Below are 144,179 nucleotides of genomic sequence, written 5' to 3'. Positions count from 1 at the left end.
GAAGTGGCATAAAATTTCTCATGTTTGGCCTATTTCCCAGGAGTAGCAGCAACAAGTGTGACGTCCCCCTGCACAGTGAGGATATTATGGTATCCCACCATGGGTGTTGCTAGTTTGTACACCCCTCGCAGAAGCTTGTACTCATAAGCAACATGGTAATGAAGTTATGCCTAGGTTTTACCACCAGATGTCGCTAGTATTTGCATTTTTATATTGCACAGCTGTAGTGAGCAAGTGATTGTGTTTTATTTGTGAACTGTGCACTAATAAGCACTATTCACTTCTCTCTTCTTCACCACTCACAGTAGTTGTTACACACCCTGTAGGAAGTTGTCACATGGGGAGATTAAGTATACACCACACCCACACTAGTGAGTTCTTCTCTGGTTCTCGTAGACGCAAGACACACAGACCAGAGTTTCCTGCAGAGTTTAGACAAGAGCCTGTAGTGTTATCAACATGGGAAACAGAAACTCCTTTCTTTCAAGCAACAGATATTCCAACTATGCAGTGCTAAACCACTCAAGAGGACAAGTCAGGGATCATCCCAACCCAAGCCGTTGAACGTCTCTAAAAAAGGTGCAGGACAGTATCCAAAAAGCTAGAGGAACTGATCCTGAGTACATAGGCTTGTAGCAGCTTTTCTCTCAGTGCAGGTGTAACCAGGTAATCTTGGCCACCTTGCTCAACTCAGGAAACCAAGGACTGGGGCTTGTGTCACCTTGTTAGGACAAGTCACCCGACACTGTAGGGCATAAGGTGGTATAGCGACAAAGGTCAAAACACGGTCACAAGTATTCTTCTACTTCTAAAGTTCCGGCAGAGGACAATACTAAATTGGATTGGGACTCACGAACTACTCCTCTCAACATTCTACTTCTCAGCACACAACCAGTCAGCACTGTCATCCTCTAAAGTTCTCAGCACAGATCTTGTCTGGTCAAGTCAGAAGCTGGTGTACTAAAGTGTTGCCTCAGTAAAGAAGAGTTTAATTATAAAGGAACTCAGTGGTTATTGCTCAAGCACTTACACTGTCCTTTGATCATCTCCCCTTTGTGGGTGGCGGTATTGACAGTCTGGGTCACAACTCCACTCCAGACCACAGTGAAAAGTGCCCAAAGGACCCACTTCAGCCTGGCATGTTACAGACCACGGGGACATTACAAGGTTATTAACAGCAATCTAGTAGTCTCATCTCCCTGTACATGACACCAGTATTGTGCTACCACACCTACTGATCAGGTAGGGTTGAGCCCATTACATTTCAGCACAACACACGAGACGGTCAATAAATTTGTTTTATTCTGCCATCAAATAGAGTGTATGCCACAGCTCATAGGAGGCTCCTTTTAGCATTAAGATGCCAACAAGAAAGGTTCATAAAAGGTCTCCTATCCATAAAATGTAAGTATAATGTTACCAACATGACTCAGTGTATTTAGTCTTAGGCTTGTATGAAGATCTGGAGGCAATGGTGTCTGGTTAGGGACCAATTCTTGTAGGAGTTAGAACTGGATACAGGTCACAGCGACATCTCCTCCAACCTCAATCATGTCAACGTCACCGAAACTCAGGCGATGGGTGTAGTCGAATGCTTTTGTTCCATTAATATAAACTCCGTAGGAGCTTCCTTCATTTCTGATTAACATCTGAAAGGAAATTGATTCTCTCTGGATCAAGAAAATAATCTATGTGGACATGACAGTAGTGGATTATAATAGGGGTGTTTCAGGTGGCAGCCCGGGGCCCTGAGCTCCTGGGGAGCCCCCATGACCACCCAAAAAGACTTATACTTTTCAGTGGTGTACTGTCTCCTGGCTACACATCCGCCATTATTTGCAAAAAAAAAAATAAAATCACTTTTTTTATGGCAATTTTGCACAAATCAGGACATCATGACATTATCTGTCCTGTACTATGAACGCCAGGCTAGTGCTGCCATAGTTACAGTGGCGTGGGGGGCCCAGGCCTGGTGAACAGCCCGGGGCCTATGGTAAAGTTAATCTGCCCCTGGGACATGAAGGGGCAGGAGCATCAAGAGCCACCTTTTTAAACAGCTCTTATTTTAAATCCCTGAACTACACACACCCCCCCCCCCCCCCCCCCACATCTAGCATATCCAAGGAACCCATTTAAAAAAAAAAAAAAAAAAAAAAAAAGCCAGGTTGTAAGAAAAAAAAAAAAAATAGACACAAGCAATACCCCACCACCACACCTCCCTAAAGGATAGCTGCCCAGATTTTTCCCTCACGGACAGCCACTTGCCCTAATTTGTTGTTCTTACCATAAAGTTTTGCCCAGGTTGGATCAGCATGTTTGGAGTCTCCTTAGACTCAATAGAGTGGGGCTGAGCTGCAACTACCTCCCCCCCCCTATGGACAACCACTTTAGCCTTATTTGTTCTTACCATAAAGTTTTGCCCAGGTTGGAGCGGCATGGTTGGAGTCTCCTTTTCCTCAGCACCCCAGGTGTCATCTGTCAGAGTATTTCTTACCATTTCTCCTTCAAGGAAACGAGGATTGACATGAAGGTGGATATTCTTAGTTTTGCTGTCAACAAGATTTACATGGAACCTGAAAAGGAGACAGTGACCTCAGATTTAAAGTTACACAATTCAGATACAGTCTAATAAAAGACTATTTCCTATATCCAAGGCATTGAGTCTCTGGACTTATGGTTTGCATGTAACATATAATGCTATTATACAATACACTGCCATCAGCTGGACACAAAAAAATATGGGCAGAGTTCAAAAATACATCATATCTTAGATTAATTTCTTAAAACTCAATATAATAAAAGGATAAAATGATCAAAGAGTGACCAATACCATATATGACAAGAATCATAACTGTATAGTATAGATATGAGACTAAGGTGCTAGGAGTATCCTTTATATAGTGCCTACCAGATACATGGATATTATTCCACTATGTTTAATATGCAAAAAGTCCTATAGGGCTCAGTTTAGATGTCACTCACCCATCTTTACTGCACTGGCTGGATCTGTCCCTACGTACGTTTCACCGGACCAGGCTTCTTCAGGGAACTGCCCCATCTCCCCTGTCTCCCTTAAAGGAGAAGTCCGGCCAAAATTAATTTTTGATATGTTGTTACTTATGAAAAGTTATACAAATTTCTAATGTACATTAATTATGGGAAATGCACATATAGAGCTATTTCCCTTAATTTAGTAGATCAGGAAGTGTTAGAAATATCTCTGAAGAAGTGACGTCACGACCCAGGGTGTAATTCCTATGGAGTGTCCAGCAGGGGGCGCTCTCTATATAGAAGTCTATGGGACTTTATTGTTTCTATGGGTTTCTATGTAATGTAATGTAATGTAGTGTACAGTGCTTTATTGAATGAATACATCTATGGAATACTTTGGGGAGCAAGTGTCCTTGCTCCCCAAAGTATTGCATAAATGTATTCATTCAATACATTCAATACACAGTAAGCCCGCCGATCCGCCGCATTTCCGCCGAATTTCCGCCGCATTCCCGTCGATCCGCCACACGCTGATCCGCCGCATTCCCGCCGATCCGGACCATATACATTGAACTACAGCTCCCATCATCTGCTTCTAGTATGAACAGGTGATGGGAGCTGTAGCTGGGTAATGGATATGACATGCCGCCGGGCGCAGGGGGAGCCGCTCAGTACACAGGAGCGCTCCCCCTCCTCCTCCTCCTTCCGTGATAACTTCCGCCTATACCAATGCCGACTCCCTGCCTGGCCGCCGCTCTCCGCTCTCCCCCCCCCCATACATACCGGCTCCCGATGCATCCTGGTGTCCGCGCTGATGCCGGGAGCCGGTATGTATGGGGGGGAGAGCGGAGAGCGGCGGCCAGGCAGGGACTCAGCATTGATATAGGCGGAAGTTATCACGGAAGGAGGAGGAGGAGGGGGGAGCGCTCCTGTGTACTGAGCGGCTCCCCCCTGCGCCCGGCGGCATGTCATATCCATTACCCAACTACAGCTCCCATCACCTGTTCATACTAGAAGCAGATGATGGGAGCTGTAGTTCAATGTATATGGTCCGGATCGGCGGGAATGCGGCGGATCAGCGTGTGGCGGATCGGCGGGAATGCGGCGGATCGGCGGGCTTACTGTGTATTGAATGTATTGAATGAATACATTTATGCAATACTTTGGGGAGCAAGGACACTTGCTCCCCAAAGTATTCCATAGATGTATTCATTCAATAAAGCACTGTACACTACATTACATTACATTACATAGAAACCCATAGAAACAATAAAGTCCCATAGACTTCTATATAGAGAGCGCCCCCTGCTGGACACTCCATAGGAATTACACCCTGGGTCGTGACGTCACTTCTTCAGAGATATTTCTAACACTTCCTGATCTACTAAATTAAGGGAAATAGCTCTATATGTGCATTTCCCATAATTAATGTACATTAGAAATTTGTATAACTTTTCATAAGTAACAACATATCAAAAATTAATTTTGGCCGGACTTGTCCTTTAAAGGGAACCATTCACCCTGTGGCCCCAGCAGAAACTGACACACAGGTCAATATACTTACCACATCGCTCCCGGTCCAGTCCCAGATCCAGTTGTTGACACAGAAATTGCCGATTCTTCTTCTCGTGCCCATTATGGTAATGTGCGTCGCCTGGCCTGAAGTCCAGCCTTCTCCCCGCCTCCGACACTTGATTGACGCCAGGTCTTCTTCCTCCTTGTCTTTTTTCTCGCCGGATCCCGCACAGGCGCCGTGACAGTAGTTTTCAGCGCATGCGCAGTTCACAATTGAAGCCGCTCCGCAGCATCACTGTTTACTGCGCGTGCGCCGATTGTCTCGAGCACGTATCACGTTTACCGCGCAGGCGAGGTGACGAGACCATCGCAACGGCGCCTGCGCGGGAATTCGTCAGAAGACTTCAATCAAGTTCCAGGAGGCGTGGATGGGCGGTGACGAGAAGAGGACCTCATGAATAAGTTGGACTCGTCCGTCGTTTCCTATGGACGTTGGACTCATCTCAGCTCATTACCATAATGGGCGCGAGAAGGAGAATCAGCGATTTCTCTGTGTCAACAACGGGATTCGGGACGGGACCAGGAGCGATGTGGTAAGTATATTGACCTTATGTCACTGTATGTCAGTTTCCTCCGGGGGCCTCGGGGTGAATGGTTCCCTTTAAATAGGTTAGGGCCTAATTGCTACCTCGGGTGCTTCCAGGATTGTCAGCACACCCAGTCGAAAGCCAAGGCCACGTCACATCCAGGTCGACATCTCAACTCCCACATGCATGTTCGCAGCGTCTAATGTCATGGACATGTAGAGGACAATGAGACCTTCCGGAAGTCATGCGTGGATCAGCACCTGACAGATCATGCACACCCTACAGCATAGAGGGGACATGTACATGTCACACACATCACTTCCGGGAGGCCTCATGGTCCTCTGTGTGCATGTCAGACGCTGAGGACATGCACATGGGTGTGGAGATGCCGACCCGGATGTGACGTAGCCTTGGCTTCCGGCAGGGCGCGCCAACGATCCCAGAAGCACCAAAGGTAGCAATTAGGCCCCAACCTATTTAGAGGGGAGACCGGTGAGGAGAGGAGAGGGGAGACGTCCCTGAAGCCTGGTACAGCGAAACGTACATAGGGACAGCTCCAGCCAGTGCAGTAGAGATGGGCGAGTGACATCTAAATTGAGTGTTTACAAGCCACCTAGGACTTTTTGCATATTATACATCATGGAATAATATCCAAGTGTATTTGGTAGGCACTATATAAAAGTAAACTCCTAGCACCTAAATTAAATTATATATCTCATGGTTATGATTGTCATTTTATATGGTATTGTTTTTTATTGCTATTTGTCTTATGAATTTTACCTATTTTTGTGCTGAGTTTTAAGAAATTTAAATTAAAAGATATATATTTTGAACTTTACCCATATTTTTCTGTGTCCATTCTAGTTGATAGGTTATTTTTTGTGAATAGAGCGACATCTAGTGGGGAAGTGGTTTATTGCAATCCCCATTCTAACTGTGGTTATATTTTCTTCCCTCTATCCCAACCCTCTGTGTATATTACACTATCCCATCAGCTGCAGTATGCTGGGGAACCTGGGATTTAATAAGTGGTGGGAGAATAGGAGAGGCATGGGGCAGGGGGTGAGAGTAGTCAGTGAAAGTTTTCACCTGCCTCTTGTTGGTACCTTTGAGTTACATGGCACAAGGTTGTTAGTCAGCGGCAGACGGGGGATTTGAAGGCACTAGAGTTATTGTTTTGGTGAGCAAAATCCTCCCCATTCGATGTAATGTTTCATGCCCAAAGCTGGGGGAGGGGTGAGATGAGACTTGATCAGGGGTTAGTGAACAATCAGGTTGCCTTCCAATTGCCCTTCCCCATTTGGGACACTGTAGTATTTTCAGTATACAGAAGATGTTACATGTGGTGAAGTGGCTGCCGCGGCCTATAAAGGATAAGTCGACAGATTGTAAAATCCTGTAGAGGACTTGCCTCTCCCCTTGCCCATGGTGAGCAGCATGGCCGGCCTAGGGAGCCCCCTCCCTGTGAATTGTGATGTCACAACTCGGGGGGGGGGGAAATGGCTTGTCCTAGATGGACTGGCCGCTCAGCCAGTGACATGTCAGCTCTGGAGATCAGAGCCTGGTGGGGGTTTGGACACAGGGAGAGGCAAGTTAGTACCTGTGATCAGTTTCCCCCCTGCTGGATTTAAGAATTATACTGCCTTTGCCTTTAAGCAGAAGTGTCAGAGTGGCATTTCTTCTATGTGAAGCTTTATTTTAAAAAAAACAAAAAACGTGAATTTACTTTTGACATATCATACAGATGTGCCAAATCAAAGTTTTGTTTAAATTTTTGTGAACGTCTTGACTTTTTACAGTGAGGGTCTGTTCACACTACAAAAGACCAATAGAAATTCTGAGCAGAGTGGACTCACTTAAAATCCTGCATGCTGTTTCAATGGGATGCCTCACATCTCTGCTGTCCACTCAGGACATCCCATTGAAACAGAACATGCAGGATTCCAAGCAGAGTCCGCAAGTGGGAGTTCCGCTCAGAATTTTGCCTGTTTTTTGTAGTGTGAACTGTCCCAAGTGCTTTGAGAATACCCTGCAATCCGAAAGCATGTCACACAACCCACAGCAGATCTGAACTACTGATATCTACAGCAAATACAATAACCTGCAGTGGATTAGTGAACATACCCTCTATACCCAATGCAACATGGCGGCTGTAAAGATTTTGCCTACATAGTATGAGGTGTGTATAGGGAATACAGATCTATATCTCATCCTCATGATGGAAGAGATACAGAGGTCCAAGGACGGATTTAAGGAACCTTTCAGACACAAGCAAATACAAGTTACAACTATTGATTCTTCCTGTAGTTACTACTATAAAAATGCAATAGATGGTCCACAATTCACAGTTTTTTTTTTTGCTATTGACCTGTTGCAACTACAACTCTCGAAATGCCTGGGCACCCTTTGGCTATCAAAGGCGTGATATAGTATTAGAGGTGGAAAAAAAATAAATAAAATTATCCTGTCATTTTTGCAGTCTATTACACCCTGCCTATTACAGTAGATAAGGGAAAATTTGGCAGCACATCTATGACTGTTCACACTGCAGGTTGCACCCTGCTAGTGGCTTAAGTACAAACAAAAACAAAAAGTGCAGCAGCAACTTACAGGTGCCAGGGTTTACCGTATATACTCATTTTAATATCTACAGTGCAGGTGTTTATCGTGTGTACGTTGGGAGGAGTATATACGGTAGCCCTTGCACCTGTAGGTTGCTGCTGAACTTTGTTTTGTCTGTACTTAAGCCACGAGCAGCGTGCAACCTACAGTGTGAACAGTCATAGATGCCAAATACCCCCTTTTTTCTGTTGAATGTTGGGGGCGTGGCTACCACCTGTTGGCCTGCACTCCACCCATGTCCCAAGGGTGCTATAAGAGATAATTTGGCTCCTATCTGCCCAGTTGTAGGCTTATTAAAGCCCAGAAGAGGCCAATGCTAGTGTGAAAACGTTAAGAGTAGGAACCATGTCTCTGCGGACACCTTAACATGGTGACATGGTACACTCTGATCAAATAGTTTGCCAAGATCCTCACTTTTTAATATGTACAGAGCAGGTGTTTATCGTGTGTACGCTGGGAGGAGTATATACGGTACGCCCTTGCACCTGTAGGTTGCTGCTGCACTTTGTTTTTGTCTATTACAGTAGATGTACAAGCATGGCAAGGAGGCCTTTGGAGACCTGTCCAAGCCAGCACCAAGCATATAGCGGCCATGGTATCGTGTAGAGGGTAACCGGGGTTATCTGGGTAACACACAATCTTGCACTTTTCTTCCTCATTCTTATCGGCTCTTCCTGTCTAAAATACTCTACTCTGGGTCCACTCAGTCCCCCCCCCCCCTTTGTAGTTACACAACATGTGATCTCTCTGGGGGCAGTGTTAACTCTATTGATTTTGTAACCCAACCCCAGGACACATTATCTGCATCATCTCCATGCACCTGTGCCACTTCTATAGACTTTCATGCATCCCTGAGCCTAGGTTTCTGTAATATGAAAAGTTATAGTTCTCTCTGCTTGCAGTGAGCGGTATATGTACCTGTCTGTCTCACAGCTCTGTATATTCTAAGTGTTATGGATGATCTTAAGAGTCTAGATGAAACTAGAATGTTTCCATTCAGTCAGCAAGCAGAGATCTAAATCTATATTGCACCCGCACTCCTGGTAAGCAGATGCCCATTATGCAGAACATAGCTACACCATGTGTGCATCAGCTCTGCTACATCAGCCAGTATGGAATATATTGGGCTGATGTGATACAAAGTCAGTGAAGGGGGGGAAAAAAAAGCCCTGTGTTTACTACGCAGTAGTAGTGACAGCAGTGAGCAGGAAAGAAAGCCAAGGGAGAATACACAAAATGACCAGAGAGATGCATGATGGGAAATGCAGTTTCCCCCATCTTGGATATAGATGAGCTTTCAGGAAAACTTGTAACTCAGGAATGGCAGCAGCTAGAAAGACAGGAGACAGCTCAAAATACTCAAGGGGACTTTGTGAGTAGGACCAGCTAGCTTTTCCTTTTTTGCTCTAAGTGGATAACCCCTTTAAGCATCATCACCTGCCATGAATACTGTGGGCTTTGTTGTATACACCCTGACTCATCATGATTCCATGTACAGGGACTTTGGAGGCCTGGAAGGACTTAAGTGACTGTACCACCAGGCCCAGGCGGAAGCACTGAAGGCGGGCCAACCCACCCTTAGTGGGAAGAAACTCCAGCCCCTCCATGATGTGACTTCATTAGAATCCTATCATATAGAAGCTAGGGTTTCCTCCCACTAAGGGTGGGTCAGCCGCCTCCAGCACTTTGGTACAGTCACTTTAATATTCTGGTTTACAAGTCCCAAACCAAGGACTATTACACACCCAGAGGACAGCTAGTAATCCAAGCTACATACTTATCTGCTTCATTTGGTATGGATCCCATGACAAGGAGACTTCCAGTTGGGCCAAAGCTTGCGTGGAGAAGAGCTTTATAGGACATGGTCTATGGAGAAAGTATGGAGCCATTAGTGTGAGAGCAGGAAAGGAACCGCCCTCAGTATAGTCACTAGAGTAAGAAGCATACCGGCTCATAAGTCATGATCACTTCTTGTGGCTGAAATTAAAGAAAAAAAAAAAAAAATAAGTCAGATACAGTAATAGTATTATACATATACAAGTCATTCCCCCATAAAGGCAGCCAATGGGTCTAAGGGTTCATTCACACCAGAATTGTATCTTATGAGGAACAGATACATCAGCACCCTGTCAAACATGAGGAGCCAACATATCTGTGCACAGACCCCCATTTACTTCTATAGCTGCAATGTAATCAGCTAATGACCCATGCCAGTAATTTCCTGCATGTAAAAGTTTTTACTCAGACTCAAAGCATCAGTTTCAATCCACAATTTCCAATACTCTGCCAACCCCACTACTGCCAGACTAAGCACCCAGCTCTGGGCTGCACCAGTGTGAACAGACCTCACAAGCTCACTTTTCTATACACTGTCAGCCAGAAGAATGAGAAGCCAGGGGATTAGCCTCCTGTTAAAAACCTGCACTAGAATTGGAGCACTGGAACAAAGGCAACACAGAAGTGACAGGGAAGAGATCTACAGTGCAGCCTTATGGAGAGAAAGCCAAGACATGGCAGCACATTGGATCAGACTATAAATTCACTTGCCACTTAAAGGGGTTGTCCGGCGATAAAAAAATTATTCACAGAATAACACACATTACAAAGTTATACAACTTTGTAATGTATGTTATGTCTGTGAATGGCCCCCTTCCCCGTGTTTCCCCCCACCCACGCTAGACCCTGAAGTGTGGTGCATTATACTCACCGCATCTCGTGTCGTCCACGGTCTCCGATCCTCAGCAGTGACGTCTTCTTCGGGAGACCGGCGGATCTTCCCGAGTGCCAGCCGCCCTCTGCAGCGTCATCCGAAGCTCAGCCGCGATTGGCTGAGCATAACTGTGCTCAGCCAATCGCGGCTGAGCAGCTGATGACGTGGCAGCGTCATCAGCCGCGATTGGCTGAGCACAGTTATGCTCAGCCAATCGCGGCTGAGCTTCGGATGACGCTGCAGAGGGCGGCCGGCATTCGGGAAGATCCGCTGGCCGCCCGAAGAAGACGTCACTGCTGAGGATCGGAGACCGTGGTCGGCACGTGACAGGTATGTATAGCGCACCACACTTCCGGGTACACGGGTTGGGGGTGGTGGGACACAGGGAAGGGGGCCATTCACAGACATAACATACATTACAAAGTTGTATAACTTTGTAATGTGTGTTATTCTGTGAATAATTTTTTATCGCCGGATAACCCCTTTAACAGCCTCCTGACCCAAGTGGGACCACAACCCATATAGCACTGGGCAGCAACCAGCACCCATAAGAGAAGCAACCTAGTGATCCAGTAACCCCCTGCTGCAAGACTGAGCCCCTGGTTATGGGTAAACCCACTTCCCTGCCATAACACCAATCCACCCAGCTTACCTAACTCTGTACTCTGAGACAGCAGACTGAGAGAAGCTGTTAACCCTTATGTAGTCTCCTGATCAGGGCCGGTTTTAGACTAGATGTGGCCCTGGGCGAAGTTAAAGGTGGGGCCCCAAATGCTGAAATATTTTAGCAACAATTTAAGGTCCCAATACATTTGACTCTTTTGTTGGTGGTACCTGTTGCTCCTGGTGGGTTCGGCCATCAGCGTAAGGTGTATGGGGCTCTCTGGACAGTCCTCTGACAGATGATATCAGTGGACATAGGGGGTCGAGCTTGATGGAAAATCAACGCCCAACCTCTTTGTTCTCAGAGAGATAAGCCGGCATCAGATCTGTATGGCTATGGCTTTCCCCTCTCATAGAGAACACAGGAACACTCAGATGTGCCAAATTTCTGTGTATGGGGAGGACGGGACCGGATGGGACAGATAATTGTCAGCTGAAGGATTGTTCAGCCAGCAGTTATTGGAAGTGTACGGCCACTTTTAAGGCCGTATTACACGGCCTGATATTCCGCAGAAGCGAGCGCCAATCTGGTAGAATGGAGCTCGCTTAGAGAGCCTACTACAGCAAAAGCTATGGAGGAGATTTATCAAACTGGTGTAAAGAAGAATTGGCTCAGTTGCCCCTAGCAACCAATCAGATTCCACCTACTTAGAATGTGAGTAATGAAAGGTGGAATCTGATTGGTTGCTAGGGGCAACTGAGCAAGTTTCATTTTACACCATGTTTGATAAATTTCCCCCCCTATGTGTATATATACAGTATATCATTAGTGATGTGTGTGCAATCCTTGCTGTATATAGTAAACAATAAAGATATATATACTACCTGATCACGTTCCCCGGTGTCCTCAGGCCTTGTCTGTGATATATACTACCTGATCATGTTCCCCAGTGTCCTCAGGCCTTGTCTGTGATATATACTACCTGATCATGTTCCCCAGTGTCCTCAGGCCTTGTCTGTGATATATACTACCTGATCATGTTCCCCAGTGTCCTCAGGCCTTGTCTGTGATATATACTACCTGATCATGTTCCCCGGTGTCCTCTCAGAGCGATAGCGTCCTGATTCGGACAATTTTCGCTCCATGTATTAGGGCCCTTACTCAGTTCAGAAGGTTACATGCCGGGACTGCCGCTATATGCCAGGACTGCCGCTACATGTCAGGACTGCAGCTACATTATGGGTCTGCCACTACATGTCGGGACTGCCGCTACATGTCGGGACTGCCGCTACATGTCGGGACTGCCGCTACATGTCGGGACTGCCGCTACATGTCAGGACTGCCGCTACATGTCAGGACTGCCGCTACATGTCGGGACTGCCGCTACATGCCGGGACTGCCCCTACATGCCGGGACTGCCGCTACATTATGGGACTGCCCCTACATGGCAGGACTGCCGCTACATTCTGGGACTGCCGCTACATTCTGGGACTGCCGCTACATTCTGGGACTGCCGCTACATTATGGGACTGCCGCTACATTATGGGACTGCCACTACATGCCAGGACTGCCGCTAGTGGTGTAAACACAAGAACTATTTATATGAATTGCATTAAAAAAATAAAATAAAAAAATCACTATAATCAGGACCAAATATTACCTCCATACCGTTATTGAAGAAAACACACTATATATAGGCCAATATTACCACCATAAAGTGACCGCCCCATAATGACTTTATATACACTATATACAGACCAATATTACCACCATAGAGTGACCACCGCATGACTCTTTATATACACTATATACAGACCAATATTACCGCTATAGACTGACCACTGTATAATGAATGACTCTATATACACTGTATACAGACCAATATTATGTGTCTGTAACTCTATGGCTGTACTTTTGGTCTGTATATAGTTTATATATAGAGTCATTATGTGGTGGTCACTGTATGGCGGCAATTTGGCAATATCATTATGCGGTGGTCAATCTATGGCAGTAATGACTATATATACACTATATACCGACCAATATTAATGCCAAAGAGTGACCACCGCATAATGACACTTTATACAGACCAATATTATTGCCAAAGAGTGACCACCGCATAATGGCTCTATATACAGACCAATATTACCGCCATAGACTGACCACCACATAATAACTCTATATACAGACCAATATTACTGCCATACAGTGACCACCACATAACTCTATATACACACTATATACAGACCAATATTACCGCCATAGAGTGACCGCCACATAACTCTATATACACACTATATACAGACCAATATTACCGCCATAGAGTGACCGCCACATAACTCTATATACACACTATATACAGACCAATATTACCGCCATAGATTGACCACTGCATAATGACTCTGTATCCAGACCAATATTATGTGGCGATCACTCTATGGCTGTACTATTGGTCTGTATATAGTGTATATAGTCATTATGTGGTGGTCACTGTATGGCGGTAATATTGGTCTGTATATAGTGTCATTATGTGGTAGTCAATCTATGGCAGTAATGACTATATATACACTATATACAGAGCAATATTAATGCCAAAGAGTGACCGCCACATAATGACTCTATATACAGACCAATATTACCGCCATACAGTGACCACCACCTAAGGACTGAATACCACCTTATTTTTTTTTCTCACCGTATTGCCTTATATACATAGGAGCTGCAGCCAATCACCTGCAGCAATTACATAGGACTGATGAGGCCAGAGAATGGCTGCAGCTCCTATATACAGTCTATTCACCTCAACACTTGGAGTCAGCAGTGCTTCTTATACACACACACACTAATATATATATATATATATATATATATATATATATATACACACCATTATATATATATATATACACACACACACCATTTTATATATATATATATATAATATATATATATATACACACACACACCATTATATATATATATAATATATATGTATATATATATACACACACACCATTATATATATATATAATATATATGTATATATATATATACACACACACACCATTATATATATATATAATATATATGTATATATATATACACACACACCATTATATATATATATATATATATATATATATATATATATATATAAAAAAATTGAACACGAGGACGGCACTCCAGTAGTGTATAGTGAGGATTTATTCACCCAATCACAAACAGCTATATATATATATATATATATATATATATATATATATACACACAGCTATATATATATATATATATATATATATATATACACACACACACACACCATTATATATATATATATATATATATATATATATATACACACACACATCCATGAAAACACATTATACAGATACAAACCATCCAGTCCACACACTATACACAGGACATGTAACACACACTACATTCATCCATTATACACCTACATTCATACACATTACACACTACATGTACAGAATACTTACCCCCTCTAGCATGCTGGGTGTAGTGGTACATCCCCCACATGTACCTTGCAGCAGCAGCAGGCTGTCATCCTCACCCGGCAGCCCTCTCCTCCATCGTCCCGACAGCTCCACACCAGAGCAGGAAGTCACGTGCAGAGAGAGGAGCTGGAGGGAGGGGGAGGGGGAGCAGACACGGAGCAGACACCAGCCCAGCGTCCTGCAGCCTCTGCGTGACCCCTGATAGCAGCAGCCGGGGATCACTGCCAGACGCTGCAGGACGCTGCCTGTGCTCTCCTCTCCTACTGGAACTGCGGGAGGGGGCCCCTGGGGGATGGGGGCCCTGGGCATTTGCCCTGCTTGCCCCCCCCTAACGCCGGCCATGCTCCTGATAATGAGGAACACCTGGGCCAAACAGGTGGAGTGCTGGAACCAAGAAATAGCAAGAAAAGTGAGAGGACAGAATCCACAGTGTAGCAATATAGAAAGAAGAAAAAAAACATGAAATGCTAAGGCTGGGTTCACAATGTGTTTTTGCAATCCTTTTTTTTCATCCGTTTTTTTTTTGCAAAAAACGGATGAAAAAAATGGATGCAGTTGTGTCCATCCGTTTTGTTCAGTTTTTGCTGACACTACTTTTGTGTCCGTTAAAAAAAAACGGATCCGTTTTGATCCATTTTTTTTTTACAATGGAAGACAATGGAATAACGGATCAAAACGGATGCGCACTAATTTATCCATTTTTTCCATCTGTTTTTTTGCAAAAAATGGATGAAAAAAACGGATTGCAAAAAAGCAGTGTGAACCCAGCCTAAAGCAGGTCCAACTTGTGTCAGAGGCTCGAGAGGAGCCTGACAGACCCCCATTAACTTTTTTGGGGTCCGTCAGTTTTTCCGTTCCTTTTAGCAGTCTAATAGAATAAAAAATGTTGCATGTACTATCTACTATTTACCCGGCCATACACACAACTACTATCTCCACCAGGCTGGAGGGGGAAGTAGTATCTAGTACACACACATGCACAACTACACATTGAATATACATTATATAACAGTAAACACCCCCCATACACATTATATAGTACACACATATACAATGCCACACATATTTAAACACATTATGCATATATAAACCTCCAGTACACACACCTACACATTGACTATACATTATATAACAGTACACACACTATGTACATTCTATATACATATACTTGCACTTACATACATCTAGCTGGCAGCTGGTTGTGGATAATGCAGCAGCTGATGACAGGACTGGGCGCCTCATGCTGCCCTATATATGGCCCTATGTGCATCTCCTTGAGAACCCCCCTCTGTGTAGTCCCCCCTATAGTATATGCTCCCCTTCTCTCCCTTATAGATACCCCCCATGCTGTCTCCTCTTACAGATGGCCCCCCTGTGTTGTCCCCCTTATAAATGGCCCCTGTGTTGTCCATCCCCTTATAGATGGCCCCCGTATTGTCACCCTTATAGATGGCTCCCCCCTGTGTTGTCCATCTCTTTTACAGATGGCCCCCTTATGTTGTCCCGCCTTATGGATTGTCCCCCTTTATAGATAGCCCCCTTACATTGCCCCCCCCTTATAGATTGCCCCCTTATGTTGTCCCCCACTTATAGATTGCCCCCTTCTGTTGTCTCCCCCTTCTGTTGTCCCCCACTTAAAGATTGCCCCCTTCTGTTGTCTCCCCCCTTAGAGATTGTGCACTTATGTTGTCTCCCCCCCCCCCCCCCCTTGTGCAGGACGTGCAGGTTAAAAAGAAAACAAAACACATAACTCACCTGACACCTCGCTCCCCCGCCGCGGCTCTCATCTTCTGCATCGCCCCCGGCCGATGCGCGCTCCCTAAGCATGTCCCGGCACTGCACGCTTCAGTGACCTCGCGTGCGCCGGGGCCGATACTTCCTCCGTGTTCCGGAAGTACAAGGGCGCCGGCTGAAGCAGAGGTCACTGATGCGTGCTCTGCTGGGGAATCCCCAGGGAGCACGCATCAGTCGGGGGCGGACTGTCCTATCAGTCTTGTGACCGCAAGGTCACAAGCTTGATAGTACAGTATGCGGCGCCCAGGTGGAGGCCGGGAGGAATCACCTCAGGAGGAGGGCGCCGGGCGGCCAGCTAGGGGAACGCTCGGGCAGAGAGACAGCTACACAGCTGTCTCTCTGCCTTAGCGCCCCCCCAGCTGGCCGGGGGTGATGCGCCCTGTGCAAGCGCACAGGTCGCACACCCCAAAGGCCGGCCCTGCCTTCAGCCCTCCAGCTGCTGCAAAAATACAATTCCCATCATGGCTGGACAGGCAGACAAGGTTTAGCTTTTCCCATCCCTGGTCTAACAGATACCTGGGGGGGGGGGGAATAAAAATTAAAAATTAAAAAAAAAATTTGGTTCTACACCCGTAATAATGATTTTTTTTATAAATTCTGAATAAAAGTTACTGCATAAACCTGAAAAACAGCAGCAGTTTGTAGATACAGGATGGAGATGCAAATCCTCATAATGCAGTAGTGTAATACAAAAGGCTAGAATAGAGAAGCAGGGCTGCTGTTAGAGGTCTGTGTGGTCACATGACAGAAATGGGTAAGGGGTGTGTGCTCAGCATGGACCAATCAGGAAGTGAGAATCACAGAGCTGTGCAGGAGGACAGTGACGGAAGCTTTATATAGAGCAGTGTCTACAGCTGAGTGTAAGTGCAGGCACATTATAGCAGGAAAGGAGAGGATGGGAAACACAAGGGCTTACAGAGACTGCAGGGAACATGAAGGAATGAGCAGGGCAGATGTGGGCACATACATGCAGAACTCTGTGTCTGGGAGAAAGCAGTTACAGTTCTAAAGAGATTACTTCCACAGTCCTAACCCCTGATGCAAGCCCCAACCTGAAGTGGATCAGTTATGATTTGGAAGGTGAGGGAGACTTCCTGGGTCAGATTACAGTGCTGTAGACCACACTATGCAGGCCATGCCCCTCCTCCACTCACACTCCCACCCAGTACAGAGAGCTCTTAAACCAAAGCGATGCTCTTAAACCAAGTCACAATTTTGAAAAACTGTGAGCTCTTTAACCAAAATGCTCTTAAACCAAGTAACCAAGTTACTCTTAAACCAAGGTACCACTATATATATATATATATATATATATATATATATATATATATATATATATATATATATACATATATATACATATTACATTAGGATTTATTCCTAGCTTCTCTTAGGGTACAAACTCACTTGGCGGGTCTGCAGCGAGTCTCCTTGCTGCGTTTTTGCAGGGAGACTCGCTGCAGATCCCAGCCCTATACTTTCATTAGCAGAGAAACTTGCAGCAGGGATGCACATCCCTGCTGCGATTTTGTCTGCAGCCCTCCCCATTAACCCCCTAGCCGCCGGACATTATACATTACCGGGTCCCCGCCGCTGCTTGCTTCGGGGCTCCCGGTGTCTTCACGGCCCGCCCGGCCCGTGCGGCCGGGGGCATGCTGGGGGCGATCGTGCGGCCGGGGGGTGCGGGGGGCGATCATGCGGCCGGGGGGTGCGGGGGGCGATCATGCGGCCGGGGGCGATCGGGGCTGCAGGGGGGGCGGGCAGGATATACATTACCGGGTCCCCGCTCCTGCTTGCTTCGGCAGCTCCCGGCACGTTCTGCCCGGCCAATCATTGCGCTGCCCTGCCGCAGCGCACTGATTGGCCGGGCGGGCCGTGAAGACACCAGGAGCCCCGAAGCAAGCAGAAACGGGGACCCGGTAATGTATAATGTCCGGCGGCTAGGGGGTTAATGGAGCGGGCTGCAGACAAAATCGCAGCAGGGATGTACATCCCTGCTGCGAGTTTCTCTGCTAATGAAAGTATAGGGCTGGGATCTGCAGCGAGTCTCGCTGCAAAAACGCAGCAAGGAGACTCGCTGCAGACCCGCCAAGTGGGTTCGTACCCTTAGGCTAGGTTCACTCTGAAATTATACAGAATGTCACAAATATAATTTCAAAGGCCTCAATGCAAAATAAGTGTGACTTGCTTGTAACTTCTCTGTGATTTGGCTGTATTTTTTAAAGGCAATATCACAACTGTAATAGAGTCCAATATAAATATTCCGCAACTTTGATGTGATTTGCAGTTGAATGATATGCTGCCATGTAACCCTAGCCTCAAAGGGTCCTTGTCATAATGTCACCTCACCTGATTGGCACACAGTTACTCCTGAAAGTTCGGGTAACTTTGAATACAACCATGCCGGGTCAGTTCAGTGCACAAGCCCCATTCTGATCCAATAAGGCTCATGCACTGAACCATATCCATAGTTACCCGAACATGTTCATTCTTCAGCGCGGAGAAAGGAGCTGCGCAGGGAGGCTGGCGGGATTCCACGGCAGAGAATTCCGCCACTTTTGCTATGTGTGAATGTAGCCTTAGCCTGACAGATTGCTGCAGTATTTGGAACATTTTGGATTTCTTCTCCTTATCCTGTTCTCCTGTGGTTGATGAAGTGGATGTACTGAGAGGAATAAATAAAAATATTCACTTATGAAAACCCTATAAAATGACCATGAATTAATTTTTCAGCACATAAATGAAAAGTTTTCACCAGTAAAATATATTTTCATAACAAACTGGACTTGGACACAAAAAGTGGCACGGCTTGTTTCACCCAGCCTGAAAAAAAACGCCATTCTTATGCCGAACGCCAGCGGCCAGACGTTAGCTAGAAGTAAGTGGAAGATTATGAAATGCCATACATATTTGTTTTTTGGTGTGGCGTTTTTTTCTCCTTTCTGGCGTTTGAGGCTCTGTGGCAGTTTTTTCAACATGCAGCATGCATCTATATATATCACTCCCAGCCCTGTGACAAGTGCCGCAGCAGTACCGCAATAACTGCCCTCGCAAACAATAATTGACACCCCTGGGTCACCACAATAACATTTACTATAGGGGGACTGCACAGGGAGAAATCTACTATAGGGGGAACACACAGATGGGTCCATCTTCTATGTAAGGGATGCACAGAGGGTGCCATCTACTATGTAGGGGGACTACATAGAGGGATGTTATTTAAAGAATATTCCAGTGGCAGCAGGGTTAAATAGGCAGGGTCTGGGCATTCAATACCTCTCTGCCTTCCAGTAACACCCCTTTGATGTATTATATCCCCTTTCATTGTACTAATTTTGCACATGCAACATTGCTAGTGAGGTGGAGCAGGCTTGATGCACTAGGCACCCACATGCGGGGCACTTGCACAGTGCACATACATTGAATTTACCCCGGTGCAGTGAGTTCCGAAACTAGCTAGCTGACCTGATAATATTTTCAAAACATCCTTTACTGTTCCAGTCTTTTCGGTTTACTTAACACATGCATGCAAAGGGTTAAAAATATAAATTTCCCCAATTGCTTAATCAGACTTACACAAAAGAGTGCAGAGGCTTGTCCGTCACATACTTCCCTTTTCTATGATATATGTACAGGAGAGTCACACAACGGTCTACAATCTGCAATGAGGGGATATATAATAACCGGTAAGCTTCCGATACATACAATACAATGTTTATATACCAGTGATAGCAGCAAGTGATTGTTTTACCATTCATTATATATCTTTCCTATAAGTGATAAGCCAACCTGTGTACTAGACGTGGAACCTGCTGACAGTGTAACAACTGTGCTTTATATTCAGTGGGTGCAATGTCCCGGTGACAGAACGTACATGTGTAATTGTCTGTGTCTTGTATTATCTCTCATATTGCTTAGCTATTGTTCAAGATGAACAGAATCTTAAAGGGGTTATCCAGTGTTAGAAAAACATGGCCGCTTTCTTCCAGAGACAGCACCACTCTTGTCTCCAGTTTGGGTGCAGGTTTTGCAACTCAGTTCCATTGAAGTGAATGGAGCCTTATTGTAAACCACAGATGAACTGGAGATAAGAGTGGTGCTGTCTCTGGAAGATAGTGTCCATGTATCAAAGATATCAGTATATGGTATATTGTCAGGGAAGAGAACAATAGACAATAAGATTTTAAATTCCTACATAAATATATCAACATGAGGCTACGTTCACACAGTGTATTTTTTAAGCCAAGAACGGCCGTTGTTGGTGATTAACCCCTTCGGGATCATGCAAATTTTCGTTTTTTGCGCTTTCGTTTTATCCTCCTGGCGTTTAAAAGGCCGGAGCACTTCCTTTTTTTCACCTACAGACCCACACAAACCCTTATTTCTTGTGCCACTAATTGAACTTAAATTGCTCCTTAAAATTGCTCTATTACCAGGCTTATAACGCTTTTATCCTTTGTTCTATGGGGCTGGTTGAGGTGTCAGTTTTTGCGCCATGATCTGTACTTTCCGTCGGTACCTTGATTGCGTATATGCGACTTGATCATTTTTATTAACATTTTTCTGGATTTGACCAATTTTGCGGATTTTTGCGCTTACGCCATTTACTGTGTGAGATTGGGAATGTGATAATTTCATAGTCCGAGCGATTACGCACGCGGCAATACCAAATACTGTATGTTTATTTATTTATTTTTATTTATAAAAGGGGAGGTTTATTAGGGGAGGATTTTTTTTATTAATGAAAAAACTTTATTTATTTTTTTACCCAGTAATTAGAAATAGCAATTTAGATGCAGCTGTCAGCCTATTAATAGCACTTGGGATCGTGGCGGCTCTGAACTCCCCTACCCGACCGAGGACGTACAGTTACGTCCTTGGTTGTGAAAGGGTTAAAACAATGGCTGTTCTTGCCTTAAAATAATGCACTGTGTTGAACTCTTTGGGGATGGTGCGTTCACACAGAAAGATTATCTGACAGATTATCTGCCAAAGATTTGAAGCCAAAGCCAGAAATGGATTTGAAAAGAGGAGAAGTCTCAGGCTTTCCTTTATGACCTGATCTCTGTTTATAGTCTGTTCCTGGTTTTGGCTTCAAATCTTTGGCAGATAATCTGTCAGGTAATCTTTCTGTGTGAACGCACCATGATGGTCCTTTTACACGGAACGATTTATCGTTTGAATTTGCACGATAACGATCGAATTCAAACAATAATCGTATGTGTAAACGCAGCGAACGATCAAGCGACGAGCGAGAAATCGTTCTCAAATCATCGCTGATGGTTCGCAAAAAATTCGCAGATCGTTCAGTGTAAACATTCTTTCAACGATTTCACCTATGTGTGAGATAGGCTTAAACGATCGCAAAACGATTTTTCCGTACGATGTATCGTTTTGTCTAAACGTTATAAAAAAAAAAACATTGTTCATTCAAAATCGTTAATCTTGTGATCGGGCGAATTATCGCTCCGTGTAAAAGTACCATAAGTTTTCAAGATTTCCTAGTTGCACCTTAAGGGGGTACACTGACTATTCCCTGCAGGAGGTGGTGTATTTTTTCCAGTCTGACACACTGCTCTCTGCTGCCCTCTCTGTCTGTGTCAGGAACTACCCAGAGCAGTAGCAACTAATCACCATAGAAAACCTTTCCTGCTCTGGACAGTTCCTGACATGGACAGAGGTGGCAGCAGAGAGTACTGTGTCAGACTGGAAAGAATACACCATTTGCTGCAGGACATACAGCAGCTGGTAAGTACTGGAAGACTTGAGAATTTTAAATAGAAGTAAATTATGGTGCCTGTCAGATAAATGTCTGTGTAAACGCACCATTACAAAGCTGTATAACTTACTGACACAAGTTGATTTGAAAACTATTGATTTTAATTGTTTCACTCTTGATTTGTAAAGATCCATGCTCACGCTGCAGAGATAACCCCACTCAGATGTATTAAACACAAAATAACTCACAGGTATTTCTACACCAAATCAATTGTGTGTGAATGTCCACTTTTATGCACTTATAATTAGTAATAGATTACCAGTAACAATGTGATCTATCCATTATCCATAAGGTTAGGTTACCTGACAATTTTCCCCACAATAGTGGTCATGTGACCAAACATCACTGCTGCGTCAGCTCTTAGATGACCATAACTGTCAGCCCAAATCTCCACGTAGTCCTATGCTAATGATCACTAGCCCCATAGCAGCTGATGGTTACCCCCGCATCCTCATAGTCCATCTGCCTAGTTAGGTTAGTTTCACATGACATTTGACAGCTGGTTCAGGCTGTGCGGCCGAGAAGACGCTGAGTTGGTATTTCTGTGCAGTTCCAGAACCCTGTCTGAACACAGGTCTATTTTAGGTTTGTTCAGCCCCACCCATCTTGCTTGTTATGCCTTGGCAGCTTCAGGGTTAACCTGCTCCTCCATAAATAGTGGGTAAGCCTAGCAGAGAGTGCTGGCTATTAGTGTTCCTGCTAGGCTAAGTGTGTTCTCGCTGTTACTTGTAGGTCTCTTGATCCTGCTCATTCTTTGACTTCTCTGTTTTGCCGCCTGCCCTGACCATTTTTGCTTGACCTTGACTACCCGTCTGCCTCTGTTTTTGTACCTTAGCTGCCCGCTGTATTGACCAGGAATGTTTACCTCGCCTTATTATGTTTGTTTGTCTGTCTCTTTTTTGTGTGACACCGTACCAGCGTAGGGACTGTCCTCGTGGTTGTCCGCAGCTGCCCAGGACTGTCTTGTGGCAAGTAGGCAAGGACAGTGGGCGGGGTCAGCTCAGGGCTTACTGTCCGTGTCTTGTCAGACTGCCTTTTGCCATACCTGACACTTACAGCAGGCTACAAAAAAACAAAAACAAAAAAACAGTTAGTGCATGAAATATGGCGCTGTATCACACCCAGTGACATTCATTGGGGGGGGGGGGGGATTTCTATTTCAGGTAGTACACAGCAAAAATCTTGGTTAATAATGATTGTTTTCCTGAAAAGTTTTGAGTTATTATTAAAAAAGCAAAACAAAACAAAGAATCTGATTTTTTTTTCTTTAGTTCTCCTCGGCCTCACAGTGGATGTGACCAGTGGAGTGATCAGTATCCAGCTGATCCCTCAGTATCCGGTCACTAATGGGTCCGTCACCCTGAGTGTTATTGGCAGTACTGGGGAAATTGAATATGTCTCCTGGTATAAAGGACCAAGGATGGATTCTCCGTATCGAATTCTGTCATATTTTCCTGGTAGTAGTAGTTCCCCTATAGTTCCTGGACCTTTGCACAATCCCAGGATCACAGCTTTCAATAATGGATCATTACAGATCAAAGATCTTCTCATCACGGATGGGGGGAATTATATGGTAAAGGTACAGACAGCGACACAAGAAGATGCAATTGTGACCCTGACCGTCTATGGTAAGTATTATTTTATAACTTTCAGTATGTTATAAGCTGATACTGCTCCCCATACATGACAACTGTCTCCAGGAGGATTTGTCCTCATTTCACATGACAACCAATCACAGTCCAGCTTCCACTTTGCACTGGTTACGAGGGGGTGCTGATAAGTCTTTGGCTTTACCCAGAAAGAAACGAGATCGGAAGATGAAACCTCTCATGAAAAGTTCTGTAAGCCTTGCAAAAAGAAGGATTTCGGTTGGTCCCCAAACCAGTTATCTGTAGCAGCCATGGCATCAGAAATGGTGTGAAATTTGGTTCCCTTGAGATGTTTCTTCAGGTTTGGATACAGATGATAGTCAGAGGGAGCTAGACCTGGTGAATAAGTTGGGTGGTCACCCAGCTGGAAGCCTAACTCCACCAGTTTTGCTCTGGTCGCTTGTGCTGTGTGAGCGGAGGTGTTGTCTTGCAGGAACAAGGTTCCTTTGGACAGCTTGCCTTTTGGCCTTCAGAGCTGCCTTCAATTGGTCCCAAAGTTCAATGTAATACCTTTCATTGAATGTGTAACCATTTTGAAGTAAGTCCACTAGCAGCATACCCCAGGGCCGTCTTAACAGTATTATGGGCCCCTGGGCAGAGGTGCGAATTGCCCCCCCCCCCAACCGCCACCATCAAATCCCCCACATCTTTGCATATAGTGCCCCCCATAGTAGCCAATCCCCCCATAGTAGCCAATCCCCCCCATATAGTGCCCCCCATAGTAGCCAATCCCCCCATATAGTGCCCCCCATAGTAGCCAGTGCCCACATAGTAGCCAGTGCCCCCCATAGTAGTCAGTGCCCCTCATAGTAGCCAGTGCCACCCATAGTAGCCAGTGCCCCCCATAGTAGCCAGTGCCCCCATAGTAGCCAGTGCCCCCCACAGTAGCCAGTGCCCCCATAGTAGCCAGTTCCCCCATAGTAGCCAGTGCCCCCCACAGTAGCCAGTGCCCCCATAGTAGCCAGTGCCCCCATAGTAGCCAGTGCCCCCCATAGTAGTCAGTGCCCCTCATAGTAGCCAGTGCCCCCCATAGTAGCCAGGGCCCCCCATAGTAGCCAGTGCCCCCATAGTAGCCAGTGCCCCCCATAGTAGCCAGTGCCCCCACAGTAGCCAGTGCCCCCATAGTAGCCAGTGCCCCCCATAGTAGTCAGTGCCCCTCATAGTAGCCAGTGCCCCCCATAGTAGCCAGTGCCCCCCATAGTAGCCAGTGCCCCCATAGTAGCCAGTGCCCCCCATAGTAGCCAGTGCCCCCACAGTAGCCAGTGCCCCCATAGTAGCCAGTGCCCCCCATAGTAGCCAGTGCCCCCATAGTAGCCAGTGCCCCCCAAAACAACAAACCAGTTACTCACCTGTCCGGCGGCCCCAGCAGCTGATGTCTCCCGGCAGCGCGCACTCCCGTCATCCTCCGGCACAGGCAGCGGGGTACGGAGAGACTGCCTGTGCCGGAAGTGACCTGCTGCATGACACATCCAGGACACAGGCAGCGTCTCTGTACCCCGCTGCCTGTGCCGGAGGATGTCGGGAGAGGAGCTGCTGGGGCCGCCGGACGGGTGAGTTCCTGGACTGCCCGCCCCTTCTATCGCCGCTTAGCTGAGTCGATCAGAAGCCCAGGAAAGTGCTGCTCATTGCACTTTTCTGGGCTTCTGATCGGCTGTCAGCTGAGAAGCGATAGAAGGGGCGGGCGGAGGGGGTGGCTCAGGGCCGCTCACTATGCATATGTATAGTGAGCGGCAATAGAGGGGGCGGGCGGGACGGCTTTCTTGCGGTGCTCAGCACTGCTTGGGAGCCGTCTTCGCTTTATAGGACGCACTTAGTTTTATAAGTGCGTCTTATAAAGCTAAAAATACAGGTCACAGAGGGCAGGGGCCCCCTAGGGGGCAGGGGCCCCCGGGCAGCCGCCTACCCTGCCCAATGGATAAGACGGCCCTGGCATACCCTCCTTATCCCAGAACACAGACACCATCACCTTAGTGGCTGATTTTTGCACCCTGCACCCCCACTCTTCTGACTGCTGCTTGGTTTCAGGGTCATACAAATAAATCCAGGTCTCATCCATAGTGACCAGTCCATCCAGGAAGTTCTTTTCAGTCCGGACACGCTGACAAATGGAACAAGGAGTTTTCACTCCAATGCTTTTCTGATCTGTTGTAAAACATTTGGGGATCCACTTTGCAGATCACTTCTTCATGTTCAGACACTCATGGATAATGACACAAACACGTTCATGAGAAATCCCCATGATGTCTGCTATTCCTTAACCCCTTAACGACATCGGGCGTACCCATACGCCCCCGTTGCCTGGGCTTTAACGCAAACGGGCGTATGGGTACGCCCGATGTTTCCCCGATCGCTGCGTGTTCACACACAGCGGTCGGGGAAGATGGCCTGCTATAAATCATAGCAGGCCATCATAGCTTCACGGCACGGGGGGTGGTTAACACCCCCCGTGCTTACGATCGCCGCTATAGGCTGATCAATTCAGATCAGCCAATAGCGGCGATCGGAACCTTTCCGGGTCATCGGTGACCCGATGACCCGGAAAAAAATGGCGGTCGGTGCTGTCCGAGGACGGCACCGACCGCCATTACTGTAAAAAGTAATGGTGATCGCCGTGCCACCGGCCCGATCGCCGTGAACGGCCGGCCGGCCGTTCACGGCGATCGGGCCGGTGGCACGGCGATCAGAGTCCCACAATATAGTAAATACCTGCCCTGGACCCCTCAGCTAGGTAGCCGAGGGGTCCAGAGCAGGTATTTGTACATTACTCACCTGTCCCGGGCTCCTGATCGGCGTCTTCCGGGTCGCGGCGTCCTCCGTCATTCCGTTCGGTCTTCGGGTCTTTCCGGCGGTCCCCGTCGTCTTCTTTCGGCTATTTTCGGCTCCAGCCTCGTCATTTTCCGGATTTTGCGCTCTGCTGCCCCCTAGCGGCTGATATGTGTAATACACTTATCAGCAGCTACAGGGATATTCAGAATGTAGAAAAAGGGGTTTTTTTTTTCCAAATTTTTTTTTTTTCTATTTTCCGCACCCTATCGCCGCTGAGTGTTGATCAGCATCGCACGAAAGTGCGCTGCTAATCAGCAACTCCTCCTTTTTGGCGTAGGGTGTTTTTTTTCTATATCCTACTGCCACGGTCTGCTTATAAGTGCCGCACATAAGTGCGCCATTTATCAGCAACTCCTTTGTTGGCGTAGGTTTTTTTTTTATACTTACTGTAAAAAATCACGTAAAAAACACTACATTACACCACACTACATTGAATAAAGTTTGACACTACACCACTACATACCCCATATACCAATCCCCGTATAAAGATGGCCCCCAGGGTGTTTTCGGCGTCAGAGGGATACGTTATTATTACCTCCGACACCGAAACAGCCAGTGAGGATGAATGGGGGGGATCCTTCTTTCCTCCATTCATCCTCATCATCCAGTGACGTGTCTGGGGGTAGCGTAGCGTACGCTGCCCCCCAGACACGTCTTTTCCGCCAGTACCGTCCCAATAAGAGATCACAGTATGGTGTGAAATTCTACAAACTCTGTGAGTGTACCTCAGGGTACACTTACAGATTTCGGGTACGTGCAAACTGCGGAATGGCGAAGGATAACCCTTCGTGCATTCCGTAGCTGGCACCCGCCGGCGGACTAATGCGGGCGCATGTCTCTACCCGTGTCATAGACTCCAATCTATGCACGGGCGGAATCCGTCGTCCATCCAAAGAATGAACACGTTGGACGGAGAGCGGAATCCGCCCGTGCATAGAATGGAGTCTATGACACGGACGGAGACGTGCGCCTGCATCAGTCCGCCGGCGGGTGCCAGCTGTGGAATGCACGAAGGGTTATCTGTCGCGATTCCGCAGTGTGCATGTACCCTTAGAGTGTATGTAGGAAGGGACACCCGAATCCAGCCCCCAGATGCCCCCTCCCCCCCCCCCCCATCCTCGGAGTTAGTGGGAAGATCGTCCGGGAACTGATCTTCCCACTGCTGGATAAAGGTCACCACCTGTACGGGGATAACTTTTATACCAGCACCCCCTCTTCCGGTCCCTCGCTGCCCTGTAGCTTGCGGCACGATCCGAACATATCAGAAATAGTAATAGCGCCCTAATATTTAGCAGCCATGGAGCGGACCCAGCGCTTCTGGATATGAAGGACCCCGTATCGCACCAGGACAACATTTTCCAGGTGACGTCCCCCACACTGGAGAACAGGAGACCCCAGAAGAAGTGCAGAGTGTGGGGTAACAGGGGGATCAGGAAGGACACCATTTTCCAGTGTGACACCTGTCCTGATCCCCCCGGCCTCTGCATACTGGATCGCTCCAAGGCGTACCACACGTCACTGGGGTTCTACATTATCTAAATTCTGTCCCTTATTCCTATTTCAGGGGTCACGTTGATCCAGGGATTATTCTGATCGCCATTATGGAGTCGGGAAGGAATTTTTCCCCTGTAATGAGGCTACTGTCGTCTGCCTCACGAGGATTTTTTGCCTTCCTCTGGATCAACACAGGTTGAGTTTGATGGACTCCTGTCATTTCCAACCTTATAAACTAATAATTGCCCTAATACCCCCAAATAAATTAGAATTGTCCCTTTTCCCCAGCTAAGTAGGTATGGCCGCCATTCCCATTAGAGACTTGCCATGATGCAATTACAAAGCCTCTGTGCTGCCAGGACAGTAGAAACCCCCCACAAGTGACCCCATTCTGGAAACTACACCCCATAAGGAATCTAAGAAGGGGGGCAGCGGGGATATGGCCCCCTGGTGACGGCCACATTTGGGACGTGAAAGTGAAAAAAATTGTATTTTTTATTTTCTCGGCACATGTTCTACGTAAGTGCCCGTCACCAGGGGGGTCCATATGCTCACTGCACCCCTTGTTAGATTCCTTATGGGGTGTAGTTTCCAGAATGGGGTCACTTGTCGGGGGTTTCTACTGTCCTGGCAGCACAGGAGCTTTGTAATTGCGACATGGCCTCCATCCTCCATTCCAGCCTCTAAATGGCGCTCTGTCCCTTTGGTGACTTGCCCTGTGCCCATATGGCACATTATGCCCACATGTGGGGTATTTTCGTACTCACGGGACACTACCCTACACGTTTTGTGTTCATTTTCTTTTTTAACCCCTTGTGGAAATGGAAAAAAATCAAGGCTAGACCAACATTTAGTGTAATTTTTGTAAAATTTTTACTCTAAATTATTAATCTTGTCATGTTTTTTCATTTTCACAAGGGGTTAAAAGATAAAAAAAAACATTTAATGTGTAGAGCAATTTCCCCTGAGTACGGAAATACCCCACATGTGGACATAAAGCGCCATGCGGGTGCAGGGTAAGCCTCCGAAGGGAAGAAGCGCCATTTGGTTTTTGAAGGCTGGATTTGGATGGAATGGATTTCGAGGGGCCATGTTGCATTCAAAAGGCCCCTGTGTTGCCAGACAGTTGAAACCCCCCACAAGTGACCCCATTATGGAAACTGCACCCCTCAAGGAATGTAACAAGGGGTGTAGTGAGCATATGGACCCCACTGGTGACGGACACAAATGTGGAACAATGTGGCGTGAAAATGAAATATTACATTTTTTACACTATAATGTTGGTTTAGCCTTGAATATATCATTTTCACAAGGGGTTAAAAGAGGAGAGAAAAAACAAAATGTGTAGCGCAATTTCCCCCGAGTCCGTAAATACCCCACATGTGGACATAAAGCACCATACGGGTGCAGGGTAAGCCTCCGAAGGGAAGGAGCACCATTTCGTTTTTGAAGGCTGGATTTGGATGGAATGGATTTTGAGGGGCCATGTTGCATTCAAAAGGCCTCTGTGTTGCCAAGACAGTTGAAACCCCCCACAAGTGACCCCATTATGGAAACTACACCCCTCAAGGAATGTAACAAGGGGTGTAGTGAGCATATGGACCCCACTGGTGACGGGCACAAATGTGGAACAATGTGGCGTGAAAATGAAATATTACATTTTTTACACTATAATGTTGGTTTAGCCTTGAATTTATCATTTTCACAAGGGGTTAAAAGAGAAAAAAACACACAATATGTGTAGAGCAATTTCCCCCGAGTCCGTAAATACCCCACATGTGGACATAAAGCGCCATGTGGGCGCAGGGCAAGCCTCCGAAGGGAAGGAGCGCCATTTGGATTTTGGAGGTTGGATTTGGCTAGAATGGATGATGAACGCCATGTCGCATTTACAGAGCCCTCGTGCTGCCAAAACACTGGAAACCCCCCACAAGTGACCCCATTCTGGAAACTGCACCCCTCAAGGAATCTAACAGGGGGGGAAAAGAGGATATGGACCCCTTGATGACGGGCACATTTGTGCCATGAAAGTGAAAAAATGAAATTTTTCCCTTTCACGTCACATTGTTCCACATTTGTGCCCGTCACCAGTGGGGTCCATATGCTCACTGCCCCCCTTGTTAGATTCCTTGAGGGGTGTAGTTTCCAGAATGGGGTCACTTGTGGGGGGTTTCCAGTGTCTTGGCAGCACGAGGGCTCTGTAAATGCGACATGGCCCTTGAAATCCTTTTCAGTGAAATTCAGCTTCCAAAAGCCAATTGGCGCTCTTTCCCTTTGGAGGCTCGTCCTGCGCCCCCTTGGCACTTTATCGCCACATGTGGGGTATTTCTGTACTCAGGAGAAACTGCGCTACACATTTTTTGTCTTTTTTTTCCTCTTATCCCTTTAAGAAAATGAAAAATTGAAGGCTAGAACAACGTTTTAGTGTAAAAAATAAATTTTTCTTTTTTCACGCCATATTGTTCGGAAAATCTGTGAAGCACCTGTGGGGTCCAGATGCTCACCGCACCCCTTGTTACATTCCTTGAGGGGTGTAGTTTTCTGAATGGTGTCCCTTTAGGGGTGTTTTTTAGGTTTTGACACCCCAGAGCCTCTGCCAACCTGAAGTGGTACAGTCAGAAATGACCAAATATAACGGAGGCATTGAAATTCACTAGGCGCTCCCTTATATCTGAGGCTTGTGGTTGCGTCAAATAGCGCAATAGGGCCACATATGGAGTATTTCTATAAACTGCAGAAACGGGGCAATAATTATTGGGGTGCATTTCTCTGGTAATAGGTTTATAATTATGAAAAATATTGGATTACAATAAAATTTCTGCACAGAAAATTAAAATTTTCAAATTCCTTACACACTTAGCTTTTATTTCTGTGACTCCCCTAAAGGGGTAAAACACTTTCTGGATGTGCTTTTGCAGAGTTTGGGGGGTGCAGTTTCTGAAATGGGGTGCTTTGTGGGGCTTTCTAACATACAGGCCCCTCAAATACACTTTAAACCTGAACAGGTCCCTAAAAATATCTGATTTTGAAATTTTACTGAAAATTTGGAAATTTGCTGCTAATGTTTTAAGCTCCCTATTGTGTAAAAAAAATGAAAAATAGTTTAATAAATGCCGCCAACATAAAGTAGACATGTTGCTAATGCTATTTAATATATAATTTATGTGGTATAACCACTTTCTGTATACGCAAAAAAGTTTCAAAGTTGGAAAAATGCATTTTTTCACATTTTTTCACATTATTTGGTTTTTTTTCATAAAGATTTGTTATGAGTATCGACTCCAATTTACCAGAAATGTAAAGTACAATATGTCACGAGAAAACAATCTCAGAATCAGCCGGATAGGTAAAAGCATCCCGAAGGTATTAATGACTAAAGTGACACTGGTCATATTCATAAAATTTGTCTCTGTCATTAAGGCCATTTCAGGCTCTGTCCTTAAGGGGTTAAGCTGAAATTCACAGATCCTCCAGTATGAGGTTGTGCACAGCATCGACGATCCCTGGAACAACAACCACTCTCAGTCTTCCAGGATGTCCTCCATCATTGTTGCTGAAGTGGCCAGTTTTAAATTTGGCAACCCAGCTCTTACCTGTAGAATATAAAGAGCATCAATCTCCCAAATACAGTATGTGACATATCATCATGAATATCCTTCACAGAATTTCCTTGCAGAAACAAGAAATTTATCACTCCTCGTTTGCTGTGAATATCCCCTTAGGCTCCGCCATTTTCCTTTCCTGCGCACCTAGATCACTGTTGTCATAAGCTACATACATAAAATTTATATTAGACCACTGTGCAATTAAATATACTGTAAATAAATAAATATATATATATATATATATATATATATATATATAAATATACATTTATTTATATATATATATATATATTTATATATATATATATATATTTTAGCAGTATATTTAATTGCACAAGTATGGATTCGTTAGAATTAAATTATTGAACAAGGGAAATAACTTTATTAGAACGAAAATGTTTTTTTATTAATTAAATATATTATTAATCAATACAGGGATCGGCATTATTGCAGAGGATCGCTAACCCCCGTAAATGCCGATCCCTGTATTACTGCTGTTTCCTGTCCATTTCCGTGGTGTTTCCATCAATTTCTGAGGTTGACAGGTTTTCCCACGACCTTCCCTCTACCGAACGTGGGTCCCCTGCAAAAATGCTCGAGTCTCCCATTGACTTCAGTGGGGTTCGTTACTCGAAACGAGCACTCGAGTATCGGGAAATACTCACCTCGAGTAACGAGCACTTGAGCATTTTAGTACTCGCTCATCACTAATCTCCTACTGTACTGAAGACACAGAGAGGAGTTGTTTGTGCCACACTCTAGCACACACCTCTCCACTCCTTCCCCTCCCTCCTCTTCATGAATAATCAAGGCTGCCCGGCCTTCTGCTCGCTCAGCTGTCAGCCAGTGTCTCTGATTGCAGATCAGTCCTCTGTAGGCAGTTTATGTCTGAAAAAAACACTCAGATATAGTTGAAGCTTTGGTCTCGGGGTAACTTTCCTGTCTAGTAGACCTACCAGCAGTTCATTCTCTGGTTCAAATCCCCTGATGGGAATGAAATATTGGACTTTATTTACTAATGTTTTCCTCATTATTGTATAATTTTTAAGGCTATGTTGACACACAGTATTTTTGCTCAGTATTTTGCAACCAAAACGAGAAGTGGATTGAAAACACAGAAAGGCTATGTTCTCACACTGTTGAAATTGAGTGGATGGCTGCTATTTACTGGCAAATAATTATTTTATTTTGATACAACGTCCAATATTTGCCATTAAATGACGGCCATCCGCTCAATTTCAACAGTGTGTGAACATAGCCTTTCTGTTTTCTCAATCCACTCCTGGTTTTGGTTGCAAAACACTGAGCAAAAATACTGTGTGTGACCATAGCCTTAAAAATGATACAATAATGAGAAAAAAAGACATCTGTTTAATTTCCATCACAGGATTCGAACCAGAGCATGAACTGCTGGCAGGTCTCTAGACAGGTGAGTTACCCTCAGACTACAACTACAATACATTTGGGGGGGAGATTCAATTTTACCTGAGTGTTTTTTTTTTCAGACATAAAGGAGGAGATTTATTAAAGGGTGTAAAATTTAGACTGGTGCAAACTGCCCATAGCAACCAATCACAGCTCCTCTTTCCTTTCACCAGAGCTGGAAGCTGAGCTGTGATTGGTTGCTGTGGCCAGTTTGCACCAGTCTAAATTTCACACCCTTTGATAAATCTCCCCCAAAATGCCTACAGAGGACTGATCTGCACTCTGACAGCTGAGCAAGCAGTTGGCCGGGCAGCATTAATTCATGAAGAGGGAGGAAGAGGCGTGCTCTGTGACTCTTCAGTACAATAGGAGACATAAGATTATACATAATCCGCTGCACGAAAAATTACCAAAAAGGTACAATGCTCACTGGGGGCTGCCAGCTACAGCACACTGTCAGCACCTCAGGTAGGGCCCAGGAGCTGACCGATTCCCTATAATAACTTTTTAGTAAAAGTCTCCTTTAGATCTGAATAGAATGATGACTTTAGAACAACTGTCACCTTTCTATCCCAACATACAGAGCCGGTCACTAAACCTAAAATCACAGCGTCCATCACCCAACCCAAGGAAAATGAGACACTCACCCTGACATGTGACACCTCTAATGCTGTGACAACAAGATGGAGCAGACGTGGTACCAGCATCTCCTCCGAAGCCAGGTTATCTACCGATAACAGGACTCTCACCTTCTCCAGTATAAAACGGGAAGACGCAGGACAATACCAGTGTGAGGCCCAGAACATCGCCAGTAAGGATTCCAGTGATCCCTACACAGTTACTGTGACCTGTGAGTAATTATACTAGTTACTGTATATTGGTGTGATCACCATAGACTGTATCTCCTGTATATGCCCGGTACGATAAATCGTACGGAAATTTGTTTTGCGATCGCTTTAAGCCTATCTCACACATTGGTTAAATCAGCAAACGAGTGTTCACACGGAACGATCTGCGAATTTTTTGCGAACGATCATCAACGATTTGAGAAGTTGTTGAAAGATCAAAATGAACGATTTTTCGCTTGTCGTTTGATCGTTCACTGCGTTTACACGTACGATTATCGTTCGAATTCGATCGTTATCGCGCAAATTCGCATGATAATCGTTCCGTGTAAACGCAGCATAAGACAGTGTGATAAACAGGAACCTTGATGCCTATAGACCAAAGGCTGTGTTCATGGCTGAGAACAGAACAGCTAGTGATTGACCTTTACATAAACCTTCCATGGCCAAATATGGGGCCAATAGGTCGAGGCATTTGAAAATCTATAGATGATAGTTTAAAAAAATACCATCACTAGAGGCAAAAAACTGGGTGGAGGAAACTGTTATGATGCCGAAACATTGCACTATAAACTTCAATGTTTATCAAAAATTTAGTGAAGAACTCCAGTGTCTGATTCGTCTTTGTTCAGCATCTGAGATGTTACTGGGGGGGCAAAAATTGTTGGAATCATTCTTTTTGGTCAAGCTAAGGCCGGACATCTGCAGAGCTAGGGGGAGGTCTACATGACACGGGCTTGGAAGGAGTCACAGGGGTGGGGCAGATTATGGTGGGGTTCAAGGGGGAAAAGGGGGTATTGGATTAGAAAGGGGAGATTTCCCTAGGCGGAGGGTAAAAGGAGAGGGGCAGTCTTAATGGGGACTAGATAGGGGTTTTGCAGCCATTTTGGTTACAGAATCTGTGAGGAAACTCCTGTCCACCTTCCTGTTTGTTAGTTGGTTTAGTTGTTTACAGTTTTTCTTTGGGGGGCTGGGTAACTGTGGTCGGGATCGGGATTTGGCCGAGCAGCATTTTGTTTTTTCTTTTATAATGGCAGTTGTGGGGCGGTGGGGGTGTCCTCGTAGTTGGATGGAAAAATGCACTATTGCTGGAGGTGAAGAGGGGGGGAGACCTAATGGAATGGGTTCTGGACCCCCTTCAGGTAGGTAATTTTATACTGGCGGAATGTGGTTGTCCTGTGGAAAAAGGTGGTTGTAGGCCCCAACATAATAGAAATAAATTATGCCGGTGGTACATGATGATGCCTTTGAGCCAATGCCCTTAAAGGGGTTATCCAGCGCTACAAAAACATGGCCACTTTTCCCCCTACTGTTGTCTCCAGTCCAGGTGCGGTTTGCAATTAAGCTCCATTTACTTCAAAGGAACAGAGTTTCAAACCCCACCCAAACTGGAGACAACTGTAGGGGGAAAGTGGCCATGTTTTTGTAGCGCTGGATAACCCCTTTCAGCAATATCGGCTGAAGGTAAACCTGCAATGTTAGTGTTAAATTGGTGAGTCACCAGGGTTATTGGCTTCCAGGACAAACCCCATGATAATGAGGTGCTTAACTTACTAGATCCATCTCTCTTTTCTTATATAGACGGACCAGATAACATGAACATTAATGGAAATATTGACACAGCATATGTGAGGCCTGGTTCTTCCATCACACTAACATGTTCTGCTGATTCTTCCCCACCTCCTGAATACCTATGGAGACACAATGGCACTGTCTTAGAGGGAAAGACAAAAGATTATGCTATTAGTGCTGCTATGTATAAGGATGAAGGAACATACATGTGTACGGTGAAGAACCTGGTGACTTTGCGAATCGCAACAGTCTCTGTATATCTAAATGTGACTGAAGGTAAGACTATAAAGTAACTGATTACATCATTTTTAGATAGCTGTATTACGGTAAATACCACCAAAGAAGTTAGCAGGCACCACTCAACTAGATTTAAAGTATACAAAAAGTCTGGGTCTAAAGTATACAAAAAGTCTGGGTCTGTTCAGACTGTAACCAATAAGGAGAACACCTGGCTCTGTGTCAGATACTGAGACAGGAGCATAATGTAAGTCTATGGGGCTTTCATGCCCACATGGACACAGAGAGGAGAGAGAGGCACATGGCAGTACTTGTCTCCCCCGGCCCATTCTCAGATTTTTTTTTTTATGTTTCCTGTTTATATTAGATTACTTGTGTGTTTTTTTTAATAAGCTTCATTAATATTTATCAAATATTTACTCCATCTTTAAGTTCCAGAATTCATAGATCCTCCTGAGCCTTCCATAGGAGTAATACTTGGCGTTGTCTCCGCTATTATTATTGGAGCTATACTAAGTATTGGAAGTGTCTGCTTATACAGGAAATGTGTGGCCAAGAGGAAGAGTGGTAAGAGAAAATGTTAACTTACAGAAATTACACTTTTTTTCCCAGGGATTGGTGGGGTGCAGGTGGCTGGGGTGGGGGGCTTGTTAGAGATGCCGCTGATGACACCTGTGTCTGGGGAAAGGGGGTGTTGTGGACAGGGGGAGGCTGGGTAGACATGCTGCTTATGACACTTTGGGTGCCGGTGGCTGGGGGAGGCTTGGGTAGAGATGTCACTTTTGGCTTCTGTCCGGTAAGGGGTGGGGTGGTGCGGTCAGCCGGGGGGAGACTACAGGGGGTATAAGATGCTGCCAGGTGGAGACACTTGTGTCGGGGGGGGGGGGAATGCTGCTGGTGGAGATACCTGTGTACGGGAAGGAAGAGGAGGGGGGAGTATAGTTTCATGGCACCATGTTAGCTGTATCCAACCATTTAGAAAAAAAAAAAAATTAAAAACAACAACAGCGGCACAGAGAGAGGCATGGGATGGCTCAAAATACTCAGAGGGAATTGGTGAGTAAGACTGTGAGGGAATACCACTTTACACACAGTATTTTTGCTCAGTATTTTGCAACCAAAACCAGGAGTGGATTAAAAACACAAAAAGGCCAAGTTCACCCACTGTTGAAATTTACTGGATGGCCGCCATCTAATGGCAAATAACGGACATTGTTTTAAAATAAAGGCAATTGTTTGCCATTAAACGCTGGCCATTCAGTAAATTTCAACAGTGTGTGAACAGAGCCTTTCTGTGTTTTTAATCCACTCCTCGTTTTGGTTGCAAAATACTGACCGAAATACTTCGCAAAATACTGTGTGTGAACATAGCCTAGCTGTGTTCAGAAATAGTTGTATTTTTTTAATTCTACTTTGATGGTAGTCTACACTTTAGTTCACATGTTTTTCTAACACAAATTATAATTTTGAATTGTGGAAACAGCGCTTGTTGTTTAGGGGATGAGGTTATTTATAAAGATCAGTTTATAGCTGCTGAGTATATGGTGTAATGACATATTGTAATCTATCCCCAGAGTCATCAGAGAATAGACAGGACAACATCCCTGTGTATGAAAATATGAAGGTATGGTTTTATAGGAACAGAATTACACAAATTCTTATTCAAAATTAGATACTGAAACTCCCCCCCCCCTAATTTTAGATTTCTTTGTTTTTATTTTGCTTTTTGCACATGATTATGTTGTCTGAGCTGCTGTTAAAGGGGTATTGCAATCTCAACTTGTAGGACTTGGACTTGAGCGAGCGAACCTGGAGCATACTTGAGTCGATCCGAACCCGAACTTTCAGCATTTGATTAGCGGTGGCTGCTGAAGTTGGATAAAGCCCTAAGGCTATGTGGAAATCATGGATATAGTCATTGGCTGTATCCATGTTTTCCAGACAACCTTAGAGCTTTATCCAAGTTCAGCAGCCCCAGCTAATCAAATACTGAATGTTCGGGTTCGGATCGACTCGAACCCAAACCCAGTTCGCTCATCTCTAGTAAATACCCCTTTAAGAGCATTTAGATGTATGCCTTACAGCAGCCAAATGGACACAGGAATGAGTCAGGAGATGATTTATTGACTTCGGTGGAGCATTGTGAGCATGCTCTGTGACCTGTCCAAATATATATATATATATATATATATATATATATATATATATATATATATATATATATATATATATATAATCATAAGTAGAGATGAGCAAATCTGTCGAACATTTGGTTTTGTCCAGAATCTCTGTATAAGGGGCAACCTGCCCTTAGCTTTAGATTCATCATTAGATGGCTGCTGAGAAGTGATCTCTACAGAACAGGAAGTGTTCGGCTAATTGTGAAGTTCAGTGATCGACATTTTCAAACTGTAAGATATAAGGATTAAAAATATAAAAAAATAAAAAATATATATATATATATATATATATATATATATATATATATATATATATATACACGGTATATATACAATAAGATATTAACATAAAATAAATTGATATAGTCATAGTATTTACCATAAAAACACTTATGTTCATTTTCTGACAATCCCCTTTCTGTAGTCGTGGTGGCTCTTTTACAGACTTTTTATATCTACACTGAATGACCCCTCTATGTAGGAAATTTTTTACCTGCTCCTATTGCTGCTCTGTTGCTATGAGACCTAGACAGCCCCATAGCCTTGCATCCAGATTATGTAACCTAGATCCAGTAGAGAACACATTAAATGCGGACCTCTCCTAGCGTGTTCTCGTGATCGATCAGGGTATGAAAACACTGACACATCAAAACTTGTCTTATATGTGTTTCAGATTCCCACCAATATAATCTTATACCATCATATCATTTCTATATCTGCTTTACTTTACAGGCTGCACAGTCACAGGAAGAATCCTCTTATATGGTAAGTAGAGAAAATGTGGCCCCCAGAGTCAACGTGCACAACGTATTATGGCATCACAAATTAGATATATTGGTGCCATGTTTACACAATGGTAAAAAAAAGATAATGGGGAAAATATATCAAGGGTTTTGCGTCTATTTTTCGGTGAATAATTTGATTTTTCACTTAGTTTTGGTCTAAGTTCTATTTATGAACCAGTATTAGACAGGCAAATATTTTTTAGATGCAACTTTTTTTTTAATCTGCCTGTTTTGAGTAAAAGTTCGTATAATCCAGGATTAGCAATTTATCATTTGCGACTTTTTAAAAAGTTGCACAAACAGGTGCAGGCTTACATCTGGTCAGAACCCGGTGAATATAACTGCGAATTTTTTTCATATTTGCTACTTTTTTCTTAGATACATTCACTATGGCAGTGCTACATTTTAATGAATCAGTCACAAGAAGTTGTAACAAAATACACACCAATCCTCATTAGAATAGTTGCACTTATTAGACTCCTTAATAAATGTCCCCAATGTGTATAAAATAACGGATGTTGTCAAAATAATGATCATGACAATTATTGTCTTTTGCGAACAGCGGACATTATTTTTTTTAGTTGTTCACACACAGCTTTCTTTTTTCACCATCCTTTCACTGTTTTCACTATTAAATTCAATGGATTTTTTAATTAAAGACACATCCAAAGTCCAATCAGTCCACCTGAACTAGTATAATGTACCAGCTGCCGTCATTGCGAGATGATGGATGTCATTCTAAACTCAAAATGACGGATATAATTTTTTTTCTTTTTAAAAACGAGAGGAAAAAACGTTATGACATCTTGGGTGGTCCTAGGTAGTGTTTGGACTATTACCAGGTGATACTAACACCCCATGAAGACTAACGGAGAGAAGTCCCTTAGAAAATCTCAAAATTTATAATGTAATACCATTTCTGCCCACATGGAGTGCTGTTATAAAAGCACTGTGCTCTCTGCAAGTACCGCCTTTATGTCATCCTACCCATGCTGCTTCGATGTTTGTTCTCCAGAGTCTTCTGTGATAACCTATTATTAAGCAAAAGAAGAGCCTGTGGAACCTTAATGAAGAGTCTCAAAACACAGGACTAGTCACATATCCCTCCGGGAAGGACCCAACCAAGGGGTGGCTCCTGTAAGGAAACCACCATATTAAGTGGCCCTATAAGTCTATGTAATGACAAGGGAAAAACCAAGGCCAGGTATCCATCCACATACAGCTGTTTCGGGGTGTTGCCCCTCATCAGTGTGGAGCAGGATTCTGGCTAGGTGGGAGCAATGCCTAGTAGAGCCATAAAAGAAACAGATCGCTGATCTCAGGGAGACCAGCCAAAGGATAACACTGTTGGCTGCTATGCTAGTGAAAACGCTCAATGCAGTGAAATCCTAGGTGCATTGCCCCCTGGGAAAAATGGATATGCAAAAGAAGAGCCTGTGGAGCCTCATTGAAGAGTCTCAAAACACAGGACTAGCCAGATATCCCTCCAGGAAGGACCCAGCCAAGGGGTGGCTCCTGTAAAGAAACCACCAACACCACCATAATAATTGGCCCTATAAATCAATGTAATGACAAGAGAAAAAACAAGGCCAGGTATTTATCCACAGACAGCTGTTTCGAGGTGTTGCCCCTCATCAGTGTGGAGCAGGATCCTGGCTAGGTGGGAGCAATGCCTCGTAGAGCCATAAAAGAAACAGATCGCTGATCAGCGATCTGTTTCTCTTATAAACCTGTTATTAAGGCAGTGTTCATATTTGCCTTGAAGCTTTTGTTTATTAACATGGGATACATCTGTGGCATTAGAGGAACTCCACTAACTTATAAGGCCTATAGGGTTTAGCTTACTTGTCTGCCTCTATGATGTCATCTGCAAAGGAGGAATAGAACACAGCCACTAAAGCAGATGTGATCAGAGTGTTACACTAGCTCTATTCATTATATGGCTCAGCTGACAGCTATTCCTTCTGACTCCCCATACACAAGGGCTGGGCCTGGCTGAGCGTTTATTCTCAATAGACAGAGAGGAGTCCATTGCTGAAAAATACTTCCATCAGGGGTTTATCTACGTTGAAGAGGAACCCCGTCAAATTTTTTCTCTTTTAAATCAACTGGTGTCAGAAAGTTATATAGATTTGTAATTTACTTCTTTTAAAAAATCTCGTCTTCCAATACTTTTAGCTGCTGTGTGTCCTGCAGGAAGTGACACTTCCTGTCATGGACAGAGCTGGCAGCAGAGAGCACTGTGTCAGACTGGAAAGAATACACCACTTCCTGCAGGACATACAGCAGCTAAGTACTGGAAGATTGAGATTATCAAATACAAGTAAAATACAAATCTATATAACTTTCTGACACCAGTTAACTTGAATGAGATCAATCGCCAGAGTACCCCTTTAGGCCAGGTTCAGACTATGTAACTGTGCGGCTGTATGTGTGGCTGTAATTGTGCGGCGGTATTTTTGGTGGTTCATGCGTACGCTGGAAAGTATAGTATATACGGCTGCACAGTGCACACTATGTATGAATCTACGGCCCGATCGTAAACGGACCCGTAAAAAATGAACAAGACCATTGTTTGCGGCTGGACATGCGGCCGTGGATTGACAGGCGGTCCGTACAGAGTACTTCAAAAATAGCCGGCAATGATGCCGAATGCCGATGCCTCTAATAGTTAATATATTAAATTAATAAAACACATTTTCTTTGTAATAAAGTCCCTTTCGTTGGTCAATAATTTAATTCTAACGAATCCATCATTTTGCAATTAACCTCTTAAGGACCCATGACGTACCGGCACGTCATGGATCACTGTCACTTAAGGACCCATGACGTGCCGGTACGTCATCCCTTTAAACGGGCGCCGCGGCCGGCCGGGTCCCGATCGGGGGAGATAGCCTGCTATAATACATAGCAGGCCATCTCTCCCTGTCGGCATGGAGGGTTGTTAACCCCCCCCATGCCGACGATCGCCGCTATTGGCTGATAAGCCCATAGCGGCGATCGGAACCTTTCCGGGCCATCGGTGGCCCGATGACCCGGAAAAAAATGGCGGTCGGTGCTGTCCGAGGACGGCACCGACCGCCATTACTGTAAAAAGTAATGGTGGTCACGGTACCACCGTCCCGATCGCCGTGAACGGCCGGCCAGCCGGCCGGCCGTTCACGGCGATCAAAGTCCCCACAAGTAATAAATACCTGCTCCGGACCCCTCAGCTAGGTAGCTGAGGGGTCCGGAGCAGGTATTTGTACATTACTCACCTGTCCCGGGGTCCTGATCGGCGTCTTCCGGGTTCCCGGCGTCCACTTCCTCTTGTCGGGACTTCGGCTTCTTCCGTGAGTCCCGATCGGCTGTTTCCGGCTCCAGCGTCGTCTATTTTCGTATTTTTCCGGCTCCAGCGTCGTCTATTTTCGGATCTTGCGCTCTGCTGCCCCCTAGCGGCTGATAAGTGTAATACACGTATCAGCCACTACAGGGATGTTCAGAATGTAGTAAAAAAAAAAAATTTTTTCCCAATTTTTTTTTTTTCTATTTTCCGCACCCTATCGCCGCTGAGTGTTGATCAGCATCGCACGAAAGTGCGCTGCTAATCAGCAACTCCTCCTTTTTGGCGTAGGGTGTTTTTTTTTTTATATCCTACTGCCACGGTCTGCTTATAAGTGCCGAACATAAGTGCGGCATTCATCAGCAACACCATTTTTGGCGTAGGTTTTTTTTGTATACTTACTGTAAAAAACACGTAAAAAAACACTACATTACACCACACTACATTGAATAAAGTTTTACACTACACCACTACATACCCCATATACCAATCCCCATATAAAGATGGCCCCCAGGGTGTTTTCGGTGTCGGACGCATACATTATTATTGCCTCCGACACCGAAACAGCCAGTGAGGATGAATTGGGGGGATCCTTCTTTCCTCCATTCATCCTCATCCTCCTCATCATCCAGTGACGTGTCTGGGAGTAGCGTAGCGTACGCTGCCCCCCAGACACGTCTTTTCCGCCAGTACCGTCCCAATAAGAGATGACGGTATGGCGTGAAATTCTACAAACTCTGTGAGAGTACCTCAGGGTACACTTACAGATTTAGGGTACGTGCACACTGCGGAATGGCGAAGGATAACCCTTCGTGCATTCCGCAGCTGGCACCCGCCGGCGGACTGATGCAGGGGCGCGTCTCCGCCTGTGTCATAGACTCTATCCTATGCATGGGCGGATTCCATTATCCGTCATTCCATCAACACGTTGGACGCAGAGCGGAATCCGCCCGTGCATAGAATGGAGTCTACGACACGGACGGAGACGTGCGCCTGCATCAGTCCGCCGGCGGGTGCCAACTGCGGAATGCACAAAGGGTTATCCTTCGCGATTCCGCAGTGTGCACGTACCCTTAGAGTGTATGAAGGAAGGGACACCCGAATCCAGCCGCCAGATGCCCCCCCCCCCCATCCTCGGAGTTAGTGGGGAGATCGTCCGGGAACTGATCTTCCCACTGCTGGATAAAGGTCACCACCACCCGTACGGGGATAACTTTTATACCAGCACCCCCTCTTCTGGTCCCTCGCTGCCTGAGCTACTGTAGCTTGCGGCACGATCCGAACATATCAGAAGTAGTAATAGCGCCCTAATATTTAGCAGCCATGGAGCGGACCCAGCGCTTCTGGATATGAAGGACCCCGTATCGCACCAGGACAACATTTTCCAGGTGACGTCCCCCACACTGGAGAACAGGAGACCCCAGAAGAAGTGCAGAGTGTGGGGTAACAGGGGGATCAGGAAGGACACCATTTACCAGTGTGACACCTGTCCTGATCCCCCCGGCCTCTGCATACTGGATCGCTCCAAGGCGCACTACACGTCATTGGGGTTCTACATTATCTAAATTCTGTCCCTTATTCCTATTTCAGGGGTCACGTTGATCCAGGGATTATTCTGATCGCCATTATGGAGTCGGGAAGGAATTTTTCCCCTGTGATGAGGCTACTGTCGTCTGCCTCACGAGGGGTTTTTGCCTTCCTCTGGATCAACACAGGTTGAATTTGATGGACACCTGTCATTTCCAACCTTATAAACTAATAATTGGCCTAATACCCCCAAATAAATTAGAATTGTCCCTTTTCCACAGCTAAGTAGGTATGGCCGCCATTCCCATTAGAGGATGCCATGATGCAATTACAAAGCCTCTGTGCGGCCAGGACAGTAGAAACCCCCCACAAGTGACCCCATTCTGGAAACTACACCCCATAAGGAATCTAACAAGTGGGGCAGCGGGTATATGGCCCCCTGGTGACGGCCACATTTGGGACGTGAAAATGAAAAAAATGGTATTTTTTATTTTCACGGCACATGTCCTACACATGTGCCCATCACTAGTGGGGTCCATATGCTCACTGCACCCCTTGTTAGATTCCTTATGGGGTGTAGTTTCCAGAATGGGGTCACTTGTCGGGGGTTTCTACTGTTCTGGCAGCACAGGAGCTTTGTAATTGCGACATGGCCTCCATCCCCCATTCCAGCCTCTAAATGGCGCTCTGTCCTTTTGGTGACTTGCCCTGTGCCCATATGGCAAATTATGTCCACATGTGGGGTATTTTCGTACTCAGGGGAAACTACCCTACACGTTTTGTGTTCATTTTCTTTTTTTAACCCCTTGTGGAAATGGAAAAAAATCAAGGCTAGACCAACATTTAGTGTAATTTTTTTAAAATTTTTACTCTAAATCATTGATCTTGTCTTGATTTTTTCATTTTCACAAGGGGTTAAAAGATAAAAAAAAACACAATGTGTAGAGCAATTTCCCCTGAGTACGGAAATACCCCACAAGTGGACATAAAGCGCCATGCGGGTGCAGGGTAAGCCTCCAAAGGGAAGGTGCGCCATTTGGTTTTTGAAGGCTGGATTTGGATGGAATGGATTTCGAGGGGCCATGTTGCATTCAAAAGGCCCCTGTGTTGCCAAGACAGTTAAACCCCCCACAAGTGACCCTATTATGGAAACTACACCCCTCAAGGAATGTAACAAGGGGTGTAGTCAGCATATGGACCCCACTGGTGACGGGCACAAATGTGGAACAATGTGGCGTGAAAATGAAATATTAAATTTTTTACACTATAATGTTGGTCTAGCCTTGAATTTATCATTTTCACAAGGGGTTAAAAGAGAAAAAAACACACAAAATGTGTAGAGCAATTTCCCCCGAGTCCGTAAATACCCCACGTGTGGACATAAAGCGCCATGTGGGTGCAGGGCAAGCCTCCCAAGGGAAGGAGCGCCATTTGGATTTTAGAGGTTGGATTTGGCTAGAATGGATGATGAACGCCATGTCGCATTTACAGAGCCCTTGTGCTGCCAAAACACTGTAAACCCCCCACAAGTGACCCCATTCTGGAAACTACACCCCTCAAGGAATCTAACAAGGGGTGCAGTGAGGATATGGACCCCTGGATGACGGGCACATTTGTGCCATGAAAGTGAAAAAATGAAAATTTTCACTTTCACGTCACATTTTTCCACATTTGTGCCCGTCACCAGTGGGGTCCATATGCTCACTGCACCCCTTGTTAGATTCCTTGAGGGGTGTAGTTTCCAGAATGGGGTCACTTGTGGGGGGTTTCCAGTGTCTTGGCAGCACGAGGGCTCTGTAAATGCGACATGGCCCTTGAAATCCATTCCAGTGAAATCCAGCTTCCAAAAGCCAATTGGCGCTCCTTCCCTTTGGAGGCTCGTCCTGCGCCCGCTTGGCACTTTATGTCCACATGTGGGGTATTTCCGTACTCGGGAGAAACTGTGCTACATGTTTTGTGTTTTTTTTTTCCTTTTATCCCTTTGTGAAAATGAAAAATTGAAGGCTAGAACAACGTTTTAGTGTAAAAAATACTTTAGTCTTTTTTCAAGCCATATTGTTTGGAAAATCTGTGAAGCACCTGTGGGGTCCAGATGCTCACCGCACCCCTTGTTACATTCCTTGAGGGGTGTAGTTTTCTAAATGGTGTCCCTTTAGGGGTGTTTTTTAGGTTTTGGCACCCCAGAGCCTCTGCCAACCTGAAGTGGTACAGTCAAAAATGACCAAAAATAACGGAGCCATTGAAATTCACTAGGCGCTCCCTTATATCTGAGGCTTGTGGTTGCGTCAAATAGCGCAATAGGGCCACATATGGGGTATTTCTATAAACTGCAGAAATGGGGCAATCAATATTGGGGTGCATTTCTCTGGTAATAGGTTTATAATTATGAAAAATATTGGATTACAATAAAATCTCTGCACAGAAAATTAAAATTTTCAAATTTCTTACACACTTAGCTTTTATTTCTGTGACTCCCCTAAAGGGTTAAAAAACTTTCTGGATGTGCTTTTGCAGAGTTTAGGGGGTGCAGTTTCTGAAATGGGGTGCTTCGTGAGGCTTTCTAACACACAGTCCCCTCAAATACACTTTAAACCTGAACAGTTCCCTAAAAATATCTGATTTTGAAATTTTACTGAAAATTTGGAAATTTGCTGCTAATGTTTTAAGCTTCCTATTGTCTAAAAAAAATGAAATATAGTTTAATAAATGCCGCCAACATAAAGTAGACATGTTGCTAATGCTATTTAATATATAATTTATGTGGTATAACCATTTTCTGTATAAGCAGAAAAGTTTTAAAGTTGGAAAAATGCATTTTTTCACAATTTTTCACGCTATTTTGGGTTTTTTCATAAAGATTCGTTATAAGTATCGACTCCAATTTACAAGAAATGTGAAGTACAATATGTCACGAGAAAACAATCTCAGAATCAGCCGGATAGGTAAAAGCATCCCGAAGTTATTAATGAATAAAGTGACACTGGTCAAATTCATAAAATTTGCTCCGGTCCTTAAGGCCATTTCAGGCCCGGTCCTTAAGGGGTTAAATATACTGTTAAAATAAATAGATATATAAATAAATGTATATTTATATATATATATTTATTTTTTGACAGTATATTTAATTGCACAATGATGGATTCGTTAGAATTAAATTATTGAATAACGAAACTAAATTTATTTCATCGAAAATGTGTTTTATTAATTAAATATTAATTAGTACAGGAAGCTCCATAAGCCGTTAATTCATATTCCCGGCAATAGAGCATTCTGTACTAATCATCACTTTACTTTAATGAAAACATCAAATGTTTCTTCTAATTATGTTATGACAATAGCATTATTAGAAGAAACATTTAGAATTATATGTGCGCTCAGCTGATTGGCTGATCGGCTGAGCGCACATATAATGAGCCGGTCCGCAGTACAGTGACTTCATTCTGCTGCGGACCAGCGAAGAGGACACATCGGGGTGAGTATAGAGCTCTCCCCACCCCCTCCCCAGCACTGCACCCCTCCCAGCAAGGAAGGGGGGGGTCAGTTAACCCCTTCCTTGCTGGGATGGGTGCAGTCTGACATCAGACTGGCCCCCAAGGGGTTAAGGGGGATGCAATACATCCTCCCTTAACCCCTTGGGGGCCAGACTGTAAGCAGCGATCTGTAAAGATGCTGCATACTGTAAGGAGCACAACACCGCTCACAATGATGGGTGTTGTGCTCCTGTTTGTGTGTTTTTTGTGTGTTTCTCCCTTTTTGTTTTTCAGATATCGGTATCCTGGGGATTACGTCGGATTACGTGGACTACGTCGATGACCAGCGTTTTTTTATTTATTTTTTTTTTATAAAATGGTCAATGAGGGGTGTGGGGGTGTTTTTATTTGAATAAAAAAATGTTTTAACTTGTGTCTTGTCTTTATTTCTTTACTTTATAGACTTAGTAGTGGAAGCCGTCTAATAGACGGAATCCATTACTAAGTTGGGGCCTAGTGTTAGCCGGTATAAAATGGCTAACACTAACCCCCTATTATTACCCCAGTACCCAATGTCACCAGGGGTACTGGGAAGAGCCAGGTGCCAGTGGTCCCGGAGCGTCAAAATTGGCGCTCCTGGACCGGGCGGCAGCAGGCTGGTAAGATTTAGGCTGGGGAGGGCCTAAACCAATGGCTCTTCCCACCCTGGTGTTACCAGGCTGCTGTCGTTTGGTTTTTAACCCGGCTGGTTATAAAAATAGGGGGGACCCTATGCGTTTTTTTTTATTATTTATTTATTTAAAAAAAAAAAAGCATAGGGTCCCCCCTATTGTTATAACCAGCCGGGTTAAAAACTCAAAAAACAGGAAACAGGAAGTCCTGTGTACCCCAGGCCATCTGAGCGCTCACAGAGAAGGCAGACATGTGATTGAAGGACACCTTGAGCTGTGACTCTCTGTACTGGCCGGAATTCCTGTGTTTACAGCATCATAACAACAACAACAACAAAATAATGAATGTATATTATAAACTTGCTTTACATCACATCTACTGCTGATTTAGATTTTGAAAAATATAACGACAGGGACACTTTAATGTCTTGTGTTTGTTATTGTATTGCTGTGGTTACTGTGTGGTTTGGTAATATGAAGACAGGGAGAATACACCCTTTTAAGCATATGAAACCTATAGTCCAGACACTACACGGTTAAGATATATTTATTTGTTTATTTCTTTTATTACTTACTATAGGCAATAATTATATTGTAGTAAATGGTAATATATGTTATCCAGGTAACTACTACTGGGCAGTCACTAGTGGGGAGAATATTTGTTCATATAAGTTTAAATTCCACCTAGAATAGCTATTAACAGAGCATAAAAGTGATAGACACATGGCTGCGTCCTCCGCAGCACCTGCCCTCCTTGTCTGGGTGCAGTGTACAGCTAAAGAGGAGGCAGAGGGACGTGTATGTACATGATGCCATCGATGGACTATCTACCGTTAACCTAGGAAAAATGGTTGGCTGAAGAAGTTGGATGCAGCCCTAGGGATTCCAGGAAAATATGGATGCAGTCTATGGCCATCCATATCCATGTTTTCCAGCACTCCCTAAGGTTGCCTATAACTTCTACAGCCACCAGTATTCAGATGCCAAACACTTGGACTCAATCATACTCCATTTGCTCTCATCTCTGTTTATTATCACGTATACTCCAAGTCTCTCACACTGGCACTGGTTTTTTTATATAGTGATAATTTCTGAATGATTTTTACATTTCTCTTGCAGGGTTTGCAGTCCAGATCTGAGGACACATATACAGAACTGAAGATATAAGAGACTGGGAACACTCCAAGATAAGAATATCTGTATTCAGAATAAGACAATTATGACACCAGCCAAACCTGACCTCTGAGTTCATTCCAGTCTCCATTGTCTTCTCAAATGTATTCACTTTAGTTTGTCGATTTAGCTAAAATGAAGAGGACATGATCGCTGGTGAATTTATTTATTTCCTTTATTTTATTTGTATAGGTAAAGGTAAGCTTAAAGGAGGAGTCCGGGGAGGATAAAAGAAATAACTTGCTCTTACCTTCCCAGCGCTGGTGGCCGCATACCGCCGATCTGGTACCCGGACGCTTCCTGGTCTGAGTGGGGACCCAGATTGTGACGTATCAGGGCCACTAAACTAGTCAGCGGCCGAGGCGGGACCCTACTACGGCCACTAACTGTCTGAGTGGACCTGACACGTCACGACTTGGGTTTCCACAGTATGTGGCAACCAGTGCTAGAGCCGGGGAGGTAAGAGCATGTTATTTCTTTTATCCTCCCCTCTCCCAGCACTTGTGAAAAAAAGAGGTCTGCCCGGACATCTAATTTAAAGCCACTCTGTAATATGAGGACCGCATACAAAAATACCCTAGATCTCAGCATCCTGAACTCTTGGTATTAGTAACTGGTGACTTGGTATAAGGTTGCAATATAACTATTTGACATTGTTACATTCAACTGGAGTTATAATAAAAAGGTATCTGGAGAAGACGTCCATTGGTGTAGCAAGCTGGAAATATCAATGAGCTTCAAGAAGATTGGCCTGCCCTGCCAGATATTGTGCCCTGAAGACCTGCCCTGCCAGATAGTGTGCCCTGAAGACCTGCCCTGCCAGATAGTGTGCCCTGAAGACCTGCCCTGCCAGATAGTGTGCCCTGAAGACCTGCCCTGCCAGATAGTGTGCCCTGAAGACCTGCCCTGCCAGATAGTGTGCCCTGAAGACCTGCCCTGCCAGATAGTGTGCCCTGAAGACTTGCCCTGCCAGATACTGTGTATAGACACAATTTGGCCAATTTGGATTTTGTTTTTACACCATGCAAGTGACAAGTTATCTATATTCTGCTGCTTGATTTACTGTCTTCATTGCTGCATGCTCTGCTGCCTGTCCTGCATACATACAGTATTTTGTAAGTGTCTGGTTTTGACCAAGGGAGGGATGTGTGCTGAGGAACTGAGGAACAGCACATCTCCTAACCTCCAGACCGACAGAAGAACCACCGCCCACTTTGGAGAGTAGGCTCTATTCATACGTCCTGTTCATGTCCTTAATTGCGGATCCGCAATAATATAGGACCAATGTATTTCAATGGACCTATACACACATCCGTGTTGTGTACTGGGCTGCAATCCGTTCCGCAAAAAAAAAAGGACAGACCCTAGTACGGACAGTAACTGACACATCCAATACAACTCTATGGGGTCTGTATTTTACTGAAGCAATACGGATGCAATACGGATGCAATACGGACTGAATTTGCGGATTGTATACTGACTGAAATTTGCGGATTGGAAAAATATACTGACGTGTGAATAGACCCTTACCGTAATAACATTTGCACAATATTACTAGGTAGAATCAATTGACTATTTATATTTCTTTTCTTTTTTCCCCCCACACTTTACAAAATGATTCCATCAAAATATACAATATTATGACACTACCCCCCCCCCCCCTCCCCTTGCAGTATTGTGCAGAAATGGACTATATTCACTGAAAAGTAATTTACTGAAAAATAATGTACAAAAAATATTAGGTAACACATTTTGAGGACACCTTGCTCTCTTCCTCTTTAGTTTTCCGAAAGAGCGTAAGCTGCTTTTAAAATTTAACAACAACTACAACAACAACTACAACTACTACAACAACTATTACTATCAATATTATTTAGATTAACCTATAGACTTTTAGGTAAAAAATATAATAATAATAATAATAATAATAATAATAATAATAATAATTATTATTATTATTATTATTATTATTATTTATTAGATTAACCTATAGACTTTTATGTAAAAAATATAATTATAATAATTATTATTATTATAATAACAAAAATAATTATCATTATTATTATTATTATTATTATTATTATTATTATTATTATTATTATTATTTAGATTAACCTATAGACTTTTATGTAAAAAAAATATAATAATAATAATAATAATAATATTTTTTACATAAAAGTCTATAGATTAATCTAAATAATAATGATTATTATTATTATTATTATTATTATTATTATTATTATTATTATTATTTCACATACAAGTCCAGAGGTTCAATACACCAGCAATGCCTGAGATAACAGCGACTTTCTTATTGTCTGTCCTCCCTTCGGATTTTTTTTGTTTGGCGCAGCAGCTGTTAGGCGTTTTGCTATGCTGCTTTACCCATGGATATTACACTAGTAGTTCTCCATTTTCTTTTTGTCCTGTAAAAGCATACACCTCTCTAAAATTGACACATTTTAAACTCTTTAGACGACGAAAAAAACTTTCTACACCTATCAACAGGATGTCAGATTGCAGGAGCCAAATACATTTCCTGTGGTCTGTCTATATTCTAAGACCACATGGTATACATGTACGGCATTGGCTTGTAATTCGATTATTCTCAAATTATAAATTTTTTATGGACTTGTACTTTACTATTTTTTGGATTTAAGTATGATACTAGACTACAGTCGCCTTAATCCAATTAACATTACATTTACACTATGACGTCTAGTGCGAGGTCTATGGCCGGTGTATAATAGGGTTTCACTGGAGATTTCCTGCCTGCAATGTACATTTATTGTTGGCTATGATGAACTTTAAACAACCACTGACTATACACTATAGTAATAATAACAGCGTGTTCCTCAGCTAGGGCCGGTCATTGGAAATGTAAAGGAAGTTGAAAGGAAATTCTCTATCTAAGGAAACATCCTCTGACTTGTGATAGCACTGGAGTACAATATGTCTTACAGGATAACACGGCATTGCCAGAGTTCCCAGACATTCGGCATGTCCTGCGGTACGAGGAACATAACTATATCTAGCAGAGCCTCCGAGAGTTTCAGAGAGAACTACAGCCGAGGAATCAGCCATGAGAGCCGACATCATAGCAGGTAATGTTTTATATGTGTGCGCTCTAGGTTCATGCAAGTTTTTTTACTTTTCTATGGCTTCCCTGTATTGATAGGGGTGTAAGATCCCAAAAGAGGTGGAAATTTCAAGTGAAGCGGCTTGAAATTTCTGCCTCTTTTGCTCTACGTGCATGGACACTAAGGGGGTGCTTTGGTACTAACTGTAAAACTCTTCTTTTGGTTCATTAAAACTGTCATTAAAACTTCCCATGTTTTGTATAGGAACCAATAACATCCCCTGTCATGAATATGTAGATTAGACGGGAGGCAGTATATACTATATACAAGTAGGGTGCTGTACTATCTGCGTGCAGTCTCACCCAGTCATAAGTACAGGATTTCCGAGATGGCTTTTCCCATAGAATATTTTACCCAGTGTTAAAGATGCTATAAACATATTCTGTAACTCCTATAAACTACAAAGTGCTGATGATGGTAACAACACTGCAGGTCTCGGTCAAGAGTGTTTTCATTATGACATCCTCCAGGTCATCTTCCTTCCTAGACCCACCTCACCCCTGTTCCTTTGTTATGTCCTGACGTCAGCACAACAGGGGTGTTGGTTTGTTGCACCAATGATGTCACCTTAAGCAGGAAGTCAGCACATGGAGGGCAGGTGAAGGAGACCTAAGAAGCTTTGTGGAAAAAGTCCCACTTGGCCTTCTATTCAAAGCTGAGGGTCATCATAACTTTCAGGTGGACTTATTGGTATCGTTATCTGAACCATTAAAATAAAACATGGGTTGAATAGATTTCAGGTGTAGTCCAGCAAAGGTTATTGTCTACATTTCTGATGGAATAGGGCAGTGACGGGGTTAAAGGAGAAGTGCTGTGAAATTGAAAAACAGACGGAAGGGTGCGGGAAAATAATGAACAAAGTAAACTCACACCTCCCCATGCCTCTGTAGCGCCACTCCCGGGTCCCACCTCTTCCACCTGCAATGTTGCTGCCCGGCTGAACCATTGCCTGCTCAGCCAGTTAGTGACTGGAACGAAGTCCCGCCCCAGTACCTGATTGGCTGAGCAGGCAATTGATCACCTAGGTATGTGATGCTGCTGAAAGAGCTGCAGGTGGCCGGAGGCTGTCATCAGGATTCGGACGAGAAGCTAGAGGGACACGGAGGGATGAATTTGTCTAATATTTTCCCACCTCCCACACCCTCCTGCCTTCTTACAGTTTTTCAATTTCACAGGACTTCTCCTTTAATGTCTGTGTGGCATGTGGCTGGTGGTCTATGGCAGTAAAGATTCTATTGTCAGAATCCTTGGTGATCTAGGACAGTGAAGGGGTAACGTCAGAACCCCTGGGGGTATAGTATGGGGTTATTGCCAATATACCTGGTGGCTTACAGCAGTGAAAAGCAGTAGTGAAAAGGTTAATGTAAGGGTCCTGAGTACAGGGCTGAGGAAAGGTTAATGGAGGAAGCGGATGGAGAGCAGAACTCTCTACGATTAGGCAGAACAATTCAGAAGCTCTCTGCCTAATCTTTGAGAAGTCAGCATCAGTGTGACCTTCTCTGGTTTGGGGCCTGAGTTCTTGAGACTGCCATTAAGCCTTTATGAGGCTCAGTCAGTCAATCAGACTGGTTTCTAGAAATTTGGCGCCAGCCGCACCCCCCATCCCCCTCACCCTTTACACAGCTGATGATTTTTCGGCATTTCTGAACAGCTTGCTCAGTTGACCAATAAGCTTTTTGTCATGTGATCACTAGCATTGTAATATTAAAGGGGTTATCCAGCGCTACAAAAACATGGCAACTTTTCCCCCTACTGTTGTCTCCAGTTCAGGTGCGGTTTGCAATTAAGCTCCATTTACTTCAATGGAACTGAGTTTCTAAACCCCACCCAAACTGGAGACAACAGTAGGGGGAAAGTGGCCATGTTTTTGTAGCGCTGGATAACCCCTTTAACCTGTTCGGCTGCTGTACCTATAGCTACCCCACTGATATATCATTGGTACAGTAGAAGTGTTCATAAATGTTCATGTCTTTCTTTTTCCTTATAGTTCTGATTCTACACATGGACCTGATCAGTGGGAAAATACATATTCAGCTATGTCCTCAGCATCCAACAGCCAGTGAATCTGTCGTTTTAAGCGTCATTGGGATTACGGAAAATATTGAGTATTTTACCTGGTTTAAAGGACCAGACACATCTGCTGAATACCAAATCGGCACACATATGAGTGGTGTATCATTTATACAGGGGAAGCTGTACTCCTCCCGTTTCAGCACATTCTCTAATGGATCATTATTAATCCAAGATCTTCAAGTTGGAGATGGAGGTTATTACAGAGTGAAGGTACAGACGGGGAAACAAGAAGATGCAGAAGTGTTCTTACACGTTTATGGTGGGTCATTTTGTTGTAATTTTCTGACTATGTTTCTGGCTATGTCTATCCACAGTTTCATCACTTATGACAGCAGGAAAAGTGAAGTAATATGTTTACTGAATGATGGAAACCTTGGTGGAGTGGATCCTACTTTAAATTATTGGGGCCTATTACCACTATATAGATTTCTTTACAGATCTTGCGCCGCATATGATCATGGCCTAAATAACGTTAAAGGGGGTCTCTCATGTAGACAGGTAACGCTAGCTAATTTCTAAATAATGGTCCCTCACTTGTTATAAAGGGGTTCTCAGGCGCTGGTTAAAAAAAAAACAAAAAAAAAAAAAACAATCAAACATAGTTTTCCCCACTTACTATCCCTCCTGAGTCTGTCTCCGTTTGAATTTCCCGCTGTTTGCAGGTCCCTGAAGCTCTAGTTGGTGGCTTCATTTTTTTCTTCCCTTCCTGGTTTGGGCTTTCCCATGATGCATTTTGTCTCCTGTGATGTTTAACTTTTTGCATGACTCTGTAAAACTGTTAGGTGGCTTACATCTTGTTCAGCCAATCAGAGCTGAGCAACCTGAGTCATCTGACAAAGGGAGGCTGGCTTAACGGGGCTTAGACCCGCCTCCTTGTCACAAAATGGCTGCCACAGAGCAGCCTGACGTCAACAGTCATTAGGTAAGAATGAGTTTACTTCACTTCCTGGTGGGGGATTGAGGGGGGAAAAGATAGGGAAGAGGGGCAGATAGGTGATTGAAGCACATTACAGAGTTATATAACTTTGTAATGTGTTTTAATTACTGGGAAAAAGCTTTTCGCTGAAGTACCCCTTTAAGGCTTTAAAGGGTTGTCTGGGAAGCAGAAAATATATGGATGGATGGATAGAGCGGGAGGTTCGCCTGGAAAACCGGGATACAGCCACAGCCATAGGATGTATCCTAGCTTTCTAGGCGGTCTTCCCGCTGTATCCACCCTCTGCACGGAGGTTTAAGACAGCGGGAATCATTGCCGAGAGTCCGGGTTCGTACGAACACGAACCTCGGCAGGTTCGGACCATCCCTACCCAGGATATCAGTAGACATCTGAACTGGAAGTCACCATGAATAACTTTTATGTTTTCATTTTTAGTCAATGACCACTTTCCGTAATATTATTTAATTTTGTCGGCAGAACCCGTTGGTAAACCGGTGATCACAGCATCTCATGCCGAAATCAAAGAAGACGATTTTGTTTCCCTTACCTGTGTCTCATCGAATGCGGACAGGATCTCGTGGATAAAACTAAGCTCGGAAACAATGACTGTAGAAATTGGAAACATTGTAAAGCACGATAACGGGACCATCGTATTCCCTAAAATAAAGCGCAGCGATGAGGGAAAGTATGAGTGCCGGGCGGAGAATCCAGTCAGTCAAAGCTCCAGTGACGTCTACACTCTCAACATATCACGTACGTAAAGATACAAGATTCGTTAGGTTATAGGAAGAATGTAAAATTATTCTTTTTTTTCTAATTTTATGTAATTTTATGTAATTTTCTTGTTCTGATAACAGTCAAAGTTGTCATCAAATCCTTACAAGTATAGTTACATAGATGACAGGGCTATATGACCTGTTCACATCCATTTTTGCAGTGCGTTCCCACTCCATCCTTGGATGGGCTGCAGTGCCTAAAGAAAAAGTCTGGTATTTTGAAAAACTTTACCGCCAGCAGGGGCAGGGGGAACATAAACAATCACTACTCCACCTGCACCGCATCACAGGTCCCAGGACCCCCGCCGTAAGGCATTGTCCCCAGAGTCTTGATGATGTCACGACTCGGGACAAAATAACTGTCTAGGCTGATTGCCCGCTCAGCCAATCAAAGACTTCAGCAGTGTCCCTTCCCAATCACAGACTGGCTGAGCAGGAAGTCAATCAGTCGGGTCGTGACGTCTGCTGTGAAGGAGATTCAGGAGCCCAGCAGCGGGTCTGGAGCTGCAATCAAGTGTTGCAGCGGCGTACGGAGAGGTGAGTTGAGTTTGTTTATTATTTTCCCCCTTGCCAAATGAAAATCACCAGACTTCTCCTTTAAGGCCATTTCATGACCATTTCTGAAAAGGTTAAAAAAGCCCATAAAGCCAACCTAGAACCCTAATATGTTGATCCAGAGGAAAGCAAAAAAAAAAAAAAAAAAGCCGGGGGTAAATTTTGAATTTCAAACAAATGCCCATCCAAATAAATTACTGGATTTACGTCCAAGCTTAAGAAATGTACTTGTTTGTAATTTAATATTTTTTCCAAAAAGGCTTTCAGGCCCAATGAGTCACAACACCGTGGGGCAGAGAGTTCCATAGTCTGCTCTTACAGTAAAGAATCCAGATCTGTGATAAAGTCTGCATCCTACAGTGTCTGCCTAACATAGCAGCATTACTTTGTGTATGTATCCAGTGATTTGTACGTCACCAGAATCTCTCACTAGTGCAGCCTCAGGCTTTGAACCTTATAGCTTAAGGTGTAAACCATTGATACATGTTTTTCACATTTATAATGCAAAATGCTTTTATTTCAAATTTCCTTTAGAAGCTCTCATTTAAAGGAGTTATCCAAGATAAGAAAATAAAAAACAGCTTTTTTTTTTTTTTGCAAAACAGCACCACCCCAGTCCTCAGGTTGTGTGTGGTATTACAACTCCATTCACTTCAATGAAACTTTGAAACCCACACCCAAACAGGACAGGAGTGGTGCTGTTTCTGGAAGAAAGCAGCCATGCTTTTCTATGTCTAGACAATCCCTTTAAGGTACTACTATCGTCTAGTCAGAACACAGACTGAGTTTATTTTTGGCCTAGATGAGCATGCAAGCAGTTTCTATGAACTCATTCCCCTTGTCTTCAGACAGTAAGTTACTTTATAAGCTTTTCCTCACATTTCAGGCGAAGAATATGAATCGGTCACTGAGGAATCATATGGATCCACCTCTGCATCCCAATATATATCTGCATCACCAGACTCTAAACATGCAAGTACTGTATATGAGCCAAATCAATCTATTAGGAGTATATTAGTAGGGTCCACAGCAGGGGCATAACTAGAAATGGCTGGGCCCCATAGCAAACTATTCATTGGGCCCCCTGACTGACCACTAAGCCATCAAGTGTAGTCATAACTGCATAACTGCAAGTGCTGGTCAGGGGTGCTTGCAGTTAAAGGGACATTTCCGCTTGGCCACTGGGTGCAGCAAATGATGACGGCTCAGGGGACCCAGTGTATTGAAAGAACAGGCCATGGGGCCCCCTGATGCGGCGGGCCCCATAGCAGTCGCTATGGCTGCTACAGTGGTAGTTATCCCCCTGGTCCTTCTAATAATAGCCATAGCTGCATGCCATAATATTGGAAATTTATCTATTTTGGGTAATGTAAAAATTTCTGAAAAATTAATGTTACTGCATCACCTTGTAAATAGGTGCCTTGGTGTCAGCCGTATTCACATAACCAGAACACTTGGGGAAAAACATCATTTATGGGCTAGTTGGGCATCAATGTCAGTGCAAACTTAAAGAGAATCTGTCAGGTCCAGACTATGTACAGAATTGCCAACCCGGTAAGATAGGTGATAGGGAGATAAAACCAATAACACCTTTGTCTTTGCTGATGGTCATTTGCAGAGTTATAAAATAGCATTTTCCCTTGGAAGCTAAAGTGTCACAGAAGTCATGCTGAGCCGCAGCATGCACACCTCCTCCCTTCCCCACTCTCCCTAATTAATGTACAGCGAAGGAGCCTCCAGCTCTCTATGCCAATTAGTCAAGGCAGGAAGAGGTGGGGGAGGCAGATAGCTGCATGCTGGGGCCCAGCATCCCTCTGTGACATTGACTCGAACCCGAACCCGATTCGCTCATCTCTAGTCCTGAGTAGCTGCTGTTTCAGCCAACAGCAATCTCTTCCAATCTCCCTATACACATGGGCAAAAGTTCATGTATTCTCAATGGAGAGGTGTAAGCTGGAAATCAAACCTTCCAGATCCTTCTCTTCCCCGAGGCCGCATACACACCAGTCAGCTAGTCCTGCCCAAGTTGGCTGACAAGAGTATGGGGGATCTCAATTCCCTTTTAACCTCATCGGCAAGTTTTTTCTCTACTGACCATATAGTATATTAAAGCCATAAACTGGCGCCCATAAGACAAGTTGTTTTTTTTATAATATTCCTGGTCCATAAATAAAGGATATGTTGATTGGCTTGTTTAGTCTTTGTTCACATACTGCAAGAACTCTTGATCCACTCAAAGTTATTTTTGCATTTCATGTTTTTTTTTTTTTGTTTTTTTTTTTAGGTTTGAATGAATCGCTCCCATATAACAGTGCAGGAGTTACAGCAGGGATAATATGTGGGGCCATCCTGGGCCTTCTCCTTATTGTTACTGTAAGCCTTCTTCTCTATAAGAGATATGGCCCTCGTAGAAAAAAGCTGATGACAGGTAAAGAACGAAGTGTCTGTAATGAAACTGTTTACATTGCATGTATTTTAGTATATAACACTATATCATACCTCAGTCGGGTGATACTAAGGGGCATTTAATGATTATTTCATTAAGTTATATTTTTTTTAAGTAAAACAACTACCATTGTTGCAGCTTGCAACAACAACTATTATTAACTAACAATACTCGACTGCATGGAAGTATATAGAACACCGGCCGTGCTGTATACACTGTGGCCGACGTTCTATGCAGCCGTACAAAATAATTGACAGGTCTATTTTGTGCGGCCGTTATTCAGTGAACAGCATAAGATAGCTTGTGCACACAATGTAAAATATAGCTCCCGGACGTACTTTACATTGTGTGCTATGGCTAACTGGATTATCGGCCGGGGGAACATCTGAGACATTGGCCGTTGTTCGACACGTCAAACACTGGCCGGGTCAAACAATGGCCGATGTCCATCCAGGTGGTAAATATGGCCTTATTATGTAGAGGAGGGTGGGTAGTTATGGGGTTACCAATCCATATTGGTTTCTTAATTCTGTGAGGCCAGAAATGAAAAATTATTTGGAGCTCTGCTTTGGGCGTCCAGGCATGATGGGAATTGTAGTTTTGCCACAGCTGGAGGGCCGAAGGTTCCCGATCTCTGCTCTAGATCAACACAGTAGGACTTCTTGGTCTCTACTTCTTTCAACCCTACTATGACTATGACTGTCCATTAGAAACATAAGTGCTTTGCACAGATATCGGATATTTTATCAGTCAAATGCCTCAAACTAGTAAAACCCATTCTTCATACTTTTATGTTTTTTGCATTAATTCAGGACCTCCGATAGGTGTAGCGGAGTCATACGCTATATACAACAACATACTGGATCCAGCAACAGTGAGTAATACATGCAGATTACTGTTGTCTTTAGTTTCAGCAGCTTTTATGGAACTAAAACCCATAAGAGCTTTTGCTACTTGATTAAAGGGGTATTCCAACATCAAGGAAGCAATGCTTACCCGTCTGCTGCAGTTCAGAGATCACCAAAATACATTTTTTTTGTGGGTATGTAACCCTCTCCCTACCACATTCTCTCACTGCTTCATGGTTGAGCAGTGGCTCAGTAAAACAACTCCCAGAATGCATTGCTTTCCCCCAGCTCTTCATCACAGCCCTCCCACCCTGCTCACTCTCCTCCCACAGCACTCCTGCCAGTTTCCCACCCAGATTGATTGAGGACCATTTCAGTAGATAGCAGACTATTGCTCTATAGTAAATAAACCTGCCGAACCCGCTGTATTCATTCCCTGTCAGCTCCTCCGGCTAAGGCATCTTTCATCAAAAAAGCAACCTGCTATAATCACACCTTATTCTTACCTGTAAATGCTGATAAAGGTGTATATGGCAGGTGAGATGGTGATATAGACTGTAGGGGCCGGTGAGAGGTGGTAAAATTAAGCATGGATCGTGGTCCGAGCTTAGAGAAGAGATCCAGCCAAGCGTTCTGAGACCACAGAGGATGATGCCTTGTCTCGAAAAAGAAGCAGGAGCTGCTGAGACAATAAAACAATGATAGTGACTATTCTGATACTTTATCAAATATTCCATATCGATAGGCTAGTAATTGGAGATGAGTAGAGATGAGTGAACCTTGAGCATGCTTGAGTTCATCCAAGCCCGAACGTTCAGCATTTGATTAGCTGGGGCTGCTGAACTTGGATAAAGCTCTAAGGTTGTCTGGAAAACATGGATACAGCCAATGACTATATCCATGATTTCCACATAGCCTTAGGGCTTTATCCAAGTTCAGCAGCCACCGCTAATCAAGCCAGGAAGAGGTGGGGGAGGCAGATGAATTCGAGTATGCTCCAGGTTCGCTCATCTCTACTAGTAATAAATTGGTCTTCCATGATTAGAAAAACAGTGCCACTCTTGGGCCGTGCTTGGTATTGCAGCTCATCAGAAGCTAAGTGAATGGGCAGTGCCCCATTACCAGATATACAGTATGCCAAGGACAACAGTGGTGCATTTTCTAATCCGGGACAACCCCTTTAACAACACCTACTGGATGTAATACTTTAAGGGGTCTAAAAAACATCTCAAGCCCTCTTGTGCTCCCTAGACAACCTCTTTTGATAATCACAATAGTCTTACTGATGTCACTTTGTCATTTTCTAGGGTCTGGAGCTGAAAGATGAACCTTTGTATATGGTAAGATCCATCAGATTAAACATGCTCGCTTGTCAACCAGTTTCTAATATTTTGTAAATATATATATATTGTCCCCGCATAGTTGTTTATTGAAGGAATTTTCCAATTTCAAAAAAGGAATAGAAAATTTCTGGGTTGGGGTTCTGACCTCTGCTACCTTCACAGATTCTCGGAACAAAGGCGAAGCAACATTTAGGTGTAGTACTGCTTCTAGTAGTTCTCCCGACCACTTGTCTGTGCAGTGCAATAATCCCCTTTGTTTTCACAATTGTGCTGGTTCCTGGGGTCAGGTGCCTATCAATTGTAAAGCGATAAGTATATCTGAGCAATATGTAATCACTGCACAGGATAGGAATACATTACACCACTCATTTTAGAGTCACATAAATAAGGTTTAAAGGGGTTATCCAGCTAAGAGCGAAAAAATTTAATATTCTCTGGTCTTACTCACCAAGTCCCCCTGAGTATTTTGAGCCGTCTCCTGTCTTTCTAGCTGCTGCTATTCCTGAGTTACAAGTTTTTCTAAAAGCCGATCTATTCCAAGATGGTGCCGACAGGGAAACTACATTTCCCATCATGCATTTCCCTGATTGGTTTATTTGTGTACTCGCCCCCTTAGCTTTCTTTCCTGCCCACTGCTGTCATTACTATTGCACAGTAAACACAGGACTGTTTTTTCACTGATTTTGCATCACATCACCCCAGTATGTATCCTATACTATCTGATGATGTAGAAGAGCTGAAGCGTGCATAGTGTAGCTATGTGCTGCATAACTGATATCTGTTTACTGGGGGAGGTGTAGTGTAGGTTTAGATCTCTGCTTGTTGACTGTGAATAAAAACATTTTAGTTCCATCCAGACACTTACAACGGCTATAACACAATATGCAGAGCTGAGACACAAAGACAGGTACATATGCCTGCATTCACTGAAAGCAAGTGGAGTTAGAACTATAACATATCATCTTACAGAGACCTAGACTCAGGGACACATGTAAGGGCCCTTTTACACAGAAAGATTATCTGACAGATTATCTGCCAAAGATTTGAAGCCAAAGCCAGGACTGGATTTGAAAAGAGGAGAAATCTCAGGCTTTCATGTATGACCTGATCTCTGTTCATAGTCTGTTCCTGGTTTTGGCTTCAAATCTTTGGCAGATAATCTGTCAGATAATCTTTCTGTGTAAAAGGGCCCTTAGTCTATGAAAGCAGCACAGGTGCATGGAGATGATGTAGATAATGTCTCCTGGGGGTCGGGTTACCAAGTCAAGTATGTACCAAAAAAAAATTGATCTGGAAAAATTGGGTCTGCACATCAAAAATGTAATCAATATCCTTTATTTATATCAAAAACACACAGAAGAAAAACAATTTAAAACCACTTAAAAACATGGAAAATCCTATCACTGGCCACAATACGGCACAGTAAAACACTGATCCACCCCACATGATAATGTAGAAACAGCAGCAATATGAAGATTATGTATGAAAGTGATGTAAAGTGCTTGAATAGAAATGTAAACTATCTAACCCTATCACTAGATGCAACTAAGTGCAAGTGCATGTGCCAATATAAGAAAAACAATAACCTGAAAAAGAAAATTAATGAATTGTAGAAAATTAATAAATTACAATGCAAACACAAAAGTAATATAATAAAATATCATAATTGCCGTCTCACAGATGGATCAGGTAGATTAACCCCACGCGTTCCGTCACATGGACTTCATCAGGGGTCCCTGATGGTTTGGATCTGGAAGGGACTGGCACTCTGGACATATTATAGGTGGTGCCTGCCTGTTTGTATACAGGGTTACCAAGTCAATAGACAGCTAACCCCGCCCCCAGAGAGGAGATCACATGTTCTGTGTCTACAAAGGGAGGAGGAAGAGGGAGCTGAGCGTAGTCAGAGTGGACCTATAGTAAAGGATTTTACACATCCAAGGCCAATAAGAAAGAGAAAAAAACAGGCAAAGGGTGCAAGATAGGTTATACATGTATATTAGGCATATGGTGGTATTGGGACGGGGATTTTTTAGAATATTTTTTTTGTTACCCGGATATCACCTTTAAAGGCTGGTCTCAACCAGACTAAATTCTAGATTTCATCTTCTCCATCACCATTGGTCTGGCTTCATAAATCCTTGCAACCAGTTGTTACTGCCAAGGCAAGCGCTAGGCCGCCATGTTTTCCCCTATAATTATATACATACATTTTGTCCTTGTTTTTCTTTCCTTACAGTGTCTTGAATTTAGTTCAGAAGGGGCATATAGTGAGCTCCACAAATGACAACGCCATAGCAAACCGGTCCACTCCCCCTGGTACAGTCACCTTTATTATTACCATTGGAAACATCATCTTGACAAAGAGCAACTATGATCCGAAAGACGTTCTGGCAGAACACAGAGCGCTACTGTATGTTTTCTGTACAAATAAATCTAAAATAATTTAATAAATACATTTTTCGTAATGTCTTCTAGAATGGAACAATTCTGACTCTCTTATGTGTGATGTGGATGTTCAGGAAGATTTGTGTAGAATCGACGTCTAGTCTCTAGTTTGATCCTGCAATCTAAGAATGCCAAGAGCTCCACCATGTACAGTAGACTTTCAGCCTGGTGATATAGGCTGTAGGGGCTGGTGAGAGGTGGTAACATTAAGCATTAGAGATGAGCGAACTGGGTTCGGGTTCGAGTCGATCCGAACCCGAACGTTCGGCATTTGATTAGCGGGGGCTGCTGAAGTTGGATAAAGCTCTAAGGTTGTCTGGAAAACATGGATACAGCCAATGACTATATCCATGTTTTCCACATAGCCTTAGGGCTTTATCCAAGTTCAGCAGCCACCGCTAATCAAATGCCGAAAGTTCGGGTTCGGATCGACTCGAGCATGCTCCAGGTGCGCTCATCTCTATTAAGCATGGATCATGGTCCAAGCTTAGAGAAGAGATCCAACCAAGCGTTCTGAGACCACAGAGGATGATGCCTTGAGAATGAGGAGCTGAGAAAATAAAATGCTGAAAGTGACTATTCTGATACTTGAGCGCCCCTTTATCAAATATTCCATATTGATAGGCTAGTAATAAATTGGTCTTCCATGATTAGAAAAACGCTGCCACACTTGGAAATGGCTGTGCTTGGTATTGCAGCTCATACATGAAGTGAATGGGCAGTGCTCCATTACCAGATATACAGTATGCCAAGGACAAAAGTGGTGCATTTTCTAAACCCGTCCAACACCTTTAACAACACCTGAGGGGATTTCCATAACCCCTCTGCAGTGCCTCAAACGGAGCCCTGACCAAGTATTGAGTGCGTTTACTGTATATACTTCTCATTTGACCAACATTTCTCTGTTAATTTTTTTTTTTACAATTGGTCTTATATCATATTCTAATACTCTGAGATAATGAACTTTGGGTTTTCCTTGGCTGTAAGCCGAAATCCTTAACATTGGCAGAGCTGCCTTGAGACGTCACTTCTCATGCGGCAGCTCTGACCAGGAAGCGGTCGCGGGACGGGAGTACCGGGCAGCGCGATCCGGGCACCGGTGCTGAAACGGGGGAGGTAAGTGACCTACAGCGTGAGACGCCGCTGACACTTGTGTGTGGGAGGGGTGACTGCACGAAGGATGATCAGGGGAGAGCCAGCATACAGTGGGATGCCACTGACACTTGTCTGTGTGTGGGCGGCGGGGGGGGGGAGGCATGTTGCAGTCGGCCAAGGAAAGATGATGCCGATAACTAGGTGTTGGCTGATACTTGCGTGACGGGGGCCGGGGGACAGGGCTGTGATGCTCAATGGGAGAAAGCAGAATCTTCTTAGATGCTGTTGAAGAGGTTTCAGAGGTCACATGGTCATTCTGTTGCTTCCTATTGGCTGGGTTAGCTCTCATTGTTTTGCTGCCCTGCCCATGGATCACGTGACCCCGTCTCAGCCAGAGGGAGGAAAAGAAGAGGAGCGTGTCGGAGTGGATCTGGAGAGAAGCCGATTCCATCATCTGAGAGGAAGAAACAGTGTGGCAAGCGGAGGAATGGTGCCAAAACGGAAATAGAACCATATTACACAATGCTGGTAAGTATGCTTCTAGATTTAACTAACTAATAAAAGTTTTGAGGGGAATACCCCTTTAAAAAATGATCTCCTCTCACATGGTCCTGGTTTTTATAGTCCTGGAAAATGCCCAGCCCAAACATGGACTCCTCGTCTGTAAAATAATTATGATTGCCGAAATCATATTAACCAGATCCCCTGGGACTTCCAAAGCAGGAAGTGGTGTCTTCAATTAATAATGGCTTCTTATATGGAAGAGTGATATCAACAGGGAACAGCCCTTACCGCACCGTTCCCCAGCTATGTAACTCTTGGCACAGCCGCCACGCTTGTATAACAGTAAACTAATACACCTCTTTGTTCCTAACGTTAAAACAACATAGCAAAGGTTTTTTTTACTTCTTCTAAACTTGGAGACACATGACTCCTATTCCTAATCACAAATCTATCAGGGTGATCACATAACAAAGACAGTATCATAGAAGGTAATGTGACAACGTGACAACTAAAGGCAATGGAGGACTGGAGCACAAACGGCCGAGGATTTTCATCATCATCAAAGGCAGTGTTTCCTTTAGCTGCGCAAGTTTCTCTGCTACTACAGGACTTCATGGACCCTTTCAGGTTTTTGGGCCCAGGTTCAACCATACCCTCTGCACCCCCTATAGCTACGCTCCTATATGGAGGCACAGAGAGCATTATTACTATATGGGGGAACAGGGAGCATTATTACTATATGGGGGCACATAGAGGATTATTACTATGTGGGGAACAAAGAGCATTACTACTATATGGGGGCACAGACAGCATTATTACTATATGGGGCACAGACAGCATTATTAATATATGAGAGCACAGAGAGCATTATTACTATATGGGGGGCACAGAGAGCATTATTACTATATGAGAGCACAGAGAGCATTATTACTATATGGGGGTACAGAGAGCATTATTACTATATGGAGGCACAGAGAGCATTATTACTATATGAGAGCACAGAGAGCATTATTACTATATGAGAGCACAGAGAGCATTATTACTATATGAGAGCACAGAGAGCATTATTACTATATGGGGGCACAGAGAGCATTATTACTATATGAGAGCACAGAGAGCATTATTACTATATGAGAGCACAGAGAGCATTATTACTATATGGGGGCACAGAGAGCATTATTACTATATGGAGGCACAGGGTGCATTATTACTATATGGGGGCACAGGGAGCATTATTACTATATGCAGGCACAGAGAGCATTATTACTATATGGGGTATAGAGTAGGGATGAGCGAACTGAACCGTTATGAACCAGATTCGTTATGAACTTTGCAAAAAGCTCTGTTCGATACCGAACCGAACTTTCAAAAAGTTTGTGACGAAGTTCGTTAAAATCGCAATGGCGTCGCAAAACTGTACTTTAATCAGAGAATAGAACAGGCTACAAGGGATTATTACTCCTATAACCCTTTGTATCCTGTTATTATGTGAATATCAAGGTGTGTGACGTCACTCCAGGAACAGGAAGTGCCTGAGCGTCCATGTTCTTTCTCTTGTGTGTCTAGACTGCAAAGAGAGAGGATGTGTACGTTAGGCAGAGAGGGAAAACACATAGATTACATTTCAAAACAACTGGATAAATACAGGGAGAGATAGAGAAGGAAAAAAAAATCGCAAGATCCAGGGATAGCTTGATAAGTTCATACATAGTGAAAGAGGCTGAGAAATCAAGAGTTAGGTAGAGAGAGGGAGAGATAGCCATCTAACTCAAAAATTGTGATATCTAGGGAGAGATAGGGAGATAAAAAAAATAAATAGGGAGAGAAAAGTGAGAAGAGTCACTCAGAAGTCAGGAAACGTAGCATTGAACCAGCTACTGTTTTGTGACAGAGAGGAGGCGCTAGACGTTTGTTTGTGATCAGCTGTTGTAGGTGACGCTAAGTCAGCGCCTCACAAAAGCTGTCCGTTTGTGCTCTGCTGGTTGCCGTTAACCCCGGCTAGCTGCCCGCAACCAAAAAAGTTAAAAAAAAAAACTTTAAAAAAAAAAAAAAAAGTTTGTTTGTTTGTTTGTTTGTGATTAGCTGTTCTTTTTGAGGCAACGTCAGGGCCCCACAAAAGCTGTCCGTTTGTGCTCTGCTGGTTGCCGCCAAACCTCTCTAGCCACCCGCAACCAAAAAAGTTTTTTAAAAAAAGCCTTAAAAAAAAAAAAGTTTGTTTGTTTGTGATCAGCTGTTCTATTTGAGGTGAAGTCAGCGCCCCACAAAAGCTGTCCGTTTGTGCTCTGCTGGTTGCCGTCAAACCCCTCTAGCCACCCGCAACCAAAAAAGTTTAAAAAAAAACCTTCAAAAAAAAAAGTTAGTTTGTTAGTTTGTTTGTTTGTGATCAGCTGTTCTATTTGAGGCGAAGTCAGCACCCCACAAAAGCTGTCCGTTTGTGCTCTGCTGGTTGCTGTCAAACCCCTCTAGCCACCCGCAACCAAAAAAGTAAAAAAAAAGAATAAAAAATAGTTTTTTTGGGATAACCTGTACATTTCTGCTTTGCTGGGTGCCTCCAACCCACAAAGCAATAGTCACTGAAAATTTGTGCCTTCTGCCCAATAGATTATTTCTTTTTCAAAATTTACACCAACCAAAGAACTATGTCCAAGCGTCCTACGTCCAGCACTTCCCAGGCAAGGACTGCAACGGCAGGCGGTGAGGGTAGGAGGAGTGGCAGCACCAGGCCCGGCGGCAGCCGGGGCAACAGGCGTGGCAGCAGGGTGCAGCTACCCCAGACGCCCACGGGTCATGTAAGAACCACACAGCCAGTGGTTCTAGCTTGGCTTACCCAATCTTCCACTTCCACCGCCCAAAGCTCCCAAACGAGGTCAGCTGGATCATCCGACACCACCCTTACATGGGAGGGTCAGCGACAGTCCTCTGCCTCATCCCCTGTTATTAATATGCCACTCACCTTTGGGGCACCTTCTGCCAGGGAACTGTTGGCAAATCTTGATCTGTCTTTGGATTCTCTACCACTTTTTTTTAGTGATGATGATGAGGAGGAGGAGGTAGTCCACCAAAGGCAGCAGGTGGAACGTGCAGAGACTGCAGAGGAGGTGGTGGCTGTAAGCCAGGGAGGGGCATCCAGTGCCACACCTGAGATCCTGTCCCAGCCACTGGAGGACAGTAGCAGTGGTGGTGATGATGATGTCGCCGATCAGACGTGGCGCCCCCAAGCACCATTATCCTTAGTGTCATCAGGGGAGGAAAGTGAGGTGCTACCGAAGCAGCAACATCCCACTGCTGCAAGGAAGCGAGGCACAAGAGGAAGGGGTAGAAGACAACCTACCAGGCAGAGTCACTTATCTCCAAGCCTTGGTCCTGAAAGGGGAATTTATCAACTGCTGCCTCCTCCAGCTGCTCAAGTAGTATTTTTTTAATTATACTGGGCTGTAATAGATCAACTGCTGCCTCCTCGGCCTCAATTAGCCTCTCCTCCATAATCCTGGCCTGGAATAGATAAACTGCTGCTGCCTCCTCCTCAAGTAGCCTCTCCTCGATAATACTGGCCTGGAATCGCTGCCTCCTCCTGCTGCTCCAAGTAGTCTGTTTTTAATTATACTGGCCTGTAATCGATTAACTGCTGCCTCATCCTCCTCAAGTAGCCTCTCCTCGATTGTACTGGCCTGTAATCAATCAACTGCTGCCTCATCCTCCTCAAGTAGCCTCTCCTCAATAATACTGGCCTGTAATCGATCAACTGCTGCCTCATCCTCCTCAAGTGGCCTCTCCTCAATTATACTGGCCTGGAATCAATCAACTGCTATCTCCTCCTGCTCTTCTAGTAGTCTCTTTTTAATTATACTGGCCTTTAATTGATCAACTGCTGCCTCATCCTCCTCAAGTAGCCTCTCCTCAATAATACTGGCCTGTAATCGATAAACTGCTGCCTCATCCTCCTCAAGTAGCCTCTCCTCAATAATACTGGCCTGGAATCGATCAACTGCTGCCTCTTCCTCCTCAAGTAGCCTCTCCTCGATTATACTGGCCTGGAATCAATCAACTGCTGCCTCCTCCTGCTCTTCTAGTAGTCTCTTTTTAATTATACTGGCCTGGAATCGATCAACTGCTGCCTCATCCTCCTCAAGTAGCCTCTCATCGATAATACTGGCCTGCAATCAATCAACTGCTGCCTCCTCCTCATATAGCCTCTCCTCGATAATACTGGCCTGGAATCAATCAACTGCTGCCTGCTCCTCATCAAGTAGCCTCTCCTTGATAATCCTGGCCTGGAATCGATCAACTGCTGCCTCCTGCTCCTGAAGTAGTCTGGTTTTAATAATAATGGCCTGGAATCGATCAACTGCTGCCTCCTCCTCATATAGCCTCTCCTCGATAATACTGGCCTGGAATCAATCAACTGCTGCCTCATCTTCCTCAAGTAGCCTCTCCTCCATAATACTGGCCTGGAATCAATCAACTGCTGCCTCATCCTCCTCAAGTAGCCTCTCCTCAATAATACTGGCCTGGAATCGATCAACTGCTGCCTCATCCTCCTCAAGTAGCCTCTCCTCGATAAGATTGGCCTGGACTCAATCAACTGCTGCCTCCTCCTCCTCAATTAGCCTCTCCTCCATAATACTGGCCTGGAATCAATCAACTGCTGCCTCATCTTCCTCAAGTAGCCTCTCCTCCATAATACTGGCCTGGAATCGATCAACTGCTGCATCCTCCTCAAGTAGCCTCTCCTCAATAATACTGGACTGGAATCAATCAACTGCTGCCTCCTCCTGCTGCTCAACTTGTGTCTTCTCAACAATACTGGACTGAGAGGCGAGCAATCTACTGCTGCCTCCTCCTGGTTCTCGACTTGTCTCTTCTCAACAATACTAGCCTGGGTGCAATCAAGTGCTGCCGCATCCTCCTTGTAAACTTTTTTTTCCAATATTTCTTTTCACTATTTTGACACTTTGATTCACTATATTTTATTCCTATTATTATTTTTTTTTTTTTCTCATTATTTTTTGAATTTTTTCCCTCCACTTTTTTTCATTGTAATATCAACTGCAACTAAACGAAACTATACCCTATCACACTCCCACTATTGTAGCTGCAATTATTCAGCCGTTAGAGCAAGGTTCGTTTTCAGTTTGGTTCGGACCGATCCGAAATTCATGAAAGTTCGCCGGATCGAACCGAACCTTTCAAAAGTTCGCTCATCCCTAGTATAGAGGCATTATTACTATATAGATACAGGGGGCATTACTGTATGGGAGTACAGAGGTAGCATTACTATATGGAGTGGGGGGGCATTATATGGGGGCACAGAGAGCATTATTACTATATGAGGGCACAGAGAGCATTATTACTATATGAGGGCACAGAGAGCATTATTACTATATGGGGGCACAGAGAGCATTATTACTATTTGGGGGCACAGAGAGCATTATTACTATATGGATACAGCGGGCATTATATGGGGGGGCACAGAGAGCATTATTACTATATGCAGGCACAGAGAGCATTATTACTATATGCAGGCACAGACAGCATTATTACTATATGGGGGCACAGACAGTATTATTACTATATGGATACAGGGGGCATTACTGTATAGGAGTACAGAGGTAGTATTACTTTATGGTGGGACCACATTTATGAGATGGGCCACTTTTATGAGTGGGCCACATTTTGGCAATATTAGTGAGTGGGGGTTTCAGTAGGAGCACTATTAGAAGTATTTATCACAAGAAGAAGAAGAAAACAAGAAGAACAAGTATAGACAGAAAATACATGACTTATGAATCACTGGATGTAACTGTAATCACTTATACAGGTTATTATATCATACTAGTCTGTATGGGCGGGGGGGGGGTAACATTGATTATACTGGTCTAAGTAATAGATACAGTATACAGTATGTAGTCATGGGGCGGAGGGGACTTATCTACCTCTATGCTTGTCTTAGCTAAATGTATTTATTGACAGGTGCTCGCCTCTTAAATCAAGTGAATCTCATGATGTCATCCGACAGTCCGTGGTCATTTCGGGGTTAATCACACCTATGGACAATGTTCCCATCTATAAAAACAGTTTTCTTCTTTGTGCTGTATGTGCCAACTATTGTAGGTTTTTTACTTCCTCCTATGCCATGTAAATAAATGGAAGCTTTATCTAGGAGTCCATCCCAGTTTTTTTCCTTGAATGCAACTTCATGTATCTACTTGTGTCATAAGATTCCAGAGTTACTTGTAGGATACAACCACACGGAACTTCAAAATGTGGATCTGGATGATTTCAGGTAACGTAAGCTATAAGGGTGTAACCAATGGATTTTTGGGCCCCCTTGGATGATGTAGCTATGGGGGTGAGGAGGTAGCAATGCAGCCTGGGATCTTGATGCTACATACTGTACCTGTAACAAATTTGGCACTGGGGTCCAAGAGCTGCATGCATTGTATCTTCTCGAGGCATAACAGAGGGAACATATGTGCGTCCACTTCCAGTTGCATGCTGATCTTTGTTGGTATCATCGGAGACATGGAACATGTCATCAATAAGGTATGATAATAAGGTTCCTAGCTTGCCAAGTGGTTCAGATTGTGATTTCAGCACTTGGACTTCTCTCTTGCCTTACCCATTGGTGCTTTGTACCAGTGTCTCTTGGCCCATTATGCCAGCTGTCACCTATACAGGGACCATTCCTAGAATTCCTAGAGATATCGGTCATCTCCTGTGGTGAAGTCCAGATTTCTTGTATAGGGGTTAAAGGGTGAAAACCAGGGGGATACTAAGACAACACCCTCAGGATTGGTTTGGTGATCCAATGGGTGATAACTGGTGGTTGTGTCAGCTCAACCATAGGTGGTATTATCGTGACACCAGTGCTTGTCCAGCACACAGGTGTGATTGTTTGTATGGGCGGCTGTGTTCCCCAAATAGTCGGTGAACTGCCAGGTTGTAGTGGGTCCCTTGGGCTCTTGTCGCGGTAGTCCTGAGTGGCAATTGACCCACCTGGACTATCGGTACCGCCACCCATAGAAGGAGAAAAAGTCACAGTGATGTAAAAATAGAACAGCTTTACTCTAAAGTCTTTTAGCAATACAATACACTTTTGTAGAATAGATAAATCTTCACCTAGGCCAGTCTTGTCAAACTCTGGCCCGCGGGCCACATCCGGCCCGCTGTGCCATTACTTTTGGCCCGCCAGGCAATTCAGAGTTAAAATTACATCTGGCCCACCATGGCTACTATGAACGAGAATATTGGGGATGGCTGGCTACTATGAACGAGAATATTGTGGAGGACTGGCAACTATATGAGACTATGCGGAGGGCTGGCTACTATATGAGACTACTGGGGAGGGCTGGCTACTATATAAGAGACTATGGGGGAGGGCTGGCTACTATATAAGAGACAATGTGGGAGGTCTGGCTACTATATGAGACTATGGGGGAGGGCTGGCTACTATATAAGAGACAATGTGGGAGGTCTGGCTACTATATGAGACTATGGGGGAGGGCTGGCTACTATATGAGACTATGCGGAGGGCTGGCTACTATATGAGACTATGGGGAGGGCTGGCTACTATATAAGAGACTATGTGGGAGGGCTGGCTACTTTATGAGACTATGCGGAGGGCTGGCTACCATATAAGAGACTATGGGGAGGTCTGGCTACTATATAAGAGACTATGTGGGAGGTCTGGCTACTATATAAGAGACTACTGGGATGGGTTGGCTACTATATAAGAAACTACAGGGGGGGGCTGGCTACCATATAAGAGACTGGGGGAGGGCTGGCTACTATATTAGAGACTATGGGGGAGGGCTGGCTACTATATGAGACTATGGGGAAGGGCTGGCTACTATATGAGACTATGGGGAAGGGCTGGCTACTATATGAGACTATGGGGGAGGGCTGGCTACTATATGAGACTATGGGGAAGGGCTGGCTACTATATGAGACTATGGGGGAGGGCTGGCTACTATATGAGATTATGGGAAGGGCAAGCTACTCGAGGAGACTATTTTGAAGGGCTGGCTACTATATGAGAATACAGGGGAGAGCTTGCTACTATTTGAGACTATGGGGAGGGCTGGCTACTATATGAGACTGGGGAGGGCTGGCTACTATAGGAGACTATAAGGGAGGGCACGCTACTATAGGAGACTATTTTGGAGGGCTGGCTACTATATAGGACACTTGGAGGGCTATCTACTATTTGGGCACTTATTTGGGCACTACTGGGAAGGCTGGCTACAATGTCAGGCAATTTTGGTTGGGTTAGCTACAACATGGGGTTAGTGCTTAGACTTTTTGTGCTTGAGGAGGTGCTTGGAGAAGTAGAGTAGAAGAGAGGTAGTGTTAGCGGTGCTTGAAGAGTAGGGCAGAGGAGAAGAGTTTGTCGAAGGAGCCCCAACCCAGTGTTGCAATGTACTCTGCCGGAACTTTAAAGAAATACTTTTGAGTGAAATACTTGTACTGTACTTGTACAGTGGGTCTAGGGTCACTTGGGCACTTGTCACAGTGGCCTGGAGTGGTATAGGACCCACCTCTAACCGTTTGGGGCCTCGCCTGCAGAAAAAGGTTTGGCTCAAGTGTAGGCGTATATAGGTGCGAAAACACAAAAATAGGGCAGAGTCCAACACTTAAAAAAGGGAACAGTTTACTTAGAGAATCTTAGTCCAATACAGGTATACTTGACAAAAATACAGTTTAGTGCAATAAAAAGATACTTGAAGTTACCCAGGTACTTCTGGTTGAGGTAGAAATCAGGTGCTTGCGAGAGAAGGTTTAGCAGAAGAGAGAGGAGAGAGGGAGCCCGAAGAGCCTTGTCAAATTAGTACTGTACTCTGCCTGGAACAGTTTGAACTGAGAAGAGGATATAAAGGGAACACTCGTACTCACTTTTACACTATGTCTCACCGCCTTCTGCCCAACAGTTGTGAGCTACTCATCCTGTCAGGGTAGTACGAGTCCCAGGCCTAGTTATCTGGGCTCAGCAGACTTCCAAGACTTCCTGGTCGTTTTACAATGCACAGTGGAATACCTAGACTCAAAGTAACTTTGTTTGTGGACAAGGTGATCCTTCTGCGGCTACTCACCCACTTGGTACTTTCTAGCACTGCATAGTTGCTGTGGCTTTAACCCCTTAGTGACCGCCGATACGGCTTTTTACGGTGGTCACTAAGGGTCCTTATTCTGCTGCCATCAGCTTTTTACGGCGATGGCAGAGAATAAGGCTGCGGGGCCGGGACGGCCCCCACCCCATCCCCCCAGCTACCGGAGGTAGCTGAGGGGTTGGGGAAGTGTGTGGGGTCCATCCCCCCCCCCCCCCCAACCGACGATCGCCGCTATTCACGTTATAGCGGCGGCCGTCGGTAAAGGGGATTACCGGTGCCGCCGCCTTTCATCTCCCCCCGCCGTGAATCTACGGCGGGGGGAGATGAAATAAGTGTCCCCCAGACCTCAGATCAGCCCCCCCTAGTAGGGCGATCACTAACCCCCCTCCCCCGGCGGCCATCATTTCCAAGATGGCCGCCGCCATCGCTGTGAACCGACTAATGTCTGTTCACAGCGATGGAAAAGTTAAAATGAATGAAAGACCCATGCTCTCCGCCACCGGAGGTAGCGGAGAGCATGGGGCAGTCATCGGGACCCCCCCTGTGGGGTCCCGGTACAAGCGATCAGCGGTATATACTATATACCGCTGATCGCTTGTACCATGTGCTCCCGGCACTTTTTATCCCCTGTCACCATGAATGATTGGTGACAGGGGATAAAAAGTGATGTCCCCCCACCCCCCAAGTCGCCCCCCACCACCCCTGTCACCCCCGTCCCCCAGTCACCTCCCCTACCCCTTATACGTTACCTGATCCTGGAGCTCCTTCCTCTTCGGCGTCCTGGCTGGTTATGAAGTGCGCATGCGCTCCACAACCAGCCAACTCTGAAAATTTAAAGTGACAGAGACCAATTTGGTCTCTGTCACTGAACTATGATTACTGTGATAGCAAATATCACAGTAATCATAGTAATACAGTGAAAATGAATGTGTAAAGTACAAAAAGTGACAAACATACAAAAAAATAAAACACACACTTTTTATTATAGTAATAATTGCAGTTTACTCCCAAATTACCCCTAACCCCCCCCCCCCCCCGATTGCCCGTAACCACTGCACGTTGCCCATAACAACCACACGTTGCCTGTAACCACCGCACGTTGCCCGTAACCACCGCACGTTGCCCGTAACCACCGCACATTGCCCGTAACCACCCCAAATTGCCAGTGACCCCCTCCAGATTGCCCGTAACCACCCCAAATTACATGTACCCACCCCAGATTACCTATAAGCACTTCAGTTTATCAGTAACAATCCCATATTGTCTGTAACCCTTCCAGGTTGCACATAACCCCCCCCAGGTTCCCCGTAATCACGCCAGGTTACATGTAACCCCCCCAGATTGCACGTAACCACCGCATGTTGCCTCTGACCACGCCACAATGCCTCTGACCACCGCACGTCGCCTCTGACCACCGCACATTGCCTCTGACCACCACACGTCGCCTCTGACCACGCCACGTCGCCTCTGACCACCACACGGCGCCTCTGACCACCCCAAATTGCCAATGACCCCCTCCAGATTGCGGTGCCCATGCCAGATTACAGGTACCCACCCCAGATTGCCTATAAGAACTTCAGTTTATCCGTAACCACCCCACATTGCCCGTAACCACCCCACGTTGCCCGTAACCACCCCAGATTGTCTGTAAGCACTGCAGGTTGCCCATAACCACCCCACGTTGCCCGTAACCACCCCAGATTGTCTGTAAGCACTGCAGGTTGCCCGTAACCACCCCACGTTGCCCGTATCCACCCCAGATTGTCTGTAAGCATTGCAGGTTGCCGGTAACCAGCCCACGTTTCCCGTAACCACCCCAGATTGTCTGTAAGCACAGCAGGTTGCCCGTAACCAGCCCACGTTGCCCGTAACCAGCCCACATTGCCCGTAACCACCCCACGTTGCCTGTAACCACCCCACGTTGCCGTAACCACAGCAGGTTGCCCATGACCACCACACGTTGCCCATAACCACCACACGTTGCCCGTAACCACCCCACGTTGCCTGTAACCACCCCAGGTTGCCGTAACCACAGCAGGTTGCCTGTGACCACCCCATGTTGTCCGTAACCACCCCAGATTACCTGTAACCACCTCAGGTTGCCCATAACCACCCCAGGCTGTCCGTAACCACCCCACATTACCTGTAATCTCATTTTTTTTATTTTATTTTAGTAACTGCGCTGTTCTAATAACCATTACTAGCTGCGGTTTTGCTCCAGTAAATTGGCGCTCCTTCCCTTCTGAGCCCTGCTGTGTGCCCATACAGTGGTTTATGCCCACATATGAAGTACCGTTGTACTCAGGAGAACCTGTGTTACAGATTTTTGGGTACGTTTTCTCTCCTGTTCCACGTCAAATTGAGAAATTTTAAACTAAACCAACATATTATTGAAAAAATTCAAGTTTTTCATTTTTACTGGCCAATTTTGAATACTTTCCTCTAATACCTGTGGGGTAAAAATGGTCACCACACCCCAAGATGAATTCTTTGAGGGGTGCACTTTCCAAAATGGGGTGACTTTTGGGGGGAATCTATTCTGCTGACACTACAGGGGCTCTGCAAACGCACCGTTGTACTCAGGAGAACCTGCGTTACATATATTGGGGTGACATTTCTCTCCTGTTCCTCGTGAAATTGAGAAATTTCAAACTAAAGGAACATATTATTGGAAAAATTCGAGTTTTTCATTTTTACTGTCTACTTTTCAATACTTTCCTCTAATACCTGTGGGGTCAAAATGCTCACCACACCCCAAAATGAATTCTTTGAGGGGTGCACTTTCCAAAATGGAGTGACTTATTGGGAGATTTTACTCTGCGGACACTACAGGGGCTCTGCAAACGCACCTGGCGCTCGGAAACTTCTTCAGCAAAATCTGCATTGAAAAAGCTAATTGGCGCTCCTTTCCTTCTGAGCCCTCCTGTGTGCCCATGCAGTGGTTTATGCCCACATATGAGGTACCTTTTCACTTAGGAGAACCTGCGTTACAAATTTTGGGGTACTTTTTTCCTCTTGTTTCTCATAAAATTGAGAAATTTCAAACTAAAAGAACATAATATTGGAAAAATTTGAGTTTTTCATTTTTACTATCTACTTTTGAATACTTTCCTCTAATACCTGTGGGGTCAAAATGGTCACCACACACCAAGATGAATACTTTGAGGGGTGCACTTTCCAAAATGGGGTGACTTATGGTGAGATTTTACTCTGCTGGCACTACAGGGGCGCTGCAAACGCACCTGGCGCTCGGAAACTTCTGCAGCAAAATCTGCATTGAAAAAGCTAATTGGCGCTCCTTCCCTTCTTAGCCCTCCTGTGTGCCCATACAGTAGTTTACGCCCACATATGGGGTACCATTGTACTCAGGAGAACCTGCGTTACAAATTTTGGGGTACTTTTTTCCTCTTGTTCCTCGTGAAATTGAGAAATTTCAAACTAAACAAACATATTATTGGAAGAATTCGAGTTTTTCATTTTTACTGTCTTCTTTTGAATACTTTCCTGTAATACCTGTGGGGTCAAAATGGTCACCAAACACCAAGATGAATTCTTTGAGGGGTGCACTTTCCAAAATGGGGTGACTTATGGTGAGATTTTACTCTGCTGACACTACAGGGGCACTGCAAACGCACCTGGCGCTCCGAAACTTCTTCAGCAAAATTTGCATTGGAAAAGCTAATTGGCGCTCCTTCCCTTCTGAGCCCCGCTGTGTGCCCATACAGTGGTTTACGCCCACATACGGGGTACCGTAGTACTCAAGAGAACCTGCATTACAAATTCTGGGGTGCTTTTTCTCTCATGTTCCTTTTGAAAATGAGAAACTTTAATCTAAACGTTTATATTATTGGAAAATTTTAATTTTCCATTTTTTTACTGCCTAATTGTGAATACTTTCCTCCAGCCCCTGTAGGGTTAAAATGCTCATTATACCCCTAGATTAATTCTTTAAGGTGTGTAGTTTCCAAAATGGGGTCACTTATGGGGGTTTTCAGGATACCAGACTTCTAAATCCATTTAAAAAAAGAACTGGTCCCTAAAAAAATCAGTTTTGGAAACTTTCACGAAAATGTGATAATTTGCTCATAAATTTCTAAGCCCCATAACACCCTAAAAAAGTTAAATATGTTTACCAAATTATGCCAGAATAAAGAAGACATATTGTTAATGTAACTAATTTATGTGCTACAACTTTCTTTTTTTAGAAGCAGAGAATTTCAAAGTTCATAAAATGCTAATTTTTCTAATTTTTCATGATCTTTTGATGTTTTTCACAAAAAACACACAAAGTAGTGACCAAATTTTGCCACTAACATAAAGTGCCATATGTGATGAAAAAACAATCTCAGAATCGCTAGCATACGTTAAAGCATCACTGAGCTATAAGAGCATAAAGTGAGACAGATCAGATTTTGAAAAATTAGCCTGGTCATTAAGGCCCAAACTAGCTGCAGCACGAAGGGGTTAATATAGAATAGCTGTGACTTCATTGGGCTCTCCATCCACCGACCACCACACACGACTAGAACCAACTACACTACTCCTCCCACCAGGAACTAACTCCTTACACCAGGGTTCTGACTGAACCCTACTGTGATTGGTGGGGCTGTGTGTGTAAAAAGAGAGAAGACAGTGGATAGTATAAAGACTGGAGGGAAAGTACCTGCACCTGTAAGTGCACAGGACATCACGTGTAACAAAAAAAAACAAAAAAAAAAAAAACAGTTAACCCATAAGTCTCCTTTAGCTGTGCTCCACCTACTGCATACAAGACAGAGCAGCACCTAGTGGGGAAAACACTAACTACAGTGAATACTTTATCCCTATCTGTGTGAACCCGAGGGAGTTACCTTACTCAGGGGCCTGTACCGGGTTACTACAATGGCATTTATTTATATATTTTTTATAACTTCTCTTTCCGACTTGGTTCATGAGGAGAGATGTCTGACAATGATGGCGACAATAATAACATTTTTATAATATAACTTTATTAACCGTTTAATGAGCGGTTCTTCCTTCCCCTTGATGGTCTGGTGAAGGGTTGGTGCCGGGAGATGTTTCGGCACTTTGGCATTTTCTACCTGGAAAAGAAAGTAAACTTGTTACTATATGGTCAGATCTTGTAATATTTCCAGTGTGAGGCTATGGTCACACCTAATAAGAGACCGGCCGTTCCATGACCCAGCCGGGTCACGGAATGACCGGCCTCAGCAAAGATCATCTTTAGAGCCCCTAAGTTCTGATGCTGGATTACCTCAGCCTGCAGAAATACGTAAGTACTGCAGAAATCACGGCGATTGTAGCAACAGCCATGATTTTTGCGGAACTTGTGTAGTGTGAACATAGCCTGTATATGTAAATGATAGTGGAGATAGCGGTGGCCGCAACAGCTAAACCCAGTGGTAGTAGTCACCATTGTCTGCCCCCCCTCCCCCATATATAATATAATAGGTTTTGGAGTGACTATTCTGTGTTCTCTCCCTGCCATTGCTCTACAGGTGTCAATACCATACAACACAATAGCCTCACCTTTTAGGGTTTTTTTCATGTATGATGGATGGGATCCAATAGCGTATGGACAGATGGCTGATCCCTGGGTCCTTACTAGACCTGGTCCTGGTTCTTCTCCCTCAAGGAGATTGTGATGTTTCTCCAGGATATTTTTAAACACAATTGCTAAAGAAAGAAAACAAAAGTATATCCAGATTATAATCCCTGTGATGGTAGAGAGCAGTAATAAGGTTATTACAGTGCACAGTCTGAGGGGACGTCTACTGACCTGACAATAGTGACAGCAGGTCAGTACAATTATGAGGAGAAGCATCAGCGCCGTCCATTCCGCCACTATAAAGATGTCTGTACAGATCTGTAAAAAATATTAATAGTAATATGGTAAAATCTGCATAAAACACCAGAATATAGGAATGTTACATTCAGCGCTTTGTATCAGAGGCTCCGAATGTCGATATCGTATAATATGGAAATTCTATGTGAAATGTTTGGTACCTACCTGACTACAGTCTCCAGTACAGATATTGAGGTACCTAGATGCATCACATCCAGATACTGGTAGATTATTATATAGGAAAATAACATTTTTATACATTTTGATATATTTACATATATTTTTTATAGATTTCCTACCCTGTGCTGCTGGATATGTGTGGGGTAGAGTGTGAGGTAACAGTAATATACAGTACACAGCAGGACTGCAGCTTAGTATAGTATATATCTGCAGGAAGCTGAACAATGTTACCAGATGACGCCGTGTTCTACTAATATGTCGCCACCTGAAGACCAGTACTCAACAAATCATTGGATGTGATCAGATCAGCATTGGCTGTTTTCTAAGTGTAAACCTAAAGACAAGAAGGGGTTAATCCATTGTGGTGATATCATTATAGAAAGGATACAAGTAAGCAAGCAGATGACAAGAATAATACAGGCGGACAGTCTAATGTGGCAGATCTTCTTAGAGATTCCCGGCACCTTGTACAGCAGTATGGTCTGCCACAGGTGATATATGCAGCCACATGCAAAGGCAATGGCAGAGCCGATACCGTGGGGAACAGGATCTGACTAGAAAGCAAGTAGAGATACGGTAGGTTAGTGGAAATGCAGATTCTGACATCAGAACTACAAAGATATACAGGATAAACCACTTATAAGATATATGGAGATAAGTCATGTGATACTACATCTCCTATTCCCCCCAGTGATCATGACCATCAGGGGGCAGATCTGCCGGACCTCAGGGATGAGATATCTACCAGCCCGACCCCATCTAGAGAAGAAGCAATTATAACTTACTGGAAATGCCGCCATCACCATTGTCCCAACACAGGAGCTCCAAGTAACGGCCAGGAGAACCCTCTGCACCGCGGCCTGCCGAGCCCCAAAGGCTTCTGGGTGCAACATCATAAACTTATAGGTTATAATAGACAAAACCAGGGCTGAAAAAGATGAAAAAAACACAATGAATCCTGTAAAGTGACTAATACAATGTAATAGCATCTATGAGGAGGGGACCATTAATAGTGGACCTTCCCCCGGCCATATAATCACATAGAGGACAATGCGTAATAACCTGTTATCCCCCAACAATAAGAACATATTATAATCACTTCTGTGCTATTACTTACTGGCAATAGACGACCCGATGAATCCAATAGTAAACAAGATATTCGCAGGATATTCCTTTCCTGCACCACTGTGATAGAAAGAAGAAACCAATGTTACTATGGGAAATGTACAGAATAATAATCAGCAGATGATAATAATAATAATAATAATAATAGTAATAATAATAATAATAATAATAATAATAATAATAATAATAATGTGTAGAATTCTATAGGGAGGAGAAAATGATGCACTGATGTCACCTCCTGATATATACGGCTATGACAAACACATCTCCTGTCTCCTATAATCACCTATAATCTATTCCCAATCCCGTCCTGATATAAGGGGCTTGTGCTGGTCCATCTTACCTGATGTACATCAGTGCGGGTTTATGACCGATGACGATGGTCACAGTATAGCTGGCTGAGAGCCAGTCCACACACCAAAACACCAAGAGGAGGGGAATGAACCCCAATCCCCTGATCTCCATCATGTATAGACGCAGAGAGCACCAAGAAAGCAGCTAACCGCTCTGTGACAATCCACAGACTGACTGAGCTGCTGACAGCGGAATGTAAGCCCCAGCTATGACATCACAGCTCAGTAATGATGTCACAATACAATCTTTTGTGCTCTGGCTGTGTATCTATGGTTACAGGTGAACCACAACTATTTTCATTGTTGTCTTCACCTTCTCTTTTTCCTTCTACAGAGACGTATGAGGATTTGTTATTTGTGGGACCAATTTCTAATGAAAACTTTCATTTTATTATAACATTTGCCACAAAACTAAAATAAAGTTCTGTGTGGGGTGAAACTGAAAAATCCCATATAAGTTACAGTAATACCAGCTGATCTGTGTCTTCAATACAGAATATGTATGGTGGGCTAACCTTGATATCTATTGAAGCGTTTCATATCGGCGTTCCCGACACTGCAGAGCGGTGAGCTTCAAAAACCCAGTCCCGTTTTTTGACAAAACAGTCCCGACAAGCCCCGCCCCATGACGTTATGCCCCGCCCCCGTAATGGCCCCCAATGCTAACTATAAGTCTAATAGTGCGTTTACACTGGCAGATTTATCTGACAGATTTTGGAAGCCAAAACCAGGAATGGATTTGAAAAAAGGAGAAATCTCAGTCTTTCCTTTATGACCAGTTCCCTGTTTATGTTCCAGGCTTTGGCTTCAAAAATCTGTCAGATACATCTGCCTGTGTAAAGTAAAGTAAAGCTGTCAGTATTGGTTGGAGGCTGTGTATTCCGCTTCCAGCCACTAGATGCCGCTCTCTCCTCCCAGCTACAGGGCCTGGCAGGGACGCTACTCCTGCCTATGGGCTAGAAGACCCTGAGGGTAATGAAGAGATGGTCCTGTGCTGCAGGGAGCAGGTAATGGTGAGGAGCAGGGCCGCCATCAGGGCAGTATTGGCAGTACAGTTGTAAGGGGCCCGGGCCCAAACTAGAATTCAGGGGGCCCGCTGAAGCTCCTTACAACTGTACTGCACACAAGCACACTGCTCCTGCTGTCTGTCAGCCGCTCACTATCAGGAGCAGAGCTGAGAGAAGACACAAGCAGGGCCCCCTCCTCACTCCCCCCGGGCCCCTCCCCAGCCACCTCAGTACCTTCTTCTGGCAGCGTTCTCTGTCGGGACAAGAGGCGGAGGGCCCGGAGCCGGCTGTGTGCAGGAGAGAAGATGAAGACTGCACCTCATGCTGCCCCAGACTTTCCCTGCAGAGAATGTAAGTGTGTGTGTGTGTGAGAGTTGGGGGGTCGTCTGGAGTGTGGGTTAGGCTGACACCATGTGCACACCAGAGATAGTAATGGATGATGCTTGGTTCTTTATAAAGTGAGAGGCTTATGAGGTTGTGCAGCAGCTGAGGTGTATGATGAGGTTCTGCGGCAGCTGAGGTGTATGATGAGGTTCTGCAGCAGCTGAGGTGTATGATGAGGTTCTGCAGCAGCTGAGGTGTAAGATGAGGTTCTGGAACAGCTGAGGTGTATGATGAGGTTCTGCAGCAGCTGAGGTGTATGATGAGGTTCTGCGGCAGCTGAGGTGTATGATGAGGTTGTGCAGCAGCTGCAGGGCTCCAGATGGCGACCAAAATGGTCGCCAATGCGACTGACATTTTGCAAATGGCGCCCAGATTTATTAATCTGGGCGCCATTTGCGACTGGCCCCGGCGGCAGCGCGCTGTCTCTTTAAGATGCGCGGCTGATGCGCGGCTGCCGGGGGTGTCCCGTCCTATCCCCGGCAGCGCGGCGCATCAGTGAGCTGCCTGGGGCCCTGACTTCCGGCACAGGAAGCGCACGTCAGAGACGCTTCCTGTGTCAGAAGTCACAGCACCGGCGTACAGGGAGCTCACTGACGCGCCGCGCTGCCGGGGATAGGACGGGACACCCCCGGCAGCCGCGCATCAGCCGGGGACAGCGTCCGAAGAAGAAGAGGATCGCCGGGGGAGCGGGTTGTCAGGTGAGTTTGTGTGTTTGTTTTTTTTAAATATTGCTTAGCATAGAGGAAAGGGGGTGGGGCATCTATAATGGGGGGAGAAGAGGGGCCATATTCAAGGGGGGGAGAAGGGGTATCTATAAGGGGGGGAGAAGAGGGGGCATCTATAATGGGGCACAGCCGTAGCCAACATGGAGGCCAGTACAGGAGCAGCAGTAGTCAACATGGAGGCAAGGGCAGGCACAGCAGTAGTCAACATGCATGCCAGTTAAGGCCCAGCAGTAGCCAATATGGAGGCCAGTGATGGCCAAGCAGTAGCCAATATGGAAGCCAGTGAAGGCCCAGCAGTAGCCAAGATGGAGGCCAGGGCAGGAATAGCAGTTGTAATGGGGTGACATGAGCAGCAGAAGCAGAGTAATGAGGTCCATGGACAGGCAAGAGGTAGCAGGGCAGCAGGAATGGTTGAATGACCAGTAAAGTCTAGTTCACATATAGGCCATAATAGATGCAGAAAAGGTCCTACATCTTGGTGACAACAGGACCAAATCCTACTCTGTGGTTTCAGGAGCAGGTGTCACAAAGTCCTTATCTATCCATGTTGTGTTCAATTTGATGAAAGTCAGACGCTCCACACTATCACAGGACAATCTGGTTCTCCAGGGACTGACAATATGACCTGCTGCGCTGAAAACTCGCTCGGATGACACACTGCTGGCCGGACAGGAGAGTATGTCCAAAGCAAATTCAGCGAGTTGTGGCCAGACGCCTAATTTTCCTACCTAGTAGTCCCGGGATTTCTGGCACGTTAGGTGGCAACGTAGAGTCCAAAAACACCTGGACTTGCTGTTTGAGGTGTGCCGCCATGTCATGCTGCTGTGCAGGTTCTCCTGTTACCCCAGCCTGTGGCTGCATGAAAGCGTGCATCATTGACATCAGGCTCAGACTGGTGCCGCTGCTCATGCCACCCAAGCTGCTAGAGGAGGATGTGGAGGAGGCAGCGCTGCTGGTGTAGCTCTGGTGGGAATGGCGTGAATGAGAGCGCCGTGTTCCAAAGGCTGCCACTAACTGTGCACCCAGCTCCTCTCTATAATAATTCATTTTTTCCTCCCATTGGGAAGGGTGAATGAATTCACATACCTTGTTGCGATACCGTGGGTCCAGTAGTGTGGCCAGCCAGAACTCGTCCCGTTGGCGAGTCCTTTGCAAGCGTGGGTCAGCCCGAAAGCATATCAACATGCTTAGCCATTTCCACCAGGGACTGGGAAGGAGTCGCCGCCTCCATCTCCACAGCATACTGCCAATGGGTACTGCCTTCATCCTCCTCATAGCCCTGCATATCCTCCTCTGGCCCCCCTCTGGTCTGGCAGGAAGGCTCATCTTCTTCTCCTCCACCCGTCTCCCCTAAGAGTTCCTGTGCGTTCAGGTCCTCTTCCTCCTCCTCAACTTCCTCTCCCTCCTCTTCCGCCAAGCCTTCCTCCAGCGACCCAGGCTGCGACAGTGGCAAGACATCTTCCCCCCTCGCCACTGAGTCGTATCAGCATCAGCTCCAGTACATGAAGCGTGGGTATGATGGCGCTCAGTCCTGTGTCTTGCCCACTGACCAGAAAGGTGGCCTCCTCAAAGGCTCCTCCTCAAACCATTGACAGCACAGTCTGTAAATGGGATGAAGACTTTAGAAAGTGTGTAACTATTAGGTTTAAAACATGTGCCATAGACGGGGCATGCCTCATACCTCCTCGACGCAGTGCAGAGAGAATGTTCCTCCCATTGTCACTCACCACCGTCCCAACTTTAAGATGGCGTGGAGTCAGCCACGAGAGGATTTCTGTCTCGAGCAGGCAGTGCAGCTCTTCCACTGTGTGTCTCCTTTCACCCAGGCAGGCTAGATGCAGCACAGCGTGACACCTCCGTGCTACACCCAGGTGGTACAAGGGAGGAACACTGGCGGTTGAGGAGGTTTTGGACCTACTGGAGGAGGTGGAGGAGGACCATGACACAGGAACCCTGCTGTGACAACGGGGTGGTGTCATCGCCCTTCCCTGGCCAAGTTGCTGGGGGTCCGCCGGCCATATTACATTTACCCACTGAGCAATAATGGACATATACTGCCCTTGCCCGTAATTACAGCTCCAGATGTCTGTGGTTAAATGTACATGTCTGCTCACTGAATTTCTCAGCGAGTCAGCAACCTTTTCGCGAACATAGCTATACATGGCCGGGATAGCTGTGTTGGAAAAGTAATGTCGACTCGGCACCTTCCACCGTGTCAGTTGCCGAGTCGACAACTTTAAACGGCAGAGCCTGGAGCACCAGCAACTTGGCCAGGTGGGTGTCCAGCTTGACTGCTGCGAGATTGCTGGGTGCATATGTCTGCCTCCGGTATAGGGACTCCATGATGCCAGGCTGCCTACTGCTAGCAACACGAGGGCCACCAGCCGAAGAAGGGAGTGAAGCGACACTCCCTTTCACAGAGGAGGTCTGACTCTGTGAAAGGCCCCCCTGACTACTACTGCTTCCTGCTGCTGTTGACCGCGGGTCTGCATGGGCCTGCTGTGACCCACTATCACCCCGTTTCTCCCAGTCGGAAAGGTGGTGGCGCTTCATATGGGCAGCCATGGAGCTGGTGCCAGGATGGCAACTATTGCCTCTTTTAATGCGCCTGTCGCACAGGCGACATGACCACATAGGTATCCTCCAGGTACTTTTAAAAAAACTGCCACACAGACGAGGTGTAGAGTCTAGTACCGACAGGCTGCGAGGATGGGCGGGCGCTGCCGATACTAGGACCTGTAGTGGAGGAGGTTTCCCCAGTGGTCATCTGCTTGTCCCGGCTATGCTTCAGACTGGCGGACGGATTTCCGGTTGACGAATCCGTCGAATAATCCAAATCCTGCTGTGGATCCCATGTAACATCCGATGTTGCATCATCCTGTTCCAGAATGATGCTATCATCCTCATCAGGATCCTGCCCAGCCCTCTCTCATCTACTGCCTACTGCTCTCCTGCCAGGCCTAACATGGGCCTGCTCTGATACCGCCCCCGACACAGCTATGCCCTGCACTTGATGCCAAGTCAGGGTCATGTCCGAGTTACCCACAGATACCTGGCTGTCTCACTACTCATCCTTGTGGACGTCGAAGTGTGAGCCAGCCACTCCAGGACTGTGGAATTAGACATGTGGACACGACCCTGGTGTGAGGAAGCTCAGGCCTGCCACTGGACCCTCTTCCTGCGCTACTTCCTCTTCTGCCCCTTGAGCCAGACTCTCTGCCCTGCCCTCTGCCTGAAACGCTTTGTGAGGTTTCCTGCTGCCGCTGTGCAATGACTTTATATTCAAATTCTGATTGCTACACTTGGTAGATGAGAACAGTATTTTCTGTAATATATAGAACTTGTGTGTGTGTGTGTGTGTGTATATATATATATATATATATATATATATATATATATATATATATATATATATAGGACTTGTAATATATAGGACAAGTATAGAAATTGTCTATATATAGCACTTTTTTAAAGATATAGTGCTATACACCTGCACCAGGTATTTTTGTCTCTCAGGATAAGACGGATGTGATATACACACGATCAATCAGAAGGGTCCAAGTATAGAAATTGTCTATATATATCTATAGCACTTTTTTAAAAAGATATAATGCTATACACCTGCACCAGGTATTTTTGTCTCTCAGGATAAGACGGATGTGATATACACACTATCAATCAGAAGGGTCCAAGTATAGAAATTGTCTATATAAATCTATAGCACTTTTTTTTTTAAAGATATAATGCTATACACCTACACCAGGTATTTTTGTCTCTCAGGATAAGACGGATGTGATATTGTTAGGATTGGGACAGGGAGACACAAGGACAGGTGAGCCCTGAAGCTGGCACCCACCCCGCTGTCCCTACCTTCTTGCCTCAGATGCTCTAAAATAGCAAACGGACAACTAGACGGCAGTCCCTAGGCTGGCTGAGTGAAACACAGAACAATACAAGACAGACAAAACACAATAAGGAGAAGTCAGAAGTCCAAGTCAAATACCAAACGGCCAGCACAGTACAAAATCGTGTCCAAAGGGGTAGTCAAAGGGTTAATAGCAGAAGTCAGGTAACCAGGAATCAAATACAGACTAAAGGCTAGGTCAAGTAACTCTAGGGTGAACCAGGTACTATCGCAGGCGAGGAATGAGAGCTCAGGGCTGATACTTATGGAGCCTGGAGTCCCAGCCCCAGACTTGATTGGGGCTGAGGCTCCAGGTCCTGCTCAGATACAGATATCTAACTGTTGAGTCAGCTGTCAGTCAATAATTAGTGAACACACACAACACCTAAGCTGATCAGCCAGGGGAGTGAAACCCTGGCCTCTGCTACAACACAGAACAGCAGAGCAGAGTTAGTGAAAAACATATGGCTGCTATGGACGCCGAGCCGAACGCCCGGCCCGAATCCTAACAGATATACACACTATCAATCAGAAGGGTCCAAGTATAAAAAATTGTCTATATATATCTATAGCACTTTTTTTTAAAAGATATAATGCTATACACCTGCACCAGGTATTTTTGTCTCTCAGGATAAGACGGATGTGATATACACACTATCAATCAGAAGGGTCCAAGTATAGAAATTGTCTATATATATATATATATATATATATATATATATATATATAGAGCACTTTTTTTTAAAGATATAATGCTATACACTAGGTATTTTTGTCTCTCAGGATAAGACAAGATAATAAGATAATACAATAGGGAAAGCGCTATGTGCAGACACTTCGAGTGTCAATATAGGGTACACCAGGTCAAAACTTGCTCACCTGATCGGGTTGTGTGTGAGCACAACACCAGAACAAAGCATTTAGACCAAATGGTAGCTGCTGCCGTCGGTCAGGATCCAGTCTGGAAAACTCCTCCGGTAACGATAGGAATATGAGGAAAATATGAAAAAAAAGGGACCGCATAAGGCGCTGCTCCACATAAAAAAAAACATAAAGAATTTTAATTCTTTATGTTTTTTTAATGTGGAGCAGCGCCTTATGCGGTCCCTTTTTTCATTTTTTCCTCATCTTTAGGATAAGACAGATGTGATATACACACTATCAGAAGTATAGGACTTGTATATCTGTACTGCACGTTTTGGTTCCGTGCACCCTTTGCCCTATGCCTAATCTATCTATCTTTCGCCCTCTCTATATTCTCTCTCAATCACTAGATGTTTCTCCTCTCCGCTTTCGTAATCTTTCCTTTCCTTTCCCACAATATCTTCTCAGTAGTCTGTAGTCAGAACAGCAGCTTGCTTCCTCTCTCTCTCTCTCTACACACTGCGTGGGGCGGTCATGTGACCGCTCCTCTTAAAGCAATACCGACGTCACACCGTCACACCGATGTGTTCCGGGCATCATGGGAAAACGCTTTTCCCGCCCGAAAACTTTCTGCTTTCTAGAATGGCGGCTGCCATTTTAGAAAGCAAGAAAAAAAAATCGGAGCGGATTTCCAAAAATCCGAATCCGATCGGACTCGGGTTTTTGGAAAAATCCGAACCGGATCCCATACCGGCCGAATCGGTCGATCTCTATTTACCACACACCACTTAATCCAAGGAGAAGTGAGAAGGAGAAGTCCGGGCTTTTTTTTCACATGTGCTGGGGAGGGGGAGGATAGAAGAAACAACATGCTCTTACCTCCCCGACTCCAACACTGGTAGCCGTATACCCCCACCCTGGACCGAGTGGGAACCCGAGTTGTGACGTGTCCACTCAGCCAGTTAGTGGTCATATCAGGGTCCCTCCTTGGCCTCTGACTGCCTGAGCGGACCTGACATGGCACAACTCAAGTCCCCACTCAGATCTGGAAGCGGACGGGGACCCGGGGACTGGATTAGCGGTATGCAGCTACAAACGCTGGAGCCAGGAAGGTGAGACCATGTTATTTCTTTTATCCTCCCTCATTCTGGCACTTGTGGAAAAAAAATGTCTGCCTAGACTTCTCCTTTAAAGAGGACCTGCCACCACCACCATATTTTATCTCTCTGAATGTATAGGATGTATAATTGGTTATTATACAATTTTCTTGGGCCTCCTGCATGTGTGTTAGCAGCCATTGGCTACTCCAGTCTGTTTTTAACCCTTTAAAGGGATACTCCAGCAAAAAGCTTTTTCCTAGTAATTGAAACACATTACAAAGTTGTATAACTTTGTAATATGCTTCAATCACCTATCTGCCTCCCTTCTCTCATTCTTATTTAATGACTGTTGACCCCAGGTTGCTCTGTGAAAGCCATTTTGTGGCAATGACATCATCAAGAGGGAGGCGGATCTAAGCCCTGTTAGGCCAGCCTCCCTTTGTCGGATGACTCAGGTTGCTCAGCTCTGATTGTAAGCCATCTAACAGTTTTACAGTCAGTTAGACATCACAGGAGACAAAGTGCATCATGGGAAACCCCAAACAGGGAATTCCAGCCTCTCTCTTACTTTTGTGTGAACATAGCCTAATAGTGTATCCTGCCCAACAAGACCTTTCTAGTAAAACCCAACTTATTTATGGTAAAGAGACTCTGTGATCTTTTGCCTTACACCGACACAGCACACACCGCAACCTTAGGACACTTCGCTTTTCTGTGGGTGGCAATTCTGATAGTCCGGGAGGGTCATTACACCGTTCTGGCCATCCGGCCACCCCGTAGCACCCCGGTAGGACACTGACCACAGGGGAAAAAGGTACAACTGGCCTTGTAAAATAAAAGCAGGCGTGCCATCACTCCTGTGTGCCTACCCGGCACTGACATCACGATATAACACCTCAAGGTCTGGCTGTATCTCGGCCAACCACACCTCACCATCTAGCAAGTGACCAGCCACTCCTCCCACATAACAACATCACCAGGGGCTCACACCACAGATAAAGTTGCCTTCACTAGATAAGTGACGACAACACATTTTTTATGAGACGTTCAAGTCCAGATCCAGAGCGTGATTGGACCAGCCCTCTGGCATCCAAACCACATAAAGTTGCAGGGAAGGGAGATGAGTGGCAAAGGTAACTGTCCATCACTATTCAGTCTAAACTATCTGCAGCCCAGCACTAAGACTACCAAAAAAAACCAAATGGGTTTGGTGGAAACCTGTCAATCACAACACAGCAAGTACTAGAATAAGACAAAGTTCAGACTGGTGCAAAGGAAACTTACAATTCAGACACTGAATCATGGCCAAAATCAGGGTCTATGTTTACTGGCAGAGGACTAAACTGAGGCCGAAACAGGCACGGACATAAGAGGCAGGTTCTGATGATTTCCTGTTATCAGACAGCAGTGCATTATGGGAGATCAGATGGTAACTGCTCAGTTACAAAGCAGCATGTGTATAAATCACATGACCCTATAGTAAAAAGAATGGTACACTGAGAGCTACACCGAATCCACAGTGTTATGAACTGCTTAACTTTATTACTGCGTCCTTTATCACCCACAACTGTCTCTACCTAAACCATTTCCAAGTACTTTGCAGAGGGAAATATGGTGTCACTGCCATTGATATCCAGCCACCATCATAAGCAGTGGTGCCATGGGGAGGGTATGGGGGCCATGACTCTTTCCCCTTGAGTATCCAAGGATACTTGACTGTGTTTATCAGCCATTGGCACCAGAGTATTGTTGTTCAGAAGCTGTAACCGTAGCAGTTTCCTTAGAACAATGCTCTGTAATCTTATTATTATTATTATAATAAAGAGTAATCCTAGTTCTATAGAGATCAACACCGGTCAATGGCTGTAATAAGGTTGTAACGTCTAGTAAACTGTGCGAAGAGCACTGGGAAGTTGTCCGTGAAATCACGGTTACCACACACTATTTCACAAAGAAATGCTAACATATTTAAAGAGGTCCCCTCTAAAGCAATCCCTGGGGTGTAGCTGTGTAACGTATTGTGGCTCTCCCCATATGGGGCTCACAAATCATTGACAGGTCCAGATACTATTGGGCACTAACAGTACCAGAGATATCATAGTGTTACTAAAATTTGTCACCAAAAATGCCATAACTTGAAAGTAGTTCTAGATTATAGGAAAGAGGCCCCCCAAAAAGGCAGACTCTTTAATATTTTAACCATATAACTTCCCCTACCCACTGACTAATAGAAACAGATCGCTGAGAGACCAGCCAAACTATAACATTGCCGGCTGCCGGTTAAAGCACTCAATGCAGTGAAATCCTAGGTGCATTGCTCCATGAATATGCTGTCTGTGGATGAATACTTGGTCTTGGTTTCTCCCTTGTCATTACATTGACTTAAAGGGCCACTTAATATGGTGGCTTTGGTGGTTTCCTTCCCGGAGGGATATCTGGCTAGTCCTGTGTTTTGAGACTCCTAAATGAGGCTCCACAGGCTCTTCTTTTCCATAGTCACTGACTAATAGGACCTTTGATATTAAAGTCCTTGCATGATCTCCTTAGCCTTGCCTAATATCCTGTCCTGACAACCACAGAGGAAGCTTCCCACAAACAGCAGAAATAAAACCTGACAGGTTTTATAGCTGTGAATGTGCATATTATCTATGTAGGGTGGGCTTTATATATTTAAACTTCATACCCCCCTATAGTACAAAGGAGCTTGAAAGAATCACCTCTGCTCTGGAGAACTCAGCATGTCCGTGTATTACATGGTCACCAATTCAAATGGACACAATATAATAAGACAGCTTCCTCTAATAGATAGGTTAAAAAGCCAGACCCTATAACTGACCGCCTGGGAGACTTCATTCTAGAAAGGCTATGCTCGGGTTGTGCCATTCCTCAAATAGACTTCCATTGTTTAGATACCTAGGGGGACATTTACTATCTTTTCGGCCCTGGCGTACACCAGTCTCCCTGGCATACACCTGTCATATCCCTTGCTCGCTTGATGGGCGGACGGGGGCGTGGCAAGGTGGGGAGGAGGCGCCTCTTAGTAAATCTGGCCAGGAAAAGGGGTGGGGCGTAGGTTGGTACGCCAGTCTTCATAAATGTTCCCCCTAATGTTAATGGATACCATTAACTAATGCAGGGGTCTTCTTTTAGTTACTTTACCCTAATATTATATGTTCAGAATATCCTCCCACAGTACAATATGTCCGGTAGATGGGAGGTGTACTGGCTCATAAGGGTCAAGCACAAATCATTTCTCTCCAGCCCTGAATGTATGGCCCAACTACATACATATTGCACAGTCCTATGTGAGATTGTGACAGATCCCGTCCTCTAGCTGAAGCAACACTTCCCCATCTGCAGTTCACAAGATACAGAAAGGTAAGACAGGGGAGACTGGAGAAAGGGTGGTGTATATGGTTACGTTTGGCCTGAGAGCTGATCCTAAGGTAGGTGGTAGTGATGCAGTATGGACTGGATATGATGAGCCTTTGGCCCAACCTGTGGACACTGAAATTCCTAGAGCCTAAAATTCTTCAAATCTGTTTACGAGGAAACTTCAATTTCCTTCTGTATGCACAGTGAGTTTCATGTTTTTTTTTGTTTTTTTTTATGTTCTCAGGTAGGTGGTAAACCTTAATTTAAGGGGTACTAACCTTCCTTGTTTCCCAGTAGATGTCACAGACCTCACTCCACAGCTGTTACAGGATCAGAGACAGCGCAAAACATTGCCTGCTTGGCCAATAAGAAGCCGAGGCAGGACACTGCTGTGACTACTGATTGGCTAAGTGGGCTATGTCTCATGCCTGCCACTGATCCTGAAGGTGCTATGTATTGTGACTGGGGTTCTTTTTTATGTGCCTGGAACTTAAAACCTACCCTCTGCCCTCATTACCTGTAGTAATGACACCTGTTTGACCTTGTTACCTGTATAACAAACACCTGTCCCCACACAATCAATCACACTTCAACCTCTCCACCAAGGCCAAGATCAAAGAGCTGTCTAAGGATGAGAGGGACTTTACTGTAGACCTACACAAGGCTGGGATGGGCTACAGGAGAATAGGTTAGCAGCTTGGTGAAAAGGCAACAATTGTTGGCACAATTATTAGAAAATGGAAGAATTTTTTTTTCATATTCTACCAACATCCCTGTCTACATCCTACATATATAGGAACTCATTGTGTCACAGAAAAAAAAGCCTAATTGTGTGCATGAGACCCGACTAACCCGATGTAACAATGTTTTTGTTTTTTTACCCTAGGAGCTATGTCGTGTGAATGCAATGGCTTCGGTGCTATTATAGTGGGAATCTTCTTTGGGTCGGTTGCAGCAATTGTAGTTATACTCGGGGTTATTTTCCTATTGCACCAACTATTTGTCCTTCCGCACAGAGAAAGAAGAAGCCTGGAAGGTAACTGACATGGTATTACTTATTGCACCATAAACCTATAGAGACCAAAACCAAACGTTTAGCTTTTATTTTAGTTATTAAAGCTTTTTTAATAACTTTGTGTTACGGAGAATACATATATACTGGCACTGAAAGGTGACCTGTCAGAGGCTTTTTTGCTGACTAAAGTATAGGCAGTGTATAATAGGGGCAGCTTTTTACTAGAAATAAGAGGAGATATACTGTGAGGCCAGGTTCACACAATGTATGACACCGGACGTTCTGTAACCCAGCCGTGTCACAGAACGGCCGGTGTCAGTGGAGATCATCCCAGCTGGTACTGCAGTACCGGCCAGATGAACTTCATTTGTGCTGAATTGGGATGCGGGTGCATCCGTGTGTGCCTGCATCCTAATTCACCATAGCACACAATGGAGAATGCGGCCAGAGCCGCACTTTCCATTGTGTGAGCTGTCAATTCTGTGCGGCCTCTATTCAATGAATAGCAGCCGCATAAAACAAGACATGTCAATTTTTCCTGATACACTCCGGCTGGGATTTTATTGACTGCAGTGCAACGTAAATTTTCTATTAATCCTGGCTGTGGTTGCAAATCGGCAACATCGGCCGTGATTAATAGAAAATTTACGTTGTGTGAACTTAGCCTAACTCTGATTTCAACCTGTTGCAAGTTTCATCTGTTATCCAAGTTTGATGCAAGGTCGGAGTCAACAAGAGGGTTGATTTTTTTTTTTTTTTTTTGGAGGTGCTTGTAATATGGAAAATTATTTAGCTTGACTAGATAAATGGTCAAATCATTGGAATATGCAGTACAATGTTTTCAAATTGTAATCTCCAACCCAACAATCTAACCACTTGATAAACCTTAGCGTAGGAGCAAAGAATCATCTGGATACTGAGGATATATTTCTGGACCTTTATTCACACACATAAAACCGAGCAACGCATTTCGGCACTTACCTAGCGCCTTCTTCAGGAGCCTGAGGTATATCAAGTGGTTTGATTGTCGCGTTGGAGATTACTACCATTGGCAAATACATTGTGACAGTTGATATCTGCCTAAGACCACAAGCCAGGCAGCAGACAGGATCCCAATGCTACATGCGATCAATAGTGTTGTGTCTATTCTTTGCACAACATAGCCAGATTAGTCTGACTAACTGACCTACTACACTATATTAGCGCCCCTGTTTGTTTGTGTCTGTCATTCTTTTTCATGTTTCAACATGGAAGATTATCATTATCAAGAGTATCATATCGGAAGTTATGTTTTAGCAAAGACTTCAGAAGAGGAGGATTTAGGGGTAGAGATTTGTGACAGCTTTAAAATCACCAGTGCAGCCAGGTGGTAGGGAAAGCTAATCATATGCTGGGCTATATATAATAGTATGCTGGGCTGTATGTATATATATATATATATATATATATATATATATATATATATATATATTAGTATGCTGGGCTATATATATATAATGGTATACTGGGATGTAGATATATATATATAATGGTATGTTGGGTTGTATATATATGACGGTATGCTGGGCTGTATATATAATGGTATGCTGGGCTGTATATAAATATAATGGTATGCTGGGATGTATATATATATGTGTGTGTATATATATATATATATATATATATATATATATAATGGTATGCTGGGCTGTATATATAATGGTATGCTGGACTGTATATATATATATATATATATATATATATATATATATATATAATGGTATGCTGGTCTGTATATATAATGGTATGCTGGTCTGTATATATATAATGGTATTCTGGTCTGTATATATAATGGTATGCTGGGGTGTAAATATAATGGTATGCTGGGCTGTATATATAATGTTATGCTAGGCTGTATATATAATGATATGCTGGGCTGTATATGTATAATGGTATGTGGAGCTGTATATATATAATGGTATACTGGGCTGTATACAAATATAATGGTATGCTGGCCTGTATATAATGGTATGATGGGCTGTATATAAATATAATGGTATGCTGGGCTGTATACATAATGGTATGCTGGGCTATATATATATAATGGTATACTGGGCTGTATATAAATATGATGGTATGCTGGGCTGTATACATAATGGTATGATGGGCTGTATATAAATATAATGGTATGCTGAGCTGTATATATATAATGGTTATGGTGAGCTGTATATATATAATGGTATGCTGAGCTGTATATATAATGGTATGCTGAGCTGTATATATATATATATATATATATATATATATATATACACTACCTTTCAAAAGTTTGGGGTCACCCAAACAATTTTGTGTTTTCCATGAAAAGTCACACTTCTTCACCACCATACGTTGTGAAATGAATAGAAAATAGAGAAAAGACATTGACAAGGTTAGAAATAATGATTTGTATGTGAAATAACATTGTTCTTACATCACACTTTGCTTTCATCAAAGAATCTTCCTTTTGCAGCAATTCCAGCATTGCACACCTTTGGCATTCTAGCTATTAATCTGTTGGGGTAAGCTGGAGAAATTGCCCCCCACGCTTCTAGAAGCAGCTCCCCCAAGTTGGATTGGTTGGATGGGCACTTCTGGCGTACCATACGGTCCAGCTGCTCCCACAACAGCTCAATGGGGTTCAGATCTGGTGACTGCGCTGGCCACTCCATTACCTATGATAGAATACCAGCTGCCGCTTCTGCTGTAAATAGTTCTTGCACAATTTGGAGGTGTGTTTAGGGTCATTGTCCTGTTGTAGGATGAAATTGGCTCCAATCAAGCGCTGTCCACTGGGTATGGCATGGCGGTGCAGAGTGATAGCCTTCCTTATTCAGAATCCCTTTTACCCTGTACAAATCTCCCACATTACCAGCTCCAAAGCAACCCCAGACCATCACATTACCCCCACCATGCTTAACAGATGGCGTCAGGCATTCTTCCAGCATCTTTTCATTTGTTCTGCGTCTCACAAACGTTCTTCTTTGTGATCCAAACACCTCAAACTTGGATTCCTCCGTCCACAACACTTTTTCCCATTCTTCCTCTGTCCAATGTCTGTGTTCTTTATACCATCTTAATCTTTTTCTTTTATTGGCCAGTCTCAGATATGGCTTTTTCTTTGCCACTCTGCCCTGAAGCCCAAAATCCCGCAGCCGCCTCTTCACTGTAGATGTTGACACTGGTGTTTTGCGGGTACTATTTAATGAAGATGCCAGTTGGGGACCTGTGAGGCGTCTGTTTCTCAAACTAGAGACTCTAATGTGCTTATTTCCTTGCTTAGTTGTGCAACACGGCCTCCCACTTCTTTTTCTACTCTGGTTAGAGTCTGTTTGTGCTGTCCTCTGAAGGGAGTAGTACACACCATTGTAGGAAATCTTCAATTTCTTAGCAATTTCTCGCATGGAATAGCCTTCATTTCTAAGAACAAGAATAGACTGTCGCGTTTCAGATCAAAGTTTTCTTTTTCTGGCCATTTTGAGCGTTTAATTGACCCCACAAATGTGATGCTCCAGAAACACAATCTGCTCAAAGGAAGGTCAGTTTTGTAGCTTCTGTAACGAGCTAGACTGTTTTCAGATGTGTGAACATGATTGCACAAGGGTTTTCTAATCATCAATTAGCCTTCTGAGCCAATGAGCAAACACATTGTACCATTAGAACACTGGAGTGATAGTTGCTCGAAATAGGCCTCTATACACCTATGTAGATATTGCACCAAAAACCAGACATTTGCAGCTAGAATAGTCATTTACCACATTAGCAATGTATAGAGTGTATTTGTTTAAAGTTAGGACTACTTTAAAGTTATCTTCATTGAAAAGTACAGTGCTTTTCCTTCAAAAATAAGGACATTTCAATGTGACCCCAAACTTTTGAATGGTAGTGTATATATATAATGGTATGCTGAGCTGTATATATAATGGTATGCTGAGCTGTATATATAATGGTATGCTGAGCTGTGTATAATGGTATGTTGGGCTGTATATATAATGGTATGCTGGGCTGTATATATATATAATGGTATGCTGGGCTGTATATATATATAATGGTATGCTGGGCTGTATATATATATAATGGTATACTGGGCTGTATATAAATATAATGGTATGCTGGGCTGTATACATAATGGTATGCTGGGCTGTATATATAAAGGTATGCTGGGCTGTATATATAATGTTATGCTGGGCTGTATATATATATAATGGTATACTGGGCTGTATATAAATATAATGGTATGCTGGGCTGTATACATAATGGTATGCTGGGCTGTATATATAATGGTATGCTGGGCTGTATATAAACATAATGTTATGCTGAGCTGTATATATAACGGTTATGGTGAGCTGCATATATATATAATGGTATGCCGGGCTGTATATATAATGGTATGCTGAGCTGTATATATAACGGTTATGGTGAGCTGTATATATATATATATATATATAATGGTATGCTGAGCTGTATATATAATGGTATGCTGAGCTGTATATATAATGGTTATGGTGAGCTGTATATATATATATAATGGTATGCTGGGCTGTATATATAATGGTATGCTGAGCTGTATATATATATAATGGTATACTGGGCTGTATATATATATATATATATATATATATATATATATATATATATATAATTAATGTATGCTGGACTGCATATATAATGGTATGCTGGGCTGTACATATAATGGTATGCTGGGCTATATATATATATATATATATATATATATATATAAAGGTATGCTGGGCTGTATATATATATATATATATATATATATATATATATATATATATATATATATATTTATATATATATATATATGCTGGACTGCATATATAATGGTATGGTGGGCTGTATATATAATGATATGCCGGGCTGTATATATAATGGTATGCTGGGCTGTATAGCTAGAGGTATAACCAGTAGTAAGAGGGAGATAGTGACATCACATCTGGAATACTGTGTCCAATCCTGGAGACCTCACCTAAAAAAGATATCAATAAAATAGGCTACAAAACTGGTGGAGGGTGTGAAGCTGTCTCCATGTTTCCCAGGACTCCCTAGATTTGCATTACACTTCTTCAGCCACCAGTATTCAAATGCCGAAGAATCTCTGCTGAGGATGTAAATCTGTCTAGTCTGGGGAGAAGAAGGGAAAGGAGGGGGCATGACTGAAACCTTGTTAAATACCTAAATAAGGTGTGATAGGTCAGGGCAGGGTTAAAACAAAAAAAGGATGAGCCGCAGGTTTTGGACATTTGATGACTTTAAATGTTTTCTGCTTTAGGATTATCGACTAAGCGTCAAGGCTCAACTACGCATGATCATGGGTTCTCTACAGTGGTAAGTAGTTTAGAAGTTGATGGAACATACCATATAATGCTATGATAAAAACAACAGCTTTATATTCCTAGACTGAGTTAAAGGGCAACTCCAGAAAGAAAATCAGATCTTTCAAACTAACTGTTGTCAGAAAGTGCCAGGGATTTATTATTTACTTCTATTCAAAAATCTCAAGTTTTCCAGTACTCATCAGCTGCTGTATGTCCTTCATATCTATGTCTATGACACACAGCACAGCAGCTGATAAGTACTGGAAGACTTGACATTTTTTTTATAGAAGTAAATTACAAATTTTTGGCCCTTTCTGACATCAGTTGATTTGAAAGATTTATTTATTTATTCATTTATTTTTGCTGGAGTTGCCCTTTAAGGGAGATTGTAAGGCTAAAACTGCTGGACATCCATGATGGAGACCCCTGATTTTAGAAGAGAGGTCACAAGGTGAAATTGTGCTCACTAATTTCACTAAATGGTACATACACCTTGTACCTAGTACCTTGTTATATGGCGTTACAGCAAATGAATTGCTTTTTGGCCATGTGGTTTTTACATGTTACTCCCAAAATACCACAGAAAATTTAGAAATTGAAATTCCCATTTACCTATTTACCTATCAGAACTTTACATTAAAAGACTTTTCTTTCTTTTTCTTTTCAGGGTTACACCTGAAACCATGGACAGTGGTGTATGGTGGGTTCTTTTTTAATTCTAAAACAATCTTTGAATATTATTAGCCACTGGATGCCTTACATTTTCCAGCTTAATTACTTAAAGGGTTATTTTAACTTATAGCACTTGTTGCTTCCTAAATAAATACATGTCTGATCGTGGGTGGGGGAGTTGGCAGTCTCCAGTACCCTCATAGATAATGAATGGATCAGAGGCACAGATGCTCGACTTGCCATTCCAGCTTCTGTATGTCATGCAGGAAGTAACCTATTCTTTCCAGTATAGAGAACAGAAGTGGTTTTCTATGGGGACTTGCTACTACTCTGGACAAGTCCTGACATGGACAGAGATGGCAGCAGAGAGCACTGTGTCAGACTGGAAAGAATACACCACTACCTGCAGGACATACAGCAGCTGTTAAGTATTGGAAGATGTGAGGGGTGTGTTTTTTTAAATTCTTGTTTTTGTTTTTTTAATAAAAGTCATATATACAAATCTGTATAGCTTTCTCAAAACAGTTGATTTTAAAATAATTTCTCTTTCATGAATATAATATATATATATATATATATATATATATATATCCTGCCAAACTATGAATGCAGCTCTAGACGGCTGTCATTGAAAACTATCAGATATTAACATCTAAAAAAAATTTATTTTATTTTATTTTATTTTTTTGTAGAGGACACATTTCGAGAGTCTTGCAATCTCTGTTCCAGCCACCAGATGGCAGAGTTGTCACAATTTTGATTACTGTTTTTTTGCTCTTTTTGCAGTTTATTTTTGTATGCAAATGTTTCCTTTTAATAATATGTTTATCATGATGTTAGTGATCTTTATTTTGTAATTAGGAACGATATGTAATTATTAAAATCATTTAAACACAAGGTTTCAGCTATAATTATTTCTATCTATGGTCACAGCCATGTCTTATGTTCCTATATCCTATCCAGCCCCAGCACATCTGTCAGTCAGCTGATTGTCAGGGCATCCACATATACAGTACAGCTCAGTACATTGGGGGAGATTTATCAAACATGGTGTAAAGTGAAACTGGCTCAGTTATATATTATATTATATATTATAATATTATCTGGCAATGTACGATCTATACCCACAATGCCAGACACGTCCGGTTCTTTACCAGTAGGTGTCGCTAGATGACAGTGATACCTGCTAATGAGATCTCCTACACACCGAGGCTACAGTATGATCCCACTATGTACTAACAACGGACGTTCTTTAGTGAGCGGCCGTTGTTTAACACTATTCCTAGGCTGTTGTTGTTAAGCTATGGCTGCAAATTGATGTTTATGATCATTCATTTCGGGCGTGGTTTTACAACGGCCGTGGTATCTGTACATAGTGGGAACGTAGCCTGGACATGCAGAGATGTAATGCGATACTACCAAAGTTTATTCTGTATGCAGAGTTCTTATATTCCCCTAAGAGAATACAAAGAGGAAAGATACAATTGTAAGGAAAACTGGTTATAAATGTAGGCCACAACAGTAGAAGATCTGCATTTCCGCTCCAAAATCTGCAACGGCGAAACTGCAGAATTTTGGGTGGATTTTGGGGCAGATTCACTTGCAGGGTTGGAGAGGAAAATGTTAAATGGGTAGGTCACCCATCCCCGAAATTTTTTTTTTTTAATCAACTGGTGTCAGAAAATACTACATATTTGTAATTAAAAAAATCTCAAGTCTTCCAGTACTTATCAGCTGCTGTATGTCCTGCAAGAAGTGGTGTATTCTTTCCAGTCTGATACAATGCTCTCTGCTGCCACCTCTGTCCATGTCAGGAACTGCCCAGAGCAGTAGCAAATTGCCATAGAAAACCTCTCCTGCTCTGGACAGTTCCTGACCTGAAATAATACGATGGCAGCAGCACTGATATCTCACGGGTCCTGAGTGCACGCCAATAACAGCCTGGGCCCAACGGCACCACAATTACCAGCAAACCCATGAATAGACAGCACTGATAAGCTGCTGATAAGTACTGGAAGACTTGAGATTTTTCAATAGAAGGAAATTACAACTGCCTGGCACTTTCTGGAACCAGATGATTTAAAAGATTTTTTTTTTTTTTGTGAACTGCCCCTTTAATGTTGATTATGTGCACCTATGGTCTATGTGAAACCTCAACTTCCTTTCTTGGCTGTTTTGTGGCTGATTTTTTGGATGCAAAGAACAACAAGCTCCAGCAGCACCAGAAAAAAATAAAAAAGTGGGTGCTGATCCCACCGGACCGGACCCAGTTACGTATATCAATCAAAGACATCGAGACAGCACATCCAAGGAACTTCCCTTTAATCACACCATTGCAACGTTTCGGCTCCCTGCTTGAGAAAGGCTACACTATGAGCTGAAATGTTGCACTGGTGTGATTAAAAGTAAACTTCCTTGGATGTGCTGTCTCGAGATTCCTCTTTTAGATTTTTTGGATGGCTATCATTTTGGCGCCAAAAGGCGACCAGTTTATGGAAATTACATCCATCATTTGCATAAAATAGACGGCCGTAAAAAAAAACGTCCAGCTGATGAATGAATGAATGAATTGTGTGAACTGAATGAATTGTGTGAACTGAATGAATAGAGGCCGCACAAAACTGTCAGTTTTTTGTGCGGCCGGTTTGAAACCCGGCTATGTGTATACGCTCCAGACAGGATCCCATTTATTCAAATACAACGTATCTTTTTCATCAGTCACAGCCGTTATTTATGCAAAAAATACATTGTGTGAACATAGCCCAGTTTGCTTGTTTGTATCAGCATAGCACTGATCCAGTAGCATAGGATTGATCAGTATATGCAGTCTAATGTTTTAAAAAGTGTGGGGAAAAAAGTTTTTAAAATAAGTACAAAAAGTGTAAATCACCCCCCCCCCTTTTTCACATTTTTCAAATAAAAAACATAACAACTTTTTTGTTTTATTTGAAAAATGTGAAAAAGAGGGGGGGGGGTGATTTGGTATCATCACGTGCAGAATTGTCTGAATTATTACATTAAAATATTATTGTTTCAGCGTGATTACTGGCGTGAACAAAAAAATAACACCAAACGCCAGAATTGCTGATTTTTGGTGTTACCATCTGTCAGATAAAATTGTCAATTCTTTGGGTGGATAGTGGATAGTGCTTGAGAAATCCCTTTGAATCAATGGGACAGGCAGAATTTAGAGCGGAGTTCACATGGCGATCTCTAATTGTATTTCCGATTCTGTAGTGTTAACAAACCCCAATGATAAGAACAGGACGGCCTGTGTTCCTGTCAGGTGTGGGCACATACATAGTAAAACAACCAACCTCACCAATAATAACAGTATACATCACATTGAAATGTTACAAATTTAAATGTATACGGTTATATGGGAGCCTTGACCTTAAGGTAAGGAAATGCAGTGAAAAAGTGAAACCCGTTTTACTACTACCACCCCAACAACCTGTCTACACCACCTCCGCAAATCCTGTCAGTGTGTGAGGAATCCTTCAGAACCAACTCACTGACTGTGGCCTTTATTTGTTCCAGGAAATGTGGAGGAATCTGACTAGTGTTTGGTGACTCACCTGAGGGGCCCTTTGTCTGTACTGTCAGCCTCTCAGTCACATCTCAATGGGGACAAGTTGTCTATTATACTGTAGGAAGAGGCCAAAAACAAAGATATAATGATCAGCTGCTCACATGTTGTCCCATTGGACCTCCCAACTACAAATTAGTTAATTGAATTGAAATGTAAAAAAATATATATGTTTTGCAATTTGCTTTGGGGTAGTATAAGAGCAGGGTCTCCTATCAAAACAGATGTCCCTGCCCCCGTACACTGAGCAGAGAGGCATACACTGTATTCCTTTCTGCTCAGTTAACAATTGCAGTGAATGTGTCAATCCACCTAGAGGTAAGAACAGATGCCTGAAACAACTTTTAAATTTGTGTGCTCTACACTTCTCAACTTCTGTCTCTGCTGCGCCTGTGGAAATGTTTGGCTTAGGCCATGTTCACACAATGTAAGTTGTGTATTAATCACGGCCTTTGTTGCCGATGTGCAACAACGGTTGTGATTAATACACAACCTATGTGCCGTGCAGTAAGAGGGAATCCAAGACGGAGTGTATACACATAGTATACGCTCCGTCCGGGATCGCTAGCAGCACCGCAAAAAACTGACATGTCAATTTTCTGTGGCCACTATTCATTGAATAGCAGCCGCAGAGAACCTGTCAGTTCACACAATGGAGCGTGCGGCGGTGAATTGGGATGCTGCAGTACCAGCCGGGATGATCCTTACTGACACGAACGGGTCGCAGAATGGCTGTTGTCATACGACGTGTGAACATAGCCTTAACCTGTATTGCACTGAATTTCCTACATAAACTGTTCTTGTGCTTAAGTCTGGACTCCGTTTTTTGCCGCCGCATCTGCACCTACACCTACACTTATGCTATCCTTTTCCTTTCTTTCAAATTTCTTTATATATATATATATATATATATATATACTGTGTATATATATATATATATATATATATATATATATATATATATATATACTGTATATATATATATATATATATATTTATTTTTTTTTTTTTGAGGAACAGCAATAAATGTTGAGAGAAAATATTTTCCAGTAACATTATAACCATGTAAATAAATGATCAAGTAAGGGTGGCCAGTGGTGATCAAATGGCAGGGCCCCGGTACTGCCGGGGGAGAATGGGTGATGTTTACTAGCTGAGGAGAATGTTGAGAAGCAAGGTAATCCACCCAGGGTGTCCAAGACATGAATTAGGGCAAATACTTTTAAGGATATCGGCTATCTCACACCAAAATGGGCGGTGGGCTATCCTTTTCCTTGTTGGGGTTAGTGCCTGTGTGCCTGGGGGTGAATTCCAACCCCACTCCTGGCCATCGTGACATGTGCCCAACTGACCCACACCCACCTTACTGCAACACCACCATACAGCCACCACGGCCACAGGACCTTTACATGGCAATATTAGTTGTGAAGCCAGGCCACATGAACAATCACTGTATCGTTTGTGCGCCCATTAAAGAGATGTGCAGCCAATATCGATGAGTTTACTGGCTGCACATGACGTCAAGTCAGCGGAGGAGCAAGTGTTTCCTTGTTTGTTGGCTGATCACTGCCCTTTACAAAGGTCGATTATCGGGTAAATGGGTGTTCCTAGGAACACTGTTTAACAATGATTTCCCCTGTATAAAAGGGGCTTAAAGGGGCTATCTAGTTAGACAACAGATGAATCACCCCCCTACTGGAGATTAACAGTTCATTCCATACATGTCATTATCTCAGTTCTGAGCTTCTGCTTTCTGCTGAACAGACAGAAAACTGTGTGTGAGTTCTTCTCTTTGTCTCCCCCTCCTCTCTCCTCCCTTTTGAGACAGCTGATATAATCAAGTCCCTGGCAGGCTTGATCTGCAACTTTGTAATTGAAACTGATATCTGGCATGGCTCTAATTCTGAAAACTTCCCTGGAACAGACATGATAAAGCAATAAAGCAAGGTCATTTACCTAGGAAACTGAGTGATTCAGAAAGATGTTATTGGCTTTATACCTGTACTCACTGATCCTTCCTAATAAAGCCATACTGGTAGCAACTGTGTATTTGTGACACAGAAATGTGTGTGAGCTGTCTCCTCTTCACCCCCTCCCCCCCTTCTAATAAAGCTGATATAATTAAGACCCTGGCAGCAGGGGCGTAGCTAATGTCTTTCGGGCCCTGGTGCAAAAGGTCAACTTGGGCCCCCCCCTTCGTCGATGAAGCGATGCTATTGGTATATCTCAAGATTGATATTATCAATAATACAAGTATAAAGGAAATATCACCATACATATTACCGCCACACTGTTACTAACCAAATCCTGTATACTGAGACCAATATTACCAATAATACCTGTACACAAGGGGCAAATATTACCTCCATGCCACAACCATCACCACCATATTGTCACTGACCAAATCCAGTATACTAAATCCAATAAAACACAGTACCAGATTACAAATATTACCACCACATACTGACTAACACCGCCACATACTGACTAACACCGCCACCTACTAACATTGCCACCTACTGACTAACACCACCGCATACTAACACCACCACATACTAACACCACTGTTGCTATTGACTAACAGCACCGCTGCTACTGACTAACACCACCACATACTGACTAACGCCACCACCGCTGCTACTAAATAAAATCCACTGTACATCACTGTACATCCACTGTAGATCACTATCACCTCATCCAGTCATATAGAGGCTGACCCAACCCTACACAGCTCTGTACACCATATGCATTACAGTGCAGTTATATCAGGTGACTCACAAGGGACGTCTTCTCTGATCAGAGTTCTTCCCTTTTCATCTTCTTCTTCATCCGTCCTGGGCCGTTATGAGAACTTCTCCGAGCCACGAATCCACAGAAGCTGCCAGACAGACATGATAGGCTCCTAGCTCCATTAGGCACCATCCTCATCTCTCTACAAACTGAACGTCTGTATTGGCCCCTTTGTGTCCTCATTCAGTGGGTAGGATGACTCTATGTTATTCCTCCTATAGTACATACCCCCCTCTGTGTAGACCACTATAGTACATGCATCCCTCTGTGCATGCCCTATTGTGTATGCCCCCCATGTATTCCCCCTTACAGATGTCCCCCCCTTTTGTTATCCCCCTTATAGATGGCCCTCCTTGTGTTATCCCCCTTATAGATGGGCCCCAATGTTTCCCCCTTATAGATTGCCCCCTCTGTGTTGTCCCCCCATGTTATCCCCCTTATAGATGTCCCCCTGTTGTCCCCCTTATAGATGGCCCCCATGTATCCCCCTTAAAGATGCCCATCCTGTTATCCCCCTTATAGATGGCCACCATATATCCCCCTTATAGCTGCCCCCCCCATGTATCCCCCTTATAGATGGCCCCCCATGTTATCCCCCTTATAGCTGCCCCCCCATGTATCCCCCTTATAGATGGCCCCCCATGTATGCCCCTTATAGATGCCCCTCCATGTATCCCCCTTATAGATGGCCCCCCATGTTATCCCCCTTATAGATGCCCCCCCACGGATCTCCCCTTATAGATGGCGCCCCCCCTGTGCAAAGCAGATAAGGAAAAAAAAACAACACTCACCTGCAACTCGCTCCCCTGCTGTGTTTCTCTTTTGCAGGCTCGGCCCCTGTCTGACGCGCGGCTCCCAGCTCCTTCCCGCCCCGGCAGCACACATCAGTGACCTCTGTGAGCGCTGTGGATGTTACTTCCAGCTCAGGGGCACTTGTTATAGATGCTCCCTGTGCCGGAAGTACTATGGGACCGAGCCGGGAGCCGCACGGCAGACAGGGGACCAGCCTCTTGTGACCGCAAGCAAAACACTTTTACATCTTGTTACAGTACACTGCACTAATAATGCAAGTAGTGTATACTGATTCTTATGGTATTATTACAGTGTGCGGCTATAACTATGGCATCTAGGGATTTTCTATTACTTCCCCAGCAAGGTGAATATGTGTACAGGCTGTGGGGGAGATAATAAAAAAACACAACAGAATGCCAGTCACTGGTGACAGATAGCAGTGGGCAACCCTGGGTATAGATTGCGCTCAGCTACTAACATCCCTCATCCCTCCATACTTATACAGGGCACATGTGCTGTACATACAGGGCAGATTAGATACACACACACACACATATATATATATATATATATATATATACACACACACACATTTACTGTATACATACACACACACACACACACACACATATATCTTCAACCAAGTGTTAAATATTTATTGTGCCCATTCGCATAGTACAGTGCAACGTTTCAGCTCACTTATCCTGAGCCTTTTTCAAGCATAAAATAGGGTTGTACATAGCGCCATTGTATATAACAAAACACCAATCACCAGCTACAATTCATTAAAATCATCCACTCAGCAGTATGGAGTAGGCGGCACTTATCATATCTATACTAATATTGCACAACATCATATAACATATAGTCCTTTTTGGTTATGCCTTATCTGAAGTCTGTCCAGACCCTTCATAAATGTCCATACTGCTCTCCGATCCCACCGGCAGAACGATACCATACCGTCAACTCTACCACGCCGGCCGCAGTGTCCTGCTTGTAAACAAATTCACAGAAGTTGCGCACCAGACATTCTATGATAGGGGACCAATCGGCATCATCATCACGTCATCCTTGTTGCATCCAATCATCCATGAGCTTGTCATACGTCGTCATGGGGATTCCAGACGCCCTTGCCAAGTATACATACTGCTGAGCCATTAGCTTTCAACTCACCAGCCTATTACAACAATCTCTTCTCTCAACGTGACGGGCCGCCATTGTTGTCATAGAGACCAAGACTTCCACGCTTCAATTATCCGCCCATCACTGTGATTTCTTTCATCAACTCGCCGGATAACTGTATTTTTGTCAAGTATACCTGTATTGCACTAAGTTTCTCCTAGTAAACTGTTCCCTTTTTCAAGTGTTGGACTTGGCCTATTTTGTGACCCCCCCCCCCCCCAACCCCCTGGGTCTTTTTCCCCCCATACTGCACCAATATATATAATTTTCCCGGGATAGGAGAAAATTTGCACAATGTTACTTCTTACCTCATTCCCAAGCTGATACCATGAGGGCAGACTATGCAGCTGCTTCAGGGCCAGGGCTGTCTTACCCATTGTGCAGCTACCCAGGGAAGATGAGTCCTGGGGGGCCCCTCTGCCCGCTCTGACTTCTGAACATCCTCCTCTGACTCCGTAGGTGTGTTCTCCATTTCCTTTATCTCAGCACCAACCCCCCACTGCCACTGGGACTCCTCCGTGCATCACCATGAGAAAGACGTCGGACGCAACCCTTGAAGACGGCTGACCTGTGTGCTGAGGTAACTAACACACAGTTGTATACAGTATACAGGGAAACAACATGGCTCATATATAATATATCAGCCATGTTAATGCCCCTCTGTACATATGAGCCATGTTGTGTTGCCCTCGGCATATATAATATATTTAGAGAGGCAACACAACATGACTTATATATACAGAGAGGGGCAACAACATACACAGGGGCAACAACATGGCTCATACATAGCTACAGTGGGGGCAACAACATGGCTCATATGTACAGTATACATAGATACAGATGTGCACAAATATATTTGATATATTTTTTATTGTTAGTGATTGTAGTGGCTAGGGGCAGTCTGCAGGAAGGAGTGGGGTGGCCTTGGATGGGCCTGGGAAGGCAGAAGCCTGGGAGTTGTATTTTTGCAGCCTGTAGTCATTCAGGTTGCAGAACTACAACCCCCATCAAGCCCTATTGGCAGTTCTTAATGGGAGTTGTAGTTCTCCAACAGATTACAGGATCACCCAGTATAGTAGGGAGAAGCAATGACACAGTACAACTACATCTCTCAGCATGTTGTGGGGGGTAATATGGAGGACTACATCACATAATGGGAGTTGTAGTTCTGCATCAGATAAAACAGTGCAAGAGGGGGAAATGGTGGCATTGGACACCTCCAGCCACAAGAGCCTCCCTGATACACATACTTATCTTGCCTGGCACATTGCTCCTTTGTTCTCTAAGCTCCCTGGCACACAAGTGATGTGCCGTGGGACCGCACCGAGCCAGGTGGGTATGTTAGGGGGGCCCATTTAGTTTTTTTGATAGTGAACCCTAGCATCTCCCTGCTTCCCTTCACATCCTCATCCCTGCTTCATAGTTAACTTAAACTAAGCAGGATCAGGGATAAGAGGAGGAGAGAGGAGGCTTTCCAGCTTGCAGCATTTCAGGGGCTTGGGAACACCTCTTTGACACTGCAGATCTTTAGATCGTCCGGGTGGCCCATAGAAGATAGCAGCGGTGTGCTGCCACCACTCCTGTTACACAGCGAGACGGGCAGCAGTTCATTGCTATCGTTATTGTTCTTTTTGAACATGTTCAAAAACAATGATCAGCCAATATTGTGCAGCTCAGCTGATCATTGCCTTTGACCATGAGCTATTACACCAAACCATTATTAGCTTGAACGGGCGGTAATCAGCCAAATGTGTCCGATAATCACTTGGTGTAATATAACCTTTACACCAGATACAATCATAATATCACCAGATTATGTGATGAATTGCTTGATATTCTCGAAGAGAGACTTCACTGTAAAAAGATAGAGGATTAGTGATCACTAGTATCTAGTGATTCACTTCTCAAGGGACGAAAAACTACTAAGAGCTGTGCCTGCAGACTGCCTATGGTACACAATACAGACTGATTGGATACCATATCCTTCACCTACTGGTAAACAAGGTCTTACTCTTACCCATTATTTTGGAGTCAGTATGGTATGAATCGGTGCTACCAGTGGCGTAGTAACCATAGAGGCAGGGTAGGCAGCTGCTATGGGGCCCGTGTGGGAAGGGGCCCCATAGAAGGTAATTGGCTCTCTGCTCTGCCAGTCACTTTTGTGGCTCTGTGGATTCTGCCTCTGGCCACAAGAGATTTTATTTTTTGGCCACATCACAGAACACACATATATATATATATATATATATATATATATATATATATATATATATATATAGCTGGACGAGGCCTTACAATTTTATGCTATTGGGCCCTATGCATCCTAGCTATGCCCCTGGGTGCTGCCTATAATGGTTCATTGCTTTCCCCTTGATCTGCACAGTAGGGTTATAGGTCGGACTTGATGGCTTTTTTTCAACCTCGTCAGCTACTGTAAGTAGTCACGTACGACTATGTCTACTGGTGAATCATCTATTGTGCACTTGGGGATTTACACAAATTTCACCGGCGATACAGGAAGTCATTTACAGGTAAATCAAACAAGCAAGTTGTACTATGATATAGCAACTGGAGATGGAATTATGGGCAAAATGAACAAAAAAATTCAATCCAAATTTGCAAAAATGTTGCTTGGTAAAGGAAACACTTATGGCAATACAATACTCCTTGCAGCCTATGACACATAATTCACCATCTAAATTACAGAAAGGAAGCAAAATGCCATCGATATTTCCAGATGAATCAAAGAAATGCAAATGTAATGACACCAGATGGCCACTAGAAGGCAGTAATGAGATTTACCTATCACAGGAACACAAAACCTTCCGCCTTCTAGCTGTTGCAAAACTACAATTCCCATCAGCTTAGGCTGTCCTAGTGTTATGGGAACTGTAGCTTTGCAACAGCTGGAGGGCTGAAGGCCTCCCATGCCTGACCTGCAGCAAATGCATTTCCTGGTCCCAGCACACAGATGCTGTGTGTGCTATTACAAGCACAGACAGTGAGTAGGGAGTGTCAGGAAGGACTGCCTGGACGATCCTTACATCATTCCGGCTGCCCATTGACATCAGCGGCGATCTTCTGCCACCGCTCCTATTACACAGGGCAAACCAGCAGCAGTTCGTTGCTGACATGGTTGTGCTCTTTTATGTGCATTGTGCATGTCGGCTGATCGTTGCCTTTTAACATGTCCTAATACACGAAACGATTATGGCCAATAATCGTTTTGTAAAAAAAGAAAGAAAAGAAACATTCAATATGTAAAATCAACGAAAGCAACTCACTAATTGAAAACTGGAATCTGATGTGATTGAATGGATGATGCCACTAGTGAATGATGATGAGATGGTAGTCAGGAAGAAGACCAAGGATGATAAACACAAACAAATACTGACATTACCCTAGTTAAAGTCCGGTGAAAATTTTTATTAAATTATTGTATTGCCCCCAAAAGTTATACAAATCACCAAAATACACTTATTACGGGAAATGCACAAAAAGTGCTTTTTTCCCTGCACTTACTACTGCATCAAGGCTTCACTTCCTGGATAACACGGTGATGTCACTTCCTGAATAACATAGTGATGTCACTTTCTGGATAACATGGTGATGTCACTTCCTGGATAAAAAAAATGGTGATGTCACTTCCTGGATAACATGGTGATGTCACGCCCCGACTCCCAGAGCTGTGCGGGCTGTGGCTGCTGGAGAGGATGATAGCAGGGGGATGCTCAGTGTCCCTCCAGTGCCCTGTGTGCCTCAGTGTCCCCCTGCCATCATTCTCTCCAGCAGCCACAGCCGCACAGCTCTGGGAGTCGGGTCGTGACATCACCATGTTATCCAGGAAGTGACATCACCATGTTATCCAGAAAGTGACATCACCATGTTATCCAGGAAGTGAAGCCTTGATGCAGTAATAAGTGCAGGGAAAAAAGCACTTTATAAGCATTTCCCGTAATAAGTGTATATTGGGGATTTGTATAACATTTCAGGGGCCATACAATACTTTATTACAAATTTTCACCGGACTTCTCCTTTAACTGCCCTTATTCTTTCCCTAGATATTCCCCTAACCTCTAACCTAACACCAAACTAAGCCTTACTGTCTTTTCACTATGGAAAGCCCTGGACTAATTCTCCCTAGTGAATACAACACGCAGGCACTAGGACTCCAAAAGAAAACACATAATTGAAACTTCATTTGTTACAATGGGAATTACAACTCTTTAAAGAGGACCTGTCACCCCCCGTGCCGGGGTGACAGGCTCCCGACCCCCCATTAGAGCCCCCTATACTTACCTAATCCCGCCGGGTCCCGCTTCTGGAGAAGGTCGGGTGACTGAGATATCAGCCGCTGCAGCCCGGCGTGCGCACTGAGAGATGAGTCCAACACTCATAGAGAATGACAGGAGAGTCCGACGCTCCGTCATTCTCTATGAGTGTTGGACTCAACTGAGGAGCGCGCGCCGGGCTGCAGCGGCTGAGATCTCCGTCACCCGACCATCTCCAGAAGCGGGACTCGGCGGGATCAGGTGAGTATAGGGGGCTCTAACGGGGGGTCGGGAGCCTGTCACCCCGGCTCGGGGGGTGACAGGTTCCCTTTAAATATCTATTTCAATTGCTAATTTTTTTAAAAATTAGTATTCCCACTAAAGATTGAGGGGACAAGATCACAACAAGGGACATTACTGGAAACTTTTGTATGGGTCGCAGTGCAAAATGTTTTATGAACACAATACATTTCATACATGATCTGAATAGTGAGTTACATACAGAACAGAAATATTCTAGTGTAAGAACTCACCCTAACAGTACTGTTAGAAAGAGGGGTGTACAGCGAGTGCACTACTTGGTTGGCACCAAGAACCAGCAAATATGAGTAATAGAATAGGCTCTCTAGCGTAACTCCAAGTTAATATGTATAGTCTTAGATATATATAGTTTCTGGTTATATCATAAATGACTGATTATAATAAGTCAGAATTGTGTGTAGAGATAAATAATTTTTATATTCATAAGATGAAACAAATACAAAATAAAATTAACCAGTGAAGAATACAAGCCAAATTAAAAAACACACCTGTACCAAGATTCATAAGGCTCTATAGGCATATATATCAGTATGTATCTTCATAGTATGATAATCACAGGAGTATATATATTAAAATTCTTAGTGTAAAACACATATAAAAAACATAGCATAGCTTGAAGGATGTTTCATTAAAAAAAGGTATCTTTGTGTAGTATATTTCATAAATGACTATTTTTCATAAACGATTATAGCAGTACGATCTTGTCCATATGCGACTCTGCAGGGCCCTAGCAGGTCGCAGTGGTTTGTAGTCACTGTGCTTATGGTAAATATAGGACTGTTCCTCTGTTAGTTGATTCGAGATATATTATATCACTTATTAGTAGTTATGTTCGTATATGCAGAGGTAATACAGTTGAAATAGAATAAAAGCGGTGAAAGTACACCTCTCACCAGTCCCAAGTCTCTGTGTTTGCAGTATCTGCGGCCGCAGTTAGTGAGGAGCATGGAGATGGATATGGAACTTCTCCTACTCGAAGATCCTTCATTCGGGAGTATTACACACAGATCTTGTCTCTCACATTTGTGGAGCTTCAGGAGGTATGTTTCATGTCTGATTGCCTCTCCCAATGTGGCTGGGTGCTCAGATCTGAAGTGCGGACTGGTGATATATTGTGCACAATGCGTCTTTCTGCTATATATAACGTTGCAGCTCTTATTAGACGCGTTTCAGAATGATACTCCGTTCTTTCCTCAGTAATATGTTGCAAAATATTACTGAGGTGTGGATTCACACTGAAACTTGAATTTATGCTACAGTCCAGGATCATGTGTCTATACAGTGGTGAGAAGGATGGCCATTCAATTCAATTTTTGGGGGGTACACTAACATTTACTATTGTTGTGCACCTGGCGTACTGCAGGGAGAAGTCGCAGATTCGCCCCTTCTCCCTGGCGTACACCTGCCATATCCCCCACTCACCTGATAGGTGGGCAGGGAAGGGGGATGCGGGAAGGCGGGGAGGGGGTGTGGTCTCCTACCATGCCTGATTTACCATGACTTATGCCTGCTCATAGGCTCATGGCAGAGTTCTACACCTGCTCAGACGCAGGCATAGATTTCCACGCCTGTTGCGCGACAGGTGCGGGTCAGGCCAGGTTCATTAAGATGTGTACGCAATTCATACACCAGCCTTCATACTTTGTGTTCTTTTTTTTTTTATAACTTATAGTTTATTAAGTTTTTCACAGGTTTTTACAAAGAATATATACATATGTCCAGTGTAACAACATTAGTACATACAAAAAGTAAGCAGTGCCAAATGAGTATACCATCATTAGAGCATCAGTAGGCCTAGATCTACTATAAACCTCGGGACCTTCTAGTAAACCTACTGCATTGCCAGTAGGGATGGGGGTAGACACTGGACGTACAGGGTAACGGGAATGGGAGAGAGGCTGGTATGAGAGGAGAGAGAGGAGGAAAGGAGGGCGTCAATTGAGAAGGCTAGGGTGGGGTTGGGGCAAGAGAAATAGGAAAGACTTGGATAATACGGGAGAGGGAGGGAGGAAAGAAGAGGGAGGAAAGGGGAAACGAAGGGGGGGGGGGGGAAACAGATAAGTTAATAAGAGAAACTAAAAACCAGGGGGGGAGGGGGGAAGAAGTGGGGAATAGAAGGGGGTCATGCATCCGTGCATAAGTTTGTAACGTGATGCTCAAATGCGACATATTGGCACAGACCTGTGCCACAGCTCTATTGTACACCATTGGACAATTGTCATCCCTGTACTATTCAAGTTAGACATGGTAAGCAAACCATTCAACAATGTAAACAAACAAAGCAACAAACAAGAAAACAAGTAAACAAATAAGGAGGTAATTAAGTGAGGGTGGTACTGGAAACAAAGAGTCGGAACATGCTTCGCTTCAACAGAAGATTAGCATAAGATTAGCATAATCTGGTATATTGGTATAATCTGGCATATTGGTAAGTTATGACCTTTCACTATGATCATATATCAGTCATCAATGGACCTAAATGTTCTCCATTTATCCCATATTTTGAGAAAGGATCCTAGGTTATTTGTTTTAACACTGATCATACGCTCCATATTGTAATTATAATGTACGCCATTCAGGATTTCAGGCATGGGCGGTAGAGCTGCACTTCTCCACTTTTGGGCTACTTTGTTCTTAGCCGTTGTAAGTATATGGATCACTATCGTAGTATCCGCCCTATCTAGTGAGTCAAGACGCATATGGAGTAACGCTACTTCTGGTCCCCAGGGTATAGGAAATTGCAGGATTTTAATTATGATATCATAGATCTGGGACCAAAATTGCTTGATCAGAGGGCACCTCCACCACACATGGAGAAAGGAGCCAACATCCGCGTTGCATCTCCAGCAAGTGGAGGAACATGTAGGGAACATTTTAGAAAGACGATAGGGCGTCAGATACCATCTGTATAGGATCTTGCGGGATGTTTCAACATGGTTAATGCAATGTGATGCAGTGTAACTGCTGGCAAAGGAGTGAAGCCATTGCTCCTGAGTAAAGCTCTGGTCTAATTCCTTCTCCCATTTAGTCTGGAAGGGCAACTCATGCCCAGAAGGAGTTAAAGCTACATATGCCCTGGCTATACCGTGCGCTGGTTGGGATGAATTATAGAAAAAATTCTCATATATTGATTGGGGTGATGGGGACTCCAACCTTAGTGAGGCAGCTAAGTGGCGAACTTGCAAGTACTTGAAGAAGTCCTTGTTGGAGATTCCATACTGGTCTACCAAGTGGCTAAATTGGTGCAATCCCTGAGGGCCGTACAAATCTCCAAGTGTTAATATCCCTCTCGATTTCCACTCGCTAAGGTTGGAGTCGGGGATTTGGTGTTGGATCATATCCATTGGTAGATCCAAGAAGCGGGTAGGGAGAACATGTGGGGAAGTCGCTATCGTTCTCCATACATGAAATGCGGCTTTTAGTGTCGGGAGGGTAAGTGAGGGGGGAGGGGATAGGCCTGGAAGCCTGGAGCTCCACAGTGCTATCTGAGGGTTTTCAGTCTGCAATATCGCTATTTCGGCCTCTACCCATTGTTTGGTCAAATCTTTGGCCCATATGCTTTGGATCTGGTCCAGGATAGATGCATAGTAGTAGCGTATTACATGGGGGCATCCCAGACCCCCCAGGTGAACGGGGAGGCATAAGATTTGTTCTGATACCCTAGCTCTTTGGTTTTTCCAAATAAAGCTCATCAATAATTTTTGTAGTTGTTTAAGGCGGTAAATGGGAAATGTGATGGGTAGGTTTCTAAAATAGTAGAGAATTTTGGGAACTAACATCATCTTAGTGACTGAAATGCGACCTATCCATGATATAGGTAAGTGGGAAAAAGATGCTATGTCATTGCTAATTGTTGTGGTCAATAAGTTCAGGTTAGTTATAGCTAGTTTGGACGTGGGGAATGTAAGAGTGATGCCCAAATAGGGGACACTACCATCCGACCAAGGGAATGGGAATTGGCGTTGTAACGATTGGCGCAGCTCATCAGACACGCCCATATTTAAGATCAAGGACTTCGTAGAATTTACTTTGTAATAGCTGAGGGACCCAAATTCACCCAAGATATCCATAACACCCACTAGAGAAACCTCTGGGTTAGTCACACATAAGATCACGTCATCCGCAAAGAGACCTATGCGGTGTTCCTTGGGTCCAATGGTAACTCCAGTTATCACCTGGGATTCTCTGATGCACTGCGCCAATGGCTCCATCACAAGGGCAAATATTAATGGGGACAGGGCACACCCTTGCCGTGTCCCATTAGTTATTTGGAAGTTACGTGACAGGGTGCCCGAAGAATAGACCCGAGCAGATGGTAAAGTATATAAGGCCATAATAGCTTTATGGATGTCCCCTGTTAAGCCAAATTTATGTAGAACTAGGCCCAGGTACCCCCAATGGACCCGATCGAACGCCTTCTCCGCGTCAAGAGTAAGAAGCAGAGAAGGCGTTCGCCGGCTCTCCACTACAGCCATAATATCCAGGAACCGTCTAGTTCCATCAAGGGTCTGTCTGCCCTTGACGAACCCCACTTGGTCATTGTGTAGCAGGTGAGGTAGGATGTCAACAAGTCTCCCGGCCAAGATCTTGGCATATAATTTAAGGTCCGTGTTGAGTAAGGAAATAGGCCTAAAATTACCAGGTACATCCGGGGTCTTTCCTGGCTTCGGTAGGGTGATTATTAGCGCAGATAACATCTCCGGCGGGAAAAATCCCGACTGAGCTGCTGCGTTGAATATTCTAACAAGATATGGGGAGAGAGTATCTACATGAAGTTTGTAGTACTCGTTGGTGAGGCCATCTGGTCCGGGAGACTTGTTGGGTTTCAGGGTTTTCACAGCGGCTTTAACTTCAGCCATTGTGAAAGGCGAGGATAATGACCCAAGTTGGTCCGATGTCACCGATGGGAGATTAATACTATTTAGGAACTTTTGGATATGGGACTCTAATGGTTGAGAGGTATTGATATCATTTTGCAAGTTATACAAAGAGGTGTAGTAGGAGGCCATCTCATCCGCTATGCCTTTGGGATCTACCACTTTCACTCGGTTCTTATCATACAGGAAGGGAATGCGGGATTTTAGTTCCTTAGCTCGAACTTGTTTGGCCAACACCGCCCCAGCTCTATTACCTTGCCAATAGTACTTAAGCTTTAGTTTATTCAGGGCATGCTCATGTTTATGGGCCTGCAGGGAATGCAATTTAGCTGTTAGTGAGGAGATTTTTTGGGCCCTGTTCTGGTCAAAGTGGGACTTATTCAGTCTGTGGAGATCTGACAGCTCCAGTAGGATGGCAGACAGTTCAGCTGCATGCTGTTTTTTAAAATGAGCAGATTGTTTAATGAAATGGCCTCGGAGAGTAGCCTTATGGGCACACCATACTGTAAAGTCCGATGTAAGGCCATTATCATTAAATGAAAAGTATTCGTGTAATGCTGTATTGGTATCTGGTGCATACTTTGAATGGGTCAGGATGAAATTGTTTAGCCGCCACACGGTATCATAGGAGTGGGGGTGGAGTTCACTAACCTCCATGACGATCGGTGAGTGGTCTGACCAAGAAAGAGCTCCAATAGAGGTATGGAGAATGCGAGGTAGGAGGCTTTTGTCTGTCAGGAAGAAATCCAATCTCGTATATATTCTGTGGGGATTAGAGAAAAAGGTAAAATCACGTTCACTAGGGTGTTGCACCCTCCAGGGGTCTATCAGGTTAAATGAGGAGATGGTTTTGGCTAAGGGGGTAGGCTCACCGACCGTCACGGAGGAGGTGGAGTCCAGCGAAGGCCAAATGGTGAGATTGAAATCACCCACTACAATTAGGGGGCCCTGCTGGATAGAAGTGGCCGTATTCAGAACATGTTTGATAAATCCGTGTTGCCGTCTGTTAGGGGCATAGAGAGAGGCCAGGGTGTAGGGTTGATTATTAAGTGTACCCACAAGGATAACAAAACGCCCCTTGTCATCAATAACTTCTTTTTGGATTGTCACTGCGACGGTATTGCGTATTAGGATAGAGACCCCACCTTTTTTGCCAACAGCTGGTGCTGAGCGAATGAATGGGAATTCCTTATATTTTAATCTAAATAGGTCAGTTTGGTTGAGATGAGTCTCCTGGATGCAGCAAATATCTGCTCTCAGGGACTTGAGTTCCTTCCATAGAAGAGAACGTTTATAGGGTGAATTTAACCCTTTCACGTTAAGGGAGATTATACGAATTCCCATGGTAGTGAGTAATGGGCCTCTTTAGATAGACTGTTATGTCCTGGCAAAAAGGTGCGATCTCCGTCATAACCACCAATAGCCGAATGTAATGCATTAATATACATAGTAAATGTGTAAGGTACCACCCGAACTAAAACAACTAAGAGTTCTACAGTATGAGAACCAAACGTGAACAAACAGAAAACAGTAAGTAAAAGTAGAATAAATGGGATAGAGAGTCCCATTTGAAAGGGGATCCGAATACAAGAAATATCAGACATAAGCATGTCAACCAGCCTATCTAGTAATAACAAAACAGTAATTGAGGCAACTAGATCGGGTAATATGGGTCAACAGAAGAGATACCCTTGTAATATTTCTATACAGTAATACTACCGCTACAAACTATGGCTTCAAGCAGGGGAGTCTCTGGTAGGACGTCGTTTGGACCTGCCCACGGTAGACCATTCAGGTGAGATTGATCGTGGGGGCGAGCGCTTTCCTCTGCGACTTTCGATGTCTTCGGCTCGCAGATCCCATTCTTTGCAGAGCCTAAGGCCTTCTTGTGGCGAATTTACCACTATCTTGGTACCATTCCGAGCAATTAGCAATTTGACGGGGAATCCCCATCTATACTGGACGTTGTTGTCCCTAAAAATTTTGGTGCATACAGCAAACTCCCTTCTACGGGCCAGCGTTGCCGCGGACAGGTCAGCAAAGATGGAAATCTGTGCAAATCGGTCTGGGAGATCCGGTTGGCGACGAGATGCCTCCACTATCTGTTCTTTGATGTGAAAAAAGTGCACTCGTAGTATAGTATCTCTTGGGGCAGAGGCAGGGACTGTTTTGGGCTTAGGAAGCCTGTGGACTCTGTCCAGAATCAAGTCAGCCTCGGAAGCATTGGGGAGAAGGGCAGAGAAATAATCCACCACGAATTCTTTTAGCTGCTCTGGCTTAACTGTCTCCGGGATGCCTCTGAGACGGAGGTTATTACGCCTCGATCTATCCTCAACATCAGCAAGTTTGAGGCGTAAAGTAGTAACCTCATCTTTCAGGTTATGAGTGACGTCCACTAGTTCATTGTGGGCAGCAGTCAGCTCGGCCATTTTAGATTCTATGTGAGTGGTACGTCCCCCTATATCATCTACGTCCTTCTGGACTTTGGAAACAGCTTGTGATATATCCTCCCGTATAGACAGTTTAAGATCATGTAACAGTAGTTTCATTACAGACTCTGTAATTGGTGGGTCTGAGGTTGTAGGGAGAGAGAGAGTTCCACATGCGGCACTTGAGCTATATTGTGTGGGTGTCAGAACAGACTCAGTAATATGGCTCGTTTTCCATGAGAGCGGTGTAGGTGGCAGGGAAGGTGCATCTGCCCCCAACAGGCTGTCAGCGGTGTGAGCAGGAGAGGCTTGCTGCTGATGGTTAGCGGCCGCCATGTTTTGTGGTTGTACGCTGTCCTGCGAGCTAGAACTCGGGGAATAGGCCAGTACAAACAGCGGGGTGTTGTCAAGCAGGTCACCCGTTACCTCAGAGGAGGGAGAAGCCGGTGGTCTCCGCTGTCCCGCATCGGGCTGCAGCTCCGGCAGGTTCACGGAGGACACAGCCGCTCCTTTCAGCTCCCGCGCGGCGCCATCTTGGTGCTTCCCGTCAGCGGGAATAAACGCTTCTAGCCTCTGCGGACTCTTTCTTCTCCGTGTTTTGCCCATCTCAGCAGAAGAAGTGGGGTGTCCGGTACCAGTGTACCCCAAAATTGTGCCTCAAAAGTCGGTATGTGCCGCGAATTAGGCTGTTGCTAGCAGGAGGTCAGAGCTCACACGTCTTCCCTCATGAGCAGCAGGACACGCCCCCCCCATACTTTGTGTTCTTATTTCTTTTATGTGCATTAAATTTTTAGTCTTTACACTTTACTGAAGACTCTTTACCTGTTTTTTCTATCGCGCTCACACTTGTGGATTCTTGCCACACAAATGGAGAAGTGCAGAATAGCATCTAGCAAAGCAGCGGGGAGCTGTCACTGCGGCATCCCCCCGAAGAGGCCGGTCAGAGCTATAACCTGTCACTCTGCACAATATAGAAAGTAGGTTAGTGCGGTTTGGCAGGTTGCAGCTGTGACCGGCCTCTTCAGGGAGATACCGGAGTGTCAGCTCCTCTGGGCTGCTGCATAAGGGCTTACAAACCGCAGATTTTTTTTTTATAGATTTAGTTTTATATTGGTCACCCTGATGCTGCGTTTACACAGAACGATTATCGTTCAAATTTTCACAATAAGGATCGCATTCGAGCGATAATCGTTCCGTGTAAACGCAGCAAGCGACAAGCGAGAAATCGGTCAATTTGATCTTTCAACATGTTCTCAAATCGTCGTTCGCTAAAAAATCGCAGATCGCTTCGTGTAAACGGTCTTTCAAAGATTCACCCTATGTGTGAGATGGGCTTAAGCGATCTTAAAAACGATCGCAATAACGATTTTTCTTACAAATTTTCTTACGATTTTTCTAACAATTTATTCGTCTCAACGCTGATCGTTATAAAAACCAAATTGTTGCGTCAAAATCGTTAAACGATCGATTGGGGCGAATTATCGCTTCATGTAAACGCAGCATTAACCTCATGTCATAATATTAATATTATTATAATATTAAGACTCATGTACATTGCAGATATCTGTGCAGCCTGTATAGCAGTGCATTGTCATTCAAACTGAGTATCCTCTTATAGATAGTCTCCATCAATATGTTATGCAGACTAATACAGCATGTGCAATGTCCCACTGGGATCCTCACAGAGCCTGTGGTTGGGTGTTGTCTGACCAGTGCTTTGCACATATGTGCTTTGGATGTTTATGTTTTATACAAGATTTCACCATTTCCATGAGCACTCCCCCTTCTGCTGGGATTATTTGGGATTAGAGACCTGTAAATTGCCGCCACTGCCTGTTGGTACTGTTTATCTCTAAAAGTGGAGGTGAACAGAATAGAGAGAAAATGGCTGCCTCTTTCAGAGGGTCCATGCTTTGCCTAAAAGGAAAATCTAAGCTTCTTTCTTATTTCTGACCAACCATATAGTTATTGCCATTTGTCCACTGTGTAGTGTCCTTAATATGTGCAAAGGGCAGCAAGGTCTTAAACATCATTAGCATTAGCCATTGCTCCTTAGACCAGGACTATATTCGTGATGTAACCCCTTCCTCACTGGTCCCGCTGCAGTTCTACTATATACACAATGCTGTTGTTTCTCCCTCTACACAATACACAATGGTCCACAGCACAGGAGAAAGTGCACACCTCACTGGACTAGACCCAGCGTCCAATCTAATCCAAAAAGCTGAGACAGCGCTTCAGTAAAAAAGGGGGTGACTATTTAATACCAGTTTTTTTTTTCTCCGACGTGTTTCCCCCTCCCTTTAGTCTGCAGGTTTGTCATTATCAGCATCAGCAGTGATTATTATAACCCTCTTCCTTGCTGGGCTTCTGCTCATTTCCTTTATGCTTGCACAGCATTTTGCAGAAACAGTGCATCAATAACCCCCTTCTATGTTACTGTGTAAAAAAAAAACAGCAACCCTTTCTCCAAAATCATGTCATGGCACAGAGTGGAGTAGATGATGGTGTTGCACTATTTGCCAAGGGAAATAAGGAAAGGAAGTCCTATATGTGCAGTGCTGGTAAACAAATGAATTCTGGTCCAGATCCCTGAAATAGCTGTGCACCCTTGAACCCACTTAAAGAGAACCTGTCACCCCCCGTGCCGGGGTGAAAGGCTCCCGACCCCCCGCTAGAGCCCCCTATACTTACCTGATCGCGCCTGGTCCAGCTTCTTGATCCGGTCCGGTGACGGAGATTTTAGCGCCCGAAGCCCGGCACGCGCGCTCCTGAGATGAGTCCGACGCTCATAATGAATGGAGCGTCGGTCTCACCATTCATTCTCTATGGGCATCAGACTCATCTCAGGAGCGCGTGCGCCGGGCTTCAGGCGCTGAAATCTCAGTCACCGGACCGGATCAAGAAGCTGGACCCAGCGCAATCAGGTAAGTATAGGGGGCTTTAGCGGGGGGTCGGAAGCCTGTTACCCCGGCACCGGGGGTGACATGTCCTCTTTAAAGGGTGTTAAGAACAGCAGGAAAAACATCAAGAACACCTTGTCACCCCTCTGCAGAGTTAAAGGGGTTATCTAGGCTTAGAAAACCATGAATGTTTTTTTTTTTCTCTACAGAAACAGCATTACACTTGACCTCAATTGGTGTTTGCAGCTCAGTTCCTTTGAAGTGAATTGAGCTAAACTGCAATACCACACACAACCTGAGGACAGGGGTGGTGTTGTTTTTGCAAAAAAATAGCTGTCCTTTTTAAAATCCTGAATAATCCCTTTAACGTAACAAAACATGTAAAAAAAAAAATTTAAACTTTTGGAAAATACAAGTACATTAGAATGTTATCTTTATCGCATATTAACTAAAATGCTCATTACCAAGCCATGTTGGATTATTAGGGAAAGCTTAAAGAGACTGTGTCAGTAGGTTTTTGCTGTCCTATCTCAGAGTAGCATAAACCAGTGACAGAGAAGCTGAACAGAATGATGTATCACTTACATTGTTCTGTGCAGCTGATCCGGAGATATCCTATTGAAAAACATGGACAATAAGTAGTCCTCTCCATTATGTGCATGAGCCCAGTAGTCCTTGATATTCATGAGAAGCAGAAAACTCCACCCACCAGCTGCTGATTGGCAGTCACCTATCCATGCTGTGTATAGATAGTCAGCTGTCAATCAGCAGCTGGAAGGAGGGGGAGGGGCATGGCAAGAATCCTATTCTCCTGCATATTAGGAGAACGGCTGAACAGAATAATACAAGTAATACCGACCGATCTGTTCAGCATTTCTGTCACTAGTTTATGCTGGCCTTATTTGATAACAGATTCCCTTTAAAGTAAATGTCCAGTTTACTCATATAAATATTTTCTTAGTGACTCTTTGCTTAATGCCTCATCCCTGCCTTTGTTTCTTCTTCTCTACTGTATAAATGACAAGCAGCTAAACCACTAAAGAGGTAGTTGCCACTAATAAACATAGAGCGGAGCCTAGAGACCTGCTCTAAATAGAAGGACATGAGTAACGGGTTGTCATCACTGACGAGCACGTCTATCTTCTTGAGATTAGAAAATGAAAGTATACTTCTCTTTCTTGAGAACCGCAGCACAACTACTTTGCTTAGTTCTCGTTTACAGTAAATGACCCCAAAAGCCTCGCTATCTGTGAATCAACCTGCAGTCTTCCTGTCTGAGAGCTGTTCATCGCACCATTGCGTGTATTCTCAAGAACAAGCCTGAGGTGAAAGAAACAAAACACTTAGCAGGGAGAACGTAAAACATTCAGAGAACTATCCCATCATGCTTCAGTTTCATAGTGCAGGTATGGTCCTATTACATGGGCCGATTACTGGCAGGCAGGAACACTCACTGCTAATAGTCGACCCATGTAAAAGAGCCAGTGATCACCTGATAAAAAAGAAGGTTTATCGGGGGTCTGCTGATCGCAACTTTTGCACCAGCATAAGGCTAAGTTCACACAACATATTTTTACATTTAATAACGGCTGTTGTTGTTACATTAAATAGTGGCAGCACAAAAAAATCACAGTGCAGACAATGTAAAGTGCAGCTCCGGACGGACTTTACATTGTTAGCTATGGTGAATTAGAACGCTAGCACACCCGAATGCGCCCACATTCCAATTAAAAAGAAAGTAAGTTCATCCGGCAGGTACTGCAATACTGGTCAGGATGAACTTTACTGACAGCGGCCGTTCTGTGACACGGCCATGTCATACATAGTGTGAACCCCGCCTTAAAGGGGTTATCCAGCGTTACAAAAATATGGCCACTTTCTTCCAGAGACAGTACCACTCTTGTCTCCAGTTTGGGTGCAGGTTTTGTAACTCAATTCCATTGAAGTGTATGGGGCTTAATTGCAAACCGCACCTGCAGGGGCAGATTAACTTTACCATAAGCCCCAAGATGTTCACCCCCCCTCCCCCCCATTGTAACTTTAGCAGCACAAGCATGGTGTTTATAGTACAGGATAGATAATATCATAATAGCCTAATTTGTGCAAAATAACAGTAAAACAAAAACAACAGCAATTGTTTTGCTAATCAAGGGAGAATTGTAGCCAGGAGACAATACACCTCTAAAGTACAAGTCTGTTTGGGTGGCCATGGCGCCCCCCAGGAGTTTCATTCTATTTGATCCATGTGGTTTTTCATAAGATAACTGATACTATGTTTGTATGGCAGCATGTTATCATCCTTAATATGATAACTATGTAGGAGAAGGGTAGACGATAGCTGTAAGCCAAACACTGTGCACTAAGCAGTGATTTTATGGTCAGCCACCTCCTTTGACCTTTCTATAAACATACACATACTTGTATGGACAATCGAACAACTGCAATAACAGTGGTGCTAGAGTCTTTGTATGCCGTACACAAATGGCGCCCAATGGACTCCATTGATATTACTGAAGGCCACTGGGTTCCTGTAAAGGTGTCCAATATTATAGAATTTTTTAGCTTAATCTGTAATAGGGACTTTGTGAACATAACTTAAACTGTTGGTGGACACCCCAGAAAGCCGCTTATCTTGTGACAAAAGGTTTGGGCATGTTGAACTCAAAAATACTCAATCCCACATTGTTCCAACATCTACTGTAGATCGACAGCTGGGCTGCTCCCACAAATAATAGACTAAGGTCTCATGAACTTTCATCTAATCGGTTTTAGTTTCGTAATATGGAACTATCACTGTGAAGATGGCCAAAAGCCGTAATATTCAAAGGGATGTTTGTAGAAGGTGTGTATCCAGATAAAATCAGCCATCCTTAGAAGTCTCATTGAGCAATACAGCAGGATATGCAGTGGAGTAAAAGTTTATAACGCTAACACATTTTAGAGATATACTAGCCATACAACCATCCTTGCCGTTTACAAGATGAATATTCTGTCGTATAAAGGACATACGCTGTTATTTGGCAGCAACATTTTGGCAGTTTTTTGGCCAAAAAAAGACTTATCAAACTGGTGTAAAGTAGAATTGTCTTAGTTGCCCCTAGCAACCAATCAGATTCCACTTTTCATTTCTCACAGATTCTTTGAAAAATGAAAGATGGAATCTGATTGGTTGCTAGGGGCAACTAAGACAGCTCTACTTTACACCAGTTTGATACCACCCCCCCCACCCCCCATTGTGCGGTTGTGGCCATTAACTGTCTGACTATTATTGACCATCCTAGGAATCAGGAACTGATTATCTGATCAATAAAGTTTATACATCCTCTTGGGAATTAAAGGTAAAAAAAAAAAACACCAAGCCTGCACCAAGCCTACGACCAACCTTGCTTTACCGCTAAGGTTCTCCCAAAATTCTGAATGTGATACTCTATTTTCTTGTCCAGAAATTTACCATTTACTCACCAGTTACCAGCTAGACAGGACCAGTCTCTTTAAATTTGTAGGTAGAATTACAAAGAATTTCTTAGGGGACTGTAATGGGTCCTACATTAACCCCTCTCTAACCTAATGCCATTCATACGAGTCTCATATATGACCTATTTCTTCAAAGGTGCTCTTTAAATAAAATTCTAGTTATTCCACTGCCCCTTCACCTTTTCGTAGGTTTACTGCAGTTCTCTGTGCATTTTAGTTACACCCTGTCTAGCGTTTTACTTGGCCAAGCAAGCTAGCAATAATCATATGAAATCTTTATGTGTCAGAACTAGTTCACTCCTATCTAGCATGTAAAGCTCTGCTGCATATTAACACAATAGGTTACATTAGACCATATCTCCGTGTATTGCCACCTCCACAAGTCCTTGATTCAAGGCGCTGACCTGCAGGCTCAAAAGTCACAAATTATCTCGAAGTATCCCTAAAATAATAAGCAGCAAAGACAAATCTAACAATGAGTTAAGTCCATTGTCAGGAGTGGTGTAAAACAGTGCATTCTTTGCCGCCTCCTTCTCTTCTAGAGAGGATTATCTTCTGCGCTGCGTGTTTCTGCATGTTGTGTATTCAGAGGGACATTCTACACTGAGGTTCTGGAATAGAGGGATATTGAATTGCAATGGAGGTTATGAATGATTGGGGAAAACCTAGGAAGGCAACCAATAATTAAGATAAGTAGATAGCTCTATACTCTGGCATATATCACATCTTTTCCTGGCCTAACTGAGATTTTACGCCTTATTGTTCACTAATAGGTCATTTCCTCTATTTACAAAGAGTACTTATAATATAGGACTAGTCTAAAAGACCATAAAGAGCAGCTTATAGACAAGGGAGGCTACCTGTGCATGTATCTTAGGTGTTGGATGCCAATGTGAAATATGTGGATTGGGCTACAAACTGAAGGTAATTACGTATTTTAGGCTAAATACGTATTTTACGCTTTGCACCTGATAATCTGTACACGCTGAAATATACATTTTACTGTACGTTTGTTATTTGTTTGTGGATGTTCAGCAAACATGAACCAAACCGATCACGCTGTTCGGGATCCGAACCAAACATCGGGATGTTTGCTCATCACTAGATATGATTGTTTGGCATGGCCGAACGTTCATATGTTCTCTCTGGGAAGGGGAGCAGTAAGCTGCAGCCAGATTGCTATGGAGGTAGCCTATCTCTCCAAGAACAAAGGAGTCTGGCCAGACCCTTATCTTGAACTAAATCATCTGTCAGTGGAAGCAAACAGAAGTATAAAATGAATGGGGACCTTAAAGAGTTGCCCTATGTGAAGGAAAAGCCACTATGGTTCTCTATACTACAGCATTATGCAATGGAAGTTAAACCGACTTTTTTTGAGCATTATTGAGTTGATTTTTTAGCACCTTTTAACATATTCTTCCCACTTGCCAAGAAAGGTAAAAACATCTGCTATTTACAGTACATTGCTGGATTTCCGCTGAAAGCAAATTACTAAGAAACCCATTCATAGCATTTCCTCATTGCATCAGCAGTTCCAGTTATTTTATATGCTAATGCCTGAAGGATAACAATTACAGCATAGGAGAAGTTCAAGGGATTGTTCCAGGCTGCCATGTTGGCTTTGTACACTATTGTTTGATCAGTATTCAGTCTGTCGGTGGGCAAACATATTCAAAACTGCTGAAATTTCACCAGGTTATGTGTCGTCCATTGGTTATTCCTGCACCAGTATGTCAGATAACGGACATCATTTGTACCTTTATAGCTATAGCCAAGGGACAGCAAGATCTGGGTCAGCCTCGGGTTGGCATACTTACCTGCAGTCCCGATTCTGCCAGGATAATTCAGGGCTGTACTGGCCGCTTAGTCCAAACATAAATGTGTTGTGACTAGTGATGAGCGAGTACTAAAATGCTCGGGTGCTCGTTACTCGAGACGAATATCTCCCGATACTCGAGTGCTCGTTTCAAGTAACGAACCCCATTGAAGTCAAAGGAAAACTCGAGCATTTTTACAGGGGATCCAAATTCGGTAGAGGGAAGGTCGTGTGAAAATCTGTGAACCTCAGAAAATGATGTAAACACAACGGAAATGGATAGAAAACAGCAGGGGCAGCATGTATGGATGCCGCTGTGGCTGCCTAATGGCACCATTATGCCTAATTCTTGACAACAGCCTGGTTAAAACAGAGGTAGGCATATAAACCACCCAAAAACTCAGCCTGACACAGCATGGCAGTGAGAACACAGGGAACCATTAAAACAGAGGTAGCATATGAACCACCCCAAAATTTAGCCTGACACAGCATGGCAGTGAGGAAAGAGTGACCAAGGTAGAAGCGGTAGCCAGTGAGCCTCCCAAAAATTAAACCAGGCATAGCATGGCAGTGAGGACACAGAGAACCATTAAAAATTGAGTAAGGAAGCAAGTGAGCCTCCCAAAAAATTTGAGTGAGGCCAGGGGATGGGATTTATAGTGAACACGAACCTAGGTGCTGACAGCTAACTGGCTAGGCCAGCTGTCAGTCACCATCAAGGGTACACCTGATGCCGATCGACCGGGGATGGTAAGGCCCTGGCCGTGGCTACACAAAAAAAAAAAAGATAACACAGCTGGCTGGTTCCCGGGGACGCGATCAGCAGGCCACTGGAAACCAGTCCTGCTCCTCTGCAGAATTTGACTTTGACTGTAACATTCCCTGCACCTCTCCCCCCACCGCTGTTTTGATTTTGAATTTGACTTTGACTGTAGCAGTTGGAGTGACATTCCCTGCCCCTCTCCCACCCACCGCTGTTTTGATTTTGAATTTGACTTTGACTGTAGCAGTTGGAGTAACATTCCCTGCACCTCTCCCCCCCCCCCCCCACCGCTGTTTTGATTTTGAATTTGACTTTGACTGTAGCCGTTGGAGTAACATTCCCTGCACCTCTCCCCCCACCGCTGTTTTGATTTTGAATTTGACTTTGACTGTAGCCGTTGGAGTAACATTCCCTGCATCATGTGATGTTCATGGGACATGGCTATCTCAGCACAATACTCAACATAACTGCAGAACTGATGTCGCTCTGGCATCCTGGTTTTAATTCCTTGAGGATCTGGCAATTGTCTCATGCAAAGAGATCATCACCTGAGGTCCTGCCGTACTAATTATGTGCTGCCCAACAACTAGAATTGTTATTTGTTTCTTTAGTTTGAGCAGGGTCTGATTTTTTTTTTCCTTTTTCCTCTTTTGTTTTGTTATCATTTAATTCCAGCAGACAGACACAGGTCTGTATACTGACACACACTTAAGAACAGAATACTGACAAAGTTTACCACTCGGTTTAAAAATTGTAAGAAAAAAAGAGTGAGAGAGAGAGAGACAAACACAGAATTAGACAACAAAGATTGCATTGTTTATTGTAGCACTGTTTGGTAATAAGAAAATAAGAAATACAGAAATAAGAAAATTTACTCGTGGTCAGGTCCCACTAGTTTTTGGGAGGCTCTGGTATACAATCTGTTGGTGGCTGCACCTATACACTCTGTGACACCCCCTTTACACTGTGCAAGCAGTTGTGAACTTAAATATGGCTTGAGTAAGAAAGACAGAAATCTGGATATATACTAGTGGCCCCAATAGTTTTTAGGGGGCTGTGAGATACAATCTAGTAGTGGCTGCACCTTTACACTGTGGAAGCAGTAGTGAACTTAGATATGCCTTGTGTAAGAAATACAGAAATCAGAAAATATAGTAGAGGGCCCAATAAGATAGTACTGAGCACTTCTTAGGGGTCTGTATGCAACACCTAATGTCCCCTTTCTGCCAGCAGCCGGTCACCACAGTGTGCTGCTGAAATCGTGGTAGCAGCACTGCAAGTCCCAGCCAGCAGTCTGTAGTAATACAATTTAAAAACAATTTGAAGCCCTTACAAGGGCTGTTTGGTTGTTTCGCTAGTATTCCCTGCCTACTGGAACGCTTATTCCCTCCCTAACACTCTCCCTGACCAGCAGCAGCTCTGTCCCTGATCCCTTCCAGCACATGTCTGAAGGGAGCACTGCCGGCGCCGAGTTTTATATGGCAGGGTCATCTGATCTGGCCAACCAATCGCTGCTATCGACATGTATGGGTCCCACGTCATCGCAGGATGTACCAAAGAGTCTCCTGCATGTTTACTGGCTGAGAAATAGCGCCCAAACTTACAGGAAACGGATGATGAGATTTTCTCGAGTATTGCGAGATGCTCGTTCGAGTAACAAGTACCATCGAGTACCCTAATGCTCGATCGAGTACCGAGCTCGGACGAGCATGTTCGCTCATCACTAGTTGTGACTATCCCCGGGTATTTAGGCCCTTTTTGGGTGGCCTCAGGGCCGGCCTTAAAGGGGTACTCCAGCAAAATCTTTTTTTTTTTTTTCCAAATAAACTTCTATTTAAAAATCTCAAGTCTTCCAGTACCTATGAGCTGCAGTATGTGCTGCAGGAAGGTTTTTCTTTTCAGTCTCACAATGCTCTATGCTGCCACATCTGTCCATGTCAGAAACTGTCCAGAGAACCAGTAAGTCCCCTTAGAAATCCTCTCCTGTTCTGGACAGTTGCTGACATGGACAGAGGTGGCAGCAGAGAGCACTGTGTCAGACTGAGCCCCTGAGAGTTCCCTCCATGGCGCAAAGCTATTCCTCTTCTATTTTAGGGAACAGGACCAGAGCTGGGCTGTTTGGTATAAACACCGTGGCCTCTGACCAGTTCCATCACAACACATACTCCTCTCTGCTATGCCATGCAATAGTGTTGGTGCACTGATCAAGCTGTACTAAACATGGTATGTGGAGGCGTTACTGATGCATAACGTTTGCAAAGTCTTATGTGAAGAGAAATGAAACAGCAGCAACACAGAAGGGAATGGGTTACACTAAGCAATGAACTGCTGATGATGGTTATAATGATGAAAAACTAAAGGAAGGGGGAAGGGGAAATTACACAGTGAAAAAACAGCAGTAGTAACAACTGACCAGAATTGTATGGGTGGTAAAAGATAAGGGGTAAGCCTTGATTTACATTTCAGATCAATTTAGATCATCTCCATCATTTCTGTGTTTTTTTCCTAATCTAGCTGTTACTAGAGACAGATTTCCCCAAACAACAGGCAGTGAACAGCAGATTTTAGGGAAGGGAGACACCTAGTGAACAACACTTTATAGCCATTTTTCTTGGAGTCTACGAAGTCATTTCTGGTAAATGAAATCTTGTACAAATATTTTACTAGTTATATAAGCTACCACATGGACAGAAGGTGTTTGAAATGATAGCCACTAAACTTTAGAATTTTCATTTTTAGAATGTTGGTCACGATGGGTAACTGATAATTAGTGATGAGCGAATCCGTTCGTAAATGTTCTATGTGTGTATGAACACAATGGGTGGGATTTACAAAGGATACGCCAGAGGCTAACGCCAGGAAGAAGGTGCAGATTCGCCCCATCTCTCTGGCATACGCCTCCCGTACGCCTGGCTCGCCCGATGGGTGGGCTGGCAGAGTTTACGGGGGCGTGACAAGAAGGAGGTGCGGCCTCCTCCCTCGCCTTATTTATCATGATTTACGCCTGCCCGCAGAGGCAAATCATGGCGCAAATCTACACCTGCTGGAAGCAGGTGTAGATTTGTTACGCCAGGCGAGGATTCGGGCACCCAGCCGGATTCACTAAGAGCCGTATGCCTCTTAGTGATTCCGGCTGCGAAGAATGGGGCGGGGCTTAATATAAGACCGGCGTACTTGCATGCTGGTTAAATCCCCCTCAATTTGTTCAATGATCAGAATGGTTATAAAGATCATTTTCAAACATATTCAAACATGTGAACGTTTATTTCATGATGTACGCAACTGTGTAAGTTTCCTCCCACCAATTTGAAAAAGCCAATGAACGTTTGGGGAAGAAACTTTGCTCTGTTTGGATCAGTTCCTGACTCTGTGGCTCTATTGTGGAGACTGTCCTGTTCTGTGACTTCTCCTAGTCCTCGGTGTGGGCTGAGGTTGTCTCTGGCTTGTCCTCTCCTAAGAGGAGTCTAACAGTGCATTGTGCTTTGTATAGTCACTTGTAAAGAAATTGGTAACAGTGAGCTGTTACCCATGGGGGTACTGACTAATGCTAAGTTTACACAGACCCATAATTGGCCCGATCACACGATTAACGATTTCAAAGTAACGATTATTTTTTATAACGATCAGCGTTTAGACGGTACGATATATCGTAGGGAAAAATCGTTTTGCGATCGTTTTGCGATCACGCGCCCGCAGCCCGGCCCGCCCACAGTCCGCCCCCCGCTCATCCGCAGCCCGGCCCCACGGTCAACCGCAGCCCCCTGCGCCGCCCCGATCGCCACCCCCACCACTGCCGCTCCAATCGCTGCTGCTCCGATCGCCCCCCCCCCCCCGCTGCCGCTCCGATCGACACCCCCGCCACCGCCGCTCCGATCGCCACCCCCCCGCCGCTCGCCACCCCCCTCCTCCGCCGCCGCTCCGATCGCCCCGGCTGGCCCGGCCGCGAGCATACGTTACCTGCTCCGCGTAGCAGGTCTTCGACATCCCCGGCTCCGCTCTTCAATTTGAAATTCCCGGCTCCCCTCTTCAGCCAATCAGTGCACTGAAGAGCAGAACCGGGGATGTCGAAGACCTGCTACGCGCAGGTAACGTATGACCGCGGCAGGGGCGATCGGAGCGGCGGCGGGGGCGATCGGAGCGGTGGCGGGGGTGGCGATCAGAGCGGCGGCGGGGGTGGCGATCAGAACGGCGGCTGGGGTGGGGCGATGACTGTTTACACGGAACGATCGGCGAATTTTTTGCAAACGATGAACGACGATTTAAGAACATGTTAAAAGATCACAATGAACGATTTCTCGCTCGTCGTTCGATCGTTCGCCGCGTTTACACGCACGATTATCGTTCGAATTTGATCGTTATCGTGGAAAATTCGCCCGATAATCATTCCGTGTAAACGTTGTATACGACTGACTTAGGTACAGGGACCTGGCAGAGGGCCAGGGCCCAGATAGGACCACTGTGGAGAGCTATCTAGCATGTGTCCTTCCTCCACAACGTCCAGAACGAAAGACCCTTCACTTCCTGTCTCTGGTGTGACTCACTTCCTCCCCAGCGTGTATGGTGCTCTGTGAGTGGGTGAAAGAGTTTAACAGAAGAAGAAAGGAGGGCGATGATAGGAAAGAAGAAAGCAGAACTCCTACTGGTCTACAGATTCTTGTCACAAACAAAAACAATAACCCTTTGTAATCCTTCAGCTGTTCAGTTCCCACATACATATACATAATACAGGGATATCTAGTGACGAACTTTAGTACTACTTTCATCACCATAATAACACAATAAGTACAGACTTTTGCGAAGGGTGTATACAACTGCATCACCCCTAGTGGGACACCACATTAGAACATTGTGAAATTGTCAGTGTAGAAAGGGTGACAGAATCCAGTGTTTTAGCACTATAAGGATTCACTTCTTAACCCTGTAGTGACCAGGCGTCTATCATAGTCCATCCTGTCCATTATCTTCACAATGTATTTGAGTTCTCTGAGGCCAAAAGGGGAGGCTCGCTGGGACATCTTGACCTGCTGAGCTGACTGAACACTGCGGCCTAGCATTCCTCGTGCGTGTTGCGTGATACATGTATGCACGTCATTGCGTATATAGGCACGGGCGAAGAAGAGATACGCTTATGCTACGCACCTCGTAATTGCTTCGCTATTACATATTATACTCTTTGAATCTGATAATCTGTACACACTGAAACGTACACTTCTACTGTATGTTTGTTATTTGTTCATGAATGTTGGGCAACCTGCAACCACACAGCAGGTAAGTATGTTTTTTTTCCCCTTGGAGGGGATGCCTACATGGAGGATACTACTTTTTTTTTTTTGGGGGGGGGGGGGGGCGGGGGGTTGCCTGCACAGAGAGGTCTATTAGATATTAGATAGATGCACAGAGGGGAGTCTAACTTCTATATGAGGGCACAGAGGGCCCTAACTACTACTACATGGAAACAGAGGGAAATAATCACTATATTGAGGCACAGAAGGCCTAACTACGGATGCACAGAGAAGCTGAATTTCAATATGAAGGTACAGAGGGGTCTCACTACTATATGGGGGTGCACAGAAAGGGTCTGTCTTCTATATGGAGGAACAAGGGGGGATAAGCTATGTTAGGGTATAGATGGTGGCCTTTTTACTATATGAGATCACAGAGGGACCCTGTGAACTATATAAGGGCTAAAATTGGGTCTAAATACTACATAGAGGCATAAATTGGCTGCTCTCATATACCCTGTACACCAAGATTGTCAGGACTGCTTTCTCCTACATTTTGAGGTATTGTCATGTATTGTTTCTATGAATTAGTAAAGTAATTATTCCATTTAGTTATGTTGCACTAGTCTGGTTTTTTGGTATATAGATTATTTAGTATAGTTGCCTTAAACTGCATGGGACTATTCATTGTTATTACCCAGCAATTGTACTATACATTTACTCTATTAGTATTCCGGGTATCTGCTTCAGGTGTTGCCTATTTGGTCATTGACCATCAGCTATGGTGTAGTCCTCATGCTGCCCAATAGATATTAGACAGATAGATATGAGATAAAGAGATAGAACAAAGGATGGATGGCTACTTAGAAAACAAACACTGCGCCATGGCTTCCTCTATGTTGTTTGTGGTATTAAAACTCGGTTCCATTCTCTTTTACTGGAACTGAGCTGCACTACCACATCCCAGCTTTGGAGGATAGTGGCGCTGTTTCTGGAAAAAGGCAGCTATGTTTTTGCAATGCTGGATAACCCCTTTAATTTTTACATGGTTAGGCTGTGTTCACACTACGTATATTTCAGTCAGTATATGCATATTTCAGTCAGTATTGCAACCAAAACCAGGAGTGGCTTAAAAACACAGAAAGGATCTGTTCACACAATGTTGAAACTGAGTGGATGGCCGCCATATAACAGTAAATAACGCCCATTATTTCAATACAACAGCCGTTGTTTAAAATAACAGCAAATATTTGCCATTAAATGGCGGCCATCCACTCAATTTCAACATTGTGTGAACAGATCCTTTCTGTGTTTTTAAGCCACTCCTGGTTTTGGTTGCAATACTGACTGAAATATACGTAGTGTGAACGCAGCCTCATACTGTATATGCGAAAAATGTAGAAAGTCTTTTCCACTGTTCTCAGTCCTTGTTCACTATGAGTAATGTAATAGAAAATACCCTTTATTATTCGGAAAGCATTGTCATCTACTGAGGTTCCCTATGGGTAACATAATCGGTTGGGGGCCCACTCGCCCCCCCCCCCCAGGCTAAACCCCTATCTACGACCCTGATAAGGGGGGAAGCTTATAGACACAGACCATCAGGACGAGTGGTGTCTAAGTGTAACCATTCCAATTTAACTATCTTCCACAATGAAATGCAGCAGATGCCGCTGGCATGGTACAATACAGAGTGAAAAGTTTACACCTCCTTTCTCGTTCTGCGACCTTTACATTTGGAGAGATTTTTTTGCATGTGTGCCAGCTGCAGATATGTTACATTATGAGGCTGAAGGCACTTCTTGCCACCTTCAGCTCTTTTCCCACACGCAGGCAGGTACAGGGCCGGGCAGAGGTAAAGCCAGGACACGCTCATTATACAACCTTGACTTTATGTAAACAATGTGGTAAGGGAAGAAGGAGAGACTGGCATACAAGGAAGCAGTAATCCCTGCCAGGAAGAGAGCAAATGTGGAGAGAATGAAAGATGATATATAATAAAGCTGGATGAGATGGAGCTAGGTAAACACTTGTGCCGTCCATACACACCTGACTGGGCTTTATGGCGAGTCAAGAGGATGTCATTAATCACTAGTCAGACAGAAGGGCCTTGTGTGTCCAGCCAATGGGACTGAGATTGGGCCAATAGCCAAATCCCTAAAAAATTGTACTCCAACTCCAACATGTCCTACTGACTTACCATAAAACACATGGTGCTCCTCTACCCTGGGCAAAGAGTATGCCCCTGCATTGGCATACACTTCTAATAAGGGATTAAAGGGGTACTTCAGCATTTTTTTTTTCTTTCAACTGGTTTCAGCAAGTTATACTAATTTGTAAATTACTTCTATTTAAAAAACTCCAGTCTTCCAGTACTTTTAAGCCGCTGTATGTCCTGCAGGAAGTGGTATATTCTTTCCAGTCTGACAGGACGCTCTCTGCTGCCATAACAGGAACTGTCCAGAGCAGTAGAAAATCCCCATAGAAACCCTCTCCTGCTCTGGACAGTTCCTGACATGGACAGAGGTGGTAGCAGAGAGCACTGTGTCACACTGGAAAGAAAACACCACTTCCTGCAGAACATACGGCAGCTGATAAGTATGGGAAGACTTGAGATTTTTAAATAGAAGTAAATTACACATCTATATTACTTTATGAAACCAGTTGATTTGAAAGAAAAAGATTTTTTACTGGAGTACCCCTTTAACAAGGGATATGTGGCCAATAGCAAAACATTTAAATGGCCGATATGGAACGATAAAACAGTGAATGTTAGTGCGGCCCAGACTCTCGATTTGCGAAGCCTACTAAATGCACTGCAATATGAACACTGATTTTGCATTAGTTTGTAGCCGTGGACAGCCAAAGATCTGCAAATGTAAAAGGACCTTTAGTCAGAGACAGAATATATGGCAACACAGTGTCCTCCCATCTCACTTGCTATTTTTGTTGTATTTTTTCGGTACACTTTTCACCACCATATGGAAAAACACCACGTTTTTGAAAAAAAAAAGCATTATTTTTGTAAATCTCTGTCTTTAGGTAGATGTGCTCTTCATACTGATTTGTGAAGCCGCAAGTTAATATTTAGTTAAATGCTCTTCTCCTTTCTCACCATTTGGAGTCAGAGGGAATTTTCTGTGTCTGCCCCAATTCCCCGTGCCAGTTAAAAAAAAATAGGACATTATGATTTAAAGGGGAAGTACTCATTTTGTTCATTGTTCTGTTTACAGTATGCTTTCAGTAATCATGTAGTAAACTGTAACATATTTCTGCGAAGGAGAAAGGAGAAGTGCGAAATTAGGAGGTAAACTGGGCAGAATCGAAGGTTTGTAGCATAGGATTTTAGTCTGGCAGACTGGCCTGTCCATGTATTAGAATGGTTGTGTGGTGTCCCGCTGCTCCAGTCATTCTCTATGGGCGCTGTACTCATCTCCAACAGGCAGGCTTCCGGCGGGGATTTCTCTGTGGTAGGACAGAGTCCGGGACTGGGAGAGTTGATAAGTATAAGGGGCTGGACGGGCTTCACCCCGGCAGCCGGGGTAACAGGTCCCCTTTAAGTATCTCATCAAGTGTAAAGTATTGTATCAAGGCAAAGCTGTATTATCTACTGCCTACCTCAAGTATCTTCAGAGTAAACCAGATTATATTTATGCTAAAGAGACTCTGTGATTCCTCGTCAAGCCCCGACACAGTACACACACTCCTTGGGTCATCTCCCCTTTCTGTGGGTGGCAGTACCAATAGTCCAGGTGGGTCACTTCTCCACTTCGGACCACCGTGATGAGTACCTAAGGGACCCTGCAACAGCCCGGCAAGTCACTGACCACCGGGGGAACAAGGTTTAGCTGGCCCATTAAACTAGCTGGCCCATAAAACAGGTGTGCCACCATACCTGTGTGCCCAACAGACACTGGCGTCACAACAAATTACCATCACTGAGCCTGGCTGTATCTCGGCCAACCACCATAGAACTGGCGTCACACCTAACCATCTGGCAAGTGACCGGTCGTTCCTCCACACCGGGGGTGTACACCACAGTTGCATCTAATACCCCATTTTTCCTGAGTGTCCTGAGTGACTGATGTGGGGTAAATATATAGCTGGATAAAACATTCTATGGTAAAAACAGGTGATCACCAAGGGTTTCAGGAGCCACTGTGTCCACTGTACTGATGTGTTCTTAGAGAATGGATCAGTATACTCTATCTGATAGGGTTTTCTGAGTTAAAAAGATCTATTTTTATATACCCTATAAGGGCTTTCTGATTTAGCTGATGCAGAGATGAGATATGGAGAGTACTTTCATGTTTGAAGGATCCCACACATCAATGGATGGCCCACTGATTTCAGTCAGTACCATGTAATTCCTTTTACTTCCTGTGGTGGCACTGCAGAGAAGTTCCACTGTAGTTTAACCCCAGTTTACAGGCAATCACTAGGGATCCCAGCAGCGGGGTTACCTTATTTCAAGTTGGCCCTTTTAACGTAAGAGGTTTGTTCAAAGTGCACAACTCAGAGGCATAGTCAAGGGTTCAGCGCAGGGTGGGGGTTCCTCCAAGGCCTGAGTGTGAGTAGCAACATATACACCTGCGTAGGTGCACCCTCTACCAGGGCACTGCAGACCGTATAAGTGATGACAACACAGTTCATGGCGTCTTCTATGATTGGAGTTGATCCCTTTCTTTTCCCTCTGGCCCAGGCCACCATTAAGAATTTACCTTTTCCGGCCTATAGCCAAAATCCATGGATATAGTTGTCAAGAGGGAAGTTTTCACAGTGTAATCCCCCTTTCCCACCCCCTATTCATGTGCACAGTAGTTTGGCCCAGGGCCACCAACCCCTTTGCCTCTTGACAATATCTTGGTGTTCAGTAACAACTGGGGGAAAATTTACAGTGCCATCTCTAAGGTTCTCGTTGTTGCCCATAGCAACCAATCACAGGTCAGCTTTCATTTTACCAGAGCAATATATAAAATGAAAGCTGAGCTGTGATTGGTTGTTATGGGCAACAAAGAGACTGTGGGAGATTTATCAAACATGGTGTAAAGTGAAACTGGCGCAGTTGCCCCTAGCAACCAATCAGATCCCACCTTTCATTCCTCACAGATTTTTTGGAAAATGAAATGTGGAATCTGATTTGTTGCTAGGGGCAACTGAGCCAGTTTCACTTTACACCATGTCTGATAAATCTCCCCTTTGACTATAAAAGAGTGCTATGAATCTCCCCCTGCGCTCCTTACCGACTTCATGTGATTTTGCTTTGAAAGCCTCTTTATATAACGGAGTGGAAGCTGCTTGGGGCAGTTCTTGTTCTAAGAGACACAGATGTTTATCTATAGCAAACAATCATGGAGCGGTGTTATCTTACTATGGAAAAAAGTTACATTTTATGTAACCTGATGGGGTTATAGCAGGTGATATTGTTTTAGCAGGTGATATTGTCTCACTCCTATAGGGGGTAGCCACTCAGTCAGTAGGGGCAGTTTATCATTGAGATATTACATAGTTAATAAGGTTGAAATCAAGTGCAACCTACAGTATAATCCTACTGTGTTGATCAGCTGTCTCAGAAGGGAGGAGGGGGAGACAGAGAGTTCAGCTCACTCATAGATATTTGTGTTTTCGAAACTCATCTAACCTATCAATGATAGATTTCCCAACGTGTTTCCTCATAAATATCACAATTCATCGAGGGGAAAAAACAATATTTGCAGAAACAGTCAGTGATTTTTTTTTTTGCCTTTCCTGTCTCATTTGGTGGACGAAATACAAATTACATGTAACAAGGATGCTAATGACACATGAGATTACAGCTAAACTTTTTTTTTGCACCACAGGTCGAGCCCCTAACAGAAATCCATAACACCTACTGATGTGTGTATTGGTCCAAAGAAATTAATGGGACCGTATTCTGTCCGCACTTGCAGGTAGACCCACCGGCTGTAAGCAGCCATATTCCCTCCAATTAAGCCCCATCTACGTTGTCTCAAAAATGGTGCAGGTGGCAGAAAAGTTAAAGAAAATCTAACTGCGGGTTAGACGACTCTAACCTTCCATTAGGTCCTGGTAGAGCACACGGCTTTAAGGATGAAGGTAGATACTTTACCTTGATCATCATTTTTGGTTAAGTTTGTAGTTTAATCCATATGCTAATGAGGTGGTTTGGTGCACTACGGGAGGACTACCACCCTCAGTGCACCGATCTGTCCTCACTGCCCGGCCTCACAGCCCCTTCTAATGAATATCGGGGTGTCACTACATTGGTGAGGGGGGTGGCCAACGTGTATCAGGGCACTGAGGGTGGTAGTCCCGCCCCCAGTGCGCCAAACGACCTCATTAACATAAGGATTAAACTGCAAACTTAACAAAAAACCGGGAGCAAACTGAAGTTTATATGACAAGTATAGGTCAGTATGTCCCAAATAGTGTTCTTTCTACCAAGTCAAGCTGAGAACCCTATGACACTATATGAATAGAGCACAGTCCTTACTTTTCCTTATAGATGGATTTATGGGCATTTATGGGCTGATGTGCATTGTGTGAGCTGTATGAGACCTATGAGGCCATCTGGGCAGCACCTGTCTCCCTGAACCACAATGAAAACAAACAAATTTGCCTGGAAGACAGTAGTTTGTTGAGTTCCCCTTTCAATGGGTTTTCCCCACGTAACAAAAACATAACTGTTTTCTAGAAGACGACCGGGCGCATGTATTTAAAGTGTGGATGTGACGTGCGCTTTCCGTCAGTAAAAATGGAGCAACAGCTCATCTTGCATGAGCTCAATGCATCAGCCCTTTTAGGGGTAAAAGTTAGGTTTTTTTTGTTTTTTTTCAAGAAAAGTTACATCAATGTATACAAATAGGCAGGAACTGATGTACCCTTTAATACTAGTAGGAGATGCCCTTCAGGGTGCCTATCACACATGCCCAGTGCAGGCTGACATGCCACCTAAAGTGTCTGCCAGTGACCCTCCCCCCCCCCCCCCCGCCCCCCTGAATGCTTACTACACGTGACTCCTTTGAGAACGGCCGCCATGAGAAGTATCTGGGCCCCATACAAATAATCAAAATCCCTTAACTCTATTATGTCGCCCATCCTCCATCTTGCACCCTATTTGCACCATTTCTGGCACGGGGGGTTCAGGGGACTTGCCAGATTCTGGGCGGCACACATTTGGCACACAGTTGTTTTAACAGTAAGGGCCCTATTACACAGAAAGATTATCGTGCAAAAACATTGTTATGGCGATTATAGTGTAAAGATTTGCTATAACGATCGGTCGCTACCATTTTAAAAGTGAACGATTCTGTTATTACTTTCACTGATTACTGTGATAAACGTTCATTTCTGCGCTGATATACGGTCACCATCTGTTCCTCTGCACAACCTACACAGCATGTTTTCTTTGCGAACGATTTATTAGATGAGAGACCATAGTTAAATTACCAACAATGATTTTACAACGCGTTTAAAAACAACAATTAACAACTTTTTGTTCGCCATTTGATTACATGGGCAGATAATCGCTCATTTTCTGTCCTTTTTTGATCATTTTTATTATAATTTTTTTATTATTACTATATTTTATTGTATTTTATTATTGACTATTATGCGTATTATGGTGAATGGAAGGGAATAACTACAAATGGCCGGCCCCCATAGCAAACTTTTTATTTGCCGCTCCCCCCCCCCTTCCCAACTGACCACTAAGCCGTCAAGTGGGCTTGAAGGGCCATTTGGAGATCCTGGGAAGCCACCAGGTGCTGCAAATGATGACGGCTTAGGGGGCCCAGTGTATTGCAGGAGCAGGCCACAGGGCCCCCTGATGTTGTGGCTGCTACAGTGTTAGTTACGTCCCTGGGTGAATGATTTCAGGTAGTTCACAAAATCGCTAGTTTGCAATCGTTTATCGTTAATTAGGGAAAACAGAAAATTGCTTTGTCTAATAGGACCCTAAGTAAGCCCGACATATACTATACATATCAGGGGCGGACACAGAGTGCAAAGGCCCTTGTGCAAAAAATGATTTTGGGCCCTCATAACCTAATAGTTTCTCCACCTTTGTGCTTTAAAGGCACACACATATGCACAGATGGGATACATGTACTGTATGTGGCTACACAGATGGGATACTTGTACTGTATGTGGCTGCACAGGTGGGATACATGTACTGTATGTGGCTGCACACATGGGATACATGTACTGTATGTGGCTGCACAGATGGGATACATGTACTGTATGTGGCTGCACAGGTGGGATACATGTACTGTATGTGGCTGATTAGGGGGGAGATGAAAGAGAAAAACAACCATGCTGCAGGGGGGAGGGGGGCACAGATATTGGCAAAAAAAGGCATACACTTATAATCAAACATCAGCATCAGAGTGTGGGAAGCTCTGTGCTTTCTCTTACACAGTCCGCCCTCTATCTTCCAACTTCCAGCAGCCTGACAGACACACTTACAATAATCACTCACTGTCAGAGCTGCTGCTGCTGCTCCTCTTCACAGTTCTGTCCCTGGCAGCCATAACCCTGCAGGATCCCCCCAGCCCCTGTCATCACATCCTCTCTCTCCTCTCCTCCTCACACAAGGTATGCTGGACAGTGGAGTACAGGAAGGGGGTAGCAGCAGCGTGCAGGAGCAAAGAGGGAGAGAGAAGAACCAGCCCCGGACCACCGGACCGTACTTCCTGGGTGCTGATACCACCTGGGGGGCCCACTACAGACATATGCCATGCTGAGCTGACACTTTAGAGTCTATGCCGGATGGGCCCCTATATTGGCCTGGGCCCCTGTGCAGCTGAACAGGCTGCACAAGTGATATATCCGCCTCTGGTACATATGGAGACAGGCTTGGCATCCAGGAAAATTGATTAAAATCACCATTAGGGTGCGTTCACACATACAGGATCTTCAGCAGATTTGATGGCGCAGATTTAAAGCTGCAGATTTAGGCCATGTTCACTGCAGTACCGGCCAGATGATTTTCACTGCTGCTGAATTCGGATGCGGGTGCATCCGTGCGCAAACGCATCCAAATTCCCTGCTGCTAACAATGGAGCGTGCAGCTGAAGCCGCACGCTCCAATGTGTAAATTAACATTCTTTGCGGCTGCTGTTCAATGAATGGCGGCCGCAGAAAACAGACTTGCCAGTTTTTTGAGGCGCCCCTTGGGATCCTGGCCGGAGTGTAAATTCCGCAGTAATCCCAGCCGTCGTTGCAAATCATCAAGAACAGCCGCGATTATTACAAAACTTACTTAGTGTGAACATAGCCTAAATTTGAATCTACAACTTCAAATCTGAGCCATCAAATCTGCTGCAGATCCTGTGCGTGTGAACCCTTAGAGCCCTATTACACAGGACGAATATCGTGCAGAAAATCGTTATATCGCTAGAATTTAAACAATAAGTGTTTCGTGTAAAAGCATTTGTGTGTCATCGATCGTTCACTTAGATCTGACCCTCAAATCATCGTCAATCGTTCGCTAATTGTTTGCTGTAATTCCACATTTGTTCACTAATCGTTCAGTGTAATTCCAAATCGTTCCTTCATTTGCTGGGATCAGATGGAGTAAGGGTCCATTTAGACAGAAAGATTATCTGCCAAAGATTTGAAGCCAACGCCAGGAATGGATTTAAAAGAGAAGAAATCTCAGGCTTTCCTTT

General features: G+C 44.2%; 4 protein-coding genes and 1 long non-coding RNA gene across 8 annotated transcripts; 3 read left to right on the top strand and 2 right to left on the bottom strand.

The window, feature by feature from the left end:
* Positions 1 to 667: 667 nt before the first annotated feature.
* On the bottom strand, positions 668 to 10,441 carry LOC138769737 (galectin-4-like). Its single transcript, XM_069948381.1, has 5 exons — positions 10,423 to 10,441; positions 9,663 to 9,692; positions 9,493 to 9,581; positions 2,408 to 2,573; positions 668 to 1,649 (listed from the first exon to the last, which is right to left on the bottom strand). Exons 2-5 carry the CDS (start codon positions 9,675 to 9,677, stop codon positions 1,506 to 1,508), a joined length of 414 nt encoding a protein of 137 aa, XP_069804482.1. The 5' UTR covers positions 9,678 to 9,692; positions 10,423 to 10,441; the 3' UTR covers positions 668 to 1,505.
* Positions 10,442 to 23,540: 13,099 nt separating this feature from the next.
* LOC138768748 (carcinoembryonic antigen-related cell adhesion molecule 6-like) lies at positions 23,541 to 49,094 on the top strand. The gene is made up of 7 exons (XM_069946703.1): positions 23,541 to 23,748; positions 33,703 to 33,969; positions 35,546 to 35,812; positions 36,206 to 36,340; positions 37,348 to 37,397; positions 38,686 to 38,718; positions 48,848 to 49,094. The coding sequence occupies exons 1-7, from the start codon at positions 23,541 to 23,543 to the stop codon at positions 48,893 to 48,895; spliced, it is 1,008 nt and encodes a 335-aa protein (XP_069802804.1). The 3' UTR covers positions 48,896 to 49,094.
* A 2,154-nt stretch (positions 49,095 to 51,248) lies between these two features.
* LOC138769297 (carcinoembryonic antigen-related cell adhesion molecule 7-like) lies at positions 51,249 to 63,499 on the top strand. Of its 2 annotated transcripts, XM_069947676.1 has the most exons (8): positions 51,257 to 52,005; positions 54,029 to 54,373; positions 55,529 to 55,804; positions 57,269 to 57,358; positions 58,667 to 58,810; positions 59,641 to 59,702; positions 60,984 to 61,016; positions 63,259 to 63,499. In XM_069947676.1, exons 1-8 carry the CDS (start codon positions 51,984 to 51,986, stop codon positions 63,304 to 63,306), a joined length of 1,020 nt encoding a protein of 339 aa, XP_069803777.1. In that variant the 5' UTR covers positions 51,257 to 51,983; the 3' UTR covers positions 63,307 to 63,499. The 2 variants fall into 2 exon arrangements, with proteins under 2 accessions (XP_069803778.1, XP_069803777.1); XM_069947677.1 differs by lacking the exon at positions 57,269 to 57,358 and having other exon boundaries at positions 51,249 to 52,005.
* A 16,203-nt stretch (positions 63,500 to 79,702) lies between these two features.
* LOC138769814 (DNA damage-regulated autophagy modulator protein 1-like) lies at positions 79,703 to 138,184 on the bottom strand. 2 transcript variants are annotated; one of them, XM_069948503.1, is made up of 7 exons: positions 138,127 to 138,184; positions 81,316 to 81,383; positions 80,984 to 81,126; positions 80,587 to 80,752; positions 80,184 to 80,239; positions 79,953 to 80,039; positions 79,703 to 79,849 (listed from the first exon to the last, which is right to left on the bottom strand). In XM_069948503.1, exons 3-7 carry the CDS (start codon positions 81,092 to 81,094, stop codon positions 79,778 to 79,780), a joined length of 492 nt encoding a protein of 163 aa, XP_069804604.1. In that variant the 5' UTR covers positions 81,095 to 81,126; positions 81,316 to 81,383; positions 138,127 to 138,184; the 3' UTR covers positions 79,703 to 79,777. The 2 variants fall into 2 exon arrangements, with proteins under 2 accessions (XP_069804604.1, XP_069804603.1); XM_069948502.1 differs by lacking the exon at positions 138,127 to 138,184 and adding an exon at positions 81,667 to 81,787.
* Positions 82,597 to 100,151, top strand: LOC138770126 (uncharacterized). 2 transcript variants are annotated; one of them, XR_011359402.1, is made up of 4 exons: positions 82,597 to 82,683; positions 93,922 to 94,071; positions 99,362 to 99,417; positions 100,075 to 100,151. It is a non-coding gene; the product is annotated as an uncharacterized lncRNA (long non-coding RNA). The 2 variants fall into 2 exon arrangements; XR_011359401.1 differs by lacking the exon at positions 82,597 to 82,683 and adding an exon at positions 92,974 to 93,038.
* Positions 138,185 to 144,179: the final 5,995 nt, after the last annotated feature.

Source organism: Dendropsophus ebraccatus, chromosome 12, assembly GCF_027789765.1.
Source record: "Dendropsophus ebraccatus isolate aDenEbr1 chromosome 12, aDenEbr1.pat, whole genome shotgun sequence".
Classification (NCBI taxonomy): domain Eukaryota; kingdom Metazoa; phylum Chordata; class Amphibia; order Anura; family Hylidae; genus Dendropsophus; species Dendropsophus ebraccatus.
Note: the sequence above shows the minus strand (reverse complement) of the source record. Positions and strands in the feature narration are given on the sequence as shown.

Coding starts and splice junctions, on each gene's coding strand:
- LOC138769814 (XM_069948502.1), bottom strand. Junction 80,753..80,983: donor TGGTGATGGCGGCATTTCCA/GTAAGTTATAAT, acceptor CTTGCTTTCTAG/TCAGATCCTGTTCCCCACGG. Junction 80,240..80,586: donor TGTCATCTGCTTGCTTACTT/GTATCCTTTCTA, acceptor ATAATCTACCAG/TATCTGGATGTGATGCATCT.
- LOC138769737 (XM_069948381.1), bottom strand. Junction 2,574..9,492: donor ATACCAAATGAAGCAGATAA/GTATGTAGCTTG, acceptor TCTCCTTTTCAG/GTTCCATGTAAATCTTGTTG. Junction 1,650..2,407: donor AACCTGGGCAAAACTTTATG/GTAAGAACAAAT, acceptor ATTTCCTTTCAG/ATGTTAATCAGAAATGAAGG.
- LOC138769297 (XM_069947676.1), top strand. CDS start 51,984: ATGAGAGCCGACATCATAGCAG. Junction 55,805..57,268: donor CTACACTCTCAACATATCAC/GTACGTAAAGAT, acceptor CTCACATTTCAG/GCGAAGAATATGAATCGGTC. Junction 59,703..60,983: donor ACATACTGGATCCAGCAACA/GTGAGTAATACA, acceptor GTCATTTTCTAG/GGTCTGGAGCTGAAAGATGA.
- LOC138768748 (XM_069946703.1), top strand. CDS start 23,541: ATGGATTCTCCGTATCGAATTCTGTCATATTTTCCTGGTAGTAGTAGT. Junction 33,970..35,545: donor CTACACAGTTACTGTGACCT/GTGAGTAATTAT, acceptor TTTCTTATATAG/ACGGACCAGATAACATGAAC. Junction 37,398..38,685: donor CTGTGTATGAAAATATGAAG/GTATGGTTTTAT, acceptor TTTACTTTACAG/GCTGCACAGTCACAGGAAGA.